The 142689-nt window shown below is 32.0% G+C and overlaps 12 protein-coding genes and 3 long non-coding RNA genes across 55 annotated transcripts; 7 read left to right on the top strand and 8 right to left on the bottom strand.

The window, feature by feature from the left end:
• Positions 1-2162: 2162 nt before the first annotated feature.
• LOC101258812 (DNA mismatch repair protein MLH3) lies at positions 2163-18964 on the top strand. 33 transcript variants are annotated; one of them, XM_026029472.2, is made up of 29 exons: positions 2163-2844; positions 3102-3153; positions 3230-3281; positions 4593-4770; positions 4889-4962; positions 7251-7380; positions 8008-8059; positions 8150-8197; positions 9034-9188; positions 9278-9335; positions 9420-9477; positions 9596-9688; positions 9768-9927; positions 10016-10031; positions 10146-10342; positions 12774-12843; positions 13178-14644; positions 14734-14863; positions 14962-15056; positions 15464-15540; positions 15632-15829; positions 16535-16579; positions 16649-16702; positions 16831-16937; positions 17091-17142; positions 17838-17897; positions 18039-18111; positions 18394-18479; positions 18592-18964. In XM_026029472.2, the coding sequence occupies exons 4-29, from the start codon at positions 4720-4722 to the stop codon at positions 18763-18765; spliced, it is 3780 nt and encodes a 1259-aa protein (XP_025885257.1). In that variant the 5' UTR covers positions 2163-2844; positions 3102-3153; positions 3230-3281; positions 4593-4719; the 3' UTR covers positions 18766-18964. The 33 variants fall into 33 exon arrangements, 26 of the variants coding, with proteins under 26 accessions (XP_025885257.1, XP_069149918.1, XP_069149922.1 ...); XM_019212375.3 differs by having other exon boundaries at positions 2174-2354; positions 2731-2844; positions 3230-4770; XM_019212376.3 differs by having other exon boundaries at positions 2174-2354; positions 2743-2844; positions 3230-4770.
• A 972-nt stretch (positions 18965-19936) lies between these two features.
• LOC101258516 (WUSCHEL-related homeobox 8) lies at positions 19937-22867 on the bottom strand. The gene is made up of 3 exons (NM_001348447.1): positions 22500-22867; positions 20929-21453; positions 19937-20317 (listed from the first exon to the last, which is right to left on the bottom strand). The coding sequence occupies exons 1-3, from the start codon at positions 22711-22713 to the stop codon at positions 20232-20234; spliced, it is 825 nt and encodes a 274-aa protein (NP_001335376.1). The 5' UTR covers positions 22714-22867; the 3' UTR covers positions 19937-20231.
• Positions 22868-29127: 6260 nt separating this feature from the next.
• TRM26A (TONNEAU1 recruiting motif 26a) lies at positions 29128-34740 on the bottom strand. 3 transcript variants are annotated; one of them, XM_010318165.2, is made up of 6 exons: positions 34599-34740; positions 33426-33570; positions 32935-33014; positions 30720-32435; positions 30461-30629; positions 29128-30061 (listed from the first exon to the last, which is right to left on the bottom strand). In XM_010318165.2, the coding sequence occupies exons 2-6, from the start codon at positions 33502-33504 to the stop codon at positions 29433-29435; spliced, it is 2673 nt and encodes an 890-aa protein (XP_010316467.1). In that variant the 5' UTR covers positions 33505-33570; positions 34599-34740; the 3' UTR covers positions 29128-29432. The 3 variants fall into 3 exon arrangements, with proteins under 3 accessions (XP_010316467.1, XP_010316468.1, XP_004232568.1); XM_010318166.4 differs by having other exon boundaries at positions 34590-34688; XM_004232520.5 differs by having other exon boundaries at positions 34322-34671.
• An 8833-nt stretch (positions 34741-43573) lies between these two features.
• On the top strand, positions 43574-58942 carry LOC101257625 (uncharacterized). Of its 2 annotated transcripts, none has more exons than XM_010318164.4 (24): positions 43574-43815; positions 45008-45138; positions 49685-49769; positions 49910-49963; positions 50143-50234; positions 50319-50422; positions 50840-50912; positions 51640-52042; positions 52398-52721; positions 52812-53006; positions 53330-53425; positions 53509-53572; positions 53743-53867; positions 54345-54591; positions 54701-54852; positions 54941-55062; positions 56230-56353; positions 56447-56505; positions 56688-56781; positions 56861-57050; positions 57386-57487; positions 57829-57947; positions 58293-58352; positions 58543-58942. In XM_010318164.4, the coding sequence occupies exons 1-24, from the start codon at positions 43768-43770 to the stop codon at positions 58645-58647; spliced, it is 3168 nt and encodes a 1055-aa protein (XP_010316466.1). In that variant the 5' UTR covers positions 43574-43767; the 3' UTR covers positions 58648-58942. The 2 variants fall into 2 exon arrangements, with proteins under 2 accessions (XP_010316466.1, XP_004232566.1); XM_004232518.5 differs by having other exon boundaries at positions 53746-53867.
• LOC101257921 (uncharacterized) lies at positions 45702-47540 on the top strand. The gene has a single exon (XM_004232519.5). The coding sequence runs from the start codon at positions 46003-46005 to the stop codon at positions 47302-47304; it is 1302 nt and encodes a 433-aa protein (XP_004232567.1). The 5' UTR covers positions 45702-46002; the 3' UTR covers positions 47305-47540.
• Positions 58943-59849: 907 nt separating the features above from the next.
• On the bottom strand, positions 59850-61525 carry LOC101257131 (HMG1/2-like protein). Its single transcript, XM_004232517.5, has 8 exons — positions 61230-61525; positions 61085-61130; positions 60852-60953; positions 60708-60765; positions 60563-60607; positions 60368-60448; positions 60193-60276; positions 59850-60096 (listed from the first exon to the last, which is right to left on the bottom strand). Exons 2-8 carry the CDS (start codon positions 61120-61122, stop codon positions 60082-60084), a joined length of 423 nt encoding a protein of 140 aa, XP_004232565.1. The 5' UTR covers positions 61123-61130; positions 61230-61525; the 3' UTR covers positions 59850-60081.
• Positions 61526-64769: 3244 nt separating this feature from the next.
• LOC101256829 (protein GET1) lies at positions 64770-69258 on the top strand. The gene is made up of 7 exons (XM_004232515.5): positions 64770-65043; positions 65295-65374; positions 65954-66024; positions 68091-68161; positions 68243-68324; positions 68556-68605; positions 68847-69258. Exons 1-7 carry the CDS (start codon positions 64936-64938, stop codon positions 68916-68918), a joined length of 534 nt encoding a protein of 177 aa, XP_004232563.1. The 5' UTR covers positions 64770-64935; the 3' UTR covers positions 68919-69258.
• Positions 69259-69846: 588 nt separating this feature from the next.
• On the bottom strand, positions 69847-74328 carry LOC101256542 (putative protease Do-like 14). 2 transcript variants are annotated; one of them, XM_004232514.5, is made up of 12 exons: positions 74199-74328; positions 73208-73293; positions 72983-73129; positions 72770-72897; positions 72327-72625; positions 72157-72223; positions 71697-71827; positions 71283-71403; positions 70725-70817; positions 70398-70522; positions 70269-70325; positions 69847-70178 (listed from the first exon to the last, which is right to left on the bottom strand). In XM_004232514.5, exons 2-11 carry the CDS (start codon positions 73284-73286, stop codon positions 70304-70306), a joined length of 1212 nt encoding a protein of 403 aa, XP_004232562.1. In that variant the 5' UTR covers positions 73287-73293; positions 74199-74328; the 3' UTR covers positions 69847-70178; positions 70269-70303. The 2 variants fall into 2 exon arrangements, with proteins under 2 accessions (XP_004232562.1, XP_010316465.1); XM_010318163.4 differs by lacking the exon at positions 74199-74328 and adding an exon at positions 73598-73735.
• Positions 74329-82035: 7707 nt separating this feature from the next.
• LOC101256240 (rab escort protein 1) lies at positions 82036-89056 on the top strand. 4 transcript variants are annotated; one of them, XM_010318162.4, is made up of 10 exons: positions 82127-83061; positions 83891-84013; positions 84710-84809; positions 85686-85724; positions 85835-86066; positions 86160-86235; positions 86745-86788; positions 86880-86943; positions 88290-88376; positions 88561-89056. In XM_010318162.4, the coding sequence occupies exons 1-10, from the start codon at positions 82346-82348 to the stop codon at positions 88658-88660; spliced, it is 1581 nt and encodes a 526-aa protein (XP_010316464.1). In that variant the 5' UTR covers positions 82127-82345; the 3' UTR covers positions 88661-89056. The 4 variants fall into 4 exon arrangements, 3 of the variants coding, with proteins under 3 accessions (XP_004232561.1, XP_010316464.1, XP_025885268.1); XM_004232513.5 differs by having other exon boundaries at positions 82036-83061; positions 86745-86943; XR_003245363.2 differs by lacking the exon at positions 88561-89056 and having other exon boundaries at positions 86729-86788; positions 88290-88365.
• Positions 89057-89413: 357 nt separating this feature from the next.
• Positions 89414-91291, top strand: LOC138341842 (uncharacterized). The gene is made up of 2 exons (XR_011214807.1): positions 89414-89662; positions 89878-91291. It is a non-coding gene; the product is annotated as an uncharacterized lncRNA (long non-coding RNA).
• On the bottom strand, positions 90251-91239 carry LOC104645775 (uncharacterized). The gene is made up of 2 exons (XR_739922.3): positions 90712-91239; positions 90251-90605 (listed from the first exon to the last, which is right to left on the bottom strand). It is a non-coding gene; the product is annotated as an uncharacterized lncRNA (long non-coding RNA).
• Positions 91292-96519: 5228 nt separating the features above from the next.
• LOC101255650 (phosphoinositide phosphatase SAC6) lies at positions 96520-105283 on the bottom strand. 2 transcript variants are annotated; one of them, XM_004232511.5, is made up of 21 exons: positions 105109-105283; positions 104366-104532; positions 104190-104273; positions 103657-103784; positions 103462-103553; positions 102529-102586; positions 102319-102375; positions 102206-102239; positions 102008-102088; positions 101643-101749; positions 100689-100775; positions 100514-100591; positions 100220-100290; positions 100035-100133; positions 99164-99263; positions 98457-98565; positions 98289-98361; positions 97808-97901; positions 97333-97425; positions 97015-97081; positions 96520-96874 (listed from the first exon to the last, which is right to left on the bottom strand). In XM_004232511.5, the coding sequence occupies exons 2-21, from the start codon at positions 104511-104513 to the stop codon at positions 96744-96746; spliced, it is 1791 nt and encodes a 596-aa protein (XP_004232559.1). In that variant the 5' UTR covers positions 104514-104532; positions 105109-105283; the 3' UTR covers positions 96520-96743. The 2 variants fall into 2 exon arrangements, with proteins under 2 accessions (XP_004232559.1, XP_069149934.1); XM_069293833.1 differs by having other exon boundaries at positions 104366-104523; positions 105109-105146.
• A 2266-nt stretch (positions 105284-107549) lies between these two features.
• On the bottom strand, positions 107550-111827 carry CAT2 (catalase 2). The gene is made up of 8 exons (NM_001247257.2): positions 111699-111827; positions 111456-111552; positions 110331-110608; positions 109029-109805; positions 108510-108599; positions 108314-108381; positions 108109-108202; positions 107550-107818 (listed from the first exon to the last, which is right to left on the bottom strand). The coding sequence occupies exons 1-8, from the start codon at positions 111711-111713 to the stop codon at positions 107759-107761; spliced, it is 1479 nt and encodes a 492-aa protein (NP_001234186.2). The 5' UTR covers positions 111714-111827; the 3' UTR covers positions 107550-107758.
• Positions 111828-125317: 13490 nt separating this feature from the next.
• LOC101245126 (uncharacterized) lies at positions 125318-133004 on the top strand. Its single transcript, XM_069294397.1, has 12 exons — positions 125318-125340; positions 125988-126164; positions 126763-126867; positions 127841-127922; positions 128019-128096; positions 128317-128399; positions 128486-128585; positions 129383-129450; positions 129554-130803; positions 130924-132194; positions 132461-132737; positions 132826-133004. Exons 1-5 carry the CDS (start codon positions 125318-125320, stop codon positions 128022-128024), a joined length of 393 nt encoding a protein of 130 aa, XP_069150498.1. The 3' UTR covers positions 128025-128096; positions 128317-128399; positions 128486-128585; positions 129383-129450; positions 129554-130803; positions 130924-132194; positions 132461-132737; positions 132826-133004.
• Positions 133005-135166: 2162 nt separating this feature from the next.
• Positions 135167-135981, bottom strand: LOC138341844 (uncharacterized). Its single transcript, XR_011214808.1, has 3 exons — positions 135869-135981; positions 135610-135757; positions 135167-135511 (listed from the first exon to the last, which is right to left on the bottom strand). It is a non-coding gene; the product is annotated as an uncharacterized lncRNA (long non-coding RNA).
• Between the last annotated feature and the right edge of the window lie 6708 nt (positions 135982-142689).

A 142689-nucleotide genomic window follows, 5' to 3' on the forward strand; every position in this document is an offset into this window, starting at 1 on the left:
ATATGCTTCATTTTTCGAAAATCTTACAAGTATTTAAATAATGTTTAAAAAATTATAATAAGCAAATGTAATAATAAAATAAAAGAAAATAATTTTATTTGACGAAATCAGAGTTTAGATAGAACATCACTACTCCTAGAAAAGATAGAGAAAATTAAAACATCTAAAATATTTTCAACCTAATTCCAATATATTGTTATTTCAAGATATTATCCCTTATTCCATTTACTTCACCACGGTGAATATTTTGTTCTAATATATACATATACTAAACAAATAAATATATTTTATATGTTTTTAAAAAGTCTATAATATCGCAGACGAGGAGAAATATAAATATTATCTATATATTCGATACTAACCTAAATATTATATATTTCATATTATTATCTTATAAATATTTCATATAATCGCGCGAAGCGCGAATAGTTTCACTAGTTTCATATCATTATGGGCGACAGACTTCTGTCCCTCTTGTCAACTTTGATTCTCCGCATGAGAAGATTTGGAGTAAATAACTCTAAAGGTCTCTCAACTTTGACAAATTGTTTAACAAAGTTATTTAAGCTCTAAATTGAGTGATTTTATTGAAACAAAGTTATTTAAGCTATAAGTTGAGTGATCTTATTGAAACAAATTGAAGTTGAATGACTTTGTTACACAACTTCTCATAATTAAGTGATGTTATGAGATATTTACGCGAAGATAATATGTATTTGAAGCACAAGATATCTATACTGATTTATATGGAACGCATTGTACAGTTTCCATAGCCGATGTATAGAATGCAATGAAATAGTTGTTACATCTTTCAACTGTTTAGATTGGTAAATTTATGCGTTATACTAACCTCTTTATTTTTGACCTATTAAGTAATAATAGAGGTATATATGGACTAAATTATTGACGGTAGAGACATTTTTGGATTAAATTATTAATGTAAGATATTTTTGCTTAGATTGGCGAATTTCAAGAGCATTTTTGCCCTTTTTTCTGAATATAAAAAGAAATTGTATTACGTAACTTATTAGAAATAAAAGCTTGTCATGTGAAAGGTTATCATTCATTTAAACTGTTGAGATGATTAAATTTGTATGTTCCGCCCTCTGACCCTCTTTATTTTTGATCCATTAGGTAATAATAGAGGTATTTCAAGAAATTGTACGATGTTCATTAAAACTTTGAATTAAGGTTTACATAATTTATATAGGTTTACGTAATCAATGGTGGATTCAAAATTTTCATTAAAGAGGTTAAAAAAAAAGTGGTTCCAAAAATTTAAACTTGAAGCCTCAAGTTGAGTTTTGAACTACTAATCTCACGAGGTTTAAGATCAATATAATGATGATAAATGAAAAATCTAAAAAATATTTTATACAATCTTCTTGCCGGGGGAGTGGGGGATAAACCCCTACCTCCTAAGTCTGCCATTGAACGTAATTTGTAGGTGCTAAGATCAAAAGTCTAAAGAAAAATAATAATAAGAAAGTGTTTACTTCCGTGATTAAATGTTAGTTAAAATTAATAATATGTAAAAATTATAATATTATAAATATGCAAGTTAAATAAAGCAATATCAAATATTTGAAAAGTTTAAATGAGATTATCTGTTATAAGTAATCACTAAATAAAAAAGAATGTGATCGACAAAGATAATTAGAAAGTCTCTATTTCAGTGATTAAATGTTACAAAATGTAAAAATAATAATTTTATAAATATGTAAATTGAATAAAGTAAGATTAAATATTTAAAAAGTTTAAATGAGATTATAGATCTACCATTCAATTGCAAATATCTAAATTCTAATATAGTTACTTTAGGCTAAATTTTATATTTGATTTTTAAAATTTTTAATTTGATGTAAAATATTAATTTATAATCTCATTCCGAATCAACCTATAAAAATTAGACAAGTTAAATAATTGAAGTTATATGCGATGATGACAAATTTCACATTATTATTATTATTATTATTAATAGATTACACTCTTCTTATTTTAAATTAATATAAAAAATAAATAAGGTACAAATACTAGTATAATAAAAATCTTAAAAAAACAATTTGTTTTTTCCCGCGTGTACTATTTTTACCCGCGTATATACTGCGTAAGTTAGAAGCCACAGCTATAAAAAAGACACTGCGTAAGTTAGAAGCCACCATCTTTTTAAAAACTATAAAAATGACACTACGTAATTTAGAAGCCACAATTTTTGCTGCTACTAACTCTTCCGGCGACGATTCCCATAAACCCTAAATCAACTTTCGCCGCCGATCAATCTGCCCATTATCTCGGGTTCTTGATTTAAGAAAAAAACCAAGAACTTGTTGGTTTTTTAAGATGCGTGTTTTAAGGTATTCTTAGATTATTTTGTAATACATGTTTTAAGCGAAAGTGTGAGGCTATTTGGAGCGCAGTTCGGTCAGGGTCTGATCAATTTTCCGATCAAAAAAATAAGATTTTTGCATGCATTGTTTTCAAGAACTTGCTTTCTGAAGTTACATTGTTATTCTTAGGTGCATATGAAATAAAAGAAACTGTTGTTTTCAAGAATATATTGTGTTGTCAAGGAAATTCAAGAAATCTATTTTTTTTTAGAAGAATTGTGTTGTCATTCTCTATATGTATCGTCTAGACTAATGATTTTGATTGTTTCTTAGAGAATGGGAATTATATGTTCTCTGATTTTGTTATTTGAGATGGCCTTTTTGATCTCATTCGTATTCCAAGTTTGAGTTTCAGCCTGCCTTCCACCGAATATAAAATAGAGGCGAGCTGCTGAGGAAATGGCAAGTCTTGCTGTTATGCAATTTAATCACTTAGACTAGTTGCTCAAACTCTTCAGTGAGTTCTTATGTTCCTTCATTTGTTACTTCTGATATTGAGGGCATATGTTTTATACCAAAATTGATATACATTTTCTCCTCTTAGTATGATGTTCCATTCTAGTATTATAACTTTTTCTTATTCATATGAATATATATGACAACTTATATCTTTTTGCCATGAGATTTGTTTTCCCTATAGGGCTGTTATTTTTATGTTTGTTATTTTTTTTAACTAGTGTACTCCTATTTTGAACCTAACCTAGTTTCCGCCAGGTATCTGTTGCTATAGACATTACGACCTGCTATGTTAAGGTGGATGACAATGGTAAGTTTAAGTTTATTTGACATTGATCTAATCAATTTATTATTTAATTCATCCGAAGTTGTACTTTCTCTTGAAGGATCTGGTGGGTGTTTCACGAGATGGACTGGTGCTGATGGGAGAGAAACATGGTAATCTTTTTGCAAAATGTTGGACTGACATCATCTTTTCTATTGTAGCGATGCTATTGTTACGTACTTTCTTTTGCCTGACAGCTTTGATGTTCATAACTTGGAATGATAGTTGTAATCTATAGGATTGCTTGCATGCATTACTCAACTGCGAGGCTGTTTGACGGTCTGCGTTCATTAGTATCTTTTTACAGATGTTCTTTTATTTATTGTTATGTGGTTTTACTTGTAAATGGGCTAACTTGTATGGCTGTACACAACACCAAATATTGATGCTTACATTTTGGTTTTACTTGTATTGTAAGTTGCATGTACATTGCCTTCCTGGTGCTTCATTTGCAATAAATACTTTCTTTACCTTAACCGTCTCCCCAAAAGAAAAAGGGTAGCTTGAGGGAGGTGGGTGGAGAGAGACATGAAATATGTTTTTGTTGATCACTATTGTATGTAGAGATGCTTTGATTATTTATTCTTGCTGAAGTTGAGCGGGAACATCAATATTGGTGCTAAGGTACTTTAAGGCTAGCTTATGGATACAATATTTGTGTCTGTTTCTTTCATCTTTTGTCATGCTTCATTTTTTCTGGCCATTTTAACATGGTGGCTCAGTTTTATGCACAATATAACACTGAGGTGAGTTGTCTTTCCAACCTTTTGACTGCTTGTATGTTGCATGTTTTCTTTGATTAATACCTATCAAACGGCCAAATGTTCAGAAATTAGATGCACTCATATCACAAAAAAATGAATTTTACAACAAAATCTGACCAAGATCATTCAAGACTATGTTCATAGTTGCTTATATCATTTACAAAACAACAAAAATTGAACAAGGTCATTTAAGATTATGTTTGGTCTGAAGTTAGGCAAAAGATAAATTTACAAACAAAAATAAATAAACTAACTTTAGTTTCAAACTGGAAAGAGTTCCATCTCGTCTTCATCCGTCTCCACATTCACGTGACCGCGATGGCATTTTCGAGCCTGGTATAAAACTTCGTACCAGGCTCTGAAATGCCATCGCAGTCACGTGAATGTGGAGACGGATGAAGACGAGATGGAACTCTTTCCAGTTTGAAACTGGAGTTAGTATATTTGTCTTTGTTTGTAAATTTATCTTTTGTAAGGGTTGTTAAACATAGTCTTAAATGATCTTGGTCAGTTTCTGTTGTTTTGTAAGTGATATGAGAAATGCCAAACATAGTTTTGAATGACATTGGTCAGTTTTTGTTGTAAATGTCATGTTTTTGTAATATGCATGCATGTACTTCAGCAATTGTTGTAATTTCTGAGCATTTGACCTTTTGATAGGTATCAATCAAAGCTTGCTCTGATCTAGTGGGTGTTGCTTTTGCCTTGAGGTTCATATGTACTGGTCATAAGAGACCGTGAATGTGTTTGATCTTACTTCGGGCACCCTATCTTCAAAGTTTCATCGATGAAATTTTATCCTTGCGACCAGTCTCTCAAGAACTCTACTAGTGAAATGGTAGGTCTCCAGTTTCCTATTTAATTTCCTACCCTATTTTTTTAAATCTCATGCTGTGTCTTCCATAATTGTTCCTATAATAATGATTTGGCTTTTGACTGAAAAATATGGAAGTCAGGTTTCGGCTCTGCTTAATGTCATAGAGGGGACTCTTGGTCTGTACTTCTCTTATGATGTCAATATACCATTGAGGTGAATTGTCTTTTCAATATTCTGACTGCTTGTATGTTTCCTTTTTTCTTCTTTCCTCGTCTTGGGGTACCATTAGAAATTATCCTGAATTCGAGCTCTTTATTCAGACCATGAAGAAAGATTTTGACTTTGATCCACTTGATGTGACAAAATGGATCTGCAACATTCATTCTCAAGCTTCAAGATCATTTATCAGTTTGTGAAACATGAAAAAATTGCCATGTACTCGTAATTCCATTGCATTAAATTTTGCAACATTTCATCAAAGTTAAAATGTAACTCTGAGCATGAAGTTATATGTTTTGGTTAAAGCCAACATCTGTCACACTTCTTGCCGTAACATTCTCTTATACTTGTCTCTGTCGTATTATATATTCAAAATGTGAAAGTACATGTAAACCATTTGCCAATCAGTCTTAGAAGGGAAACGTATCGTAGTATTAATACAGCACTAGTTGCTCGCCTACTTTCTCAAACCTTTTAATACACTTTATAGCTTATTCTCTTTGACATTCATATTCCTCCCTCTTATATCATATTCTACTGAAATTTGTGTTGGATCAATACAACAGGCCAAACTGATTTTTGGGGTGAAGCAGGTTGCTGATCTATTTATTTAATTATTTTTCGTTGAAGCAGAGACTTCATTGTGTTTTGAAAATTGCATTTCAAGAAATATCTGTGTTGGAACTGCATTTTTTTTTTCATTTGTTAACTCGTGAGATGATTAAATTTGTACATTTGAGGTTTTTTTGGACCTTAATTTTTTGTACAATTGTGTTGGTTCAAGAGAATTTTGTCCTTTTTCTCCAAATTTAAAAAGAGTTAATATTCATGAAACTTAGAAAGGAAAAAAAAAACATTTTCCCTTGTTTAGTTTTGTTTCATATTTCAAATATCCAAGTCATATATTTATATTATTTTCGCCTAGTTATCAGGGTTATAAATTTCCTAATTAACTTACGGGAATGAAAGATCAATTTAGGATCAAGTATAATGCACATATATAATGCACATATTTTTGTGAAATTTATTTCATGATGTTGTTTTTCTAATGGTCTCATTTAGCCTTTATCAGCTTTAGGTAATGGCATAGATGAGTCATTTTTACAACGAAGGTATATCAGCTCCAAATGATAAAATTGAGGGGTATATCCAACATTTTTTCTATTAAATATTTAAAAAATTTAAGGTGAAATTATAGTCATTATTATAGATAGATGTATTATTGACGGCTATGTCAAATATAGTTAATTTAGGCTAAATTCTATGTTTAATTTTATAAAACTTAATTTAATATGTATAAAAAATAATTTATAATCTCATAACTAAGTTATATACCATAATAATAAATTTCACATAATAGATTAATTCCTTTTATTTTTAAAAACAATAAATAGATAAATAAATGTCCAAGAAGTACTAGAATAAAAATTTATAAAAAATACTATATTTTATATTAAGTAGTTCTTTTCCGCGTTTTTTATTTTTCACCGATTAAAAATTACCATAAAAGATACTGCGTAAGTTAGACGTAGACACTGCGTAAGTTAGAAGCCACCATCCTTCAAAGCCTATAAAATAGACGCTGCTTAATTAAGAAGTCACATCCGTCAAATTAGAGAAGCAAAAGAAGTCACCACCGGATTTCTGCTATTAACTTTCCCGGCGACGATGCCCGACCAGAACCCATAAACCCTAAAATCAATCTGCCCAAGTAAATTGCTCTTCCCATTATCTTCGTATTCAGAAAATTTAGGAACTAGATTATCTCGGCATTCTTGATTTAAGAAAAAATCAAGAACTTAATGGCTTTTTAAAATGCATATTCTAAGGAAATTGTTGTGTATTTGAAGTTAAGTTGGTTATCTTTGATTCATATTTTGAGAAAATCAAAAGAAATTGTTGTCTTTTGGAAGTAAAAGTGGCATTCTTGAATGCATGTGTTAATATTCTTGCAGCCAATGTTCAAGAATTTGAGTACTGAGATGGGAATGCAGAAGCTATTTGGAGTTTAGTTCGGTCAGGGGTTCTCTTGTATTGACGATTTCTGATTCAATTTTCCCATAAAAAAAAGAAGGAAAATTTGAGAACTCGCTATTGTCAGATTTTCTTTAAATTTTTTGCATGTATTCTCTTTTAAGAAAAATTCAAGGAAATCTGTTTTCCAGAATATATTGGTATTGTAAGTATCGAGAAATTCAAGATATCTATTTCTTTTTAATAAGAATTGTGTTCTCATTCTTGTATACTTAGGATATTTTAAGAATTTGTTTTTACTTTTTTAGGGAGATGGGGAGCATTAAGCGAATGCCCGAGAATATTTGGAGCTCAATTCGGTCGGGCGTTATCTTGTATGATTTCTCAAGGGTTGTTGAGGAGTTGGTTTTCAACAGCCTCGATGCTGGTGCTGCCAAGGTACTTATGTACCCTTACGATTTTATTAGGTATTGAATGGAACGTAGTGGAGTTATTCTTGAAGGCCCACTCAAAGAACTTGAATTATTTTTTTTAGTTTAATTACAAGAAATTTTGATTTATAGTATTTTGAATGGAAGATACTCGATTTGACAGACTTTCGTGAACTCTCTCATTGTCCAGTTCATTTACATTGTCTATAGACTTTTTGATTTTGATTGTTTCTTAAAAGTTGAAATTGTGCCATGTAAGCTAATAGGGAATTATATGTTCTCTGATTTTGTCAAGGTTTTGCGGATCAATAGAGGTGAGCTGCTGAGAATATGGAAAGTGGTGCTATTATGCAATTGAATTGCTTAGACTATTTGCTCAAACTCTTCAATGAATTCTTATGTTCCTTCTTTTGCTACTTCTGATATTGAGGCATATGCTTTGTATGAGAATTGATGTACATTTTCTCTTGTATGATGTTCCATTTTGGTATTATAATTTTTTTCCCAAATGTATATAAATAACAACTCTATTTCTTTTTACCATGAGATTTGCTTCCTTATAGGGTTGTTCTTTTTATGTTTGTTATTCTAACTAGTGTACTTCTAAGTTGAACCTAACCCAGTTTCCCACCAGGTATCTGTTGCTGTAGGCATTGAGACCTGCTACGTTAAGGTGGATGACAATGGTAAGTTTAAGTTTCTTACCATTGATGTGAAGAAAGTTCTACTCAATTTATTATTTATTTCATCATCTGAAGTATTACTTCCTCTTGAAGGATCTGGTGTTTCACGAGATGGACTGGTGCTGATGGGAGAAAAATATGGTAATCTTTTTGCAAAATGTTGGACTGACATCATCTTTTCTATTGTAGTGATGCTCCGGTACATAATTTATTTTGCCTGTCAACTATGATGTTCATAACTTGGAATGATTGTTGTAGTCTATAGGATTGCATGCATTGCTCAACTGATAGGCTGTTTGACGGTTTTTGTTCATTAGTAGCTTTTACCAGATGTTCTTTTATTTATTGCCATGTGGTTTTACTTGTTAATGGGCAAACTTGTATGGCCGTACACAACACCAAATATTGATGCTTACATTTTGGTTTTGCTTGTATTGTAAGTTGTTCATGTACATTGCTTTCCTGGTTCTTCATTTGCAATTTAGTACTTTCTTTACCTTTACCGTCTCCCCAAAAGAAAATGGGTAGCTTGAGGGATGGGGAAAGAGAGAGAGACATGAAATATATTTTTGTTGATCTGTATGTAGAGATGTTTTAATTATTTATTCTTGCTGAAATTGAACCGGACATACATATTGGTGCTTAGGTACTTTAAGCCCAGCTTATGGATACAGTGTATGTGCCTGTTTCTTTCATCTTCTGTCATGCTTCAATTTTTTTGGGCCATTTTAACAGTTTTGGCCATCAAATCTGCCCAGGTAACTCAAACAATGACCTAATGATTCAATTAACATTGTCCCTCACCTAAACCCCCTTTTCTGGTAGCCGAATGCAGGATAGTTTTATGTTGCATTTGTTAAAATTAGAGCCAACTGTCTTTGAGTCTGAATTAGAAATGTAGGATGGTTTTGTTCTGTATTTATTCGAGGTGCTTTCTACTAGTTGTAATCTGGGCATTCACCATATATGTGCACCAGCGACGTCAAAATACAGCCATTCAGATGATATGCATGCTTTCCCAGCAAGCTTTGGCTTTAAAGGAGAGGCTCTGAGCTCTATTTCTGACTTTTCTTTGTTGGAAATTGTTACTAAAACTCATGGGAGGCCAAATGGATATCGGAAAGTTTTGAAGGTAAGAGTCTTTTAAGATTTAGTTGGTAGTATCCTATAGTATAGGTATAAAACTACTAATTCGATCTTTGTTCTCGCCAATGTTTACAGGGAGGCAAGTGTTTGTACCTTGGAATTGACGATTGTAGACAAGATGTTGGTACAACAGGTAATTTTGTATATAGCCTACCTGATACCAAAGTTGACTGTTGTTTGCCAATAAGGAAATTTGTTGGGATTTTTCTCTTTTCAGTCATTGTTCGTGATGTATTTTACAACCAACCAGTTCGAAGGAAGCAAATGCACTCCAAGTACTTCTAGTTCTCTCACTATTCAAACAAATGAAAAATAATGATTACATACTTCTCTTTTAAAGCTGTACACTGACCGACCTGATTGATCTTTTGGTTTACATATATAATCTGGAAGCCCAAAGAAGGTGTTGCATGCTCTGAAAGAGTCTCTGCTAAGAATCGCCCTTGTTCATCCCAGTGTCTCCTTTAAAATTGTTGATATTGAAAGGTCTGTCTTTATTATATCAGCTAACTTAAGTTAGGATATTTTCCGTCTGGTTTTTTAGATTTTGTGCATTTGCATGCAGTGAGGATGACCTGCTTTGCACTCGTGCTTCTCCTTCTCCATTGCCGCTATTGTCCAGTGAGTTTGGAATTCATCTGAGTTCCCTTAACAAATTGAATGCAAGTGATGGTTCATTCAAGCTCTCAGGATACATTTCAGATCCTGATGTTTACACAGTGAAGGTATACAGGCCCAAATTGATGAATAAGAGGTGTGATAAGTTATCTTTTCTACATTCTGTTTCCCTAACAACCACTGCTCATTTTGCAGGTCCTTCAATATTTCTGTATCCACTTATTTCAGTATATTTTCCTGACCAAAGAAAAACGGAAGACTAATCTTTGGTTAACATTTGCCTGTTTGTACGGTGTTCTTGTTTTCCTTGACCTTCGTAATGCAGATATCAATTCAAGATTTGTTTCCAAAGGACCAATACATAAATTACTTAATAACACAGCTATGAGTTTTGACAGAGCTTCTGACATTGAGAAGCGAAGTAGATCTCAGATATATCCTCTGTTTATGCTGAACCTAAACTGTCCAAGATCTTTTTATGATTTTACTTTGGAGCCTTCAAAGACCTCTGTGGAATTTAAGGTGAGATTTTTTGTTGTGATTTATGGTTTAATTTGTTTTGGGGTTGGGAAACAAATGTGAGGCTTTGGATTTATTTTATAAGAATTGAGTTTGTGTTAAGTGTTTATTTTGTAGAACTTAGTAGGTTGAACTGGCTAATCATCACTATTTATCACTTATCCTATAGAGATTCTAAGTATTAAAAAGGACTCCCTGACCCAGCAAGGTCCTTGCGTCACAGTTGTATATGGAGAACAAAATTATCGGGCTTCTTGTGGTTGCAAAACCAAGCAGGCTGATGTTAACAAGGACATGTCTGTCAGAAAGTTATATGAAAGGAGGCAAGACTTTATTAGAATGGTTGTTGAGAGTGTCATGATACCTCTGGAACCATCGTTAAAAGGAGGTCTTCTTAGTCAGTTGCCAAAAAGAGGCTTGTTCTCACTTCTATCCCAAAAGAGATGTGATACTGAATAGGGAAGGGCATCGATTGTAGACGGTGTCTGTCTTTGGAGGGAGGATTATCGGAGAGGAGTAAGGCTAGTTGTCAGTATTGGCTTAGGTTGCCTGTCAGTACGGTCTTGTATGAGATATAGTCCACATCTTAGGAGGAACCTGCTCCATTTGAACACTTTAAACTACTCCAACGTTCTAACAGTTTTAGTAAATACTAGAAATCATTAATTAGAATGAGAGTATGAAGGGAAAACTAGAATAGGCACTGAGGAATCGACAGAATTTCTTATTTTTGCTTGGTGAGTGTAGGGAAGTGGGAGCACTTGTAAGCAGAGGACTGCATTTGGTTCCTCTTAGTTTTCAACTGCAGACTATGGACTAGATCAAACTTGAGAACTATTGCACTTTTTAGGATTACTGTATTTTGTTTCAACTGATTACATTGTCTGATTACATCGACTTCGATGTTATGTTATTTTTTCAGAAATGCTGGTTGTCACCAGCTCAGATTTTTTATATTTTTTTCTAAAATTAAGATGTTCCATTCATTGAAGAGCATCAAGTAGATGCATAGTTACAATGAATGGAAAAGCACTAACAAAAGAAACTAATGAATCCCTTTTCAGTGTCAATCTAAGACAAGTGAGCTAACAAAATCAAACAACTATTTAGTGCTAATTACAGTAGTCATATTAGTCCAGCAAAAAAGATTCAGTGAGCACTTTGTTTTGAGGGAGTGATTTTTTTATAAACAGTAACTTGTATTAGATCCAGAACAGTACTTAGTTAGATGGTACTGAAATCATATTTACATAAGGGACTATATATTGCTTCTATATCTACCTGTATTGAATCAAGCTCATCAATAATAGACATAGACTCATTAGAGTATAACTAGTTACACCAAAAACAGAGCAGTGAGGTAAAGTTGAGCTTGATCTTCTGAACTTCATTTTCTACACCTTCATAGCATCTGGTGTTCCTATCCTTGCACACTAGCCGCCACTCACCAGATGCCTGCTGGGATGAGTTTCCACCTACGCCTATTATTAGCTATTACTCCTACCACCTTCGCCTATTATTAGCTATTACTCCTACCACCTACACCTATTATTAGCTATTACTCCTACATCATCCCAGCTTCTCAGAACTTCAGAAACCTTGCCTGGCATGACACATGTTAGGCTTTTGAGGTTAAAGATAATACTCCATAACCTGCCTATGAACTTGCAATGTAGAAATAAGTGGTTGACTGTCTCAGCAGTCTCCATACTCAATACACTTTGAACACATTGGAATTCCCCTCTTCATTGGATTATCAAGTGTAAACACAATTGCTCTTGCTAATAGCAATAAAAAACAGGAAGTTTTTTGAGATTCCATCAAAACAACCTCCTATTCCTCTCATTCCCTGTGGATCAGAAGATAGCAGCAGGGATCGTCCTCCAAATCCTTTTATTGGCTTTATCAACTCTGCACAAGCTCCTTCAGATGTGCCTCTTCAATGAACATGCTCAAAGATCTGTGGCTACTGTGCAGTGCAATAACAAATGGTTTACAGTTCCCCTCTTTTCCGAACATATAGCACCTGTTTACTAATTGGAAATCTTTCCTATTGAGATTGTCTTGAGTCAACAGAGGAGTATGATATTCCTCTTTGTACCATATGTAGGTTATCAGGAGTGATTTGACTTATCACCACAAAAAGACAAGAAGGGGATGGGGGGAGAGGCGAGGTGTGGTTCTTGTTTGTCTATTAGAGCATGTCACTTGTTCATTTTTGTTCCATGTTAGATGTGCAATCAAATTGCCTGAAACAATGTGCAGCATTTAACTGATTGTATTAATCTCATTGATGGCACCATGATACTGATTTTGTGTTGATCTCCCTCTGTTGGCACCATTGATACTGATTGTGTTTATCTCATTAAGCTATTTTAATGTGTTTTACGAGAATCTCTTATGGTAACTAATTGGTTCTTAATGCTACTTGTAGGATTGGGGCCCTGTCCTTCTCTTTATTGAGGATACTGTTGCGAATCTCTGGACTGAAAGTAACTCTGCTGGTGAGATTTTTATGCAACATCACTTAGTATTCATTGTATCTGATATTATTTGTACATGTGGCTTTGTCCACTTCACAGTCCCTTTCCCGTAGGCTGTAGCCCCTCACCTGCTCCCCCTAAAAGAAAGGGGGAGGAGGGGGATTGTGGAAGGTTGGTTTTAGTGGAAGAGAGAGTTACTTGTGCATCAGATGGTGCAAAGCATTTCAGCATTGTGTCATCGTTTAGTTTTTATCTGTTTCTTTTCTCTTAAACTACTTTTAGGAAACCTAGATAAGAATATAGCTATAGAAGTATCCTCATCTATTGCTACCCTATTCCCTGCTCCTTTTTCCAGATATACCTGTGAATCATGAGATCAGGAAAAAGAGGTGCAGGGCTCAGAGTTGCAAAGATACACTTGAACTTCTTTCCCCGCTGCCAAAGAAACAGATCAGAGAGTGCACTGTCAGGAGAGATATTCAATCTCCGCAGAATACTCTGTGGGAAAGTGCTTCTGCGAAACCTGATCCTGGGCCCGGGTTCCTCTGTCAGATTGAAAGTCCAAGTCGGTTAGTTGATGGATCTCTTGCTCATTGCACAGTTGGTGTAAACTGGAAATCCAGATGCTCTGTGCAACCCCTTTCATCTAATGTTTCACCTACAGAGAATTATTTCCTGGATAACAAATTCAGTGCTTCAGCTACCTCCAGTTATAAATCAGACTGCCTGCTAGGTTCAGGATGGGAGAACGAGTCTCAAACAATTTTAGTTGGCAAATCAACAGAGGATGCCTCATTTAAGGAGTCTCTTGAACTTATTGACAGTTCAAATATGATGCATGAGAGAAGGAAACCATTCATGCGTAGCTGTTCTTTGCGCAGAAGCCTGATACATGATGGAACATCTTTTGATAGTGATGAAGACGTTAAGTTTGGAAAAAGTGACTGCAGAACTAAACAAAATCGCCTTGAAGATGATTATAGTGTTGAATTTGAAGTTGTTCATGATGTTAACCGGGTCTTACATCAAAGGCCTACTAGAGGCAAGGAAATATATTTTGAGAAGTTCTCCAGGTGCAAAACACAGAGCAGGGCATTGCAGCGGACAAAAAAAATTTCAGGTGATTCAGAAAAGTCTTCTTTAACCAAGGACATTCTAGATGAAGATGATCATCTTATGGACTTCTTTAAACAGACTGAAAACTATCGTTCTGGCCTACCATCTTTTAGTCCAGAACTATCTCCTCTGCCAGCATATCCCTTGCTCGGGAGCAGATCTCTAGATGTTAATCCTTACATCTCTGAAAATGAGCTTGAAACTTCTGTTAAACATGAAGTTGGTGTCACGTATAATTCTGGAAACATGCAATGTAATCTCTTGGTTCCAGCCATAAATAATATGGGAAAAGAGGACTGCTTGTTTTCAAATCCTGCAAAGTTTGATCTTGATTTTTATGCTTGTTCTAAAGAGGATTTGGGCTGTATAGGGGGACTTGATCCGTGGGACATTTATAGTTCAGGTCCTTCTGAATCCTATTATGATGGAGATGATTTGTCACATACACATTCTCATGGTGAAAATCTTACTAATTGTTTGACACCACGAGCTATGCTCTCCTCTTGGGTGGATGGGAATTCGCATAAATGGAATGATGCTGGGAGTCGAGGTAACACAGATAAGCTTATAAGGAAGAAGAGTAGAAGTCATTCAGCTCCTCCATTTTATCAAGGCAAGAAGAAGTTTTTTGCCACGAGCGAGTCTTCAAAAACGGCAGCAGGAAATAACATTATTAAGACTGTTCATGATGTGCCACTCATGCCAGGTAATTTGTCCTTGAGTGCTTGTTTGTTTTAATAATCAATGATGACAAAAAATTTGTGCAACTAATTAATGTTCTTGCCCATCGTGCAGAAACTAGAGCAGTAAGAAGACTGGGGGATTCTACAGAAGCTATCTGCTCGGAGCTTCCACAGCAGTCATCCCATCAATGTGATCAATCTTCCACCCCAAGTTGTGGTGATGGTGTTTATTCTGATGAAAGGTACGATATCAATTTTTTGGGGAGGTTTAGGTCTCTTTCTGATATTATCTCAATCAAATATGTTAGTTACTCACACAACCTGATGTTTCTCTCTTCAGGCTAAGTGTTAAAATGAAACTTGTTGACATCTGGAATAGCAAATTACAAACTCAAGGAGAGTGCATAAGTACACGCTATGGGGAGTTAAAAGAAGGTAAACCATTCCTGCCATTTATTCCTGTAAAGGAAGGCCCTTGGCCTATCACAACCTCAAAAGTCAGATCATGAGGGGAGGATTGCCCAAGTCCATATAAATAGACCTCCAATCCATGCTCCAACTGATGCGGGACTCTAGCCCCCCACCCCCACCCCTCACTCTAACAGTTCCCGTATTGAATAAGAGCTTAATTTTTGTAGCGCATGTTTCAGTTAATTTGCTTGATTTCCTTCACCTACTTTTCAAGACTAAGCCTGCATTCTTACTAAACATGAAAGCATTAGAGATTACAGTGTCTCTTTCTCAGTGTCCTAGGCAACATAGTCTCTTTCAGATTCCATATTGCTTATGTGCTGATCTTGTGATAGAATTGTCATGCCTGACATTTTTATTCGAATTTTCAGAATTTGCACCAACAAAAGAAACTCAAAGTATCTTAGATTCTGGGACAAAATGGAGGGACTTCTGTCCAGAGATTACAGTGGAGTACTTTAGCTATATCTCAAATGTTTTTGTGACTTCTTCTCTGATTTGTTAAGATGACAGATTTCCTTTTCCAATATGAGATGCAGAGCGGCGCTGGAACAAAGAGTCGTAAGAATCAGGATACTGTACTCAATGTCACTTCTGGCATATTGCATTTTCTTGGTGATTCATTGGTTCCTAATACCATTGATAGAAACTGCCTGGGTGGTGCCAAAGTACTCCAACAGGTTGATAAGAAGTTTATTCCGATTGTGGGCGGCACAACACTTGCTATAATTGATCAGGTCCATTATGGTCTTTCTTGATTTTTCATGAATTTCCTTATAATGCATTTACTTTAGAATTGTTTATTTTAGGGATCTTTTGGTTAGACTCATTAGCCAATATTGATGTCAGCATAAACTTCTACGTACATAGTATAATAGTTGTTGGCCATGTAAGTAAAAGTAATATCTACATAACCATGTATCACTCAGTTATCCGCATGATAAAAAAGTAAGCTCGACATAACTAATGCAGCGTTTGGTTGGCGGTATTTAACCATTCATTATTAAGAGAACACATGTCAACAATGCATGGATATTAGTATTTACAGGGGAAAAATCCCTTTATAAAGTAGATTGTCCCTATATAGCATCACTCGGTTATTATTCACTGCATAAGAATCGCGATATTATTATTCACCGCATAATAGTTTTTACATTATTATTACAACATAAACATTCCCTGCATGACTAATACTTCAACCATGTAATGTCGTATTCTATTGCAATTAGTGATAGTACTGAAGAAAAGGAGAGTGATATAGGGTGCTTTATCTTTGTTTCATCACTTTCTGACCGTCTGGTTGAGTATATTCTTTTGTAGAAGCTGTGGCGCCCATGCCAAAATAAATGTCTGTCCCTTTTTACATAGTCAAGATATTATGATCTTTTGTTTGATTCTAGCATTTATCTTCATTGAGTGTTGCACATTGTCATATTCTACAGCATGCTGCAGACGAGCGAATTCGTTTGGAAGAACTGCGTGAGAAGGTAATGATTGTCTAAAAACTTATTGATGTGTCGTTTCAACGTGGAGTCGGTAACTTAGTGAATTATCAGGTTCTATCTGGACAAAAAAGAACAACAACCTATCTTGATTCCGAGCAAGAATTGGTACGTTATGGTCATCATATGTGATTTAGAGTTTATCTTTGCCTTGCGCCGCTTGGATTGTGGGGAAGTCTTGAAACCATTTATAATCGCTAACATTGATATTTGAGTCTTTGCCCATGCTTTTGCAGGTCATGCCTGAAATTGGTTATCAATTATTACACAACTATGCTGACCAAATTCAAAACTGGGGTTGGATCTGCAACATTCATTCTCAAGCTTCAAAATCATTTACCAGGTAAGTTACGGATTTTTGTTTTAGATTTTTTTACAACCAGCCTATGGAACTTGAGAAAATTACTACTTACCAGAAATTTCATTCCACTAAATTTTGCAACATTCATTAAGGTTGAACATAACTCTAGCATGAAGTTATATGTTTTGGTTAAAGCAGGAACTTGAATCTGATTCACAAGCAGCAAACATCTGTCAGGCTTCTTGCGGTAACATTCTCTAATACTTGTCTTTGTCATATTATACATTCAGAAAGTTAAGTAGATGTAGACCATTTGCAAATCAGTCTTAGAAGGGAAAGATAATATATAGTATTGATTGTTGTTGTTAATACAGGATTAGGAAGTGACATCAACTATTAGGAAACAAGAATTGGGATTAGGAATTATCGGGAATAAAGCTAAGTTATATTGTGTAAATACACAAGGGCTGTGAGAGATTGCACACCAACATTCTCGAACCTTTTACTACACTTTATAGCTTATTAACTTTAGCATTCCTATTCCTTCCTCTGAAGTATATATGCCTGTCTAATTGTGGAAAACAAAGCATGATAAGCACAAGCACTTCTTCTCAGTCTTGTCAATCCATTCTGAGGTATCAATACAACAGTTTATATCTGTCCTGTGTTCCATCTTGTTTAAAGCAAGAAAGATTTTTGGGTTTAGGCTTCCACGGGTCATTTGTGCGCATTGTCTCTTAAGGTTCATTTTATGTTTTAATTGGGTTGATTATAGCTAGTGAAATATGAATTGTAACTTCTAAAAGGGAATATCTTTTTTGTTCTAATACCATCAGTAACAAGACAATATAGAGGTTTACACGTGTTTAAGGGAATACTGCACTAGCTAACGAGATACATTTGCACGTGTTTCACAATAAAATGGTTTTCTTGGTACTACAGGTTCCCTGTATTCTGGGTGTTAATCTAACAGATGTGGATCTGTTAGAATTTCTTCAACAGGTTAGTCCATTGACACTAGCTAGCTCTCATATTTCACTCCATTTAATCAACTCTAATCGTTCTCATGTGGAATCTTGCTTCTGTTCTTGCTTAAATGCTGTGTCATGTTCTCTAAATAATGTATTCGATTGCAACTCACAGCTTGCTGACACAGATGGATCATCAATAGTACCTCCATCAGTGAATCGTATCCTGAATAACAAGGCTTGCAGGAGTAAGTTAATATTTAATTTATGAATTTGGAGCTACCTTGAAGGCTCTCTCACCTCCACCCACCCCCACGTAAGAAAAAGAGAGAGAAATGGGAATTAGGATCACTTAGATTTGAGATATTTCTCTTTACTTCTGATGTCTTCGATTTCATCTCCGATATGGATATAGTGGAACAGAGGAATGAGGATCGGCATAGCAGGCCAACTAATTCTGGGGGTGAAGCAAAATCGATGGATTGATTCCTGATTTGCCGTTCTATTTATTTATTTACTTATTTTTGTAGGCGCAATTATGTTTGGAGATGCATTGTTGCCTTCAGAGTGTTCTCTCATTGTTGAGGAGTTGAAGCAGACTTCATTGTGTTTTCAAGTGAGTAGAAAATTGCATTTCAGGAAATATCTGTATTAGAACTGCATTTGGTGGTATGTCTACAGGAGGAATTCCATATTATTAATGACTGTAATATCTTTTCATTTGTTAGTGTGCTCATGGGCGGCCAACTACTGTACCTCTTGTCAACTTGGGCTCTCTGCATGAGCAGATTGCTAAGTTAGGTTCATGGAGTAAGGGTTCCTCCGAGGCATGGCATGGATTACATCGGCATGCAATCAACCTAGAACGTGCAGCAAAGCGACTAAGATCAGCCGTATCCTAGTGTCAAAAATCTCTCGTTAGTATACCTTTCCAATATATAGCCATAGTAACTCATTCTGAATGGACTGTAAAGAAATTTGTGACGATAATGAAATAGGTTATTTGATTGTAACATAACTCAACTGTTGTCATAGTTAAATTTGTATATCCCATTCTAACCTTCTCTTTTTGCTAGACAATATGAAGTGATATTGGAACAATGGTACTATAAATCTCCTGAAGATGTGGAAATTCCATTTACATGTTTGTTCTAGTACCTCTTCACCCTTGTCACAGTGGAGCCAGCTGCCCAACCCAGCTATGCTTCCACAATTCAAGCTGCAGAAGAGTTGTATGAAACTGATCTCTTTAGTACTCGAAAAGAAATTATCGTTAGCAACATGCTTAACACGTATTAATAGCTTCGTGATTATGCATTATCCATCTGAAAAGTGTCTATCGACACCTGATAGAGAATGACAAGGATGGATAATGTAAAATCACTTCTCTATGATTTGTTTTTGAACCTGTGACATTTTGTATCCCAAACTAGATTGTATGAAGTTGCCTCCAGAGGGGGCTAAAGTATTGACATTCCTAGGGAATGTAATTCCTAGAATCAAATTAGACACAGTAAGAAGGAAAATCTGAATTGCTCTATGCATAGCATGTGGTATGGATTGCAAATGCCAACAAGCAGAGAAAGAAAAATTAATTCAGTAATTACAGGAAACTGAAAATTTTGATCTAAAAGATTTTCTTACTAAGTTTTATTATTATTATTATTCACAAGTCAAATCCTAAGCAATTCTTTATGACATGATTATGTCATTAAAGGATGGAACTCCTCATGAGTGTTCCTTTTTCTTTATAAAAAAAGATGGTGTTAGGTTAGTTTGGTACACTTTGACTAATTCATCAGATATTTGCTACTGTATTTTTCACTACTACACTTTTTTACTTTTAACCGATATACTAGCACAGCACTGACTAACTTTGCTTACAAAATTATTTCCCTTCCAACTTTTCCTTTGGTTTCTGTTAAAAGAATAGTTTGTATTTATATGTTCAATTTCCTCTTTTATATAATGCATAGATCATTTGTCGGTAAGATATAGGGGGAAGGGACCAAGAAGTCAACAACTTTTTCTATTTTTTTTTTGAACTCCTATAATGTGCTTTTAAAAAAAGAATTGTATGAAACATTTCTTTGAAATTCAGAGCACAACCCTGCATCATGTTTTGACAAAATCTTCATTCCAAAAGTAAAAATTACAGAGCAAATGGAGAAATCAAAATGAAAATACTATTTACTATATAGTTCCTATAAGCATGGTCCATAAGTACATTTTTTCACACACAGAATCATCCTGTAATAGAATATCATCAATCAGTGGCTAACGCACAGTAGGATCAAAAACTCCGGCTAGAGTTTTGGGGCTTCTAGTCTCATTCTAATTTGCTGAAACTTAGTTTCCAAATTGGTAGTTAGCCGGTCATGTTGTAGTCGTCTGCATGTATATATGGATGATAGCTCCCAGGCACTTCCATCTTTCCCATTAGCTGGTCCATTCCTGCATGTCCATTTTTATCACTCAAATGCATAAAAAAGATCAAGAACAGGACTAACCATTATAGGTCAGCTACCTAGAATCAACGATATGAACCCTGAATAACAACTCAAGCTGCGTTTTGATCTAGGTGTTGGCCAAAGATGGATTTTGTCAGTCCTGTTCTCTCATCGTTGTTACAGGTGCTTCGAGTTTGGATTAAGTTTTAGTTGAAGACAAATTCTTTTGTGCAAGAGAAGGTGACAATTGTGAATGTGATGCATTAACTCCATGAGAAGTTTTAAAGGTACAGTAAGTTTTTCTGACAAAAACATAGCAGTTTAAAATGCAGGTCTTCAAATGCTATTGATGTCCTCGTGAAACATTGAATGAAAGCAGAAAGTACATATAATTCATTATGATTCCTAATATGCAGAAATTCCCATCACCTGGACCTGGTGTGTGTCTATCACTTTCGATGACATTTTGAGAATTCGAGACCAGAAACAATTTTGGCTATGGAGCTCATATTTAGAAATTTTGACAGAAGAGCAACTTCATTTATATCTAAATATTAGAGCACTACAGTACAGAGGTAAAAACAAAATGATGTTATAGGAACTAGAAAAACATACTTGGATTAGACATTCCATAGAAGGACATTTGGCCATAACTTGCAGCAGGTTTTGAACTACCGTCTGATGGAAACATAGGCTCGGGTTTACTGGTTCGTGGATCTAGTGAATGCATTCCAGAGCTCACGTCAGGGTTCTCATAGCCAAGATCTTCAGCCATTGAAGTAGGCATGTGAGAAGACTGCAGATCCTCTGGCTTTGTTTTCTTTTCATTGGGCGACTCAACCTCTGTCTCCACCTCTGATTCAGTGTTGTTTGTTGCTGCAACCTGTTGCTTCCTTTTTGATCGAGCACGCCTATTTTGAAACCAATTATACACATTTGTTTCAGAAATTTGGCCATGTTGAGATAATTCAGAAGTTATCTCTTTGATCTTCTGTTTGGTTGGAGTTCCATTGCCTTGTTCAAATATGCGCTCAAGAATCTGAAGTTGCATAGGTGTTGGAGTCCAGCGTTGTCTACCAGTGATTTTATGACCAGCAGATGTCACCAGTGGATCGCAGTACAGATTTCCCAGCCTGGCTCCTGAGGTTGCAGGTACAGATTTTGCTCACATTAGATGAATTCAAATTCAGAAAGTAATATTAGCGATCACTACAAACACATCAAGTTGAACATATGGATGTTAAGCACAACAAATTAAGACCATTAATAAGTCTAACTGAGAAAACTATCGTCCTCCAGCTTCTTGCATCATGGTTAACAGTACAATCATTCACTCTAAAGTCGAATGAAACCAATACTAGTATCTTGAAACATGGAAATGGTCGTTTATCATATACAAAAAATTTGAAGAACCACTCAAAAGGAGGAGGTTATATTGGGTTTCCTTTGAATCGATTTCATCGAATAAAAATATGAAACCTAAAGTCTGCAAAATCCACCTGTCATTGAACATTGCAATCAATTAAAGATTTCAGCATACAGTCATGGATTGAAAGATTTCCAGCTTCCATGTTACTGGCAAGTTTCACTACTACATTTTTTACAAGTCGCCTAACTAGTAAAGTTGTTGTCATGTTACGGGGAGATCAAGGGTTCAAGCTAATGCATGGTAAAATTACGTACAATAGACCCTAACAGTTCGGTCCTTCCCCGGACCCCGCACATAGCGTTACAGGATTCTCAAAGGATTATGTGGGAGAGATAACCTAGAGGGAACTATATTTGGATGGGTAGAGTAAGAAATAAAACTAAAGAATCAAATGAGATTCTATACCAAAAGTAAAAAAATTCAAAAACTTAAGGAGAATCAATACAATGAAATTCTATACCAAAAGGAAACACAAAACTTTGAATCTTTGAGACATTTAAGCTGAATAGAACTATTTGAATTTATTTTTACCAAAATTAACAGAAAAGGTAAGAATTATGAAATGATTTCATTTTTCTATTTTCTCTCAAGTTTTTGAACTTCAATTCCTAGAGGAAAAAAAAAAGACAAAATCAACCAAAAGAAACAGAATAGAGAAACCATAGCTAAAAAAGACACAAAAATTGATAAAATTAACAGAAAAAAAAAAGGCCCAATTAGATATCAAGACCAAATATAAATATAAAAATAGACGAACCAGCAAGATCGTGTTGTGAAGCCATGGATTTATGCAAATCAACAAGCTGTTCACAAATAGTAGCATAAACAGCGATTTGCTTCCTTAAAACTTCCATTTGCTCATCCGTCATCACTTTCACAAACATCCCACCACTGACTGTTCCGTTCAATTCCTCCGCCGTCTGCTGCGGCGCCGACACCGGTGGCTGCTGCTGCTGTTTTTCCCAATCCATAATTTTCCTCTTTGTTTTAGTCAATTCCTTAAAAGGGTCATCACAAAATTGTATCTTTGAAGTAAACAGAGAGAGTGAGTAAAAAAAGGGTAACCAGAAAGTAAAGCAAAAGCGGGAGAGAAGAGAAGAAAACTACTGACTACTACTACTCATCAACAGTAAAAGACAAGATTTGGACGTATATATAATGTGTATATTCTCTAATATACACTTAAAGTAGGACCCTTTTTTTTTAATTACTAAATTGAATGACTTTTTGGGGGTCTATTATTAGAGTAAGAATTAAATAATTATTAGAGAAATGATTCTCTTGGGATTGAGGCAATACCCATAAAACATGATGGACTATGATTTTCTTATAGGATTCTCTAATTTTCTTGGTTATGTACCATACCAGTTTTGGAAGTTAATGTTCATCCTAATTATGGGCATAAAGATTTTTATCTTTTCTGTGATTTTATTTATCTTGTTCCATTGTTCGTCAAGAAAATCAATTCGACTTTTATTTGCTATAGAGATTGCGGTTTGTATATTTTGTTTGCTAATATATAAATAGGACAAGTATATACCAATTCTATATCAGAACTCTATTTATATATTTCGCTTGCCAATATATACAAATATGATAATTAATTAAAATTATTTTCATAATCATAAAAAAATAGATAAGAAAGCATATAATAAATTCAAAAATTTAATACAAATCAGGAGAATAACGAGAATTAGGGAAGTTGTAGCAATGAATTACAAGAAAATTGATCTGCATTGATATATTTATTTATTTATTTTGCATCGAGAGTTTATCTAAAACAACTTCTTTATCTTGTTAGATTTTTGTATTATATATCATGTGATACGACATTGTCGCAAAACATTTTAAACTATACATGTCAATAATAATATATTTAGTGTAACTTTACAAATAAATATGAAAAAAATAAGATATACACGAACTTCAACCTTAGCTTCTTCTTTTTTTTAGAAAAAGAGAGATTATTGGCTCAAAAGAAAAGTTATTCAATAAGTATATATATTTTATCTAATTTATTTATTTAAAAAATAATAATATATTTTTTATATTTAAAATAATTACATTTACTATTAATGAGAAGTTTTTACATTTATACAAATATTATGATATATTTAATATTACAAATTTTAAACTATACTTTAACTTTAATTTGCTGGCTCAAAAATTGACTGTCTCATCTAATTTTTACTTTATAATGATTTAGGTAATAGTATATCTAGAGTGTTTTCAGAATCAAACTGGGTGTAAATATATAGCAAAGAATAGAAAAATGAATATAATATTAATTTACTGTGTTCATGATACACATGTGTGTATTTTTGTTCACATATATATGATATAAAATATAAATATGATAATACATATAATTTCTGAAAATGGAAAACATCAAAGCTCAGAATTTTTCACCAACCTATGATATATTTTTATATGGAAAAGGAGGGATTTTCATATATCTTGGTAAATACCAAACCAAAGTTTGAAACTTTTTTATATTTTCTATTTTCCCACCCACTATTTTACATCTATATTAGTGTTTGATTAAAAATTGAAAGATAATATTAAGCACAAATCTTTATTTTATTTCTTTTTTTCTAATTTCAACATTTCTTATGATTTTGCAAGCAGCAACTATTAATTTAGAGTTGGGACATTTATTTAAAAATTCAAGAGAGTCTCAAATATTTAAATTATGATTTGTTTTAATTGAACATGTAAATATATGATAAAATATTTTTATTTAATTAGATATTCTTGATTTGTATTTCTTACATTCTATTTTAGTTCACTTTAAGGAAAAAAAATCCTTTTAAAAACTCTTTAATCTTATTTTTTTACTCGACATACTTAAGACTTAAGATTAAAAGAAATTTTTGATACTTTCTACTTATATTTAGCTTAATACCATTATTTTTGTGTTTAAATAAAATTTATTTAAAAAATTATTAATATAATCTATTTCAATGTTTTTAATACAAAAATCACTATATAAATATATATTCATGATTTTTAGTCTTTATAAAGCAAAAATCATAATATAATAACAATAATAATATATTCAATATAATTTTAAATATAAAAAAGACTATGAAACGTGAGAGATTGAGTCAGATCCGTACTACAAATAATGGTTTTGATTTATAGAATTTGCTTGTGGATTAGAGTAAGAATTATAGTAAATGTCAGAGTGAATGTTTGAACATTATCGCACGCCAAAGACGGACGGTCGGTTCTGACACTTTGTTCAACTCATAATTATGTACTCATTAATCTTCATCCGTCATTACTATTAGATATTTTAAATTATCGAGAACATTATTCTAAATAAGAGGACATAAATGATATATATATTTGGATAGAAAAGTAATAGGTAATATAATCCTAATATGTTGTTTGTGGTATCTCGATTATTATCACATAATTTTAGTGTTATTTTAGTTACTATTACATTGTTTTTTATTTTGATTCTTTTATACTGTCTTGTTGGTGAGTTTTTAAAAACAGTCTCTCTTCTTGAAATTGTGTCTTCTCTTAATTTTATTGTGAAATTTTATTGAATACGTTATTATTTTTAGTGTTATTATTTAGATGATTGTATGTACTAACATGTAATTTTTGTAGTATAGTATTTGATTAAGTAATTATTTAACATAATAATTAGTGAATACGACTAGTTTATTAAATACTTGTAAGTAGTATTTTGCTTTTGTCTTTTGTGTTGTGGAAAATTAAAAAATTTTAAAAAAAAGTCTAGGACGAGTCTATCAACTACCCGGAATACGCGGCCAGTTTGCCGCCAATTTACGAGGCACGTTTTCTTCAATTTTGTTTTATATACCCCACCCATTGTGACATATTCTCTCATTTTCTTCTCTATATATTGATTATTTTCTTCAAAAATATATTAATGCATGCTAGAAAAAAAATAGGAAAAAATAGTAGCAATAATAAATACTCCATTCGATCTATTATATATGAATTGAAATAAAATTTATTTAAAATATTAAAATTTATAGTGTAAAATAAATAATAGATATTTGTCGAACTATCAATTATTTCATTAAAGTTAAAATAAGCATTTTAAAGTTAAATTGTAATTTAATTGACAAATATGTCATCTGTTTTGAGACGGAACTGACTAAAAAGGACAATAAGTCGTATAAATTAGAACAGAGTAATACTTGCCAAATTGATGCACAAACTAACTAGACAATGATTGATTACTTATTAACATTCTATCATAATCTTCTAACTTCATAATACCCTCCTATATAATAAGGTTATGTCTTCAGTAAGTTCAAATTTATCATGTCTTGTCAAATCATGTATCTTCAATACTTCTTTTAACTTTTTGTACCCATCATAGTCAATATCTCACACCTCCTTACAACGAGACACATTTGTGCATCTTGATCTCCATATGTCCTAACTCCTAATTATCTTAGTTTCTAATCTCTTATCTTGTTCACCACAAAAATGAAAATAAAAAAAAGTTTTAATATATCAAAATAAATTTGAAGTATCCATTTTGAAACCATGATCGATTTGGATTGGTGCCACATAAAATTCAATAAAGTTTAAATTTAAGATTTTTAATTAAAGATGAACAGATTTTCATACTACATCACAAATCTTTTGAAAATTTAAATAACTCAAATACGCTCAAGCTTACGCATCACAAACTCGAAAGTTGATGGTATCACATGTAAGCGCACATGCACAACCTTCTCTTTGTTTACGTTTTCATTTTTAATTTGTTCATTAATTAATGTTGAATGAATGTTAATTGTATTTAGGACATAATGACAAATCCATCAATCCAATTAAAAACAAAAGAGTTAATCAAGTCAATAAATCTAATCTAACATGTGAACTTCTGTTGATCCTATTTGTCAAATTCCCTCCTCTTTTGAAATTTAATAAAGGAAATATCAACAAGGACAAATATACCCCTTAACTATCGTAAATAGTATGCAAATATTCTCAGTCATACTTTTAGAACATTGATGTCCCTGCCATCCAAAAACTAAAGCATATAGGTCCTTTTCCCTAAAAAAAGAATAAAAAGGGACACGTGGCGCAATCTTATTCGTCAATAAATGTTTGATCGATAGATAAAATTATGACACATATATGTCAGTTAGTATAAAGGGTATACGTGTTCTAGTTTTTGGACGGTAGAGATACCAATGTCCAAAAGTATGACGGAGGGTATTTACATACCATTCACGATACTTCAAGGATATATTTATCTTTTTTCCCATCATGTTATCTTCTTTTTTTTAAGAAAAATATATAAATCTTCTCGATACAAATTTGAATAATAAAAAGGATTGTTCATTTGGTAAACATATTTCCCCTTCAAATTTTAAAATTTTGGATTCAATCCACTAAGTAAGCAAAAAAATAGAAGTTTCCATGGAGGGGTAAAAAAATGCAAAGAAATTAAAAGATGCAATTTTTTATTAATTAAATTATTAGTATAAAAAAATGTAGTTATTTTTTTTTCTTTCTTCTGGCTAGTTTTTGAATTGAGGCTTCACTTAAAATGGCTCTAGAGTACAAACATATGAATTTTTCGTATGTGAGTATATTTGGCTCAGATCATAATATAAATTCATTAAATAACTATAAATATAAAAATTAATTATGAAATTTGTCATCTAATTAATATGTCCTGCACTAACGTAGTTATGATGGTCTCAAAGTGTCCAATATATTATATACGGTTCAAATCATATTTTATATTGACACATTTAGTATTTTTAACCATCCTTAAAACTAATGAAGACCTATAGCACAATAACAAAGGTGTGTTCAAAGCTAATATAATGTCGGAATTTAAATTTGTCATAAAATTTCTAGTAACTCCGTAATAATAATGCTCACATGGCTATAAAACGTCGGTCACCCCCTTAATTAATTTGATTGAAAAAAGAGTGTAGAAATTGTTAGTGTGCTTGGAAATTGACTAGCTACCACACAAACAAACAGTGTTTTAACTTTCCACGACTAACACGAAATTCAAAGTTTCCCAATTTGGACTGCATCTTTTTGACAACAAAGTCCATCAAACAAAAAAAAAAAAAAGCTGTTTACTTCCTCTGAAAAACTAGACCTCTTTTCTTGAAAAAATATATTGATATGATCTGAAAATTTGATTATAAAATTTAAAAGTTTATAATATTTTTTTCATTTTTATTTAAAAAAAATTAAATTTAAAAACAGTAAAATAACATATTTATTTTATCATTCTAGTCAAATTTTTGAGCCAAAATAATTTTCCTTGTTGCAAATACAAAGAGGTTTAATTTTGTTGAAATAACAAATTAAATATCAATCGAAGTATTGACTTTGCACATCTCTTAATAAACTAAAAATAGAGGGGTAAGTTTATTGTATCGATCTTCGAATATAATCAATACAATGTCTTGAAATATGTATAGCTATAATTAGTAACAAGGATAAATTAGGAATCAAGTGCAAAATTATTCATTAATTTCATAAAATGAACAAATATAATTAAACATTTTAAATTAGTATAATGAACAATTATTGTTGGACGAAGAGAGTAAGAATGAATTTGACCTCGTGACCAAAATTTTATATTTAATAAATTTTGATTTCTGATCTTGAAGTTTGTCGATGGAGCAAACGAGGTTAAAAATTTATGATCTTTCATTTGTGTGACCTGATATATATCACAAACTTGAATCCAGTTTTGATTTGCTAAGTAATGTTAAAAGGCTTTTGATTGGACCTATTGGCTTAGAATGGAATGACACCTTATGATTTGCAACTCTCCTAAGATACCTAAGATTGTGAATCATCACCTAATATTTGGTCTTACTCCTTGTCTTTTGTATCTTATTTTTGGACTGGATCTTAATCTTCTTGTAAAAGAAGAGACAAATTAGGGCCTTCCCTTTTAGCGCGGCCTCACGGAGCTCATTTGCTAATAAGATGTTTGGATGTGAGCTATAATAAATCATATAGTCTTTTCATGCTATTATATTTGACCTCTTTTTCCCGTGTGACTAAGAATGCTCAGTGACAACCTACACGCATTGTGTAGCCATCACCAACCTATTTAGTCAACTCATTCACATGAAAACTAGAAGGGTGACTTAAATATTCCAGAGCATAATGCCTAACTGCAAGCGCACACAAAGAAATTTCACATTTCCAGAAGGCTGTTTAATATAACATTACTAACAAAAATGATTTATCAGATCAAAATAAACTAATACTCCCTTTGTTTAATAATAGTTAACCACTATTGACTTGACAGATGGATTAAAAAGCAGTAACTAATAGGAGTAACTTTACCAAGTCGCCCTTATTAAAAGCAAGGGTAAAATAGACACAATATGGTAAATTAATCATTGACTTTATAAACTGAACAAAGTATTATTGGATATCTCAAAATAGTATAGTGAATAAGTAAAGGTGGACGGAGGGAATATATCTGAACTAATAATGTATGTACAATAAATATCACCAGATCAAGCCACAAGTTATGAACACATGCATCCAACTCTAGAAAGACTGCACATTACAGTTTCTGTAAATTAAACACACTCTAATTTGGGCAGATTAACATTTTGCATGTTTTATGCCCTGGCCACTCAGAAGTTCCAAAACTTCTTCATATCAGTGACCAAAATAAAGAGTTGAAAAAAAGAAAAAGTTATGACAACATATCCTTGATCATTTCTTGAATAAGATCACCAATAATCTGGCATTCCATGTCTTTACCTAGAGCATTAACATCTTCATCGATCAATCCAGACCAAGGGGTGGAACTCAAGTCCCTCGCTACTATATTGTCAAGGGATTGAAATGCTCTATCCCAGGGAGGGTGAACATAAACACCGACAATTTCCCATGCACGTTCCAATAACTTCTTTCCCTGAGGAGGTCGTGGCATTGGACCGACAGCATGTTTCATGAACCTAGACATTGTGGAAGGTACTCCAAGTATACTTGGAAGTGCTTCATTCAGCATGTCACACAATAACTTGTGATTTATTTTCTGTAGTTGATCCTTAATATACCCTTCTTCATCCTTTGTCAGTTGTTTGTAAGACTCTTCTACTTCTTCAAAAACTTGGTTGCTGATAGGCTTTCCAAGTGGATCCCATCTTGATATATATTTATCTCGCGAACCATCATATAGACCAGAAGCAATGAGCAGTTCTCTAATGTATGCCTCGGCTTGGTCTTCAATCTCCAACATCTCCTCTTCAACTGCCTGCTCATCGATCATGGTCTCCTCAGAGTCATAAGTATCTAGTTGATTCAGTTGCCTCCTTAACTCTGATATGCAGAAAGAAAATAGCAACTTCCATGAGAGTTCCATGTGGTTCCACATTTTCAAGATACAGTAATTAAAACCAATTATATTGCAATTAAAGGAAGTGCTAAATTAGAGAGTGAGGGGAATGAGATACAAGTCCATGAGTATAATCTCTGTGGCTATTTACTGCAAGCACATGATGTGAGACAAAAGTCCTGTCAGAAGAATGTTATGTGATCACAGCTAAAGTTTCTCAGTTTGAACAATATTTTAACAGTGAAATGATATGAGCCAAAGCAACATGGTGAGAATTTCTCAAGTTCGTCTCACAGGAATATGATCTTGCCTATAGGCTATAAGGAGACCAAAAAACAGAACAACACATGCTTGAGGACACTTATAGAAGCTTTTACTAATACCGTTCAGATTAGAACTGATATCTCTGAAAACACGGGGCATCTCACTATCATCCAGTGCAGGTACATCAGAAGTTGTTGATGGGGTGAGGTAGTCTGTTTGTCTCCAATATTCTTCATTGATGCTGCTGCATACAGATGCAGGACTTGGTGGAACTTCAGTAGGATTTTCCTAGAACCAAATAATATCCATCGTTAATGTAATGACAAATCAGCATCATGCAGATATTTAGTAATGCAATGGACTATTTAGGCTCCTTACATGTCTTTCATAAAAATTCGGTGTTCCAGTTGGTGGGCTTGGAAAATCTTTCATGAGATTGTATGTTTGTCCATGTGGTTCTTCCCAAGAATGAACTTTCCTACCAAAGAGCTTGCCCTTAAGTATGAAACTATAACTAAAGCTGGAAACCTTTCGCCTAAGGTTGAATTTCTCTTTTTGCCGTTTCTTGACATTCATTGTGACCTTCTCAATAGCTTCATGCTGTCTTCTAATATGGGCCCCTGTCAGCATATGTCGGTCCTCTAGGAGGAGCTTTCCAAATGATGTTGCGGACACAGGAGCGGACAAAGATCTAATTAGGCTCCTAGGAGATAGTTCCTGCTCAAGCATGTCATTGCCATGATCCCGTCTGAAAGATCTGTTGTGCATGTTTAATTCACCTTTCATATTGTCCAGATTTGTTGCTTTATCTCCCGTATTAGAAGTATACCTCATTTCTTCAGAGCTGCACGTTTCATTATTCAGTTCCATCGATCTAGAGCTTCCACGAGCAAGCCTGTGTACACCATGAGATGTTTCTTGCTTGAGGACATTCCGGAACCTTTCTGTCAAAAACTTCCGTGTATCTCTATTGACAAACTCAGGAGAACTCTCCCCATTGGAATGAATATCACTTTTATAAGACCTGGTGGATTCTGATCGAGATAATGTTGTTCCAAAGTCCCTAGTAACACTCTCCCTAGCATGTTTTGCAATAGATTGAGCTATTTGCTTCGCATCTGGTGACCTTTCACTATAAGGGGTCTCAATCCCTCCTCCCCTGACAGTAATGCTCCTCTTGGAATTTGTTCCTTGCAATTCACAGTTCAGTCTTTCCTTGACCTCCTCAAGAAATTCTTCTATGCTACCCCTATCTTCAGAAATACCCGGAGAACTGGCCCACGAATTTTCGTTAGTCACTATCCTTTCAGGACCAGGCCTCAGAATTACTATCTTTGTAGGAGCTGGAGCAACATCAGGTCGGCGATAAGAATTTGTCAGAGGATGATTCTGAAAATCGGGGTTCGGAATAACTTCCTTAACACAGTAGGTCTTATTTTGTGCAGGTGCAGGAAATTCATTTATATTTTTCTGATGCTTCAAAAGGCCTCTTTCCCAGGGATTCACTGCTACTGTATGCCCTCTAAGCTCTGTAGGTTTCTCAGAAGCTGCGGTTCTCATTGAATTTGCATAAAGAGTCAACTTTTCCTTGTTCAGGCTTTGCTGTGCTAACCATTGACTTGGACTGGTGCCATGTTCAACAAACTTCGAACATTCCTTGAACCTTGCTGCTTGCCATGCTTCAAAATCTTTTTTGAACTTCTGTAGTTCCTCCTCCTGAGGATGTTCACGAGGTTTATATTTGTTTGGTTTTCGGCTATCAATCTGTCGGTCAGAGTCACATGATTCATCATGGTTAAAGGGAATTGAGATTTTCTGTCTGGAGGACTGGGTTGCATGATCAATGGAAACCTTTCTCAACCATTCCTCTTTAGAAGGGTTCCCATCCTTCATTTCATTCTTTTTCTCTACATGCTTTGGTAATGGTCTTGTATCTAATGGTAACGTATCAACTCCCATTAGACGTGCTACCACACTAGGTGCATTATATCCTGTGTTTGGTCTTCTGGCTATTTCTTCACTGATCAGTTTCTTCATTGGAGCCTCGTACCCGTAACAGTTCTTCTCTTGCCAATCAATCATCTGATAAGCGCACTGCATTCAAATATGGAATGAGTTTGCATAGGACCAAACAAGTAAGAAGGAATCATTTCCAACTCTCAGGACAATTCAGAGGCCTGATTTAATTTTTGCAGTGTACCAAATAATACATGAAGATTTTGCGAGGCCAGAAGTTGAAAAACCAAACTAGGTAGAGATTACAAGAAAATACATAATGCACAATATTATTTTAGTTAAGAAATGCCTGTGTTTTCCAGGTCTAGACAGGTATAGATAATGGTACAACTGCTGCACATCGAAGCAAATTTCAAGTAGCAGCTGTGGATTTCTTTGTCACCCTGACCTTGCAAAATTTGCCACACTCTATAAGACCACAGTTACAAGGATACATGAGGCAGGAGAAATCCTACACTTCAGGTTATAGCATTTTATCAAATGTAAATGTCTTAATCCTGTCTTTCAGTGCTCGATGTGCTAAGAGTATTCCAACATCAGATAAAAGAATTTGCACATGACATAATAAAACGTTTACCTGTGCTTTGTCCCCTCCAGCATAGAACCATTGAGACGCTTCAACAGGAAGCTCCAAGCTATTTCTAGGAGTATCGACACCTGCACATTAGATGAATGAATCATCATATTTTCTGTTGGTTTTGGGGGAAAAAAGAAGAAGATATATCTATATCCCCTCTGTCCCAATTAAATGCTAATGTTGTGCTTATATATAACAGGTAATCTAACAAATTCTTCGTACTGTCATAGTTGCTTAAGTAGAAGCAGAAATCATTGCGTAACAGGACTTGAATGACTAAGCTAAGAGTGATGTTGAGCATAATGAAGTAAACTAATTCAGGATTCCCCCTGACCCTTCAAAGGGTGCATTCCTCATGACAAATCATAGGCAAAATTCATCAAACATTTATTAAAAGGCTGTTAATTTGAGCAACTAATTAACATCTTGCCAACATCACTAGCTTCGACAATATCATTCTCGTGATGCAACTAGAGAACAAAAGCACTTACCACCATGTCTTTTTTGTGAAAGAAACTTCCTTGCCATCCCTCCTTGATCAAAATCAATGAGATCCAACAAGCTTCTCATGCAGCAGAAAATCCCAACTTGCACAATAATCCTAAAGAGCTAGTAACTCCATGTCTAGTCCACACCCTGCAGACACAATAATATCAATTGACGATTCTTCCCAGCAGAAAGAAAAAAAGAAGATTCATATAGCATTTTTTCTGAAGTATAACCAACAGATATCATATTCATAAAACTGAACCTTTCTTGTCATAGTCTAATAACATTTAAAGGTAGAAAACAAATTCAATTCATATAAATCAATAGGCACTACTATTCTTGAAAGCCCCAATCAGATTTTTTTCCACAAAATCATTAAAAAAAAAAACAGAGAAAATTCTCTATGATGACAAATGACCTCAAAATCTATATGTAAATTTAGCCAAAAAAATAAACAAATTGTAGTACTAATAAAATGGTTTTGCTCTTGAAAGTGGAATATATGAGGGAATTTCTTACTCCTGATCTAATTCAGCAAAGAGTAATTATTTTGTTAATTGCTGGACTGATCTAGTAAACATTAGGCATTCATAACTCAGCAAACAAACTTCATCAGATAGAATGAAACAAAAAAAAAAAGGGATTACTAGACAACACAAAGTAGCAGCCATAGAACAAACTTATAAACCATTTAAGATTCAACCCCACTACAAAATTAGACATTGTTAAACAAATTTCAACATTAAATCAGCCATTCCATGTTATAAAAATCCCATTTTTCAAGAAAAACTAGCAGAGGAGAGAAGGGTACAAGTCAAAATCAAATTTTTATCTTTCCTCGTGATCAAAGATCCAAGAAACATGAAAACAATGAGAGAGAGAAAAAAAAAGAACAAACCATCATTTCAACTTTCAATAACCATAGAAAAAGTTTTCATCATAAAACTCAAGCTTGTTTGAAGAAACAGAGAAAATTATTATTATTAAAAAAAAAGAAGAGGAATGTATGTGTATTGACAGAGAGAAAAGCTGTTTGTAAGAGCTGGAGTTGACGTTTAGTTTTTTTTTCAAGAAGAAGAAGAAAGTGGAGAGTAACGAAAGGGATAAAAATAATACAAAGGACAATTATTAATGAATGAATTGAAAAGAAGAAGAAAAAGTAGTACAGTTGATACTTTTTAGCATGAGAGACACCATCTCTGGGAAAAAAAAATACAACTCTCCAAAAAGCTAACTCCCCTTATTGTCTCTCCGCTCTCATTATTGTCTCAATTTATATCATATAATTTACTATTCGAATCTCATACACTATTGACTTTTTAAAAGTAATTTAGGAATATGAATAAATTTCAGTCAAAAATATTTTTATTTGAATAAATTTGCATATATAAAATATTTATGAATAATTGTAATAATATTTTTTTTTATTTAACTTTGTAAATTTAAACTATGTCACGTAAATTGAATTATGAAAATATTATTATTGTCATTTCAAATTCCATAATTATATAATAAATCTTTTCAGTATTACTTTTTTCTCAATTTATATGATATAATTTACTATTCGACTTTTAAAAATAATTTAGGAATATGAATAAATTTCAGTCAAAAATATTTTTATTTGAATCATTTGCGTATGTAAAAGGTATATGAATTTTTCTTATTTAACTTTATAAATCTAAACTATATCATGTAAATTGAGATTAAGAAAATACTATTATTGTCATTCCAAATTCCATAATTATATGATACATCTTTTCATCTCGACATATTTCAAGATGTACTATACCAATTTGTCAAATATCATTTTATATAATCTACCACATTTATTAGTTTTTAAAAAAGTATTTATTTTATTTTTTAAAATTTTATAATTTTTTTGTTATTTCCTTTGCTTGGATTCTCCTATTATTGGTTGTTCTTAGTGTTTTTTTTAAAAAAATTTATGGTACTATATTTTATTTTTCATATTTGATTTTAATAATTTTTAACTGAATTGAATATTTATCGAGGACATACCTTTTACTGTTATAAGTAAGAACAAAAATGTATAAATATTGTTGTTGTATAACTTTTACATTTATTTTTCCTAATCAAATTTCAGTTAAAATGTAGTATCTTTAGTTAAGTATCCAATATTGCTTTAGTATTCTCTTTTTAATATTAATTTGTAAAATATAAAAGTGAAATTAGTACTATAATTGGGGGTTAATAATCAGTTTTTCCTTGGTAATGGAGATGTATTACGTATATATGGTTTTGGAATCAAGTAGCACGTACTCAAAAGATTTTACCAACAAACCAAATTAAAATAAATAATTAAGTAACACCTAAATTAAGATTTTTAAAATGTATTATGTTTAGATTAGTTAATTTTTTTTTTTTTTGGTTGGAATTTTATATACTAAGAAATTGATAGTTCTCTTGTATTGGTACTCAACAAACTATGATGAAATTAAATAATTAAAAATCTCACATGGCCACTAAATCATGTAATTTTTTTTTTTTAAAATAGGTTGCCGTCTTAAGCATCAAATATTATATAATTTAATGTCTATCAGAATCATTCTGTCAAGGAAAATTTAATTAATTTTTTTATTATGGATCCATTTTCTACACCTAACCGCATCATAAAAATGAATATAATATATGATTTTTATTTTTTTATGAATACATGTCTCGTGGTCAAACTAAAAAAAATTAAACATAATTAAAATACACATCTTCATGAGATTTTAGTTGGCTAATATTTCATCATATAATTAAGTTGAAAAATTATAGTGAAAGGGATTGTTTTCTGAAATCACGTAAATAATAAAGAAAGATTACAATTTTTTCATTTTTAATTTTTATTATTGAAAATATTATTATCGCGATTAATAAATTTGTGATAATTAATTCCTAGATATATCAACCAGCACTAATTTATTTCTTTAAAATATTTTCAGAAAATAAATTTTGATTTTTTCCTCGATAAAATAAATACTTAAAAATTCTATTATGAGTGTAAACTTGTAAATGAACCAAATTATAAAGTACGTGATGCAACAACAATTTAATTGTGTTTATAATAATTAATAACTCAAGTTGTTCTTCTCTCTTTTTCTTTTTTAGTTGGACGAATCTGCCAACAAATAAGAAAAGGGGGAATTGATTTAAATAGACATTAATTAGGACACTAATTAAATTGCGTATTTTGCAGTTCAATGTTTTAAAAGTTCATTCATTTAATTATATCAACCTAAACTCTTCAAATGTTTCATTAGGAAAAAAAAATAAACAAAATAGGTTAATGCAAAATAGTTAAAAAATTTAGAATCAGAAATTTTAAAAATTTATAATATTTTTTATGTTAAAATAAATTATTATTTTTTCATTTTTTAAATAAAATGTATTAAAATTGAAAGAAATAAAAATATATTAAAAAATAAAATAACATATTTATTTCATCAACTAAATTCTGATCAAATTTGTTGAATGAATTTTATTCCCAATAATTATTACTCTTTTCGTTCTTTTTTACTTGTTTAATTTTAAATTGACACACGAAAAATTATTAATGACGTGGTAAGTTTCGCTAGGTTGTTTGTGTGCGCAGATAACATAAATACTAGTCTTAAATGCTATCCAAAAACTGTCATTATAACGGAATTTCATTTTTTTCTTGTAAATTGTAAAAGAAAACATTATAGTATTCATCGTATGATAATTTCCCAAACAAACATAAACAGGCACACCTCATAATTCCCACATACTTTTGCCCCTCTATTTGGCGCCTTAACCCACTCTACCCTACTCCTCCGTTCACGGTTATTTGTCAAGATAAAATCTTTATATAAATTGTTTTTAATTAATATTTGATTAATATAATTTTATTATATTAAAAATTTTATATAATTTTTTAATTGAACTAAATGGAGTTATTATTAAGAGTAAAATTGAAAAAGAATTACTGATTATTTTTTGATTATTTAAATTGACAATTAATCTTGAACATCTATTTTAGTATATCTGTCAAACAAATTATGGATGTGGGAGTATTTCTCTGGACTTTATTCTTTCTTTCTATTTCTATTTATATATTGTCCTTAAAAATTGATGTTATTTAATTAGTACTCTCTTTGTCCCTATTTAGTCGTCTACTTTAGAAATAACACACATATTAAGATGACAATTATTAGCATAGTGAAGTTACAATTTTACCCTTATTAATTATGGTTTCATAAAACATGAATTAAAACTTAAAAAATTTTCAAGAAGTCTAAATGAGGATATAATAGAAAAAAATTTGTTATTCTTTCTTGATTTGTCAAAATAGACAAATAAATACGGACGGAAGGAGTACTTCACCCATCCATTATTAATTGTCATATTTTTTATTTTTAAAGATAAAATTATATAAATTTTAATTAGCATTATAAGATATATATTTTTTATCATATTTATATGTAAAAATTAACAATGTATAGTACTTTTAGTATAGCTTTTGAATATCTTATTTTTTTTGTTTACAAAATTGAATTAATTTAATTTAATTTAACTTTGAAAATAAGTCAAATTCAATTTCAGAAAGCGCACATAACAAATAAAAATGAACGAAGAGAGTAACATATTATTTTTACTTCTTAGTGCCGGATTCAAATTTATAGCATTAGAGGCGGAGCAAAAAATTTTAACAAAAATATTTAAAATCTAAAGAATTAAATATACGAACTAACGAAATAAATTCAACATCTATAATATATATATATATATATATAAATGTAACTGAATTAGTTGGGCCCTTTAGGCACGTAGTTTGATTAATTAAATTCCCCTCACCATAGTCAAATTAGCCCCAACGTGGATTCATCATGACAAACATTTCATCATTAATTAATTAATACTTACAGAACTATAATTACATAAATTGATTTTAATAAAGTAATATGTACATGTATTTTATATAAAAAAAATATCATCCTTACCTAACCTCATGCATCTCCCCAAATTATATCCAATCCAACAAAAAAAAAACATAAGATGATTATTGTACTAGCAATTCCCCTTTCCCTACCACAAGATATTTTTCTAATTCATTATAAATATACCTTGTATGTGTAGTCGGTATCAAAAATTGCAACATTTAAAGGCTTTAATTGCTTGTTTTAAAGCAGTAACATCATTGATAACAATAGTTGCAAACGATAGAAATATTGTTCTTACTATTTTTCAACTATGAGGATAGATGGTTTGGTTTTTATTTTTATTTGGTATTTGATGTTTCTCGATCAATTTGGATCGCACATTGTAGGAGTGGCATTCATATCAAAGAGGTGTCGAGCAACATCCTTGTCGGAAAATTACATTGTATCTACATATTAAATTTTGATTTAGTAAATACCTATGTAAGCATTGACACCTCTTGACACAAGTTAAATATTTAATTTGATAGTTATAGTATTGTGAAGATTCTTTAAAGTGGTTCTAGTCATACTATCCTCAAATTATATTTTTTACTACAATTATTGACACCCCTTAATAACAATCCTGGATATGTTACTGAAACTCAAAGCTCAAACATCTAATTAAACCAGAGTTATTTGATGGAAAGAATTCCACATGGACTCGAGCTTCCTAATTTTTCTTTGAGCAATTCTCTTTTGTTTGAGCTAATTTTGAAATGCTAATTAATATCTAATGTAGAAAACCTAATTTGACGACAACCATGTTATATTATGATTAAATGTGAGTAGAAGGGGTGCACGTGCATTTGGTAATTTTCGAAAAATCATATATATATATATATGCATACTATTTTGAAAAACTTATAGAAATTAAGATATAATTAATAGTGTACTCATAGAAAACATAGAAGTGCCCTTGTGCAATTGGTATAAGCTAGAGATACAACCCTTTAGACCAAGGTTTGAATCTCAACTAAACCTGTTTTTATTTTATGTTTAGCTTTAACTTTATATTTGAGCTTTGTTTATATTGGTACATCCTAAATTATCAAATTTTGAATTCGCCTCTGAATGTGAGGAATACAATATAGAATTAAGATAATTAATAAAATTATTTAGTGGATATATTTTTGATAGATATATAGCTAATTATTAATTACACTTTTTATATATATAACTTCAACATTGCCTTCTTTAAACACATGCTGGAAAAAAGAGCTATCGAGAAGGTCATATTTTGTCACTCAATTATTTTGTATCTCGAAAATAATTATTTCAATATAATTATCCTTCATTCAATGAGATAAAAACAATACTACAAAAATTATAAGTATAAATAATTAATACGAAAAAAACAAATAATTTCATTTATTTACTTTTTGACTTATAATTGCTAGTAAGATCGTCCCCATCGTGGACTTGGCCACCTTCATTCACGCAAGACATTTTAGTATCTTTTATATCAAAAGACTTTTTTTAAAAAAGAATCACACAGAAAGTTACGCAATACATGATGAAGGAATAACTAAATTTTATTAGTCTGAAATTAATAATTATAAGACATCATTTAACGTGTATAATTTAATCATTAAATTATGTTATGTTTTTTTTAAAAAAATTTTCGAATAATTTACAATTGCTATCACCTTTACCCTTTGGGTGAGAACCAAATAAACTCTCACTATTCTGTAACAATATACAAACCACACAGCTCGACTCAGAAGGTATTAAGGAAAGATCAATCACAGATCATCTATGTGGATGAACACCTTTTAGATCATGTTCTCGTAATGAAATTTTATTAATTTGAATATAAATAATATTGGGTGCAAGTAAATGTTTTTCACGTTTACCTTTATAGCACAACTAGGCATGAGTTGGGTGAGGCATATTTTGGATGTTCGCGTTTACCTTTTGTCATATTTTCCTTTTAAATCATGTCAATAATGTTTGTATTTTGGACACATTATTTATGGCTAATATATACAAAAAAAAAAAAAATTGAAAACTTATATATACTGACATTATTGAACTAATAACAGAAGTTAACCATCATGTTTTATAAATTTCTTATTTTTGTCTGTTCATTTGTGTAGCATCAAACCAATAAAGTTTGAAATGAACTCTTAGCAAAATTAACATTCAAAGAATAAGATTTAAATTAAATTAAATTGAACCACAAAACTATAACATGATAAGCTTTAAGAACTACAATGTTCAAGAAAACTACATGATGCACAAAAAACAAGGTTAAAAGAGTTAAACAAAATAGTAGATTTAGCGATAAGTATTTCGTAATTTTTAATCAAATATTTGGATTCGAACCCTTCTGGATATAAAGTTGTCTTTATTTTGTTAGGTATCAATTTATCTTGGCCCCTAGCCCTCTCTTATTAATTTGTGGGACTTCCTCGACACATACTCAAATATAGACACCAAACACTGAATGTGAAAAGAGAAAAAAAAAAGGAATAGACAAGGTTGAATTAGGTCCCAATGAGTTTCAAAAAGTTGGGGTTACATGATTGTAATATTAGACAAAAATATAAAAGTTAGGAGGCCATTACTATATGATGACCCCCAAAAAAAAATGAAGTAACTAGAGGGGGGGATGTGGGGGAAGGGGGCAAACCCTATCACTTACAACTCATGAAGAAGAGGATGATAGCTTTATGTGGGGCTTAATTTTTTTCTTACAACAAAAGTTAGAACAAAGGAATCCTTATCAAATAATGATGGTTCAAAGGCAAGTGTCATGTGCATGCAATGGACTTTAAAGCCATGAAATAAAGCAATAAAAAAAAAAGAAAAAAATCCCATTAACTTATTTAGTTAGATAACTTGGACCACCTTGTTGTTACATATCAATGGTCACCACTTATTCATGCATCATTAGATTATTCTTCTTTTTAGTCTAAAAATGAAAGTTTTGTTTTCAAAGTAAATGATGATATAAGTTGGGCTTTATCCAAATTGGCCCTATTTATTTCTAAGGTGTATGAGATGCTTAGGTCCAAAACTTCAGGCCCATGTCATAAGGAAATTGCATCCTCTTCTTTTTCTTACTTATTGTACATATTTTATTAATTCTATAGCAATTGAAGTATAATATTTTGGAAAAGTGAGTCTTGAAATTCCAATATGAAAAGTAAGTTTAAATCAAGTGAGTTTTATTGGAAAAAGTTGAAAACAATGGCAAATTATCATTGTTGCATAAGGGATTGTTAAATTTTTTGTTATTTTAACGATGGTCGAGATTTGTTTTTTATGATTATATGAAACTTAATTATCTTTCAAATTCTTGAAGAACAACTTACTATTTCGTAACAAAAAATTGGTCAGCCAAACTTCATACCAAAATGTCTCTAACATAACTTTAGTATAAAAAAAGTCCGAAGTTAATCTTAACAAGTTATTATATGTTCAAGTACGATCATTATATGTTTGAAGTTAAGTCTTGCTAGGTCATAGCTTTAGTAAAAAATGACCGACGTTTACCCTTAGCAAAGCAACAATTCAATATTTAAAAAAAAAGTCTCAATATGGCTTAACAAAAACAACAAAATATTTCACCCTCTATGACTTGTTCAAAGTCCCTTCACTTCAATTGATCAATTTCTTGAACATTTTTCCTATGTCTTTTTGCTACTCTATTATCTCTCTGATTGATCCTTGTAATTTTTTTAAAAAAGAAATGGAAAACCTCTTTTTAGATTTGTCTTAATAGGTTTATCCTGTTGAATGCTTTTATGAAGCACTAAAAATATATCATAATAAACTTTTTCGAGTTAATATTTTTGCTTTTCACCCTTAAACTTCACTTTCGGTTCCATGAAGTCACCTTCATTAAAGTTGAAAAAGATTACTTAGATGTAAGTTAGCTCAAATGAAGTAAGAAGGTGTCAATTGATGACCTAATTTATAATATTCTAAATTATTGTCTCTCAAAGTAATTTCATTTATCTATCACTAATCATAATATATTTGATTTTGGCGTAAATTAAGGAAACATCATATTAAATCCAATAAAAAAGAATGAAAAACATCGTACTACTAATCTAATCTCACATGATAATGTTGAGACTTACTTATAATCGGTTTGGTTAAAAATTTTAAAACAATTTATTTTGAAATTTAGTTTGTGTTTGACAAATAAATTTAAAAAATACCTTTGAGCAATAATTAATGTTTGTTTAAAGTGCTTCTAGGAAGACGAAACTACTTTCGAGAAAAACTATTTTTTTTTATTTGAAAAACAATTTCTACTACTTCATATAAATACTTATTTTCTTTTAAAAAAAAACACTTAATCAAATACCTCATCTTTTTAAACCAACATTTATGGAATAATATTAAACTCTTTTAACTTCTCAAAATTACTAACTGAACTGGTACACGAAAAATAAAAATGTCAGCGCGATTTTAGAATATGTTCAAACCTTGACCTACTCTTATATTCAATCCAAACGTTTCAATCTTGTCCATAAAGAAAATTATCTTTGATTATATGTTAATCTGACAAACAGACAATCTTTTCTTTTTATCCCTAATAAACACATATTAATCCTTCACTGTCACATTATATTTCTAAATTTCCAAATCATAAACGATTGAAAATGAACCATAATATATGGGTTTTGTTTAATTTGTCACTAGTCAAAAGAGAGGGGGGAAAAAAATTCAAATGAGCTCAATTGATATTTTGGTTATAATTATATTTTACAAATATTTTTTGGTTACAGCACATACTTCTTCCTCACAAGGAACTGAGATATTAATTTTAAAAAATCAACAATACAATTTAGGATACAAAATTGAGGATCCATGTGTTATTATCCAAGTTGTTCAAAATCAAAAATCAAAAATCAAAGAATAACACGTATATATAATCAAGTGGTCCAAATCCCTCTACTACACTATCACAAATTTCCATTTTATTCAAAACCACCTGATTAGAAAAATAATATATTTACTTAATAATAATAGCAATTTCTGTTGTTTTATTAAGCTAATTGTTGGTTTTTTTTTTTTTAATCTTTATAAAAGAATTTTTGTCGTATTTAAGAGACAGTTGGTACCCGATGGCACCGTCCAACCCGTTTCTCTCTCGCAATTTCGGATCAACCTCATCAACCGCCACGTGTCCCTAAATTTGAAAAGGAAAGAATGCGACAAAAATCAAATAAAAACTCCGGCCTATCTTTGTCCAATCACAAAATCTAAACCGTTTCCCTTTTGTTCTCTCTCGTTTTCGTCTTTTTTTTCTTCCTAAGTCCAACTAAGCACTCACCAAAATCTTCCCCAAATTTTATTCATTTCTCTGCTCCCATCACTTCTCTCTGTTCAGAGCCTCGATCTGTACGATTCCGGCGATTTTCCGGCAGAATAAGTAATATTTATGAGTATGTTGAAGAAGCTTGTTGAGAAGGCTTCTTTTGTCAAGAAGGTCAGTCATGATCTCTCTGTTTTAACTCTTTACCTTCTTTTTTTGGATTTGTACTTTCGATTCACTTCAAATTCGAACTTATAAAGTGTTTCAGTAATTAAATTTCATCCTGTCATTGATCGGAAATGTCGATTTTACATTTCTGATTCGTGTTAATCTTACTGATTTCTTCTAGTTTTCTGTTTTAATTTCAAGTTAATAGAACTGGATTTGGTGTGTTAGTGTTAAGAATAATGAATTTATTGAAATTTGAATTGATTGATCTCGATAGTCGTGAAGCATTATGTGATCACGCAATATTAATGCTGAGCTTTAGAGTAGTAGTACTACACTTTTGTCGATCTTAAGCGTTTAGATAAGAATATCAGTATCACCTTTTCGAGATACTGTAACAGTAACACTGCTAGTTTTAAGAATTTTTTGAAATTGATATCCACAATATCCTCTGTATTTGACAATGAAAATATGAGGAACGAATCATTTACTTGGGTGAGTATTAAGAATATGATTAAATGAAAACCGTTTCTATAACATTCAATAATATGTGCTACTTTATAGTTTCTATTTAAAAATTTGGCTAAAAAATGTCATTAAAATACAAGGTCTCTACTTATATCATTGAAAGAGATCGTAGGAGTAAGACTGAAACAAAGAGCTGAATTAAGTTGTCTTTGTAGCATAGTGGACTGACCAAAATAATAATGACGCGCGCAATCTTTTAAGTACTCAACTACTATAGTCAGATACTGGTCCTAATAGTGAAGGCTAAGAGTAACGCTCTTCTGTTTGCCTGTGGGTGTGGCCCATCCAATATACTACACGATTTGTTACGTCTTTTTAAAAATAATGATTAATAAAAATATTTTATAAAATAAGTAATTAAAATGAAATAAATAGAAGGATGATCAATGAATTTAAGACACGTGTCCAGAGAGGAAATAGATGAAAATTTATTTCTTGTCCTAAATAGAAAAGTATTTTGGCAGATGCAGTCATTAGCTCAGACTCCAGAGTGCACACGCAATTATGGACTTTCTTAAAGAGAAATGGGCCGTGGGTCCATGATTGCGTTTTAAGGTCCATGAACTTGAAGAAATTGAAACATGTGGCAACAGTTTTTCTTTTATTTTTTGTTTGATTAAGAACAGATTAACATCTTTTACTTTGCTGATTAATCTTGTGCTAAGTGCAGCCTCGAGGAGATTTAGATGTTTTGAAGTCTGATGATGTAAATCCCCGATGTGTTTTCCATTACGGCATTCCATCAGGATCTGTGCTATCGGCATATGACTCTATCCAAAATATTATTGCCCTTGCTACAAAGTAAGTATTTCTACCACATTTAATGTTATATGGTATATATGTCAAATTTTAATTTGATAAATATATTTATACAAATATTTTCACCTTTTGACACATGAAAGACTTAAATGCAGTGGTTAAAGAATTTTGGTAGTGTGTTCTTCCCTTAGTAGCACATTTAAAACAACACCAACTTTACTCACTATAAGTATTTCATTGAATTATGATTGTAATGTTCTTGTGAGAGTGTTTCACTTTTAATTAGTAGTTTTGAGTTTAAATTTTAGGTACGGAGAAAATTTAATTGGGAGCATCACTCCCGAATGAGTGATTCAATTTTAATCGAAGCTCTAATGTGGATTTCGTACATCGAATAAAAACCGAAAAAAGTATTTTATTGAATTATTATTTAATATTTAATTATTTTAAAACATTTTATGTGAAAAAATCACCAACTATTATAATAGAGTGATTAGTAACAGCAAAATAGAAATCACTTTTTTAAAAAAATAGGAATTTTTGCCTACTTGGCATTTTTTTTTAAAAAAAAAACTACTTTTTTGGGTACATAATAACTCAACATATTTTTAGGAGTTTTTTATGGCAATACAACATGGATTAAAATTTGATATAAATAGTCCACATCACTAAACTAGAATATTAAATGGAAGGGGAGGATCATGACCTCATCCATACAATTGCTATTCTATTTCTATCTCATTACGTCTAAGGAAAAAAATCCCCAGCACAAACAATTCTTTCTTGGATATTCCTTCGTTGATTATGATGCCATTGAAGTGTCCTCAAGCATTTATTACCAATAAACCCTACTTCTTCGCTTTCTACCCCTAATCTCCACACCAAGAAAATCAACGTATATTTACAATGTTGATGAGCACAGTCTTCAACTCCATTGAACCCCTTCATCTCAAAACCTCTTCTTTTTTCCCAGTTTCACTTACCACTAATGTTACGTTATCCTTCAAACCCAGTTCCCCAATCGCCGTCCCTTGTAGACCCATTAAATGGCACATCAGTGCTTGTGCAGCTGGTCAAGAAATCGACATGGAAAGAACCAAACAAGGATTATACGCAGCAAAACCCAAGAAAGTTGTAATCTTGTGGGACTTGGACAATAAACCACCACGAGGCCCACCGTACGAGGCAGCCATGTCGCTGAAAAGGGTAGCGCAATGTTTTGGCGATGTTGTGGATATGTCCGCATATGCTAATCGTCATGCTTTCATCCATCTTCCTCAGTGGGTTGTTGAAGAAAGGCGTGAAAGACGACATCTTGATGTTCTTGAACGTAAAGGGGTTGTAACCCCATCGGAACCTTACATATGTTCTGTCTGTGGACGAAAATGTAAGACCCATATGGATTTAAAGAAGCATTTTAAGCAGTTACATGAAAGGGAAAGGGAAAAAAAACTTAGTCGTATGAGGTCATTAAAAGGCAAGAAAAGACAGAGATTTAAAGAGAGGTTTGTTGATGGTAATTATAAGTATATAGAGGCTGCTAAAAGTTTGATAACACCTAAAGTGGGTTATGGTTTAGCATCTGAGTTGAGGAGAGCTGGGGTTTATGTAAAGACTGTGGCAGATAAGCCACAGGCAGCAGATTGGGCTTTGAAAAAGCAAATGCAGCATTCAATGAGTAGAGGGATCGATTGGTTGTTTTTGATTTCTGATGATTCAGATTTTTGTGATATGTTAAGGAGAGCAAAGGAAGCAAATTTAGGAACAGTAGTAGTTGGGGATTGGGACAGGGCATTGGGGAGGCATGCTGATTTATGGGTTCCATGGAATGGGGTAGAAAATGGAGAGATAACAGAAAAGGATCTAGTGTTAAAGAGTGAGAGACGGAGGGAGTCTTGGGATAGAAGTAATGCACAGTTTTCTGTAAGTGAGTTCAATGGTGGGATAGGAAAGGAGGGTACTAGTTTAGGAAGTTTTATGGATGACATTGTTGAGAAGTTGGAGTCTTCTGGCACGAGGATTTCAGCTTTCTCCGAAGGGGAGGAGGATGAAGAAGTTGAAGAACTGGATGAAGAGGACTGGCTTCGAGCAAGATTAGATCAACGGAGTGATGACGAATATAATACAGATGACTCCATGGTCAGCGACGAAGAGGAGGGGGACTACTTATTGGACAGTGAGGACGAAGATACAGGCGAGATTTTATGAAGTGATGATGAAAGCAATAAGAGAAAGAACAGTTTGCCATTGGTTTTATCAAAATATTTGTACGAATTGATTGAGATAGAGTGTGTGCTCTGTGAAAATGAGGTTTAATGAAAGGTGGCTAAAGCAATTTGACATATTGGTCAAGTTTGTCTTTGTCAGTTAAGCTATCTTAGAGTATATGAGGTAACACAGATGTATCTGACCTTTGATAATGAAAGTATTGCTTTGAAAGTTTACAGTGGTTGTATTCTTTTCACAAAATTTCTGCAAGGTCATGATGTGCTTCACAGCTTAGGGAAAACATTGTCACATATTTGAATATATTACACGACTAATTCCTTTTTAGGGATTCCATTCAAATTTCATTTGTAGCTCTGGATTTTCTTTGATATTACCATCTGTTATGTCCCTTTGATATATGTGTTAATATTAGCTGTTTGGAGTCTCTCTTTCAAACCTGTTTTACCTGCTCTTTTATTGAGACAGTCAAGTTTCAGTCCACGCGAGTTCCTCTAGATATCAGATGTGGAAATTTCTGCTGCATTCAGTTCTGCTCTGCGGTTTGGTGGATAAAAATGCCATATAAATGAGAGAACGGGGCAGTTATTTTAAGTAATTGAATTATTTGCTTTTCTCATTTCTATTGAACTAACTGTTGCTGACAATGTTAATGTATATCCTCAGTTTTGAGTGAAAAAATTGTGTCCAATGATATCATCAATTGCTACTTGTTGAGAGAAGTAATAGAAAAGAAAGAATAGTTACTAAGTTGTCATGCACCATGGTATTGGCAATAAAACTGAGGATAAAAGGAGCAGTAACTTAAGATGTTTCTGAAAGCATATGCAAAAGAACAATCCAATTTAGTGCGATACTGGTTTTTATTTGAAGAAATGAGAGAATACATAGTTGAGATCCACTTAACAATATGCATCAGTTTGCACTGAAGGGCTTATGTTTTTCTTTCGTGATTAGGAATAAACACAAAATGTCTTGACAAGCTGCAAGATACTTTATTTTTCTGTATAATTATGTTTTTCTAAAATGAGGTTTGTGGAGTGCAAGTTGAATGGTTTAGAGGAGGAATGTTTGCTAAATCTGAAAGAAAATTAGATATGTTGATGTTGAAGTCCTATTGGAGAAAGTATCTATTGCAATTTGAAAATGCTCATCTAGGCTTCCATTGGCACATTTATAACTTGTAAGATGAAACTTGCAGTCATTATATAAAGCCAAAAGAAGATGGAAAGTAAAGTTGCCTTTTTGTTTTCTATGTTGAAAATTGAATTGGATCTTTTTTGCTAGTTTGGATGAAAATTTGTGTTGAACTTAAGAGAAAGTTGTAGAAAAGAAAGATTCGTAGCTTGACTGTTAATTTCAGTATGACTTTTGACAATGTAAGTGCAGGTAATACCTTGTTTGGTACATAGCAAGCTTTGGTATTAGCATTACCAGGATTATTGATACATGGATAAGCATGGTTAAAAACAGAACTACCCTTAATACACCAAACCAAACTATTCTTCCGATAACTTTTAGAATCTAATGTAGGGGATGACTAAACAAGGATATGCTTAATGTACTTGATTATCTACTGAAGTGCTGCTTTATATAAAAATCAATGATAGTACATATCAGCAGTTTGCTTAAACAGTTCCAAGGAAGCTGCTGGCTGCATATGCATCAAGGCTTTTGATTTAATGAAGTTTGCTATTCGACCTTCTTTATATCATGCCAAAAGCTTCCTCTTTCATTATCTCTAGTCTCCAGAGCCATTGCCAATATGATCTCTTTCTTATGTTCCAGAGATACAGGAGTCTTCTATTCTCATCATCTGCTCTACTAATTAATTAAAGTGGTTTGATTGTGCTTCTAAATCATGCTGATATGATTCTCTTAGACAGTGCAGTAGGTGGCTCTAGAGAACCAAAAAGTAGATAATGAGATACAATAAAGGAAAGATGGAATGCATGTTGTACCTTGGATGTGAACTGGATATCTATTAACTAAACTCAAGAATCAGACGGCAAGGAATACTTGGTAGATAGCTGACCTGGGTTTTCCATTACATCCCATCAATTAGGTTCCTTTGGCTAATCTAACTTACCAACGGGGCTCAAATTATGGGTTTTGTCATAGCCCCTCGCCGTCACATTCATGGCAAGGAGGTGTATTAGCCACTCACTGCTAGGCGGTAGTCTAGTGTCGAAGGATTGGATTGACAACTTTTCACGTCTATTTTTCATCAAGGTGTCAATTGGTCGTTTTAAAGGGGAGATTAATGCTCATGAGAAATTGTTTCTCAGCGACACTAATATAAATCAATCCTTTAGGCCCACGATTCGAGGTATTGAAATATCAAGTTTGTGTTAATATGCAGAGATGGACGGATCAAATTATTTGGGAAAGATAGCACACAAGCTCTGCTGGTATCATCAGAGATGGTGTCAAGCAAATTTTTGCAGGTATGTATTTTCTGAATCCTGCAAAGAATTTTCTTCATTGAAATAGGCAGTAATACCATGATCATGCATTTTATAAGACTGATCTTTGATGAAAATGCTTAGCTGCTAGTTTATGCTTATTTATTGTTTTGGTCTTGCAGTTTATGGAGAACCAAGGCCTCCTCATTAACATAAACTCCAATAACCGAATAGAGGCAAGTTATTTGATGAAGCTCCTTTAGCATACACATACACTACAAGCAGTACTATTGTAATTTCTAGTAGAAGTTTCCATTATTCCAACTCAAAAGTTCAACTTTCTAGGCTAGACATCCCTGCATGAGTGTGGAGCTGTGTGGTGGGACTAATAATTTGATTACTTGGTCATCATTAGGTCTGGGATGTAGAACAAAGGTATTTGTGTAATGTTCATGACTTCGACCGGGATATCACATCTTTTACAGTCATACAGCACACTATCTACCTGTAAGTGCATCTAAGGTACATCTAGGTTAAGCTGATTTGTACGTGAAGAAGATGTGAACTAGCTATTCATTGTGCTGTCCACAGGTATCTTGGAGACTCGTCAGGACATGTTTCAGTTATGAAGGTTGTTAAAGAACCCTGTAATATAGAGAAAATGAAATACTGTATCCCTCTTTCGGCATCTCATGGTGAGACCAAATCCTCTTTACACCTGTTGCTTATTCGTCATTCAGTTTTCTCTGATGCTTAAATTCTACTGTTCTTTACTCATGAAATAAAGTTGCTTGAGAGGTTCTCATATTGTTTGTGATCATTAATGCTCGTAGCATGTTTCAGGAGTTTGTGGATGAATCTACACATGTAATGTTTAAATTTATTTGTTTCAAAATATACGAGACTTTAGTGTATTCAGAAACATCTAACTGTAGATTGAAGTTGACCTCAGGAACAACGGAAAAACTTTTTATAACTAATTCAAAGGTTATTCCCCGAAATAGAAAAGAAATATAAGAGAACTATTAAACAGATGGTTCAGTCAGTATTCCATACATAGATCCTCAGTACATACTATCCCATGTTGGCCTGACAACACGATCCTGATTCAGGCCTATCAAATGAAGTTTCCGGGGATGCTGCTGTAGCCCATATACTACCTCAACCTGCTGCAGAAACTAAGAGGTAACTTATGCTATTTTTCTCAGTTTCTAAAGAACAAGATAAAAGAATTCCAGCCGGTACGTATTCTGGCACAAGCTAATGCTTCTTTTAATTCAATAAAATTTGTACTTATCAATCTTTCAATAACTGTCACCTAAAAGAATATAAGAGGTCAATTTAATCTTATCAATAGTTCCCTCTCTTCTTTACTGGAGCTTTTTGTTTCATAACTCTTACTGTAAGATGGTCTACCGGAAACAGTTTCTCTGCCCCACAAGGGTAGGGGTAATGTCTGTGTACATCCTACCCTCCCCAGACCCTTCTTGTGGGACTACACTGGGTTTGTTGTTGTTGTTCTTAATCTTACTGCAAGAGAAATTCTGCTGCTGTGAATAAAGTTACTAGTACCCAAAATCTGATTATAATTGGTTGGAACTCTAAAATTTGGAGGTTACTACTCGACATATCTTTATTTAAAAATAATTTAATCCATGTGTATCCAAATGTTACAAAAGTACGTTCAAAAGTTCAATTTGTGAAATGTGGGTTTAATTGAGCCTATTAAAGTTATGCTTACCAGGCATGAAATGAGGCGCTACTGATAACTTTATTTGTTGAATTGCCCTCATACAATATAATGTTACAACTGAATGTTCTTTTACAGACCAAAGGTTTATTATTATTTTGATCATTATGTGGTGATAACTACGTTAGTATAACCATTGTGAAAAAACTTTATTTGATGCAGGGTGGCTATTGTTTACAAAGATGGTGTTATAACACTTTGGTCAATCCATGAAAGTAAAGCAATCTTTATAACCGGGGGGAGTCCTCTGCAATCTATGGGTCACGAGACAAAAAAAGCAACCACAGCATGTTGGTGCTGCCCTTATGGCAGTAAACTAGTTGTTGGATACAACAACGGAGAGATATTCATCTGGAGTATTCCAGCTACTTCAAATTCAAGCATAGATCAAGAACATGAGGAATTGCCTAGTGGAACTCAAAGTGCTCCAATTTGTAAACTGAATCTTGGATATAAGTTAGACAAAATCCCTATAGCAAAATTAATATGGGCCTATGCAGAAGGTAAAGCAAGTCGATTATATGCTATGGGCTCCCCCGATTGTCAAGCAGCAAACTTACTACAGGTTACTTCTAATTTTTCGGTTGCTTATATGTGTGTATTTTATTCTGTAAGTTTGCTTTTCTCAATGAGTTCAGAGTTCAGACTCCAGTCCTCTTATATAACTTCTATTTATCTTAAGCGCTGTTAGTATATATTGTTGAAAATCACTCACCACGTAGTTTGCTTTTTTAATCTGTTGACAATTAGTTATGCATTAGTGTTGGTTTTTCTCATGTTATTTTATAGAGTAGTGGCAAAATAAGGCTACTTCAGCTTTTATTAGAGCAACATTTAGTTGATACTCTGTTTTGATTGTCTGCTATTTCCATAGATTAGGCCTGCTTTCAATTGAAGTCGTATGATTTGTCATTTTGCAGGTAGTTTTGCTAAATGAGCACACTGAATCTCGCACAATTAAGTTGGGACTTCACCCTCCTGAGTCTTGTTTGGACATGGAGATTATCTCAAGCTTCCCCACATTGAAAAAGAACATTAATAATTCATTGCTTTTGGTATCAAAGTCTGGCCAAATTTACACATATGATGATTCTTTAATTGAAAGGTACCTAATACAGTACCAGTCTAGGTCACCGCCGTCACTTCCAAGGGAAGTGACGGTGAAGCTCCCACTTGTTGATTCAAGCATCACCATTGCAAAATTCGTAGTAAACAATCCTTACATGTTGTTTTCCATGGATCAGGTGTGTAAACTTTTCTAGATCTGATACATTTACTTCTGCAATTGTATTTTTGTACGCTATAATTAACGACACACTTTTCTGGTAATGCAGGACTATAGTAGCCTGATAAAAGATAGCATGCCTCTTTTTCCATTTGAGAGAGGACAGAAAGATGGAACTGGATCAAATTCAACTCAATTTTCTAAGGCCAAAAATGTATTTTTAAGTGGTCACAGTAATGGAGCCATAAACTTATGGGATGTCTCGTGCCCAAATCCACTTCCTATTGTGTCAATAACTCAGCAGGTAATCTTGCAATCCATTTTCTCTTTCTTGTTAGTCAACCACGACTAGTCAAACAACCTTGTCGCACTGGAACCATTACTTATATTTGATAGGTTACAAATGTGTCTTTGTCAGGAAAAGTAACATGTATTCTTCTGTTTTCTAGTCATTATAAAAAGCATGTTTTATGTCTCATCTACAGCCTTACTTTTTCAGTTGGATATGCAAACAGTAAGTAGAAAGATTGGCAATTTACAATCTATTCAATAATGTGAGCCAATCCATCAATGTTTAGCTGCTTTTGTTTATTGCCTTCCGAATTCACTGTATCTTTTACTCTGCAGAGTGAGGACAACCTTTCCTTAAGTGGTGTACCCTTAACGGCATTATGTCTTACATCTGACTTACATATCCTCATTTCTGGTGATCAAAGTGGAACGGTAAACTGTCTATAATGGATTTACCAAAATGAAGAAATTTTCTGCATTCTGAGGGTTTTAATTCTTGTATACTTGGCGTGCAGGTACGTATCTACAAGTTCAAAACTGAGTTTTTTGCCCCAGATACTAGTTTTCTATCCTTTCAAGGTATGTAGCATGAATGTCAGGAAAACTTTGAGAATTTGATCTTACATCTTATATTATTAATGGTTTTGCTCTCTTAAAAGATAGACATATCCCTTTCTTTTTTTTATGTAAGCAAATATTTCAAGAATCAGCAAAAAAAATGAATTATTGACTTATTCACCCAACTCCAGTAGGTTCAAAGAAAGGAAGCAACCCAATCCAGAGCATTAAGCTTGTCAAAGTTAATGGAGCTGTACTTTCTATAAGTACCAGTGAGGATTCTAAGTATTTTGCTGTTGGTTCTGACCAAGGATATGTAAGTTTCTGCTTCTATTTTTCCTCCAGCTATACATCATTCATTTTATTCCTTTAGGTTTTCAAGCATTTCAATACTGCACCCTTCTCCTTCCAAGACAAATGTCGGTCTCAATCATTTGGGAATAATGCCGCTACAGTAAGTTTGTAGGACCTGTGCAGAATGTGAACTGTATATCTCAGAATTTTTTGTTAAATGTTATTGTTAATTCTGTTTAATATGGTGGTTCTCTAGTAAGGAGGAGCCTGGAAAACAGCTTGGTTTTACACACACATTTTATAAGGCTCTAGTAACTCTGAGTTTTTAACAAGTACCTTAACTGAATTTATTCGGACCCTTGAGATACAAAGTTCCCAGTGACCTGTTTTCTTGTGATTGTATAAGGGGGAGTATGTGACATATTGAGGATGCTTTTCAAGTCGAGTGTTTGTATTAAAAGATTCGAGTGTTTGAAATCCCATAATTTGTGGTATGCAGGTGGTATTAATTGATTCTGACAGCAAGACTATACTGTATCAAACACATATTGCCAGTGAACTCTGTGCAGGTGTCATGTCTATGCAGTTCAACACGTGTAGCTTGCATGGATTCGACAAGAATATCTTAGTGGTAGCGACTAAGGATTCATCAGTCTTGGCCCTTGAGACAGAAACAGGAAATATATTAAGCCCTTCCAGTGTCCATCCAAAGAAACCTTCCAGAGCTTTACTTATGCAGATTTTGGGTATTTCACGATTTTTTATAGGATCTGTTCATTTTCTCGAAAAGCTTCTCATGAACGCTTGAAACTAACAAAAATTCATGTATTTTCCTTTTCTCTACATTTGATGCAGATGGACTTGAAATGTCTGGTCGAGGATTAAGCATTTCAGATGGTATAGACATTATTAAGGGGAATTCGGATAATGTTGCATCAAAGCAACCATTAGTATTGATCTGTTCTGAAAAGGCTGTGTATGTCTATTCCTTATTGCATATTATTCAGGTATGTGTCTATTTGTCTTGTTGTGCTTATATAAAATTGGTGGACTATCCATCTCAGTGTGTGTTCTCTTTGCTTGAAATATATTCAGGGTATTAAGAAAGTATACTACAAAAAGAAGTTCCATTCCACGCTATGTTGCTGGGCATCAACATTTGACATGCCTGAGGCGGGCCTTATGCTTCTCTTCTCGAATGGAAAGATTGAGATTAGGTGATGTTTCTTCTACTGTGTGACCAAAATATATATGAGAAGTATTCTGCTCGGTAATATTATCATGAACTGTTCCTTTATTCTTGATTCTATCATGGATCTTACAAGCTTTTACCGGCATAGAAATGTTTAGTCTCGGTTCTAGTTCAAAAGCATACTACGGCATACTAGATACTGGATATCTAAACCATTAATCTTGTCTCGGGGACAATAATACAATTTTTTAAAACATGTAGATTTTGCCTCTTCAAAACAGAGCTTATTAGTTTGCATTTCTATCATTTCCTTTTCTGAAGTCCTGTAGGTAAGCTACAAAGTGCATTTAAATGCAAAATATGAGTGCCACTAGAGACATACCTCGTGGAGACTTAGAGGTAAGTACCACAAAGTAGTGGTTAGACCTACTATGTTGTATGGGGTGGAGTGTATAACGAAGATGAGGATGTTGAAATGGATGTATGGCATACCAGAAGAGAGAAGATTAAGAATGATGACATTGGGTCCAAGGTGAGAGTGGCTTCCATGGAGGATAAGATGCGGGAAGTGAGATTGAGGTGGTTCAGGCATGTGTAGAGAAGATGTGCAGATGACTCAGTAAGGAGGTGCAAGAGGTTGACTGCACTGAGCTTGAGGAGGGGTTGATGTAGGCCTAAGAAGTATCGGACTGAGGTGATTAAGCAGGACACAGTACAACTTCATCTCACTGTGGACATGACTCTCGAAAGGAAGGTGTGGAGGTCGATAATTAGGGTAGAAGGTGTTGGTAGTCAGGAGTATTGATATCCATTCCCAGATTATTAGTATTATTCTTGTATCCTTAAATTTTTATTCCTACCTGTTATTTCTTTAGCCTCGATTATTATACTATCTTGTTGTTGTATCTGCTTGTTGCTACTGCTTTCTTTTACATCTTTCTTTGAGTTGAGGGTCTATCTTAAACAAATCTATACCTTCTCAAGGTAGAGGTGAGGTCTGCGTACACTTTACCCTTCCAAAGACCCCCCCACGCCTGAGATTAGACCAAGTTTGTTGTGAGTGCACATTAGAAGTTTGTGGTGTCTAAATTGGCCTTGTTGTTTTTCTCCCTCAGTTCCTCCTTAGTTATATGTTTTCACTGAAAGGGGGAAATTATATGCATCCTTCTGAATTTATTTTGTAAAACTTCAGGTCTCTTCCAGAGTTGTCCCTTTTAAAGGAAACTTCAGTTAGAGGCCTCGTACTTTCGCCACCGAAGGCAAACGCCATAGCTGACCATTCAGTATGCGCTTCAAAAACTGGTGAACTCATAGTGGTATTGCACCGACACTTCAGGCTTTTTTCTGTTTCTAATGAGGTTTATATACCTTAAGCTCTAACTTAAACTCAAAAAATTATTTATGACTAGGTTGACAGGGATCAAGAAATGTTCTTCGTCTCAGTTTCCTTGCAAAATGACACCTTCAGGTGACAAATGTTTCAGCAACCAAATATTTTTTTTTTCATTTGACATTTCTTTTTGGCTTATTTCTGTGAAGGATTAATCGAACATAGTTGCATTCCCCACCTCCTTCACTTCCCACTGAGAATTCAATTATTTTATAAGAAATACAGTATCCCCTGCAATTCATAGTATTGCTGCATGATAGGTTCCTGGACTCTGCTTCTCATGTTTATGATAGAGATTTAGTGGTTGAACCAGGGAAGATCTATGCACCCATCATCCAAAAAGAAAAGAAAAAGGTTGGGTTCTCCTACCTCTGAAATTTTAAGTTAACCTTCAGTCATTATTAAATAATTTCTTTGACATTCTTGACTGTAGGGAATTTTTGGATCTGTTTTCAAAGATGCCAAGGGAAATAAGGCAAACAATGTGCCTGACGCCGGAGTTGAAAATGCAAGAGCAAGTATTGAAGAGATGTCTGCAATATTTTCAGCTGACAACTTTCCATCACTCACCCACAGTGAAGAGAAGTTAGGCAGGAACGAAAAGGATGCTGACTTGGATATAGGTATAGGTTATCTCTTATAATGGTTGTCCGCTTCTTCATCATTCACTTCTTCCATTGAACTGAATACCTGGCAACGCCATGATAAGGGCCTCATAATGCTCTTCTCAGACTAAACTGAAAATCAGACGCAGAAGAAAGTGGAAGTGAGAATAGTAAAGAAATAACAACCTAAAAGAGTTGCAATTTAACTTGCTGAACTATTTTATATTTTCATGAAAAGTTCCGGTTGATGAAATTCTGGAGAGCATTACATTAAAGAGTTGCTCATAGTTTACCCTTTTTTGCTTTTTCAAACTATGCAACTACCTGCTGCTAAGTTTCTGTTTTCCCTTAAGATGACATTGAAATTGAAGATCCAGTAGAGAAACAGAAGGGAAATCCAATGGTTGCAGCACTAAACAAGCAGAACCTTACAAATACATTTCAGGCTCTGAAAGGTAAGTTATTAGAGTGAAGAAGTTGATACTTATCAACACTTACATCTTTCTGCAGTGTAATGATAATGCAATCTCATGAGTCTACATTCTTTAGTTTTAGGCTTTCCCATCAGTCGTTATCTGCCTTTTCTTAATATACTTGGAAGTTTTATTGACACTTTCAGCTTTCAACTAAGTAATATTAGTGCTGTCTCGCAAATCTCCATTCACCAGTTATTCGGTTTTCCCATCTTTATTTAGATAGCTTTTCTACTACACTTAATAACACTGTGCTGAATGACCAGTAGTTCTACATCATTTTCATATTTTTCATTTAAAAATCATTGCTCTTCTTTTTACAGGAAAGTTTATGCCCATGAAGGTCAAAAACGATAAAGCCCCGATAAATGATGCACCACAAGATGACAAGGCAGATACTGTTGGTCAAATTAAGAAAAGATATGGGTATACTGCTTCAGCTGTAAGTTCTCTTTCCTGCATTCCCAGTTTGTTTGGCTTGAGGAAGAGTAAGTAAGGGCATTAAATTTGTTTTGTCTAATTGAAAAGAGAGTGAGAAAGATATATTTGTTGAGAAATAAACAATGTTTTGTCTAATTGAAAAGAGAGTGAGAAAGATATATTTGTTGAGAAATAAACAATGTTTATTAGCATCCCTTTAACTTCCTACCTGTTGGGCAGTAAGCCAGTAAACTCCAACAATCAATCCTTATTTCAACTATTTTAGCAATTTGACTGAGATGTTGAGTTGCATGTAGTTCCATGGCAAGCTAACATTTGTAAGAAAATTTTCCTATGTTGATTGCAGGAACCCAGTGCTACAGAGGCAGCAAAGTCAAAGCTCAGTGAAAATCTGAAGAAGTTGCAGGTACTATATGGTGACTCTCATTACTCATGGACATATTTTCAAAACTGAGTTTACCCTACATGATTTTGTATGGCAAAAGGGAATATTGCTTATAAATTTGAAAGGGTTCTTTGTCTATGTTTTAGATTATCTAAGTTAGAAGCAAGCAGAACAGAGAAGGTAGTGAAGTTTTGTAAATTTGCATGTGCAGGGCATCAACATTAGAAGTGCTGAGATGCAGGACCAAGCCAAGTCATTTTCTTCCATGGCTAAAGAGGTGTTGCGATTTTCTGGAAATGACAAAGCAAATTCGTGATTGCTTCACTCCACACAAAGATGTTTTGCTGGAAATGTATAGTAAATTACAATTCTGAGTATTTTTCTTGATGTTTTACCTATTTATTCATTTCAATGAGACTTGGAGTTGGAGATTTTCTTTTCTTCTTTCTTTTATTTATTATATATATATGTAAATGGCACACAACATTTGATATGATTCTTTCACAGAGACGCTAGTTTTTAGGGGTAGACAGTGTTTCCCAGTATGAAGTCATGTTGATCCGTCTTTTATGTAAATTGAAGGTTATTAATGTATTTGTATTTGCAGCTCAGTACAATCTGATATCCATACATGCATGTAGAAATATCTGCATCTGATTCACAATTTTCACTGGGATAGTGAAAACACGAGAACAGTAAGAAGGCGAGAGCAGAATCATTCATTCCCCTCTAAGCGCTTTCTCAAGTTTGCAGCAAATGTCTATCAATCCCTACATAAAATTGAAAGAGAGATTTATTTGTGTTGAGAAAAACGGAGGACACTCGGTAAGAGAAACATATTTGTATACAAGCCTTGGACATCCCCAGTATGGAAGCAGATTTATGAGGGCTTATTTTGATCGAGTCCTCGTTCTGGGGATATGGATGGAGAAGGTGATAGTTTAACTCTATAGGTACTGAGGCTTCTAAGAGACTCTTCTATTGAAGTTGTGTTTTGATTACACCTAGTTAAACATCTGTCATCATATTGGAGAATAACACTGAAATACGAATAATTGGTCAACTGAGAGGATATGAACAAGGAAATGGTCCCATATGCCAAAAGGAACGATATAGGCAAAATTATAGACACTTGAACTACTGCACAAGCAAATGGAATATCTTAATGCCAAGATTCAAATGGCTGGCCATTCTGAAACTTAATAAATTAGTACATTACTCTATCTGTCACACACGTTAACTCACAGCTAGATAACTCCCACTCTTGAAGATTCACATACGACTATTAAAATAATAACCACGTGTTCTAATCGACTATAGAATCCTATTTCCTGTTTACACAAATGTGAAAATCACATGGAAATGGAAATTTCTAGCGAGAATCAGATCGGGACCCAAACACCATAAATAAAATTAGCAGAAAGTTACCGTTGATTCAATAATATTAAAACGAAAACAAGAAGATACTATTTAGCATCAAATATGATAAACTGAAATGTATACTAGCAACAGAAGGAATTTCCAAGCTAAATTTTCATTAACATCAGCAAAATAGAGAAATTACATAAACTACTTGAGCTTTCAAGGCAAGTCATCTGAATTTCACCTTTCTGTCCAAACTAAACCCTCAAAGAACAAAAACTAGACAAAAAATGTAAAAAAAGAGGGCATCTATTTATCAAGGAAGGACTGAGCAATTCCTACATGAACTTATCCATCATTCTCTGAATTTCAACAGCCTACTGATTGTTTAATCATCATCCTCCTGTGAAAACATGAATAAAAATCATGTATAAGAACTCACAAATCACAAAAAATCAACAAACTAATAGACGATAATTAGACTCGTAAAAATACGAACCTCTTCACTTCCATCATCGTCCTCATCATCATCATGTACCTCAGACTTGGACTTGTCAGACTCATCATCAGCATCACCAGCAGCCTGTGTTGCATCGGATCAAATTAAAAATTAGAAATGGAAAAAGCAGACCATGAACACACTAAGGTTACATCAGTGAGAATATAGTATTTACCAGTTTCTTGTTATATGCATCCATGCTCTTTTGGTACTCAGCCTTCCTCTTCTCAGCCTTGGCTTGGTAAGGAGCTTTCTCCTAAAAGAACAAAGCAGAACTTCAGTACATAGTTCGTTTGAAGACAAAACGCATAAAGTCAAAAAGTCAACTCGAATAGAATTTTCCAGTATATGATTTGAGGCTTATACTCACTTCATCTGACAACTGTTTCCACTTGTCTCCACCAGCTTTGCCAACCTACAATTTAGTGAACAAAGATCAATTAAGCAAAAGGTCAAAAAACAAAAACCGACAGATGCTGCTGAAAATAAGGATCTACTTAGGGTAAACTACTCACAACAGCAACAGATTTGTTGTTTGGGTGCTTCTCCTTGTAGGTCTTCCTAAACTCCTCCCTTCATTCAAAAAGGGAATGAACACCGTTAGTATATCGGCCTTAAACACATAAAAATCACAAAACACACAACGATTAGATGCATACATGAAAACGAAGAAGGCACTTGGAGGCCTCTTAGGCTTGTTTGGATCCTTAGCAGCGTTCTTCGCCTTCTTACTCTCAGTAGCCTTCTTCCTTACACCAAGCCTATAACAATTCACCAAACTTTAACAACAGGAATCGAAAAAATTCTCACATAGAAACACCACAAAAACCTAGATCTGAAACCGTAAACACGAATCAAATCAAAACCACAACTAAAACAAAGTCAAACTCACTTGGTATCAGCTTTAGCCTTTGATTTAGCTCCTTTCATGATGAAACCTGCAACGAAAACACGAAAACCGTTGAGAATCGGTGATGAACCGGCGGAAAAAGGTGAAAACTCGGCCGAGGTAGTGAGTAAAGCGCCGTAGGGTTTACCTCTAGAGAGAATTGGATATTATTCGTTTGTGTGGATTTGGTGCGTTGCCTTGTAAGTGTTGAGTTGTGAATGGGAAAGGGGTCTATATGAAGGGGAGCGAGAAATAACAAGGGCTTTTCGCGCTGAGGGACTCTAAAAGAATTTTGCCTCTAAAAAATCGAATCGGAGATGATTTGGGCGGGATTTCGAAAATTATTTTGCCACGTCAGCGATCCGTGTGAATGTGTTTAAGTGGATATAGTGCTCTTCTCTTTTGAGATATTTTGGGTTTTGGGCGTTGTGTTTTCTCTGTGTTTCTCAAAGGGAGGATCCTGGCCGTTGATGAGGAATTATTGAGGAAGTTTGCGGACACGTGGAGGGATCTTAGGAGTTTGGGGTTTTTGGTAATTTAGCACACACGTGTAGTGGTTTAGGGGTGGAATGACGAAGTTAACCTTTTGTGTTATGACGGTTCTGTAAAGGGGCGGTGTGGGTATATTAAACAAATCTAGACAAATGGAATCATTGATGACGGATCGCGAGTGGGAGGGTGATTTGGTCAATTCACGAGGTGAAAGAATCTCTTCTTTAGTTTTTTCTTGCAATTACTTTTAAGAAAAAAAGTCAATAAGATATTTCTGTTTCATTTTAAGAAAAAAAAAAAGGTTAAAGATGAATGTGTGAGCAAGTATATTACAAGAGATAAGATTACAGTAATATATTTTGTAAAATTTTATTAAGTGAGATTTGGATAGATAAAATTTACATAAATTTTGTCATTATTTAGTGGAGATCGATATATTATTTTTGAAAAATTCTCATTTTGAGTGCGTCAAGTTTAAGTAAAACAAGAGGAAAACGACAAAGAAGACAGTAGTTATATAAGAAATACAATCTACATCGGACAAAATAATAATAACAGTAATAAAACAATGTAATTAAATACAATAAATAACATATGACAATAAACATCAAAAGCAAGAATCACGAGTAACAAACCTAAACCCTAACCCTAACTAGTAAGATAATGCTCTATCATAACTAACTTTTTTACACTAACACGGCCTTCATTCTATCCTATTTAAAATCACGTCCTTAATACTATGAAGTTGTATCTGTATCTTTTCTAATTACCTTTTCCTAATACTTTTTTTTGTCTACTTTTACTAATTCGCTTGCCCCCCTATAATTAGCCTCTTGCATATCCTTACTAGAATGCATACGCACCTCCTCTTCGTATGCTTAAATCATCTGAATTTTGCTTCCTTCAGTTTTCTCGAATAAGAGACAGAATAAGAATGATAATATTGAAAATAAGGTTGGAATGATTCCATAGTAGATAATACGAGAGAAGTGATGTTGAAGTGGCTCTGTTCATGTAAATATGAGATGAATACATACCTAGTGAAGAGTTGTTCAAAATTTGTTATGATGAGTTTAAAGAAATGCAGATATGATAAAAAAATATTTTGTGAGAGTGAGTAGACAAGACATTCCACACTTGCATAATTACGAAGGAATTTTCCTTAATGTGAGGGATATGACAGTCGAAGTTTAGGTTGAAAAGTTAATAAGTAGGGAAGACCCTTTGGGGGTGGCCCAGTGGTTTGGACTTGGAACTTCCATGTTGGAGGTCTTAAGTTTGAATTTTTTTGCCAGTCAAAGCAAAGGGTTTGCCTTCCGAGTCGAGCTCGTCACACTGGGCTTGCCTGGTACGAGTTACCTCTTTTGTGTGATTTGCGAGCTATTGCATAGGAGCAAGGGTTTTACCTCATGCGCACCCAAAGAATATCGATTGCAGATTTCTTTGTCATAAAAAAAAAAAAAGAGTAGGTATACGCGTTTATTTTTTCTAATCAAAATTGCTATATAGTATAACTCTACACTATCTTACTATTAGATCTTATTATTACTTCGTTATTATTTTTACTTTTATCATCGTAATTTTTTGTAATTGTTATTATTCCTTTTACTTTTTATTACTATTTATTTTCATACTTGATTGTTATATTTTTTCCAAGACAAAGATCTTTCAAAAATAAATTGATGAACATGATATCAACGTCTATTTCAATGAAAATAGTTAACTGAATTATATATTCATTGAATACTTTAACTTCTCGATTCTTGTTTTTAAAAGTAGAATAAAAACTGAGTAATTTAACCACCTATAGTTGAGAGAAGTTGCTAGTCATTGACATATCGATTATAATCAGTGGTGTGAATTCACGATTTTTCGTTTTTGAAAAATGAAAGTATAAGCGTGTAAATAAGTTTTTAGAAACCGTTGAATTCATTTAGGTTTAGAAATCACACTTTTGGCACGCTTTTTTTTTTAAAAAAAAGTGAAAAACAAAACAAAAACTAAAATAGGAAACAATAAAACAATAAAACGCTATCACAGAACTTCAAACTAGTGACATGAAGTTTAATTTTAGGTGAACTTGTCACTATGCTATCAATTTTTCCATGTCCTTGAAGGGAGTCTCTCTCTATATATATACAAAAATATAAAAAATTTATCTATATATATACAAAAATATAGAAAATTTACCTTTTATATATAGTGTAATTTTTTAAAAAGAAGATTTAGATGAACCCCTTGTAATAGCTAAATTCTTATACAATATGAATGTAATTTATTATAATCGAGTGATTTAAATGAAAAAATAAACATTAAAGGATCGTTTGGTTTAATGTATTAATCATATTTTATCTGTATCGAGATTGTAATATATGATCATTGTACGAAAATCATTATAAGAATAAATAATACAAGGATTGGTATATAATGAGTAGATATTATGAGAATTGTTTTAATGAGTAGATATTAATGAGAATTGTTTTAATGATTATATATTGTAAGGATATTCTTTTGTATTTAGATACTTTCTGTTGACATATTATTACTACTACTACATGTGCTGTTTATTTCATTTTCTATTTGAATCAAATAATTTATTTTTTTAAATATTTTTTAATAATCTATATAGAAATATTTAGATAATATTCTTATCTTCAAGAAAGAAAAAGGAAGAGAAGAAAAAGATTAAAAATAAATAAGAGGAAAATCAATAAAAATAAAAATAATAACATATTTATTAAATTTTTGTAAACGAGATCTATAAGGATAGAGACTAAAGTATACACATATCTTGCTAGTACTCGATGAAGGTATATGTTGTTTCTAAAATACCTTAACTCAAGAATAGCAGATTAAAGTAAAAAAAAAAAATCATAAAAATATAACAACTAACAAAAAAAAAAAACACTGTAAAACTTGTAATCAATCAATAAAAATAGATAAAATAAAATAATTTACATAATATTCTTAAATAAATATTATAAAGACTAATTTTACAAATACAATATAAAAAAAATAAAAAATATAATAATAAACAATAAATTATTAAGAAATCAAGCCACCGTAATAACTGATTGTCATAACTAGATTTTTACTGTATCGATAATAAGTTCACTAGTTGTAAGTGTATTTTATTAAAAAAATAAAAATAAACGAGGAGCATAATTACTTTATTTTCAAATATTTTTTATAATGTTTTTATTTTATTATTATTATTATTTTTTTTTTTTAAAAAGAAAAGGAGAGTCCAAGCTCATATTGGTCCCAAAGGAGACGAAGAAGAAACTTATAGGGTCATACAGATCGGAAAATCCTTAATAGATTAGCAGAAAAGAGCGGTTCGGACGGAAAATCAGCAGAAAATGGAAGAATCAACGGCGAACCTAGAGAGGTCGGTAGCCGCGCCGATGATATTCATTATAGTGTTAGCTTTGCAGTTCCTTTCTCGCTTTATCGAAATCAATAAAAAGGTTAGTTTCTCATCATTTCTGATGTTTATTTTCGCGTTATGTTAATTCCACAATGAATCGATATGAACTGTATTGATGTTTTAATCTTAATTTTGATTTGGTGAAATAGTTGCTTTTAAATCTCCATCGCTATTTCAATGATTTGATTAATTCAATGTGGAGGCTTGAGTCAATTCGCTTTGTTCTATTCAATTATAGACATCTGATAGCAATTGATTTTGAATTTTTTTATGATATGATAATTTTTTCAGAAAGGTTCTACAAGTTCAGAAGATTTGCAATTGCGCGCAGAAATCAAACAGCTTCTAAAGGAGGCAAGTGCCTTGTCACAGTAAGTGAGCTTCACAATGTTTTGACAATGATGCACGATGGTGTTTGGGCCAACTTGAGCTCACACCTCAATTAATCAACTAGGCACCTGCTATCCAGCACAATTAGTCAACTAGGCACCTGCTATCTCGTCTACCACGAGCACAAGTACATGGTAACTTTGTCTACCAAGGTTTAGACAGATGAAAAAATCGCCTAGTCGTTTTTGTCTTTGCTGCGATTTGAATCCTGAATTCGTACTGTCCGTCACAGTTTCAGTGACTGTTAGTGCTCACATGTAGTTTCGGTCATAACTATTATCTTTGCTTTGTATGTCAAAGTATCCTAAACAAGATGCCGTTATGTTTTCTTTGTTGTGATTTTTTCAAAACTATCCCTGTTTGTAGAGTTATTTACTGTAGTTATACTCGATAGATAATTACCTCTTGATAAGTTAGTAACAGGTAATTAAAATAGGAAGTGTAGTCTTCAAGAGACTACAGGATAATTTTCTCTTTTCATAAAATAAATAAAACTGATCTTGTCATTATGGAAGTTCTATGATATGGAAAATATGATTATGCCTTCACGTGTATTTCAGGCCTTCAACATTTGCACAAGCTGCAAAACTGAGGAGGTTAGCTACAGCCAAGGAGAAGGAACTTGCAAAAAGTATGGCTTGTATTCTATGTTCTTTAGCTGTATTCGTAATCCATATCTAGAATCGACTAACACTATAGTTGAAGGCCTCATGGCTCATAGAGCGATAGATTATTTGTGAGTCCTACTTTCATTTTCTCGTTTGAACCTAGACTCAAAATGATTACAAGTTTGCAGCTTTGATGACTATTCAAATAGGAACATGGCTGTGCTGCCATGGCTTGACATAGTAACTTTTGGAAGGAATATTGGACTTGTCTTCTGTCCTTTCTCCACTAACTTGCTGCCAGTGACAATTTCTTGACCCACTTAATGAAGTGGTCCTTCTTCCATAATTGTGCCCAGATTTATACTGCCTCTAATATAGACGAGAGATACATTCATTATGCCCCATCCCACCAAATTACATTTATGATGGAAAGAATCACCTCGAGAGCTAATGATTTTTTATCAATAGCATTACTAAGCATAGAACAAGCATTCTGTGATGGAATTCCAAAATGATATGAATTTCTCCAGTGTACTCAGATTACCATCACTAGAGAACCATGAGATGAATGAAGACCCGGAATTAGTTGGAAGCACATTAGGTTGTGCCAAACTGCCAATGTTATGATGATTCAAATTGTCTTTAGTACTTTTGCTATTGAATGCCTGGATTGAGCTGAATGCAAGAGTAAAAAATTGTTTTTTGAGGCTTATTGTAGAGGAACAAGGTGCACATACTAACTCTTTTACCTGAACATGACTTCTTCTTAGTATTTCCCTGTCCTATCCTATTCTAGCATATGAAGGAATTTAAGCTTGCATGTAGTAGCAAATTAATTGATATTTTGGGGAGATCTCAGTGAAATGGGTCTCAGTGGCTGTACTCCTTTCAGTTTGGAGCCTGTGAATGTTGGAGCTCATGGACCAAGTGCAGATGCCTACCATGAGGAACTTAAACCGCTCAACCTTTAAAGTCGCCTCAACAGGAAATTTATACAATATTCTAATAGTGATAGTTGAAGTTTTCTTCCAGAAGCTGGACTAAATAAACCAAGTCTGTCTCCTCCTTATAGTTAGACTTATGAGAAGTTGTGGTTAGTGCTTGTCTTTTGCAAATTACTGGCTTTATGTAACCATATATATTCAAGCAGAAACACATACAAAGCACAGATTAACATGCTGATTCTTTCCTTGTTAATAAGCACAAATATTGTGGATACTTTGATCAAACATCAAGTTTAGCACGAATAACTCCTGCAGAGAAGTAAATTCTTTGGATGACATTCTTGGGAAGGCATTGTGTTTTGGATTCTGATTTTTCTAGGAGAAAAAACTGTCAATTAGCGATTCTTCATATTGGAAGGTGTAAAACATAAACTACAATGCTACCAAATGGATTGATCCAAAGGAAGGAAGAGAAAAATCCACAATTTATTACTGAAAAAATACACTTTCCTTAATTGAAAATAATGATAAAAAGACTCTATAGGGATGTCTTGCGTTGAACTTAAACAAGTGAATCAGAGATAGGAATGCTAAGATAGTAATATTAGTGGTCTTGAGATCTACAAGCAAGTAAATTTGATAGTCAGGATGGGTAAATCATGGATTTAAATCACTAAAGTAGGTTTGCCAGATTGAGGAAATGTGTGTAACAGACTACTTTTCAAACTTGAAGGTGGCTTTCTAGTCTGGTAATGTGACTAAGCTATGATCCAAAGTATATCACCTCCCTATCTAGTGCTCTCCTCTATGTTGATATTTCTTTCTCGTCATTTTGTCTTATTCACTTGCAAGTTACACATCAGTCTTCATAGCACATACAAACTAGTTGATATTGAGGTTTAGGTATGTTTGTACGGTTAACATACAAACTAGAGAACTTTTAGTGTTAGAAAACTTAACATATTGGACTGGAATGGAACGGGTCCAAATGAAGTGAATTGGTAATGAGGATAAATCATACTATCCTCAACCAGCTGGGGTTTGAGGCATATAACTTATTGTTGTTTTTGGTGTTCTCTTTATAGCATATTCTATTTGGGTGAAATTTATCAATAAATTTAATTAGTCCTCATCCTCTGATGAAGATCAAGAAATTCACAACAAAGAGGCGAAATTGTCACATGATTCATACACAAAAGGCCTAACTATTTTTCAGGTATGCATTGGATTCATTAAGTGATTTTTACAAGCTTCCTTTAAGCTGTAAGATGCTTATTTACCCTCCTTAATCACACAGGTCTTGACATACTTGTTGTTGATCATTTGGTTTTGGCGTATTCCTGTGGCTTCCATATCTAAGCAGCTCGTACAGCCTTTTGGTAATACTTCTGATTCCTAGATTAGTGAGCTGTAGCCATACCTACACGACATTTTGTGACCATTATGTATGCTTTAAATATTGTTTACCCATTTATCAATTTGCTTTGCTCGTCTTCCATTGTGATTTATGATATATTATTGCTTTCACCGACTTTTAAGGAGATCCTTGTTCTTGTTTCCATAGATATCTTCCTGTGACATACTTAGCTATTGTTCTTCCACTTCTGCAGGGAAGATGTTGTCTTGGCGAGCTGGAGGCCCTGCCAATGAAAATGTTATGGTAATGATTAGTCGCCATTGTTTCTCTACTGTCATTTATTCTTTTAGGGGATATAGTGACTGAAAATAGAGCATTCCTGTAAGGGGGAGGGTAGGTCTTGGGTTTGAGACTCTGAAGGTAGAGCCAGCACTCGTGCAACATATCACATTAAAGCAGCAGCTCCTGCATTTTTCCTAAGACACCAAAGTTGCTTGTCTTTTGGTTGAATGACATTTTAATGGTTTGTTTAATGAACTTGCAGGTGGGGATTATTCCGTGGTTGATACTGTCTACTAGAGTCGGCAAATCTATCAGCCGAAGAATATTCAAGTAGGAGGAGAAAGTAGAAGTGACATCAGTGTATCGGACCATTTTTTTTAACTATCCTTTCATTATCTATCTTATGTTCTTACTAATTCATTGAGATTTGTAAATTGAATGTGCTATACCTCTGTAAGAAGTACCCTTGTTCTTTTTCTGTAAGTAGGAACAAATGTGTTGAGTTAGATGTCATTTTTGAAAGGAGTGCTTATTTTGGTTTTGAAAAAAAGCAAATGCACTTCGTTTTCTTGGGTTTTTTGAGGTATAATTTTGTAGAGTTCATGATGTGGATCTGTGAAATTATAGTGCGCACAATTGGTATACAAAAGAAGTTTTTTTTTTGTAATCGTCAATGACTTGCATGATCACTTCTGGTTTCTACCGTCACTTCTATTCTTTATCTTGGTCTTGTTTATTGGAGTTATTTTCCCAGTTCTCAAACAACAGAAAACACAAACTGACGAAAGGGAAAAGAAAACACATTTGATTGTCGAAGACCTTATTTTAAATTTGACTGCGTAATACCAATTTTTCATTGCTCAAGAGGATATCCGATAGAGAATTCTTGTAGTTTTTTAAAATAATAGGGAATTTTTAGAGATTATGATATTTTAAGTTGTGTATTTATATAATTTTTCCTTGTTTTAAATCACTACTTCAGTCTCTATTTATTACTCACGGTGAGTTTTATTTGTTAGATTTATTATAACCTAATTGAGTATTGATGAAACTTGTAATTTGGAAAATTCTGTAATTTGTTTGGATGAAAAGAACCATAGCCAGTTTCCTATAATTCACAAGCATCTTTTAGGTGTCACGAACTGATTTTACAATTAGTCAGTTCATGTGTTTTTTTCCTTTTAATGCAAATGACTTAAACTTCCTTAAAAATATAAATATATAATACTAAAATGAACGATAAAAATAGAATAAAGAGGTAATTTACAAAAGATATTAGGGATAAAATAGCAAAAAGCTTAAATCAAATCAAAAGCGTGTAGAAACTATACCATCATAAGTTGAAGATGACCATCTTATGGTTCTTTTCGACTGATTTTACCTCATAAGCCAAATCTTTTTGTATTTACCAACAAATACATAGATGAGCCAAAAATTACTTAATATAAGATAATTTGGTAAACTACTAACTAGATTTTCTATGGTGTTATACTAATGCAACAAAATGCTTGGAGAACATCCCATTGCAAGAAGTGTTCTCTATAACTCCAAAAAAGTGGATTGTATTCTGGGGCAAAACTGCTCACTACGCTATCTGCAAACATCACCAAAAATATAGCACAAAATCAGCTTTAACTGGCAAGACATGTTATGAACTCGAAGCACCATCATATTCTACCATTACCTGCAACCCTTAAGATGTACTATTCTTGAATGTCATCATACCTCCCAATGTGGCCAGCTGAAATAACAAATGTTTTATAAGACGCTGAGAATGAAGGTAAATCATCACAAAGAAAGAAAAAAATGTTACCTGTATAATTTATCTGATGTGACCTCCTCCACCACCATGCTAAGATGTACAGGAACATCATGACTTGCTCTTATCACGACCAACTCCACAGATTCTCCAACATTATTCCACATGTTTTCGAATAGCTAATGACAAAAAAGCACACATATTAGAACCAGTTTGCATCCTACATTGCACTGATAAACACAAAACTAAGTACAAAAGAATAACTACATTGATAAAAATGAACATGCTCAGTTGCTCTCAGAGCGATACAACATAAGGAGCTCACAAACTTGTGAAGAAGCAATTGACATACCCTAAACAATAACAAGAAAGGTAATATACCTCCAAGAAACTCTGAATTCTTTTTCCACCAAACTGAATTATAACATCATTGGGTTTTATCCCAGCAGATTCAGCAGAAGAACCAGGTAGGACCTGTTGAACAGTTTTATCCAGCAATTAGTAACAACGATTTAACTAATTTCAACTAACAACATACATGGTTGAACAGACTAACTTTTAATAACAAAAGTTCATAACAACCTGCGCGAATAAGTTGGAACCATGTTGTTTACTACTTATCTTTTGCATTTGTAGCATGTTCAAAATTTCAGCATTTACAAATTAAAATGAAGTATTTTTCTTATGCACATGAGTTAACATGGACAATGAGGATTCATAGGGCCAACTCCAACTAGTTTGGATTGATGTGTAGTTGTTGAATTTCTTTATGCGTATCATATAGAAACGGGCACCTGATCACTGCACTCAAACCTAGCCTATTCTACCCTGGTGCTATAATGTGCCTACTTAATTCAACAACTATAAAGTAGAGGGACATCAATACCATCAAATGAGCGATTTCCAACAAAAAAAACTGTAATAATATATAGAGCATACCTCTTCAACAATGACACCTTTCAAGACATCAGGGAACTTTGAAATAATTCTTTCCAGAATTCGTAAGCGAGCTGCATAAAGGTTAGTTACTTCCATCCCAAGCCAAGGTCGACGTGACTGCCTATAATACAAATAAAACCTAAAGATTAGTACCAGGTATTTGTGATTAGATTTTCTATAAAAGTCTAAATGATCTCCACTTTTCTTCATTACATTTGAAACAGAGGTCCATCATGGATATGAGAATGGAACAACATATCTCCAGAAATAAAGGTCATAATTTTATCTGTTTTGCAAATTTTTCTATTCAATCTTTTGCAAGTTAGAGATAAACCAAGAATCGAAATAAAGTCTATACATTAGCAGATCATTAGGCAACACTTTGACACCACAATTCCTTAAAACTTGCGGTACCTGTGTTTCTTATAATGCTCCCACCATATGGAAGCTATATTGATTGGCAAGAATGCAATAGAGCCTGGATCATAAAAGCAAATACCAATGACTTCTCCATAGCGGTTAATAAGCGGCCCCCCAATACCGCTCTACAATAACAAGGAAAAAGCCCAAAATTAGCAATGTTAGAAAAACTATCAGACAATAGATATAGATATAACATACATATTATTTGTCATTAATTAAGAATATTCTCTCTCAATTTCATATTAAGTGATGCTATTAGCCTGTCACAACCCATAAGAAAGTTACTCACTCCTAGAGAGAAGTGCTTTACATCACATTCATGTGACAATATTGATATTCTTGAATTTGGAACAAAAGGGAGTATCCATTAGCAAATAAACAAAGTGACTAACTACCAAAGTAAGAGATAAATGTGAGAGAGATTTCTTTAAAAATAGTGAAAGAAAGTTACTCTCATAATATTGCAAGTCGCCTTGAAAAGCTCTTTACACTCTAAGTCATCGTCGCAGTGATCAATGCTACAAGGATCAACCATAAAAATAATTGAGAGAGAAGTCTCAATAACAAAAATGTCAATTGGATATGTTTGTAATAACATCAAAGTCAAACGAAAACACCAACCAGAATTCACCAGGAGCAGCCGTGATATCATATGGCTTCGCATAAAAACGTCCAACTGCAATAACTATATCTCCAGGAACAAGATCAAATGAATTTGAATGTGGACGAAGTTGAAATGAATTCTCCTCAGTACTCTGGAGCTGGCTCGGATCAATCGTGATAGAATCACTTAAATGAGCCAGGGATGCAATTGGAAGTGGTGTGTCTGATTGAATCTTCACGGCAGCAACATTGTAGTGGAGGTCATACGATTCGATTTGACCATCAAATGATCTTCCATTGAATAGGTACACGATAACCTAAATAAATAGTTATAATTATCAAATAATCTAGCAAGAATTGACATAAAGAGGATCACCAATAATCAAGAGATTAACAAATAATAATTTGGTTAAAGAAAATATTAGATAAATTTGAGAATGGGATAAAAAGAAATCACCAACCCTGATATTATCCGCTATAGAATTTCCACTCGTGGAACACCTAAAGAGACTTGCAGAGGTTAATATTATACTATAACTGTCGACACTTTCTATAATAGTCCCAGAACATTGAAATATCTCTTTTTCCCCTGCAATGAACACAAAAATAAAGAAACAAATATAGAAGGAGGCAGCAAATATGAGAAAAGAAATAAAACTATTAAGAATAAATACCCGAGTATGATTTAAGACTGACGACAGATGTGGAAACTTTTAAAACAGCCCTCTTTTTGTAAACATCTAAATGATTATTTTGAGGATTCAAATAAAATCCCTGTTCTGTTCGACTCAACTTTACTGGTTCACTTACAAAGTCAGAACCTGCATAATTCCAAACAAACAACATATGAAAATGAATTTTGATATCAAAGAAGTTAGAATTTTTTTTATGAAACTCACTGTATTGAGCCTCCTTTTGCTCCCTCTTCCACGGAGTAAAAGCTTCCACCCACTTCCTTTTAAAACCATTAAAAGTCATAATTTACCTACAAAAGAAGTCATTTTACTCCGACATAACCATTTGAAGGATTAAAATCAAATAAAACACTAATATGCAATCAAATTAGCATTTAACGATAATCTGATTTCAACACCTCTGAATATTCAACTTAAATTGTACCAAATCATAGGAAGCCCTCTCCCATATCACCACATCAAATTAAACATACCAAAGCCAGATACTTAAACCAGGTTAGAACACATAAAGAATAATAGGGACATACAACAACAACATCGAGAAAAAACACATTTGGACGAACAATAGAGCAGTAAAAAAGAATCAACAACAACCAGACAAAAGAAGCCTTCCACATTGCTCTATATTCTGCATTCCATGTTTCCCAATTGAAAATATGTTATTATGTCCCAACTACCAATGTTGCTAGGCAACAAGGTTGTACATGAGAGTTCATGAGGAGAGGTGATAATGCAATCCGGATTTGAGCTAAAGGAGGTTTTTCATTGGGAGTTAGTTAAATTAACTAAAGCTGATTTAGTTACAGTTTATCCCTTTAGGATATTAGGGGCATTTATTAGAAAAATAATTTATGTATTATTTAATTCCTTGTTAATATAATACATAGCAAACCATGGTATTAGACTATCAGCAATATATGGATAAACAGAGTTAAAGACAAAACTACCATTAATACACCAAACCAAAATATACCCCAACACAATACAACTAATCTCAGCATAACTAGGGTTTACATCACTGGTTTCGTTAGTTATTAACTTAGTTCAAATCAATCTTTGTGCGTCCTTGTTTGTTTTTAAAAAAACAAAACACACAAGGAAGAAACCATCGATGAAAATAGAAAATAAAAAATAAAAATGACGATAAATAAGGATTAATATCAAAAAGGACTTTCGAATTTCAAATACGATTTACCAGACTGAGAGTCCGCAGGAATATGAGCTCTCGCGGAGAAGCAGAAATCTCATAAACATGTGAGCCAAGTTGGCTAAGCGAAATCAACCTTATTACTAAAAGCGGAGTAGTTTTTTTATATTAAATAAAAATGTAATGTCTAGGTGGTCACTAAATAATATTATATTGTATATGTAAAAATAATATAATATATGTATAAAAGTTAAAAATAACCTTTTATAATATGTATTGAGTTCTTAAATTTTTTTAGTGAAATTTTTAATTTTATCATTGAATTGGGGTTTTGGAGGTTTATCTCTTGCATATAAATAGACGAGAGGGATCCTTCCAAACCTCTACCCTCTGTTTCAAATAGAAATTACCTATTTTCTTTAGTTTGTTCAAAAAAATAATTTTTTTATAATATTTTAACTTTAATTTTATGTGGTATATTTAAGAGCACAAGATTAAAGGGTATTTTGATATATTTGACATAATTTTAATTTAAAACCACAAGATTAAAAGTCTTCTTTCTTTTCTTAAATTCCGTTTTAAGTCAAACTAGATCATCCTTTTTAAAACGGAGTGAGTAAGATATTCAAAAAAAATTAAAATTATAATATATATATATAAATAGAGAGAGAAATTTTAAACTCATAGACATTATAAAATTAGATATTGACTTAGTGATCGAAAAAAATTTCTAAATTTACTTTAAGTTTTCAAGTTTAAATTGCGACCACTAAAATTTTATGTAATTGATAAATAAAGCTAATGTGAAAGCCATACTAATCGAACCAAAAAAGTTTCAAAAGCAAACACAAAAGCACTTTACAATAATTAGTCAATGAACTATGGATATAATAATAATAATTTGTGATGATAAATAAATATGTGAGTGATAGAAAATACTATTATTTATGATGTAAAATATAAATTTATTTTATTTTAATTTTTCTTAAGTATAAATGTCTTAAATTAATCAACTTTTTATCATGTTGACAGTTTAAGTGTATTTCAAATATTTTGATAAAAAAAGTGTTTATTAGCAATTATTTATCAAACACATCAATAACTTTTTTTCAAATATAACACTTTTATTTAGACACATAACTACTTATTCTAAAAATAAGTTTTAGCTCTTTTAAATGTTAAAAGTTATTTTTTTAAGCCAATGCAAACGGGCTCTTAACACAATTGTGGCTGGTCCAAAGGAAATATAAAAGGAAAAGCACACTCGTACTCAAAAACAAAAATTACTTATAGATAGCCATCTTTTACTTAATTACTTTTTGATATAATTATAGTATATATGTATATATATATATATTCTAATGACATCAAGAAGGAAGATGTAGTGTTTCAATGAAAAGTATTTAGATACCATCAGAATTTATTTATCTATCTATATATATATATCAACAGTGGTTCAATGAATAGAACAAGGAGTAGTTAGGTAAATAGTTTGAATGTGGGTCAAATTTGGGTAAATACGTTATCTAATGAGTTCAGTTTATGTAGCTTTTCCAATTATTAAAAAAAAATTTATTTAAATACATATCTTATTTTACTGTAATCTATAAAACTTTTTTTTACCATTTAAAAAAGTTACAAAATTTGCTCTGGAATACATCTCCTCTCAGATATATACCTCTTTTCTTGGATACAGTTATCCCCTCTCTCACATACATTCGTGAATTATGTGTCCACAATTTTTTTGAAGAGCAATGCATCTCGAGTTCACGATTTATGTATCCGCATATCTGTTGATGTATTCAAAATTCTTTAATTTTAAAATTTTTTGTATTTTAAAAAATAAAAAATATACTATAATTAACTCTTAACAATATATATATATATACACACATAAAGCACTTAAATTTTTTTTTATGAATTGCGCTGATTAGTGCTACAAAATACATATTTTGAAATTGCATGCTATAAATTAATGATTTTTTTTTAAATAGACGTGTGTGGATTGGCTTGTGCAACCTACCGACGAATTTCAATGCAATAATAATTTAATTATACTATTGATAATTGTATAGAATGATTTTGTGTTTAGATCTTAATATAAATATTTAAAAAAAAAAATTCAGGGCAGGAAAAGAGAAAATCGAAGAGGATATTACAATATGATTACAAATACTATTATGTTTAGATGGTTAAATACTTAAACTAGTAAAATTCCTCATATAAACAATTAAATACAAATTTAAATGAATGTTAAAAGAGAAAATGGTTACCCCTCTAAACTGTTTAAAACTTGAATTATTATCACTCTAAATGCCTACGTGGCAAATATAGTTAATATTTTTCACTAATATATGCATTTTATTTTATTTTTTAATTTTTTAAAGTTATTTTTACTTATAATTTGATTTCTTCTGCACGACAACTTAGTAGAATATCAATGGCAGCTATCATATATCGATTTTTTTTATTCTATATTCAATATCCAAAAGACCCATGAAAATTTCTGTATGAGTTGACAATTTTTGAGATTCGATTTCTTTCCAGTTTGAAGCTAGTTAGATGTATTATTTAAGGATTTTTTTAAAAATGTTTCAAACAGTCAATTCAATGGGTGAATTTTACTTCAACTTCAAATAATACTTCTCAACTGACTTGCATATTGTAATTTTCTTGCAAATATGATAAAATGCAGTTCATATTCTTCATTTTTTTGTATGATTGTCACAAAAATTTGATGCAAAACCACCTAAATCTTTTTTAAATTGCCTCAAATTTTAGATATAAGCTTATCTCAACATTTTGATACTTTTGATTAATTACCCATTCAAACGGAGCTCGTCAGTGGTAAGTCAAAATTAGAACTCAAGCTTATAAGCTAACTTTAATGGTGGTTTCAAGTTGTGCTTCAAAGTCTCAACCGTTAGCTTCGATTTTCAGCGATACGATATTCTTTGAACCATCGACGAACTCAGTTTCTCCTAATTTAAGAATATAGATTCACAAAATTCAATATGAATGCTCTCAATTTTTGTGGAGTTCCAACATTCATCATATCCAAAAATCATTGCTATATATAAATTCAATTATTTCAAAGAATATCGTATCGCTGAATACCTAGTACCAATAGTGCCTTAGAGACTACCCCTGAATATAGAATTATGGGCGATATTTGGAATAGACATGTGTTTGTTGATCCTCAGTCTTTTACCTATGAAAAGAATCTTCATCCTTTTGTTCCTACGAAACAAATGTGTGGCTTCATTTGTGGAGAAGGTTGTTCAGGTGGCCCTGTTTTCAATGTTAGAGGGGAAGTTGTAGGAAGGTTGCAATGTCTGCAAATGGATATGAAATCGCTATTCACATTGCAATATTGAGAGAAACATTAAGGCTGTTTAAAGAAGAACACTCAGACGACGATGAAAATGGGAAAAGAAAAGCAATACCTCATTCTAAAATTCAGGTTCATACCATCTTTAGTCTAAATTATTTGTACAAGTAACTCATTGTGCTCAACACATCAATTTAATGTAGGCTGGAGATTCAAATAAATTCAAAGCACATCATGTCGATCGAAAAGGAAAAGGTAAGTTATGCCTTTCATGAATATTCATTTTTTGACATCTTCCTCATTAGACTTCTCTTTTAACTACCACTTTGTTGATGTGGATGAAAATTGTCCCCTACTGATAGTTAGGTTTTATTAGTGGGGGCATATTGGATGAGGCCTGTAGTAGGGGGTAAGTTATTTATTTATTGGAGTAGAAGTACTTACCATCTTTGTTAAGTTAGTCTGATTAGCTATATCATTTTTTAAATTAATTTTTATGACGTGTCAGTATTGGAGATAGAAGATGTATGTTGAATCTTGTCCAGATTTTTCGGTGTGTATGATTGATTTTGGATTCTAGGGGTAATGAATCCCTTATTTTTAACATCCCAAGTTGAAATAATTTTTTTCTGTATTTGTAAACTTGAGAATCAAGGTACTTGCCTTTTCGGCATGAAATAATTTAACCTGGGTCGTTCTTCTTTGTTACTCTGTGTTGGTCTTCTTATCTGTTGTCTCCGTTTTGTGAAGGTTATTGTTTGTCAAGGTTTGATTCTTTTGGGATTTGATGTGCTTCAATCGGTGGATATGGTGTGATACATATTTCTTTGAAAGTGTCTTTCTCTTCCTCCGTAGTTTCTGTCACAGTATCCGTAATTGTATCAGCAACGATTCCATTGTTGAGTGGCGCAGGTGGATTTAAATTTTCTTGGCAATAGTTTATATTTTGGTTATGATAGAATTTGGGTTTTTCTAGTGAGAAGTTTGACCTTCAAGATAGTGTTATGTGACGTCCCGCCACAATTTTAGTCTCATTTGGAGTTCGAATGGGGGCAGAAGGATCTAGAGTTGTGAAGAGGTCTACAGAGAACTGTAGAACCTTCTAGATTTCTGGAAAAGACTAGAGAATTCATATTTAAGATATTTTTGGAAGAGTTTAGCATATTCTAAAAAGTGTAGAATTCTTTAGAATATGGACTAAAGTATAAATATTTTTGAAACTTGTAGAGTAATTTTATTCATACTTAGGCCTTTAGAAAGTAGTATAAATAGAAGACCTCTCATTTGTAAATCAATCCAAGAAGAAAAGTTGTAAGCAAATCTTTCAAAGTAATACAAGTCTTCTTCTAAAGTTTTCTTTTGCTCTTTCTAAGTCTTTTTTTGCATTCTTTTAGCGTTCCGAATCTTAAAAGCTTACTTGAGCTTACAAGATTATGAAAAATTCGTGAGTAAGTTGTCAAGTGTCCCACGGGGTCTTAGCAAATACTCTAAGTCCATGACAGTTAGTTCCTTACAAGATCATGAAAGATTCGTGAGTAAGTTGTCAAGTGCCGAACGGAGTCTTAACAAATACTCTAAGTACGTAACAGTTAGTTCTGAAAGGAGAAATTATTTTCAACCTATTAGTTATTTAAGTCTCTCAACTTATGTGCAATATGATATTTATCGCCCATAATTCTATATTCAGGGTAGTCTCTAAGGCACTAGGTGTATAACTTTTGCAAGTTAAATTGGTCCTAGGTATTTCGATATTACATTTACATTCAAAGACAATTTTACATGTCAAAAACAATCCCACAAAATTATTAGGATGCCATATGTGCAATAAAGTTTGACCCACTGAGAGTGAATCACTGTTGTTAAGTCCAACATATTGGCTATCATTCATATCTATGAGTTACAGTAACAAAACATCCCATTTCGACTTTTCATAAGCTATAGTAGCCGACTGAAAATTAGGTTCATCTAACCTCCTCACATCCAAATCATAAAATGTTTTGGGGAAAAAATGAGCTATAGTTAATAATAATCTATCACTACTCAAGTTCCAAATGTTTCCATATGTCTCTCTTCAGCGATGTATTTAATTCTAACAACCCATAACACTGGCTTAAATCTATCGTATAACTGCTACATCTCCACCACACTTAGTGTAAAATTTGACGCAATTTGAAAAAGATTTAGGGTGATTTTGCATCAAATTTTTGTGGCAATCATACAAAGAAGATGAAGAACATGAACTGCATTTTATCATATTTACAAGAAAATTACAATGTGCTAAGTTAGTTGAGAAGTATTATTTGAAGTTGAAGTAAAATTCACGTATTGAATTGGCTGTTTGAAATATTTTAAAAAAATCTTTAAATCGCCACCGAAACTAGCTTCGAACCGGAAAGAAATCAAATCTCAAAATTTGTCAACTCATAAAGAAATTTTCATGGGTCTTTTGGGTATTGAATATAGGATCAAAAAAATTTCGATATACGATGGCTGCCATTGATACTCTACTAAGTTGCTGTGGAGAAGAAACCAAATCAGAAGTAAAAATAATTAAAAAAATTAAAGAATAAAATAAAATGCATATATTAGTGAAAAAATATTAAAAGAAATTTTAATATTTATTTTTTTATATTCACTCTCTCAAAGAGAGTGTAATACACTCACTTTGCCATGTAGGCATTTGCTATGTTCCAACCATATATTCTATCTAGCGACTATGAGTCATGTACAAATAAAAACATTAGAATAACTTGACCTGTAAATCATCGACTGGTGGAGTTGCCAGATATGAAAATTTCAACATGTAATATAGTTGACAAGATGAAGAATATACAAATCAACATTCATAGAGCTACCAAATGAAGGCAAGATTTAAAGCAAGCTCGTGTCCCTTGGAACCACGACATATCAGCCTTTTCTTAGCTACAGACAGAAGAGTGGTCTACTGGTTTCTCTAGTAAGATATGAACTTAACAACAATAGCATCCAGCATTTAAATGACAAAAAAACAACATGCATGATAGACATTTTGCATACTGCATTGGATGATAAACACAAAGCATGTGAAAAGATTTAACTGTGATGATACAGATGAACATGCTAACAGACATAAGGAGGACTCTAAACTTGTGAAGAAGCAACCACCGTATCCTCATGAAAATTAGTAATTTTGTATTGAACCATAATAATGTACAACCATATCCACAATCACTACTCCAACAAGGCGGAAAAGTGACCCGTGAATACTTCTCTCTCCCCAGCTAATGAAGATTCTAAATTATACAATTAAATATACTCTTAATGATAACAAGAAGAAAAGCAATAACGTACCCCCAAATAAAAACGAGAAGAAAGGTTTTACAAGACGAAAGGTAATAATTTACCTCCAAGAAATTGTGAATTCTTTTTCCACCAAACTGAATTATAACATCATTGTGTTTTATCCCAGCGGATTCAACAGAAGAACCAGGTACGACCTATTCGACAATTTATCAAATTATCCAGCAATTAAAAAGAACAATTTAAATGCCTTACATGATTGGATAGAAGAAAAATCAAAACACTTGATGAAAAATACGAAACAAACAACAAAACAACATTAAGAAGAAGTAGTACAATGCAAAGAAAACACAGTCAACGAATAAAATCAAAACTATATGAAAGAAACCAGTAAAATATCAAGCATGATCCTATGAAATTATCCCTATCGCTCCATATATGTTGCAGTTCATCATACCTTCCAAATTTCCCAATTGGAACCTGTTGGCGCCCATGGGCAGGCCTAGGACTCGCTAAGTCAGGATCATTAACTAATACTCCCTCCGTATCACAAAAAATAAAGTGATTTATACGGAGTTTAAGAGTATAAAGTAACTTTTGAATCATGCGGTCCTGAATTAAAGTTAGGCCAAATGTGCAGAATTGTCCTTTGATCTTGTGACCTTAAACATGTGACGTAAAAAGTTAAAATTAAAATGTTACCCAAAAAAGAAGCAGATCATAGGAGATTATTCTTTTAAAAAGGAGGGAGTATTAATCTATTATAATAGTTTAATATATGTAATTCAATACAAATACTAATAGACAAGAATTGTCTTTTCTTTGTACTTTCCCAAATCCTACCGCTATCGCGGGCTTTACGCAATTGACCGACTAGAAATATCCCTCCAACATAGGTCATCTAAAGGATCTCGGAGACCTACCAAAGTACCAAAGTTAGAATCTTTCAGAAAACGAATTCTTATTCAAAGAGTGCATAGTTATATGAATATACTCACACTGACCCGTTAATTTAGATTAATAATAGATTCACTTTCAACACAAAACATTAATTTAAACGTAAAAAATTATTAAAACTACAACAAATAAAGAATATTAACTCATAACTTTAAAAACAGATTCAATACTTAAAATTTTTAAAATTGAACACATAAAATTTAAACATATCTAAATATGCAGCTAGGAAGGTGTTATTCCCTGTTTTCTTGAGGACAAGAGAAGTTGGTTTAGTTACACTTTATATTTGGTATAGTGCATTATTTGCATTATCTTTCTAAAATACGTATTTTATAACTAATATATAATTAATATATGATAAATCAATCTAAGAATTTTTTATACATGCTAATGCACATTCTATGTACCTGCATAATTAATTTTATATGAATTTAAACATTTTATTCGTATACATTTTAATATCAGATTATATGATATATTTATGTAATTATATATTTGATCTATTCACTTGATTAGTTGAGTTTTTTTTTTTGTTAAATACCCCCAAGAGGAGAGAAAATGAGAAATAAGTCCACCTTTATTTATGATATGAAAGACCTTGAATCTAAAAATTTTGCTGGATTTACTGATGGATGAAACTGCGTCGTACCCTCCCATTGAACCATCCAACTTCGACCTTATAGTGGTCGGCACCGGTCTGCCGGAGGCCATACTCGCCTCCGCTGCCTCCGCCGCCGGAAAATCAGTCCTTCACCTTGATCCTAACCCCTCATACGGTAGCCACTATGCCTCGCTTCCACTTCAGGAATTCACTTCATACATTGAATCTCATTCATCTCAATCCTCCTCCATTCTCACAATTCCGCAATCCGACATGGATTCGGGATTTACTCGGGTTCCTCTCACTACCCAGCCGCTCTACTCCTCCGTTGAAATCACCTCTTACTCCTCTGAACCCTTGGCGCAATCCCGAAAGTTCAACATTGATTTGAGTGGGCCTAGGGTTTTGCTGTGTGCAGATGCTATGATTGATCTAATTTTGAAGTCTGAGGTGAATCAGTACATGGAGTTCAAGAGCATAGATGGGAGTTTTATCAGTGATGGAGAGGGCAATTTGGAGAGTGTACCTGACTCGCGCAGCGCAATATTCAAGGATCGGAAACTAAGCTTTACGGAGAAGAATCAGCTGATGAGATTCTTCAAGCTGGTACAAGGGCATCTTGAGGCTGCAACAGCTGCTGATGGTGGGGAGAGTAGCGAAAGTAAGAGCATCTCGGAGCAGGATTTAGAGAGTCCGTTCGTGGAGTTTTTAAGCAAAATGGGGCTCTCTGCAAAGCTAAAATCGTACAGATCGAATCGCCTTTCTCTCTCTGTTAGTCACAGTTTCCTGTTTTCTGCTATTCCTTTTTGCTTTCGGTTTCCATTCGATAGACAGTAGGAAGATGTAGCATTAGTTGATTGTGTGATTCCTGTATGATTGTGATGTCTGAGCCTAGTAAAGTAGGAAGATTTATAAAAAAATTTATTAGGAACTAGGAAGCTTTTCATTAGATTGAATGAAAGCATGCCAAAAGTAGAGTATTTACTTCTGTAATATATTATACTATATTATAAGCAATTTGAACTGGGAGGATAATTGTTGGTTCTTTTCTTAGACCAAAGTAATTTAGTGTTTTTTATATGTTACCTCTGATTTCCATGACATCAATGTAGTGAATGTATGACTTCTGCTATTGCAATGGAGTTCTGACACATTACGGCATCTTCTTTTGGATTGTTGAAAAACTTGTAGGATGGCTTTCCCATGGTCTAGACATGAATCTTATAATTGTGGTGCAAGTGATAAAATATAAAATAAAATGAAATTGTGGTGCAAGTGATAAACTTATTAGAATCCTCTGACATACAAAGCCATAGATTGGCTTGTTTTATTAATTGAACTTGTATTCCCTCAATGTTTAAGGTCTACGAATCATTGCTTTAAACTAATGCGAACGGTTTATGAATTTGAACTGTTTACGGTTTTGTATCCAGAATTTGAATGGTTTTTGAGTACTAACTTTTTACGGTTGTCTGTCCAGAATTTGGTATGTCACTTGGAGGTTTTTTACTATACGTTAGGCAGAGCTAATTCATCTGGCTTATTAGTAAACTTATTTTTTATGTTTTCTAGGATTGTTCTATATGCAATAGCTATGGCAGAGTATGATCAAGAGAATGCAGATGTTTGCAGAAGTGTTCTTAAGACCAAAGATGGTATTGATCGATTGGCCCTTTATCACTCATCTGTTGGCAGGTTACTCTCACCTTCCATTTTACTTAAAACAGTCATGTAGAAATCATGAAAATACCTCTTACATCTTTTCTTCAATACATAAAATATTAGTGTAGTAATCCTTAATGTACTTCGTCTATTTGTACATAAATGTTTTTGTACTAATCATGAAAGTCCCTCCTCCATTTGCTTGCTGTTTAGCTTCTGCTTTATCCAGAACTGAGATTCATGCTTAAGGAAATCCTGAAAATAATATTATTAGGCTAATATATTTTTATTGTCCATTTGCATCTCCGTTATATCAAAAAGTAAGTTCAATAGGATGCATGCTTAGGTTATGCTTGCATGTGTGGATGAAGCAGGTCTGACCTTGGAATGCCCATCATTTGTGTTTTCATGTCTGTCAATTCTTCGTTGAGCATTTATGCTAAGTCAAAACCTTGATCTTGTGGTGGGTAAGATGGTTAACTGTGAGATCGAAAGTCAACCTAGAGAGCTCTGTCTATAGTTGGGTTTGTCTTTTTGACAAGACAATTCTTTGAGATTAGTTAATCATTTTCTAGAACTGTCAGAAAAAGAGAATGAGATTCGATTTTGGTAGTAATTAATCATAATAATTGGTCCACAAGATGGAAAGTTATCTTTGTATGCCTTGATATCTATGATCTTAAGCTTCCTTGTCATGAATGTAGTTTTCCCATTGTTCTCAAACTTTAGGTTTCCTAATGCACCTGGTGCTATGATTTACCCCATCTATGGTCAAGGGGAACTTCCGCAAGCCTTTTGTCGTCGTGCTGCAGTCAAAGGATGCATTTATGTACGTCTTTTAACATCTTTTTTTGCTTGTATAACTCCATCAAATTATCTTGCAATTTGGTTCCAGTGAGGTTCTTTTCCCTTTTTCCCCTCGTGTTGTTGTTTCGTGGTATGAGAATATAAGATATTCCATATATGCGTTATGTTTGTGGTCCTTTTATATTTTGGTTGTATAATTTCTCTGCACCCTGCCAGCATCCTCAAAATAGAGAAGAGTTTGTGTTTTGTCAAAATCTATCATAAGGAAGTGAGAGAGGCGCATAACATAGCTCTGAAGAGTGCTAATAAAGGTCTTAAATTTGCAGTTGGATGATGTATCAGGGCTCTCAGCATGTAACTTAGGGAGCTTTGGCTCTAGCTACAAAGTCTATTGAATGTTTATAGCTAGTTGCTGGCCTTGTATTTTTATTCCTCAGAATGCTAGCTATACGTTTGTGATGATTTGCCCTGCTGTTTTACAGCTAGGAATGTTGATGAGCTTACTTGTAGTATTGAAAAAATCTTTTTCAAACAAACTTGATTATTCTTTACTTTTGACGACTGCTAAATGAGTTTAACTTTATTTTTTTTGACAGCTGAATTAGCTAAGCTTTTTACGTGTCAATTAGAAGATATCACCTTGATTGGGTTTCTCTTCTGTTAGTCTTTTTTCTTTAATAAAAAAGATCTCTTTGTCTTGATTCTGTCATTCATAGTTTAGTTTTATTAGGAAATTTGCAAGAAGTTCTTAATGTGCTAAACATACGAATCATTGTTTATGTGTCCATCCTTCAATACTCACTAATTGATGTTTAATTTTCTGGAATTCGTTGAATTGTTGTTATAATTAGTATCTTCCGAGGAGGCTAAGTCTATCTTTACTTCAACTTGTTTCCAGGTTCTTCGGATGCCTGTTAATTCTCTCCTTATGGACAAGGTTCAAAGCGATTCTCTTCTTGTTCATATTAACTCTTAACTGCCCTCGTTTGGTGCAGCTGGATTTTTGTAAAGTTCATGAGTTGACATGCCACTTCGATTACTTCACAGGCTAGTGGGAGTTACAAGGGTGTTTGCTTGGCTTCTGAACAAGAATTGTTCTGCCATAAGCTGATATTAGCTCCATCTTTTGTGGTTCAATCACCACTCCCTTATTCCTCCCCTGATGCTCATGATTTTGGCTCGCGAAATACAACTGAGAAGCTGGCGAGGAGTATATGCATCTCAAAGCACTCTCTGAAACTGGATGTAGCCAATTGTCTGGCATTTTTTCCTCCTAGATGTAAGATAGATTCCTAACCCACCTTTTTGTTTTTAAGTGATAAATAATTGAATTTCTAACCTTGTCAACTCCCCTCTCTTCCCCAACCCCCAGCTCTCTTTCCTGAGCAGGTCACAGCAATCCATGTGCTTCAGTTGAGTAGCAATGTAGCTGTTTGCCCCTCTGGAATGTGAGTTCACCCGTTTAATGTCTATTTCACTCACCTCTTCTCTAATGCTGTATGGTCTTCTGATTCATCCCTATAAATATATCATTCAGACTTCATCTTCTTTTTTAGGATGTGGTTTTAGTCCGTCTTTCACTTTTAGAATGTTCTGCTCATGTTACTACCTTTGCCTTCCACTTTTTGAATGTTACAGCTCAAGTTAACCATCTTTATTCAAAAGGTGAAATATAACATTGAAACACACCAAGTTTGTTATGCTTAAGTTCTGTGACTCAATCTTCATCCATCTATCAAGTTTGTTCAGCTACCTGTATAACAAATATTCCCTGTTAAGCTTTTGAAATCATGTTGGCAACTCTAAGAATGTGGTTTCAGTAGTTTGATTGTGAATATATCTAAATATAGTAGTAATTGATACTATTAAGTTGAATGGAATGGAGTTGCACGTTTTTGGTTAATTCCTTGAGTGTCTTCTTACCCTATCTCAATTGGTCAGTTGTTTTCTCTCTCAGGTTTTTGACTTATCTCTCAGCTATATGTGAGGATGATGTTCAGGGTAAGAATTTATTACATACAGCCATCGATGTGCTGTTTCATGTTCCTGTTTCTGGAAGTCCTGGGAATAATAATTTTGTGGAGGACCAAAGTGAAACAGGGGATGCAAAACCTGCTGTACTTTGGAGTGTCTTTTATACTCAGGAACTTGCTAAGGTATCTGCTATAACCTTTTAATACCCTGTTCTGTTTTTGGTTTGCTCTAAACTATTGCTCTTCCAATTTTATTCTATAAGGATATTCCCCCAGTTCTTGTTTCATTTTGCTAAGGTTTTCATATTGGTATTTTTTTTCTTCTCAAAAGCAGCCAAACAGCTGTCATGAACATTTCATTTTGGGCTGTTGCAGTTCGTCAATTTTTTTTTTCTTCAGGGTTCTGAATCATCTTCGTTCAGAATCTTCTGCACATTTTGATATAGACTGTCAACTTATCATATAGAACTTAGCATAGTTCATTAGTCGGTTGACTCAGAAATTAATCATTCTTGAAGCTTATCAATCCCTTCTTTTGTGTAAAATCGGAAGTCAGAGTGGAGCAATTTGATTACTTTATCAGCCACTTTGCTCATAATTTTATCACAGAGGACGTCTTTGATATTTATATCCAGGGATTAGATCTCATGGTAAGTGTGAGAATTACCCTTCTGATCCTCACTTATAAATATGACTAGAGGTAGCATTTGCTTCATTTCTATTCCTCCTTCCTTCTTGCCCTCCATCTTCCTCCAACACAGAGCTTTTTCTAGTCACATCTTGCTACCTCCGGTGAGTCCTCTTTCCTGCAGATTGCTTTGCCCTGCAGCCTGGCTGATCCCCCAGCCCTAAAAAACAAACAAAACCTAAAAAGCCATGTAACTGACATATAACCTTTCCTGCCTCCAATCTCCTCTTGTTTCCTCCATTCAGCTGATCACCATCCCTTTCCTTCTGTTTGTCTTGTATTTCTTTCTCCTTGCGTTTTCTATTGTTTTTTTCGCTTCATTATTTTTCTCCTGTTCCTCACATATTGATGTTGCTTTTCTTTCTATGTCCTGAAATATATAATTTTTGCTAACGATGCACAATCTTGTTTTCTACTTTTTAAATCAATTTGTGATTCTTCTTTTGTAAATTATGTACTTCAATAGTTGAAAATTATGGATAATTAGTGTTAGATTGATGGACTGAGATGAATTTGTGATGGAAAATAAAAAATTGTAGAGCAGTTAATAAATCTAGTTTCTTATAGATCATAAAAAAACCCTTGTTCTGCGTGAGGATTACTCTTGGACTGGTAATTTAATCCAAGAGTGTATAACGCAAGATTGACTTACCGTTAAGGTACAGCATTATTAAGCCAACTGCAAGCGGCAAACACACCATATCAGGTTGTCATGACCTTACAATCCCCAAATAATTAATTATTTATCCAGGAACTAATAATCTTAGTTAATCCAACATGCCACCAAATGGTCCCTGAGTTTGTGATAGTTTTCCTGATTTTTCCAATTTTTGTCCATCAGTTTCAGGATGTACGAGATAATATCATCCGTACCCCCATGCCAGATGGTAGTCCATATTACCACGATCTTCTGGTTGCTACAGAAAAGGTAAACATGCATTTCTTAAATGGACTTCTTTTATGTAGGTCCCTATGTTCTTTTTCCCTTATTCCCGCCCTCCTCCTTCTTCCGTCTTTACCATGACCCATTGCATGCTTTTCAGAAGTGCTTATAGTGATGTAGGAGAAGGGCAGATACTCAGACAGTATCCTCATTTGGTGTTTTTGTGCAGATATTTCGAGAGCTGTATTCTGGTGAAGAATTCTTTCCCAAATCAACCTCATCGGAGGAGGGTGCTGCCCAAGAGCTCGAGGACTAGACACCAATATTGATGCTGCTGGATATGTTTTCATTTTAGCTGATGGATGGTTGCAGAATATTACAGCTTGCATTGATAATGACAACAACATGCCCAGTATAATCCTACAAGTGGGGTGTGTAGGATGTGCCTCACTGACAATGGTGACGATAATATAGTTGAAGTGGTTTCGGTCCCTACATACCAATATTGGTGTTTTATTGGAAACACTTTGTTGTTGTAAAGGTAATGTCGATAGTGTTCGAGTTTCTTTGGCTTACAATTAACAGGATTGAATGTAGAGGTTTGGCATGAGACTTGGACTGCTATAGGTGTTATCTACTTTTGCAATTATTAATTTTTTGATTTGAAAATGTGACTGTGAACCTTTTTTATTTTCAAGGGATGGATCTAATTACTTCTTGTACAATATGTATCTGGCGTGCTTCCCTCAGTATCCAAAATATGTCAGTTCGTTAATTTTAAGTTTCAACAGAGATTATAAAGTAGATTAAATTATGACATTAAAAATAATCTTCAAAGATTTAAAAGTTTTACAATTTATGGGAATTATTCCAAGTAAAAAGAATTGAAGCTGCATGTAATAATTCATACGTATCCTTCCTCTGTTAATAAAAAAAAAAGAAGCTTGAGTGATATAGGTGAAAAATTTACATCATAATTCATACGTATACTTCCTAAGTTCCATCTTGGCAATCCCCGACTGAATAAGTGAGTGGATAAAACAAAAGTTTAAAGTACACGTCTCTGTCGCACTTCCATTTTTACAGAAAAAGATGGCCAATAGGTCGAGTCAAAATCATGTTATTTAATTTATGACTTGTTTGGTGTTTTGTGGAATTGGCCTACTTAGTGGTTTAGTGTGGTGTTAGTTACTTTGAAGGGCCAATTACGGGGACGAGCAATAAAAGAAGTGAAGGTTCAGCATGGTGTTCACCAGCGTGCCAGTGGGTGGACCCTCTCTCTTCTAGCCGCCACCCTTTTTTATTGCCACATCTGTCTCAGTATCTGCAAGGTGAATTGGGGTGACCACAACGTAATAGTGCTTTATCATTCTTCTGTCGGTTTGTCGTTGAATTTCATTTATGGTTTTTATTTTCCTTGTACACTGCTTGGTATATGTTCACAGAAGACCCTGTTAATTTATTGTCTAGAATCTTAAAATTACTCTGATATTGGTTCACAAGTTGGATGACTTAAAAATGTTTCTAGTATTGGTTTTCTTGCCAGGATGAATGTTTTTGCAGAAAGATAATACAACGACAACAGGAGAAAAACGAGTTAGCAGCTATCACAGTGGAAGAGAGAGAGAGAGAGAGAGAATGATACGATGTGAAAGAGAGAGTATAGAAACAAAGCCCTTCAATCTTCATGAAAGACAGAAGGAAACTAATAATGCACTAAACAGAACTTATCTCGAATTAGTTAATATGACGCTTGTGAACTGTACTGGGGTTGTGTTCTGGATGAAGAAAGAAAGGCGCTTTCTTGAGTTTTCCAAGAAACAAACATGTCCAAGTGTAATTTCACGAATAGGGTCTGGAGACGGTAGGTAGGATGGACACAAACTTCACCCCCTGCCTTTTATGGGGTGAAGAGGCTGTTTCCACTAACATCACTTTTCATTTCTTGAGAACAATACATACATTTTGATACATATGAACACACAGCAGCCAAGCTGCAGCTTATTCTACAAGCCACCATGGATTCAGAACCCGGATATGGAAGGTGATACGTAAAATGATGGGGGCAAATATGAGCTAAGAATTTGCTTTTTAGACAACGAATATGGAGTGAGAATTCATTTCGTGGGGAACCTGAAGCTCCTTGACTAGCCGGTTAGAGTTGCAGCTGAGAAGGCGATGTACGTAAGTCACTGCCAAAAACACCAAGAGCAATCTCCTTATCTCTGTGGCCTACACTTCTACTGATGAGATCACGCAGGCCATTCAAGCATCCTGTCAAGAGAAATGGAACGAAATCCAATCTCAAAATGCAGAAATAACTGAAGAAAATATGGAGCTAGATCATGTCATAAGCTGGTAAAAATATAGAGAGGCATACATATATGAGAATGGCACATGATCCTGATGTTCTGATACGAATTTCAGGTGCGTCTCACATCAGCAGGTTCCTTCTTTGGCCGACTTACAAACTGTATTCCCCAAAGGCATATATAGTTTCCTGATTTTGGTTTACGACACTTGGTATGGGCTGTGTTGAATTTCCAGCGACTATATCCTCATCTGGAGAAGGAAAAGAAGTTGTAAACTCATTGCTAGTATGAGTCGTTTACATGAATTTGACCGTGTTTTTCCTCAGATCAGTAGTTACAATTATTCAACATTGCTAATCTCCACAATGCTTCAAAGGGAATATCTCCAAGTTTTTTGACTCTGATATTAAGGATGATCAGTCATTCTTTCAAATTATAGAGTAAGCTCTGGTTGTTCCTTCAATTACATTTTAAAAAAAAATAATAATTCAGCTAAGCCTCATAGGCCAATGTTAGTAAATAGCACTTGGTTATACCTGTTGGCTCTGTCATTAGAGTCTGAGGTTCAGCCTTGACGTCAGTTTCATTTCTAAGACAATGTATTTTTGAGCTATTTCATTCGTTAAAAAATATTTTTAAGCTAGTTAATTAACGACAACGATATTTTTAAGCCAAAAATATAAAAAATATTTTGAACCCTTTTCCCTTAGCAAGATCTATGCAAAGTATCAACGCATCGCATTGATCAGGATGATAGTTCCATATATCTATTTATTTAGATGAGTAGTGGTTAGAGTTCCAACAAGCCAAGTCATTAAATGAGAATAAAAGTCATTAAATGAGAGTAAAATTGAGATGTTACGATAAAATAATTTTCAAATATTGAAAAATCTCATATTTTTAAATAAATGTGTAATATGAGTGGGAGTATCACTCAAGAATGATAGCTGTCATGTCTTAGGAAGATATATATCTGAATGGGGGGTTTAATACAGAGACGGAATTAAGTGAAGTTTGGACGAATCCAATAATTTTTCTGTAGATCTTAAATTTGTACTGACACATTAAATAAATGTATGTGTACGTAAACTTGTGAATCCCAATAATGCACTGAAATGATTAAATTCTAATTCAGATATTATATTCTCCAAGATTTACCGTCAATAAATTAACAAACAAACATACATATTTTTTCTCACACAAATAGGTTTGTTTTACCTCATGAATGTTGAACAGACTTTTTGTCCAAATGAAAAACTCTCTAGAATTATTTATCACCTGTTGCATTAAAAATATAAATTTTCGATGAAAAGAATAAAACAAAACATGTAATATTAGTTCTATCTATATACATATATGCCTAAAATTTATTGATAAAAAAAAACATGAAAAGTTTGAAGAAGAATTTTGTGAGATAAATCAATTCACATGCTATTGTCATGAGAAGACATCAAAATAATGTGTTTTGTTGGAAAAATCATGTTTATAATTTTATCAATGGAACTCTTCAAATTCTTTAACTTAAAATTAAATAAGAGATGTTTTGAAATGTTTGAACTTCATTTGTTTGAATGACTATTTATCTTTCGTAATATCTTTATTACTTTAAAGTTTATTATCTAATTATTTATTAAAAATACTTTTACATTTTAAAAAATAGAAAAAATTTAAGTGAATGGTAAAATGGTAATTCAACTTTGAAGTTAAGAGCTTCCCACTTATAATAATAGTAAATTTTGAAAACGTGTGTTGCACGTTTGTTCCTTGTAATTACTACAAAATGTGTGCATACTTAAAAAATTGAATTTCAGAATAAAAAATATATTTGTATTGCACGCTACTAAGTACAAATATTCGTAAATTATTTAAATATAGTTACAATATGTATTAATAATTTATTCATAAAACTAAGTAATCAAAAGAGAAAGAGTGTAACACCAAATTAGCTAATGAATTTAAAAATAAAATGAAATAGAGTAGACTAAAAATAATAAAATAGCTAATGAATTCTAAAACTTTTAAATAACAAAAATTAAAGAAAGAAATAGTTCTAGTTTATAAGAATAGTGGAACTTCCTCAATAACTAACAAAAACATAAACAGATCTATATCTTTTTTATTGCATATGTGATGAACAATTACATTCATCAACAATTATCCATCAATAATTATACATTAGAATAACAAAGCATATGCATCAACAAAAAGTAATTGTGTTGAACAATGTGTCAAGTGTAATTACATCCACCAATAATTATTCATAAACAATTATACATCGGAATAACTAAGTGTATGCATTAATATAAAGTGATTTTGAAGATAATTTTTTGGTATTTACAGTTACAAGCTTGGAATTGTAAAAGTCATTTAAAAATTAATGATATACATAAATAACGTTTATGAGAATTAGATTGTTTAAAGTTGAGCATATGTAAAGTTTCTTACTAAAATCTAAATGTGTGTCATATTAAGACGTATGGTAATTCAAAGAACATTTTTTCTTTAATGTTAAAGGATATTTTGAATATAATTTACTGTCTTTTGTTGTTATGAAATATTTCATCTACCGAACTCTATTTTAGAATAAAAGACAAATTAAACATTTCTTTAATTATTCCTACCTAGAAACATAATGGATTAATACCATATAAGTATTATTTAAGTAATATTTTATTAATTATTTCTTTAATAATATTTAAATTTTTTAAAGGGTAGAATCATAATCCTATTTTAAAGTTAAGATCTTCTCACTTATAATAAAAATAATAATAATTTCTGGACTCGCCCTCTGCTTGTTTACCTATATTAGTCAATACATTTTTTTTAAAAAAAAAATATAAATATTATTAATAATATTGTTTTATGTTTAAAAATTAAAAGGAGTATTTACTCCTTAAAATGAGTAAAAAGAATCTATGAGATTTTTTTTTATCCAAATACTTTTTTTTCTAGATAGAATAAATGAAATAATAAGTTCTAAATTTAATCAATAAAAACATAAAGTTGCAGAATATAAAAATATTTAGCAATACTGTTTTTCTTCTTCAACACTACCTCGTCTTTCGTTATTAGGGGTATTTATTTACGAACATGAAATCACACCATGATTTTATTTTCATACAAGTAGTAAATCATTTATAAATTCTAAAAAAATACATTAAATATAATGCATGCTAATTTTTTGTAGATTTAATTATGAGAAAAAACTAATTACATCAATTATTCAATTTGTCTTATCCAATAACCTAGAGTGTTCACTACATGATAATCAACTTGTTATAACAAACATAATCTTTAAAAGAAGATTTGTACATCAGACATGTAAATGAAAATTTTTATTTTCTTTTTCATTGCCATTATTCAAGAAAAAGTAGTCAATTTACCTTCCTTCAACCGAAAAATTGAATGTAACAAATAATGAACTAAGTAAAAATATGCAACATTGAAATGAAAAATAATACTTACCAAACAACAAATAAATGTTCATGACGCCTTTAACCTTCTTGAAGAATGCATCTAATGCACTGAAATGATTAAATTCTAATTCAGATACTATATTCTCCAAGATTTACCGTCAATAAATTAACAAAACAAACATATTTTTTCTCACATAAGTAGGTTTGTTTTACTTCATGAACGTTGAGCAGACTTTTTGTCCAAATAAAAAACTCTCTAGAATTATTTATCACCTGTTGCGTTAAAAACATAAATTTTCGATGAAAAGAATAAAACAAAACATGTAATATTATTTCTATCTATATACATAAATGCCTAAAATTTATTGATCAAAAGAAACATGAAAAATTTGAAAAAGAATTTTGTGAGATAAATCAATTCACATGCTATTGTCATGAGAAGACATCAAAATAATGTATTTTGTTGGAAAAATCATGTATATAATTTTATCAATGGAACTCTTCAAATTCTTTAACTTAAAATTAAATAAGAGATGTTTTGAAATGTTTGAACTTCATTTGTTTGAATGACTATTTATCTTTCGTAATATCTTTATTACTTTAAAGTTTATTATCTAATTATTTATTAAAAATACTTTTACATTTTAAAAAATAGAAAAAATTTAAGTGAATGGTAAAATGGTAATTCAACTTTGAAGTTAAGAGCTTCCCACTTATAATAATATACGATATGATAGACAATATTCAACACCAAGAAATTTCTCTTGGATTAAAATGAACAATAATTTTGTCCTTCTGTGCCAAAATTGTCAAGATAATGACTAATAATCCAATCGTCACGTACTAGGGTTTGGTGGAAAAACTCTTCTATTGACTTCATTTTCTTCATGATAATAATGTTTTACCTAAAAGATACCACTCACTAAAATACTTTAAGACTCTCTCCATCTCAGTCGTCTAGCTTGGAGACTTTGAAACTTCTAAGTAAAGCCATGGCAGGACTCATTAGTTCCATGTCCAAAGGCTGTGGTAAGATTTGAAGTCAATGGTGGGTCCGCGTTCATGAAGTAGGGGCAGATCACTATTCAATTTCTAGTAAAAGTTAAGTGATCTCTTCCTGTTTGTTTAACCCAACTTGATAACTGTGTTAATAAAAAGTAGCAGGCACCGAATGAAATCAAATAGTTGAAGTGCATACACAGACACAGCTATTATAAAAGTGATAACATTTGTATTCTGTTAGAACCACATTGCTTTGTTAGAGTACAATGGCTCTCTCTCTATGCTACTCTTCTTTTCTTTCTTATCTTCTTCTTTCCGTCCTCTTGTGTCGTGAGGCTACCTCAATTTCTCACCACCACCACCATCACCATGAACTCAAGTCAATCCATTTTACTCTCTTTCAACACGAAACCATAAATAAAACAGCATATCTTATAGTGAATGGTGTTGCAGGACCGTCCACAAGCCAAACCACAACACCTTTTGGCACCTTATATGTGTTCCAAGATCCCTTAACTCTAAAACCCAACTCAAACTCAAAGATAGTTGGGACAGCTGAAGGAACATCGATAACATCCTCGTTAAATGGACTGCAAAGCATATCTACTGTTAAGATCACTTTGATGATGAATCATTACAAAGGCTCAATATCAGTAGTGGGAGGCACACACAATACAAAGCCATCTAACCATCCTGTTGTCGGAGGAACTGGTGATTTTCTGTTCGTTCAAGGTTACGTGACATCTTCTCCAGTGGATCTGTCTGGGATCACTGTTACTTATAAGATTCAATTTCACCTCTATTGGCCTCCCTATGCCATTCCAAGTCATCCCAAGTAATGTATTGAAGGCTACCAAGCTATCTTTTTACAGCTTTCATATTTCTGCTGTTTATCTCAGTAGTACAAATAAAATTTGAAGCATTATTAGGAATAGATGAAGCAGGCCAAGTTAGTGTTTACCCTAAAAATACTTCATCTGGATGCTATTATGTTCTGATTTAAAATTCTATTGGATCTAATTTTACCAAATTATTTACCTCATTTAGTAGAAACAATATTTCCTTAAAAATACACATTATGTTTGCACACGAGTGTGGTCTAATGGTCAATGAAATGAGCGAAAATTATGAGAGACCAGTATTCAGGTCCCAACAAAGACAAACTTTAGGTGATTTCTTCTTGTATATATGCTTTGGTTAGTAAAGTTACTTGATGAGTATTTGGTGGGAGGTAGAAGATACCTAATAGAATAGTCCAAGTGCAGTCAAACTGACGCAGATGACATTATAAAAGAAAAAAAAACTATGTTGTGTAGGATGACTACTTGACATAACATTTCCAGAAGTAGCTTAAACCACCACCTTTGCCCTCCTTTGGGACATTGACATAATGCATCAAGGAGAATGGATCATAAGACACACAAAGAGATCATACAACTTAGAGAGCAACAGTAATAGTTACCAAATCATGGCGAAGCCGAGATTCAATTTCTAGAAATATCAATCATAACCATTTCAATATACAAATAATCATGTAACTAGGACCTTTTAAATGAATGATCAAAAAGAAAATTATCAAAGACATGAAAAGAACACACAATAACCAAATTTTTTACAAAGCATATGAAAAATCTGGCAATTTTAGCAAACGTAGCTCCTACCAAGCATTCTGAACCCAAAAATCAACGCCTTGATTGGTGCAGGCTAGGCCTGTTACAGAACATTCGACCATTGGCTTTCACAAATGCAGCTATTCCCATACTTATGCTTGCCCAAACCACTGCATATATCAGACTCCGAAGATCATGTCGAACTGTGGATTGGGAAGTACAAAACAGGAAACATGGGTAAGATACTTGCTAGGCATTAGCAGGATTTGGATTCTTTAACACACCTTCAAAGATAATTGTTGAAGAGCACAATAAGAAACACATTCACATTATACCAACTCACCTTTCCTTAGCGACAACATAGCAAAGAACAACCCAGTCAATATTAGCGCCAATGCCAGAGGAAACGACTGTTATCACATATGATACTTGTTAGGTAACTGTAGGCATTGGTTACAGCGGATGGTAATGAAAGTTAAGACTGACAGGTCACTAGTCAATAGATTGAACACTTTGATCTTGAGTCAAAACATCTTTGCAGATGCAATTAAGAGTGTTGGTGAAGTCAATAATTTAGTATGTCAATATGGTCTAAGCACAGGAATCTGATGAATAGGTGCATGTTAAGCATGATCACAGCAGAATAAGTAATTAGACTCACAGCTTTAGTCTCAAGGCTTCCTTTTTGGGATGATGGTTTCATATCTCGAGAGACAGCCGGAATATAGTGTCCTTGCAATAAATCAACTGCATCCTTCATTAAATAAAAAATAGCATAAACGAATTCAGTGTCCAAATTGGAAATATAGAAGCTCAAAGTTGTTGCAGCCAATTCCAATCTAGATACTGGGACACATAACAGGTTAAACATTCTTAATGAGAGTATCTCCTAGAAGTCAACAAGAAACAAATCCAATAAAATGGCAGCACACTGCAAATGATAATACTAGGTTCAGTTAATACTTTGCAGATGGCTTGCATACATGAAGCTTAGTACTATTTAAAGAATGCATTCCAAATTTCAACAGGCAGATAAGTATGAAACCAAGTTGCAAGTGACAGCACATAATGAATACCAACTTGATATGACGTACAGACCTGAGTAACAACTAATTGCTCGAAAGAAGCATCATTACCTGTTTAGTACCATCAACAAAGTTGTTCAAGTAGTATCGTGTTAGGGCATTACATCCGTCAGCGATAACCCCCTGGGCTGTTCTGTGACCACATCTGCATATCAAACAACAATGTCGATTTCATCGTGACATTGATTGACGAAAGAAAAAGCTTGAAGTCATAAGATCAATTTTTTTAATATAACTTATAAAGCTATATGCTATATCCATCATGATCTCGAGATAAACTATCGATGGAATTGTGCAGTTGACATTTAAAAGTCCAAATCCCAGATTCTTACTCTTGATATGAATGTAATTGGACAAAAACTAGTACCAATGTCAATGATGGCTGTATAATGTTAGTTGATTTAGGATTTTTTCAGGGTTTGCATCCTACTATCTATGCATTTATATTAATGCACTCTCTAAAAATATGTTTTGTACTAATACTGCCTTCATATGATACCATCTTCTTTAAGCAGAACAAGAAAGTTGTTACCTGACAAAATCTCCCTTTAAAGCTGGAGTACCAGAGTACTGGATGCTTATATCATCCCCATGGTTGGCCCACACTGCAAATGGTTTTAAGGTAAAAGAATAAACAGGTAGAAAAGCTTAATATCTATCCAAGATCGAAGCTTTAACACAGCTAGCAAAAACTTCTCACAGAGTTTGAAGCTTTCGTCAAGGTTGGAGTGTGAGCTAATAGTTTCTTCAGCATCGAAAGCACCAAGTCTTCTCAGTTGGAATTCAAGCATTTTTCGACCTAGCATGCTCTGCAAACAAAACATCATCAATTAGGGCATCCGTAAAGTGTGATGAGAAGTTGAAAAAAAGTGGATCTGAATCTATTAGTTGGTACATGCTTCTCTAGTGGTTTTAGTCCCAAGGCACAACCATATCAACCCTCCCTGTCCTGATCCCAGTCCCACGACCAGTAAATGAATAATTATAGAAAACAGTGTCAGATATTAAGCCAAAGCGAATCTTCCAACTTTCTAGTTTTAGGAAATAACATTCACTCCCAGTCGGGACATTCAATAGAAGCCTGCCTAGAACCAGAAAGGCAGTAAGATTATGAACTTGCAAATCATCTCTAGTTAACATGTCTATGTATAGAAAAGTTGTCAACTGAATATCTTGAAGCTAGTGAAGGAGATTCAGATAAACACCCAAAAGTAAGCAGAGACAGCTAAGTGACTATTATGTTGTATCCTTCCACAATCGACAATTCTTAAAGAGTCAAATGGAAAATATGCACATGCAATTGTGATGTCAGTATTTTCCTCGCTGAACTAAGAAATGAAACTCATTTTTTGTATGCATCCACCTCAAGCACCAATGATAGTAATGTTTCCACAGGATGGAAGGTACCTGAGTTACATTTGTACGGTCTAAGCAGTCAATGCAGTTGGTCCTCAAAACTCCAAGTTGCAGTTCAACTTTCTCATCTTTCTCATTTAACAGAAAATACCTATACCATGAGAGTAAGAAATCCAAATTTAACATCAAGGTCGGGTGAGACGAAAATTAGAATACTACAAGAAACAGAGTGGTAAAGAAAGCGTATTTAGAGAAATAATTACTTCATGATGGATGCAAATTCGAAGTCTCTAAACAACACCATGCAATTAATTGTTATCCGTCCCATCTCTCTCACTCTCTCTTTCTCATAATATTTCCTGATACAGTCTGCTAGTTGGTTTAGATTTTCAGTTTCTCCCCAATTTTCAAACCAAATAAGAAAAAGAGCTCTCTCCTTGCTACTAGTGCTGCTGTCTCTTCATGCATAAAGTTGTTTTGGCATAATCTTTTGCTCAAGAGATGTATAACATGAAATGTCACATTCTACTTCACTTATTTGTTTCTAATAGTTCTTTCTATGAAACCGTAACATGCTGACCTACACTGGATTCCTATACTAGTTATTGGTAAGCCAGGTTTAACTGGTTTGTCCTCCCAGAAAGAAAAAAGAGTAAAAAGAACAGTTAAATTCTTTACGGTTAAGCCATCAATCCCTCCACGATTTACAGGCCAAGCCTAGTCCAATGGATGCTGGCTAGAATGGGTCCACGCACATCCCATCTCCAGGTAGATGAGATTCAGAAATAAGAGCATATTTTCATGTAATCCCCAATGATTTACGACTAGTAAGGGGTTGAGGAAACTGAAACTCTATACAAGATGGGTACATATGTGTGTGGGTGTGTCTTTATATATAGATCTACACTCAGAAAAGACATACCTATTTTTAATGAAAAAATCCTCAATTTGATCGTAGAGGATAGAAAGGAGTTCAAAATGAACATGCCCGCATATGTGGTGAAAATCAAAGTGCAAGTATCTGCAAAAGTCATGAGATATTAGAGTGAAGTGTGTACTTAAGAAGATCCATATGATTTACCACAAGAAAAATAATTAGAAACCTACTTCACATCATCAGCAGCAACATGTTGCATTGCATTTGCGAACTTTTCACTTAGGCGTCCTTCTCCTCCATGCTGATAGGAGTTTTGGATAAAAAGTCAAGGACGATAAATAAAATTGTCTAGATATATCGATGTAAAAATACATAGAATCTCTTTCATACAATCATATTAAAAAAATCAACGACCGGACTGCCTCCGAGTAATTATTACACACGCACAAAAAAGAAGAGAATCAAACTATGTTTTCTAATAGATCAACTAGTTTGAAAACCAAGAATTAGTTGAAATATTATACCGTATTGACGAGATCAATTGATAGAACATTTCCATACTTCTTTCTCAGATCCAAGTAATGCCGCTCAACAACTCTAGGCTGCAGAATGTTACACAACAGAGTCATTAGGAGTGAAAAGCACATTAAGTGTGTTATAGAATCAAGAAACTAAAAGAGACTGAGAATGCTACTCAACTGCTTCTATAATTCTCACTATCTCAAACTTGGGCTTATATGTCAAATCAACAATCTGATTCCATAGTAATGGGATTGACCCCCTGACCTATAAAAAAGCAACAATTTTAATGAAGTAACAGAATAACTCAACAAGAAGTGAAGAAATGAGATACTGAGCTTAAACCTATATTAAGATTGTGAATTTCCCAACCTTCCCTTTCTCTACCAGCCAAAAGATTCACTTTTCCATATTGTTGAGTCCTATATTGGTTGGGGAGGGGGAACTTGAATTACCCTCAAGGTCTATTTTCTTATCATGGTATTAATGCGAGATATTATCTACTGCTTCATAGTCTGGGTGCTACTTCTTCGAGGATTCAGTCTTTTCCTTATGACGGGTGAGCTATAAGCCTGTAGGAAGCAACTAATGGAAGTTGTAACAAGTGGATGATTTGTTATTGTCAGGTAGAGCCGCAGAGGATCAAGTTTTATTGCTCTTTGCCATACCAAAATGTACATTGCAGATGAGAGGTTCTGTACTGAGTATTGAACTGGTCTTTAAACAGTAAGCTCAGTGGATATGTCAAAGAAATAATGCAGGATTTCTATATAGAATGGTCCGAACAACAAAAACCATTATGTTAATTGATTCAGTTATTTTATTATTTTGACGACATCATGTTCTCCACCCGAGTACTCTCGATTCCTTCTTCTTCTCTTTTTTGATCAACCCCTTCTTCAATCATTAAAAGAGAGGGAACACACACTCAACTTGCAAACAGAGAAGGTAATACAAGGTTACTGCATTAGTTTAAACTTTGTCACAGCAATTGCAATTCAATATCAAACTCTACTGTGACAGAATTTTTAGATATCCCCCTCAGTTATCTACATATGTACAAAAGGGTACTTCATGAGCAACAAGATACTTAGTGTAGAAAAAAAGTCACAATCAAACTTTCAGCGAGTGTACCTGAACAAATGATGCTGTATACCCTTTCAACTGGATAATTTGCTCGCTTTCCACAAAATTTGCGACAAATCCATCAGAATCAGCCCCTCTTCTCCACATTCGAGTGCCTACATTAACGAACCAATTGCAGTAATCAAGAGAATAGGTTAAGACTAAAATTAAATAAACAGAGGACCTGAATAACATGGAGCAAGTCACAACATGAATTCTAATTAATTTGCATTCAGTTCATAGACAAGTTAATGAGAATGGATGACTATACATAAAACACAAAACAATATTTGCAACCTTGTTCATTACTTGCATTCACCGTGCTTAATCAAATTGCAAAATTCAGATAAAAAACAAGAAAAAGAAATGAATACCAGCTCTTCTGTTGCACCGCCTAGCAATCAGCGTAACATCAATAATGTCTTTCCCAATTGCAGCTTGGAAATTGTGAAAACCTTGTGATAAGTTAAGGTATTCATCAAAATGTAACAATAATAACTCTCGTTATGCAGGAGTTAAAGTAGCTATAATACTTGAAAATTTTCATGTATTTAACTGAATTACAAGGATACTGCCTTGGACAACAGGAAGCAAGAACTGGTCAAGCTGTAAATGCAAGGCATAACAAATGAGTCAACACTCTAATGGGAGAACAAAATGAACCCAAAGCACATAGATACGTGACCTTGTTATCTATCAGTTGTTCCATCATATAGTTGTTCCAAACAAATCGAGGGTCCGCCTGCATATAATAAATTAAAGCAATATTTAAAAATCATAGTTTCTAGTCAACCAACTAAGACATAACGGAAGCAAGAAAACTACTGCATGTACTAGATAAATATAAGCAATCAGAGCTACGCGATCACAGCAGTAGGAAGTCTGAAATACTTACTTGTCTCCAGAGAGGAAGCATCTTGGATTCATCACCCAAATCATGCAGTCTCTGAGCACTGCAGTGTGAACCATAAGTATCTTTCTGTTAAACACTGCACTGTGATATCTTAGCAATCAGATGAAAGATAATCAGGAAAATGAATGTGTCAAGTAAATTCCATGTGGGCAGCAGAAGGTAACACTTCCAAATTGCAAATAATGATAACTTTTAAATTTTAGAAGTTCTTTTAACTCATAAAATTCACCTCTAAAATGGTGCCCTAAATAAGTCCATACAGAAAGATGATGAAAAAGAACGTAAAAAGAAGAGAAATTGCCTTAATATGTTGTTGAGGAAAGTAACCTAAAATCATCTAAGGGGTTCAATGATATGAGATCAACATAGAGGAGTTCAAACAAGTAGCTTGGTATACACTAACCAACAGCCTTCATAAAGAACAAACAACTAAACTTCATCGTTCATGCATTGTTGAAGACATTATACATTAGGATCCCATAATAAGACAATCAAGTGTAGTTAGAGTTTTACAACTCATCCAGCATTGACAAGCAATACGCCCGACAGCAAATACATCAACTTTGAAGTAGAATTGCATCTCAAAAGCATAGGATAAACAAATAAGCGTCCGCTAGCAGGAAGAAGACTTTGAGGGCTTAAAATTTATGAAAATGCTACTGATGGTAAGCTCGAGATACCATCTCCTCCACTATACCAAATAAATTTTTTCAATGAGTAAAATTTAAAAAAAGATCCTCCAAAATGCTAAAACACAATGTAGTAGTATTATAATGATAACATTTATTTTAATAAGTAGTTCTTAATTTGAAATAATCACCTAGGGTGTTAGTTAACTTCTAATGGTACCCCAAGACAAGGAAAGAAGAAAAAAGGCAGCATACAGGTATTCAGAAGGTTGTAAAGACAATTCACCTCAATGTTATATTGACATCATAAGAGAAGTATAGACCAGGAGTCCTCTCTATGACATTAAGCAGTGCCGAAAACTGAGCTTCCATGTTTTTCTGCCAAAAGCCAAAGCAAGATTATAGGAACAGAAATAGAAGACACCAGCATGAGCTTACAAAGAAATAGGGTAGGAAATTAAATAGGAATTTGGAAACCTACCTTTTCAGCAGTAGAGTTCTTGAGAGACTGATCGCAAGGATAAAATTTCATCGATGAAACTTTGAAGATAGGGTGCCCAAAGTAAGATCCAATAAATTCATGGTCCGTTATGACCAGTACATATGAACCTGAACACAAGAGCAGCACACACTAGATCAGAGCAAGCTTTAATATCAACCAATCAAATGCATGATTGCTATTTCTCTTCCAACTTCTTTCTACCATGTTATGTCTTTTCAATCTTCTCTTGAGAAAAGCATAATAGTCAAAAAAAATGTTTTCAATGACATGATAAACTTTTTGCCTTTAAATTTCATAGTCCTGCTTTTGCTCAATACATGAGATATAAGATATCCATCAAATGCATAATTGAACAAAACCAAGACATTGGTACATACTTTGTATATGTCTGAGATCATTTTATGAAACAAAACCTTCATGAGAATAAGCAACAAACGGTAACTTATTCCTGATAATGTAAAGATTATTGATGTATGCATGAGAGCTGAAAATCTTGATCTTTTAGTTCTTACCAGCCAAAAGCTTTAGTATGCCTATAACACCAAATATTTTTTGAATTTTGGGAACACGAACCGAACTGCATTCTGGAACCTCATCTGACATAGAGAACAAGTGCCGGAAATGAAATATCATTAGCTTAATAAATAGTGAAGTCCGGAAGAAATTCATAAAGAGGAAAAGAAGCAACCTATTAGTTTCACAGACCCATCTACGCGGCTGATCTCCAAGCACGAACCACAGGATCCATCAGTAGGCTCAACAACATACTGGTCTGGAAATTCCCAAAGTCGCATCCTTGTATATAATTTCTGTGAAGGATCTCCCTTCTCCATCATAATTAAAATGCTGCAGACACTGAAACACACAGTTTATTACCAAACCATCGCCTTTGCGAATCAATTCAGGTGGGATATGCAAAATATAGAACAAACCAACACAAGAATCGTAATCTCTAATACTTGCAGCAACACATGTAAGAATTAAGCAGCTAAGTTTATACAAGTAATATATATGGATGTGTCAACCTCAGTACACTCTGTGACATCCTTAGCAATTTTAGTAGTGCAAACAGAGCAACTCTGTTATGTAATTAACTGAACGAAATAATGCAGAACAAGTAATATATCTATATGGATGTTTCAAAAAGAATGTTTCTTTTCTTAGACTTAAAAACACAAGATTCAAAACTTTCTTTATTTTCTTGAAAACAAAATCAAACCATACAATGAGAGAGAAAATATAAAACTTATGTTCTTTGTATTGGATAGATATTCAAGAACCTCTCTTTTTTTTTTTCTTTTTACTTTAGAAATTACAAGATTCAAAAGTTACTTTATTTTCTTGAACTCCTATCACAGAAACGAATTGAACTAATTACATGAAAGTACCAAAAAATTTGATTAAATTCAAGAAAGTGACAAATCTTGATACCTGAGTAAGAAAAATTTGCCTGGAAACCGAAAATTGTAAGCAAGGGAAGAAGAAGAGATGGAAAAAAATACAATTCGCTTCAGTTAGACACTATTTTTTGGGCGGAAAACCACAGATGGCACTAAAGGAGTGATTCGCGTAGAGTTAACGGAATACCGAACTATGTCGCTGCAATGCCCTATAATACTGCATGTCACCTTCTTATATATACTGAAATTATTTTTAATCAGCCACCTTTTGGAATTTTAAAATTTTTTTAGTCATCAATAATTGTGCATTTATACATTTTAGTACTAATTTTTTAATATGTAATATATAATTTTAAAATGTTTGCAATAACTCATTTAGTTTAACACTGAAACTTATTTTACTTTGCTCCCACATGGATGCATCTCAGAACATAACAAGATAAAACTTTATATTTAAGGGTCATCATCAATTTTTATTTTTTAATGGTATAGAAGTTGAATAAAATAAAAGGACTATACAGGTCAGTTCACTGGATCTGCACTGCAATATCTCCTCATTGATGAAGAGATATCACATTAGATCCCAAAATAAGGGACATTCGAGTAAGATTAACGGAAGACCGTAACGTCCTTAAAAATATATTGCATTTTCACATTATTATAGGACGATGAAGTTTAATTTCCGAGGGTACTTTTGGATTTAGAGATTTTAAGGAATTTTGTTTTTACCTTAATTTTTCATGTTTCTTTTTTTTAAAAAAAAAATTGTCAATGATTTATATTTTTTTAAAATTAATTTTTAAATGTAAAATTTTCTTTCAATATATTTTAAAGATTTTGATACTCCGAAAAATTGGAACTGTGCCACATAAAAGTAAAACAAAAATAGATTATTGTATAGAATGACAAACTAATAATATAAAATAAATATAGCAGTATCCTTTGATTTATTTGCGTTCCATAGCAAACTGTTTGTTAGTCCCTCTCTCACTTATATTCTCGCTCACCACTCTCCCTCTCTCGTTTGCTTCCTGTCGCTCGCCACTCTCGCTTTATACAATAGAATTGTATGAATTGTGTTTCTAATTGTATAAAAGTATGCAAATGAATATATCTTCGTCTTATACACTTATAATTATACAATACAAATATTTCCTTGCCCAAGTCTCATTTGTCTTTTCGTTTTATACAAATTCAAATTGTATATAATATCTCTTTTTCTCGTTTTATACAATTCGATTCGTTTGTATATTCCCTGCATAAGTCTCTTTTGTCTTTCTCTATTTCTCGTTTTATACAAATTCAAATTGTATATAATTTCTCTCTTTCTCGTTTTATACAATTCAATTCTGTTTTGCACTCTTTCTCGTTTTATACAATTTGTTTTATTGTATATGTATAGCGAATTATACATATATAAGTTTACTATAAAACGCAATTATACAAACTTTGTTATAACATACAAATATAAATTTTATATTTGTTATACGTGAAAGTTGTCCTAAATAAAATTCACGAGCGAATATCAATACTTCATGTCTCTTTGCATGTCCTAGGGAATTACACAATGTACTTTATATCACTATTTTTGTAAGTTGTTTACATACCCGTTCTCACTATGTTAGATTGAGTATTAGGTTGTCCTCTAATTAATGTTAGATTGGGTATTAGGTTGTCCTCTAATTAATGTTTGCAATAATTTACTCTCTTTTTTCCATTTTATATAATAAAAAAATTTACTCGTTGCTAAATGCTCATTTTGATAAAATAATTACTAACTACACATGTCTCTGATTTATTTTTAATCTCAAATTTCTAAAAATGTTTCTTTTTTTCTTTAACTTCATATCAAGTCAAACTAACTCATATAAATTGAAATTGTATTGATCTCTTTGGCTTGACCAAGAAGACTTATGTCTTCCAAGTGGCACGGCGTTTTAATTGAAAGAACTTCTTGTATAATTCATGTCATTCTATTTTTATGGCTTTCTTGATTTTTTTAAAGAAATTATCTGTAGACTTTTTATCAATATGAGGTGATTAACACATTATATAAGACTCATGACTTAGCCAATCCAATCTTCTGTGCGTAAGGCAGTGAGCCATGTGAGCTGGTTAGATGTGTATGGCAGAGAGCTCGTGGTATCACTTTGATTAATCTAGCCTTTTAGTACCGCTTTGATTGATCCAGCCTTTTCTTCGCTTCGAGAGTAAATCACCCGCTAAAGGGACATGCCTGCACGCATTAGGTTTTAGATCATCATTTAATACTTCCTCAACGAGTTTCAATTTATTCAAAAAGAGGGTTGGTGCTCCACATCTATTAAAGCACTTCACTCTCTTCTTCGTAATTAAACATTTCCTTCTGGATGCAGCAAATGCATATTTACATATCCATACGAATCAACTGTATGCTATATGTTGAGAACCAAAAACATTCATGACAATACTGATAATAAGTGTACAACTTAGTACAGAAATATTATTTGTAATTTCCATTGCTTCACTCACTCATTCATTCATATTACAACAGCAACACAATAACAAATGCATATGTATTGGAAATGCTCCTTATTTCATCTAAATATGATCATCCATCGCATTATACATCTTGCTATATAAGTGGAATGAGTTATTAAAACTCTTGCATCCTCCTCTGAAACCATTTAAAAGCTTCGTCTTCATATGCTTGGTCTCACATTAAGCCTAGATGCAAGCTTTTGACCCAAAGACTTGTCAGCCTGCAGTAATCCATTTAACATTGTCAGGAAATTTACAGAACTAATAGTTGCTCTATGAAATTTATTTGCCAAGATAAAGTCTAGCTTGAGAAAAATTGACCTAATAGTCTAGAAGGAGTTCTAAGTTTGTAGTTAGTATGTTTAGAATGAGTATGATCTTATAATATGTATGCCTTCTAAATTTTTTTGCATATTGAACAAAAAGCACGACTTCAGTTTGACCAGAAAAATCTACCCTAAATCCACCTCTGCCTAACACAGATAAATATAGGGTATGATAGAGTACTGACCTGAGACCAGTATGTGATCCAAATGCTGCGTATTTCATAAGTGATACGAGGATCAGACAAGGCCTCCACCCACCGACGAATAAAGCGTTCTTGTCTGTGAATGAAAAAACAAGTATTATCAAACAGAATGAAGGAGATGGGTTTAGAACTACTGAAAATGTTAACTTAACAACAACACAGTTTAAGATATGCCAATCATGTTTACCTGTCGGGTGTGAATGAGCGGTACCTTTCTCCTGGTTGCTTGAAATTGTTCTCTTTTTGAATGATACACTGTAAGAAATTTTCAGGTGCACAAAAGTTGAAATAAGTTGTGTTGGATATCTAGTACACTGCTTCACAAGGTATATTCTTAATTCAGCTTCACGCGTTTAGATAATAGGTAAAAAGAAGGAACAAACCTTCTCGCGTTTGCCACTGCAAACTGTTGAAGGAATAGGATACACCTCAGCATGGCGAACTTGATCATACCTTGAAGGGAAGTAGTCGATCTGTAATTAACCATGCATTATGTATTATAAAATAACACCATAATTAAAATAGTAAATAAACTGAAGTTATGACACTACAGTCAACATATCACATGAACTATTTCAATGTGTATGAACTTACACGCTAAGCTAAAGGCACGCCATTTGCTATAACGTGTCGTTATTATGTGGTATTAGCATACGATTTAAGTTACATACACCGACATGTAAAGAACTTATACAATATTAGTGCAATATAACTGGCTATTTCCCCATCTTTTAAGTTACTATATCACCTTCGCTATGAAAATTAACTTATTGTTACACATGGTAAAAAAAGAAATGTTAACCTGATAGTGCAAAAAATCTTCAAAGATTAATATCATAAAATTCATGGATATTATAATTCATGGATAGATGTGTTCCGTTATGGAAGGAGAGAGAACATACCTCCTCATCCCTGTGCATAAAATTCATAGAGCCATCATAGTGATTGTTGTGATGAGCACACTTTGGAGCATTAGCAGGAAGTTGCAAATAGTTTGGTCCAAGTCGATACCTCTGGGTATCAGAGTAGGAGAAAATACGAGTTTGAAGCATCTTATCATCTGAGTAATAAACACCTGGAACCACAATAGAAGGGCAGAAAGCTAGCTGCTCATTCTCATTAAAGAAGTTATCAATGTTCTTGTTCAGAACTAATCTTCCCACCGGCTGCAAAGGCAAGATGTCCTCTGGCCAAGTTTTTGTCACATCAAGTGGATCAAAGTCAAATTTGTCTTCATGTTCTGGATCCATAATCTGAATGAAGAGCTTCCATTCAGGATAATTTCCAGCTGCAATAGAGTCATAGAGGTCCTGAGTAGCATGGCTGTGATTTGCTCCTCCGACTCGGATTGCCTCTTCTTCCAACAAAGACTTGACACCACATGTGGGCTTCCAGTGGAACTTCACATAAGTTGATTTTCCAGCCCTGTTGATCAATGTGAATGTGTGGACACCAGACCCGTCCATATGCCTGTAATCTTGTGGAATACCAATATCGTCGAAGAGGAAAGTGAACATGTGCAGGCTTTCGGGATGATGAGAGAAAAAATCAAGGACCCTCCAATTCTCCTGGATATGGGACTTAGGATTTGGCTTCAGAGCATGGACCATGTCAGGGAACTTCATTCCATCACGGATGAAGAAGACGGGGAAGTTGTTCCCTACCAGATCAAAGTTTCCCTGATGGTATATTGCAAATTGAGCAGGAATCAAGGATTAAAATCAAATGCAATCAACAAATCACAAACACAAGCATCTTTGAAAAGCAATGAGATCATTTCTCAAAAAGACAGTTGTTAATCATCAAAAATTAGCAGCATAAAATGCACTGAGAGGAATTGAATATTACGGGGCCTTATAGTCTCTAGTATGATGTTAAACAACATGAACAATCACTTCATATTTCATAACCTCTAGAATGTTAACAAACATGTGGACCTATATGCAGGGTACTTAAAGATAGAACCCTATGGGATGCAGATACACTACCGAAAAAAATTAAATGAACTCCATGTAGTATTTTTGAGTTGCAACATAACATCGATGAAGCACTCCAGGCAACATTTAAATGAGGTACATATTATTAAGCCGTGTACCAACAAGGGAATCATCAAAACATGTATACTCCGGTCTGTATATGGAAATTGAAGTATAAAGGTACAGAACTATAGTAGCTGTAACTCGTCAAATTGATTTTTGACATACCTCTCTGGTGTAAAACTTGACAGCAAAACCACGAGGATCCCTCAGAGTTTCAGGACTACCCCTTTCATGAATAACAGTAGAGAATCTCACAATGACTGGAGTCTGTACACCAGGAGCTCGAAGGAAATCAGCACAGGTAAGGTGAGCAATGTCATGAGTAACTTCAAAAAACCCTTTGGCACTAGCACCTCGGGCATGAACAACACGTTCTGCAATACGTTCCCTGTCAAAGTTGGCAAGTTTCTCCACCAAATGGTAATCCTCAAGCAACACAGGACCTGGAAAGAAAATTGTGAGCAGCCACAAACAACAATTATGTAAAAGAATTTATCATACAACAACATCACTCTTGATTTAGGAACGTAAAAGTAGGGTAATAGCCTTTGAATCTATTACTGGTTAAATTGCACTGGTAATCTAAAAGCTCTTTACATGGTAAGTGTGTTTAACTTAAATTCTGTGTAAAACTAACAGTGGTCCTACAGGGTGCTAGTTATGTTGGCAAACACCTTGAAGATTTACTTAACAATACCTATTTTCGAGTTTTCCTACAGATATAAATATCATCAAGATGCAAAGCTCTATTTGTGTCAATACAGTAATATATTCAAGCCAGTAAATAGATGGATAAGCATATAAAGGATGAAGAAGCTCTTCTACATTGAAATAGTAGCCAGCCATTTTTGTATATAATGAGTGGTATAAAAACCTCTAGGAAAACCAAAACAAATGGTGATTGCTTTCAAATCTGAGACCAAAAATTTGACAATAGAATCTAATAGTAATAATTTTCGTGAAGAGCTAGTGATGAAGAGAAATCAAGTTACAAGCCATAGACATAAATAAAAAAATAAATAAAACAACTTTCAAAAATCCAAACATCGACCAAATAGTATTTACGCAATTAGTTTAAGAGGAAAATGAGATAAATGGTCTTTTCAGATGTCAAATTAAGATCTCTGTTAGGAAATACCTAAAACTTTCAAAAAAAAAATTGTAAAAGGCTAGAAAACCATTGCTTCCGAGTTAAACTCCTAAAAATAATTGGCAAAGTACATTTTTTCTGTGCCCTAACCAGAAGTAGTCATAAAGATACAGGAGTCAAATGAGAGAAATTAAACATACCTCTTGCACCAACCGTAAGAGATGAATTGTTATTAAAAACAGGAGCACCAGAATTAGTGGTACAGAAAGGTGAATTGAAAGCACTTGACGGACGGTACTGCATTATAACATGAGCAAAACCATACATACATAAGTTTCACAGATAAATTAGCAATTAGGTAAAAGTGAGATAACAAAAACAGTAGTATTATTATCTATCAAAAGCTAAGTTTGAGGGAAGAAGAAGAAGAAGAACAAGTGTACCTTGTAAGGATCCATTAGAGAGCTAAAGAGAGAGAGAGGTGTAGAGTATTAACTAAAGCAAAAAGAGGGAGAAGAGAAGGGGACTTGTGGTCTTAATAACCAATAGAGTTAGTCACTGGAAATGAATATAATAAAAGCTGTGGCCGGCACGTCTTATTTATATCCAATACTTTCTTCTTCTCTTTTGGGTTTTTTAAATGGTGTCCCGTACCGTTTTAGGACAGATTAATCTAAATTACTATCAGAAAATCTATTTAAGAAATTTTTATTTAATTAATTATTGAGAAGTGCTTATCAGTTATTGAATGCATTGAATATTTTGATAATCCTTAATTCTCCAACACCCATACACGAACATTTGACAGAAAATCAGGGAAATTAAAGAAAAAGATATCACAGATTTTACTCCTACTTAATATAGTAAGTTTATGTTTAATGAAAAAAATAAATACTAGCCTTACAAGTAAAGGTCAATTAAAAAAAATTAAGAGGTAATTGAGCATAAACATAATCGATGATAAACGTAACGTCTATAGCTTATTTTAATCTGTACATTATTCCAACTAATTAGGGAAGTTTAATGTAATTGATTGTAATAAAAATGATGTTTCACTAAGAAAGAGAGAGAAAAAATATATACTCCTTATTCAGAAAACAATTATTAATATTAAAATTATAATTTTATGGGAGAAAAATGGGAAAATATATTAAATGGCCAAGAATTAGTGGCGTCATCTGCTGGTTAGGAATCAGTAGTAGAAAAATGTGGGTCCGAATAGAATAAATTTATATTTATTGTGAATATGATAAATAGTGGTCTGTGGATAATACTTGAAAAATAATATGAGAACATAATGTATTGAAGGGAGGTTTCCTTATCTTGTTTTATTTTGTTATTTACAAATAAATATATCTAAGTTTTAGGTAGAAACAAAACCACAATAAATAGGTAAGCTTCTCGATACCACTAAAAGGCAGAAAAAAAGGGTAAGGAGTCATTTAAAACCACACAAAAATGTAACATGGAACATTTGCCAACGAATAGAAAATAGCAGAAACACAATTGTCAGTATAAAAATGTACGTGAAGATCCTTTTCACATTGCTATTATATATTTTATTCTTTGGATTTTCATGGGATTGGAGAGAAGAAGAAAAAAAGAGGAAGATAAACAGTACACGTCATGTAGTTGGAAAGTACTCACTATAATATCTTTAGATTTAAAATAACTATAAAAACGTGAAATTTCCAAGAAAAAAATATTGTGGTTCATCAATATGCAAAAATGGCAAAGAGTACTTGAGTGAATGTCAACTTTCTTTTTGCTAAATTACTCCATAACTAATTATCATATGATATTTTTTTAGAGTTAAATTATAAAAAAATTTAATCAATATTTTATGATATATATTTTCATAAATATACAAAAAAAATTATAATTTATAATATTTTTTATATAAATTTTTTAAAAAATCAAATCAAATAAACATATTAATTTTAAAATAATTTGTTCCTTGTCAAACGACCACTGATACTACTATCGGAGAATTAAGGATCTAACCTGAATAATCAGTGCTAGAACCCACGCTATTTCAGCACAATGGCTTTTAGGACTTTGTGGCTTGGGCCTAAATTTAACTTCAATAGTCATCTCAGAGGCCCAGTCAAAAAGATTGAGATTGATCTTCGTTGGTTTGATTTGATATTATGTACGATAATTTTTATATATAACAAATAAAAAATTTATATTTATATGTTATAATAAAGTTTATATAATTGCATTTCATAGCAAATATATAATTGTATAATTCGCTCTACATATATAATTGTATAATTCGCTGGCCTAAATTGTATAATTCGTTGGCTTATTTCGCTGGAATTATATAATTCACTTGCCTATTTCACTGCAATTATATAATGCGCAATTGTATAATTTGTTGTCTATTTCGCTGCAATATTTGTATAAATTTGCTTTGCATACAATTGAATTGAAGCAAAATATTTGTATATTGTATAATTATAAGTGTATAGAAAGAAGAAATATGTTTTTCTCTCGCTTTATATAAAAACAGAAACACAATTTATAAACTTATGTTGTATAAAGCCAGAGAAAATTGTATTTTACTGCAATTATATAATTCGCTGGCCTTTTTCGCTGCAATATTTGTATAAAATTTACATTTGTCTACAATTGAATTGAAGTAAAATGTTTGTGAATTGTATAATTAAGTGTATCTAAATCTTGGTGTGTCTAGATACATCCAAATACGTTAATTTCAAAATACATGAGGTAAAAACAAGGTCCACACACAAAAAAAAATAGAGTAAGAGAATCAGATATTGTAACAAGAACAGAAGAAAATATTGATAAATCAAAATGTAACAAAACTTGAAAGTGCGATAATGATGTATAATTCAACACCATCAACACATAAAAGAAAATAAAAAAAGAAAAACTAAATTACATTATTCAAGTTCTGATTAATAACAATCTTTATCATCTTTCTCTGTTGGAAGAATGTTGAGATTTGTACAATGGGTCTTCACCATAGAAATCAAATCGCCATGAATAGCTGAACATAATTCTGCAAAAGCATTAAGAGCTTTTGGTGCTTGTTGTTCATCTGCAACATTATCTCCAACACCTTCCTCTGGTATTACAGCAGCAACATCATCATCGTCTCCTTCTTGTGTTGTTATAGCTATAGGAGAAGATATGGGCAAATCAATTGTCAATCGTATTGGGGGAATTCCTGTATTTATATTTTAAAAGTTCAGTTATAAATAAATATTTTGAACCCAATAAATAAAAGGTGTTATGATTTCAAATTTCCTTTCTTACTAGAGTAATATGAATTTTGATAGGAGTGTATCTTATTCTTACACAACGATTGACGTGGAGAACTATTTTTTGTTTGTAGGCACATGATCTTCTCTTTTACTTGTGCTTTGTTTTGTTGTTTTTTAGCAACAACGACCTCTTTTGTTGATTTTTCCTTCAAAATCTTCTCTGGCTAATGAAATAAATTACATACACATGAAGAATATTTGACCATAAAAATTACGAAAAAGAGCTTAAAATATCTTTGAAGTATTGAAAATGTTACAAAACTATCATCATTCCGCCTATTGACTCCAAAATATCCTTCTCATCTACCTATTGGCTCCAAAATACCCTTGTCATCTACATTTGGGTTCAAAATTGATCACTTATTTAATTAAAATTAAACTATTTTAACATTTTTTAATTACTTGGCGTTCAACTATCGTTATAATTTAATTTATTAATATAATTTATAAACCAACTTACTACCCACTCATTACTAACTAAACCCCACCCAATTAATAATTCAATTACAATATCAAAATCGCCATAAACACTAATAAAACACAATGAAATTATATATTCATGAAAGTGACATCCAAAATTATTCGAGTTCGAATCGAAGCGCCAATCAAAATTTAGGTTGAGCCGCTTATTTAAGAGGACACTTTCAATAGGATTCTCTTTCAAATTTGAATTAAACATTTATGATTAAAGGTAAAGAAGTAATACATCTCGAATTAATTCATGCACTTTTTTTAAAAAAAATATTTTATAAATATTTAAGATTTGTTTTGAAAAATTTAATATATTATTTTGAAAAAAAATTACCTGTGAAGTAACATCATATAATTGAGACGTAAGAATAATTAAGATGAACATATTCAGACTTTTAAGTTTATCGCTAATTTTTATTTAGAAACTTGAATGTATGATAATTTACTTCTATAGATATTTTCACCTCGAATATTTAAAAGAAAAACTCAATTGATAGTAGCTTTTCTGTTGTTGCATTAATAATGTGACGGGTTTATTAATTTGGTGGGTTTAATTAGTACTAAGTGGGTAGTGGATTGATTTATATATTATACTAATAAGTTAAATTATAACAAATAGTTTAGCGCCACGTATTTAAAAAATATTTAAATAATTTAAATTTAAAATCGTCAAATTATTGGTCAATTTTGAACCAAAAGGTGGATGACAAGAATATTTTGGAGCCAATAAGTCGGTAGAAAGGATATTTTGAAGCCAATAGATGGATGGAGGGTAATTTTGTACCATTTTCAATACTTTAAAGATATTTTAAGCCATTTTCCGTAAAAATTATCATAATATTTTCTTATTATCATATATAGGTACACATTAATGGTAATATATGATTTGATTCACTTATGGTCAAGAGAAAAAAAATGAAAAACACAATGAATTAAGAATAATTATTTAATTTTCTTATTTATCACAATAATAATTAGTATATCATACTTCAAAAATATTATTAATTAGGATCTGTTGTATGAATCATTTGTATCAAGAAAAAATCATTTGTATAAACTTTGATCTTACATTTGAGCTTGTTTTATTTCTCTAGTACTCTATATATATAGAAATAAACAAATAAATGATAATTATTATTATTGACTGTCGTGTGTGTATATATATATAATTATATTTTATTTATTTATTTTCATTATTTACCTGAGCATTGTTTTGAGGGGATATTTCTAACAAAATATATATTTTATTAAGTTTTTATTTTTTTCGAGAAAATTTTCCATATTTTTTCAATTTAATTCGCCACTTATGACTCTTATATGTAAGAAATAAGGTGTAGCAATTTCAAAACCATAAATAAAATTAAAAAATAATTCAGATAATAAATAATTTTTTAAAAAACCACTAATTTAACTTTTCTGTATATACCAAAGTAAAAAAGGAAAAACTACAAAACTTTGTATATTACAAAAAATAATATGGTACTACTTAAAATCTATGAAAATAATAGTTTCAAATAATTGGACCCACTACTTTTGACATAATTTTTTTTTCCACAAAAGAACACAAATTAATCCTAAAAGGAGGTTTGATTTCGGGTTCATTGTGCGATTTTGAACCCACAATTAATATATAGTTTCAGAATTTTTTTACTAGTTTTCTATCATATAGAAGCTAATAAACGAGCTTAGGATCAGCCGATTAATTAACCGATTTTGCCCTCTCCTCTGTTTATATTTAATAATTTTTCTATTTTAATTTCTAGTTATTATGTATTTATAAATTATTTAAAAAATAATACTCTACCACTCTATTATATCGACAGAGACGGAAGCTCAGGGTCAGTTGGTCGAATAACCGATTTGCCCTTTCCTCTATTTATAGTTAATAATTTTTCTTTTTTAATTTATTTGTCTTTATTTCTCTTTTTACTATATTATGTATTTAAATTATAATTATTAACAAAATAAAATATTTAAAAACCATATTAAAAAACTTCGATCAACTCTCAAAATATTATAAATCACAATAATTAAAAAAGTTAAAAATATTTTTAAAAAAACATATTAAAATTTGATTGACTCTCAAATTTTACATGTGCCTTATAAATTTCAACAGAGAGAACAATATATATTATTTAAAAATCACTTTAATTAATCAAAAGCATTATAAATCACAATAATTAACAACTTAAAAATTTTGAAAGCATATTAGGATTTGATTGACTCTCAAAGATTCACACGTGTCACATAAATTGAGACAAAGTAAATAACATATATTATTTAAAAATTACATAAAAAAATAAAAAACATAAAAAAAAAATTGTTTAACTCTTTTAATTACGTATGTGCGACGTAAATTAGATAAATGGGGCAACATATTTTGGGGCACATGCTCTTATATGTAGTATGTATTTAACTATTGCTTAGAGTCACCCGGTCAATTGACCGGTTTGCCCTTCTCCTCAACTCCTTCTATGTATTTATATTTCGTATTATATATGTTTTAATTTATTTTTATTTTAATATTTTTTATATACTATATATTTATAAAGTTAGTATTAAAAACTAATCAAATTATAAATTTAAATATCTCTCGAAATTTCACATGTATTACATAATAAGTACTAAAAGAATATCATATATTATTTGAAAATCACATTAAGAGTTCTATCAATCGCAATAATTAACAACTTAATATAGTTGAAAATCATGTTAAAATGTGATTCTCTCAAAATTTCACATGAGCCACATAGATTGGCACAAAGATAGTAACATATATTATTTGAAAATTACGTTAAGAGTACTATTAATCACAACTTAAAATATTTAAAAACATATTAAAATTTGATTAAATCTCAAAATTTAACATGTGTCACATTAACTCGGACAAAAGCAAAAACATATATTATTAAAAATTGCATACTTTTAATACTTTTTTAAAAAAAACATATTAAAAATCTAAATAATTCTCAAAATTTCACATGTGCCACATAAATCATAATAATTAATAATTTAAAATATTTAAAAATTAATTTACTCTCAAAATACCACATATGCCAAAGATATTATTTGAAAAGTACATTAAAGATAATAAATAGCATTTAAAATTTTAATTGACTTTTCTAATTTTATTTGTATGGCATAAAAAATTAACTAAATTAATATATATTAGGCCCGGGCTTGTCCTCATTTTTATATCTAGTTACTACTATATAGAAGAGCCATCACATGGGCGACCAAGGGCATAATAGTAATTTACATTAATAAAAAATGGACAAATTTCATTTCCAAAAACAAGAAGGGCAAGTATGTAATTTTACATTAAAAATGGATAACTTTCAATTTCAATAGCAAATGTTTGTAGATCAATGGGGCGTTCCATTTTCATCATTGCTGTTTTTGTCATGCTTTTCTTCTTTGTTTCTCATGGTAACTGTATTGTTTTTTTTATTTTTTATAATTGGCCTCTTTTCATTTTAATTACTCATGAATTGTTTTGATTTATGAATTGTGTATGTGTAGGTGTAGGAACCAGCAGAAAAATGGTGGGTTCTTTTTCACATGGAGACACCCGTGGAGTTCTACACCAGGTCGGTTTCTTTTTCTTCTAATTTAAACTTGCATCTTTAGTCTCTCAAAAATTGACTATTTTTGTTAGATGTATGTATATGTACAAGAAGTGTTTATAATTTTTTTCCTTTCTAGATTAATATTTAAATTTAAAATAAAAATTTTTAATTTCTTATTTGCTCATTCATTGTCTGAATCTCAAAAATCTCTTAACCAAAAAAAATATGAATAATAATTTATAATTATAATTAGTATAATAAATTAAAAAAATTATGAAACATAGATATGTATATGTACAAGAAGTGTTTACAATTTCTTTTTCTTTCTAGGGTTCTTTTTCACATGGAGACACCCGTGGAGTTCTACACCAGGTCGGTTTCTTCTTCTTCTAATTTAAACTTGTATCTTCAGTCTCTCAAAAATTGACTATTTCTGTTAGATGTATGTATATGTACGAGAAGTGTTTATAATTGTTTTCCTTTCTAGATTAATATTTAAAGTTAAAATGAAATTTTTTAATTTCTTATTTGTTCATTCATTTTGTCTAAATCTCAAAAATCTCTAACCAAAAAAAATATGAATAATAATTTATAATTATAATTAGCATAATAAATTAAAAAATTATGAAACAAAGATATGTATATGTACAAGAAGTGTTTACAATTTCTTTTTCTTTCTAGATTAATGTTTATTTATTACTCATGAATTGTTTTGATTTATGAATTGTGTATGTGTAGGTGTAGGAACTGGCAGAAAAATGGTGGGTTCTTTATCACATGGAGACACCCGTGGAGTTTTACACCAGGTCTGGAAAAATTGAAATTCCTCAGTCTCTCATTAAAAAAATATGAATATTAATTTATAATTATCATTATTATATATATGGAGTGGTGTAGCTCCTGCATTTTAGACTTTAGTGATGTAGCTTCTGCTTTTTAGACTTTTAGCAGTAGTATAGACTACTATTTTTACTTTTTAGGCTTTTAGCAAAGACTTTTTCTCCATTTTCTACCTATCCATTATTTTTTTACCAAGTGACTGAATATTCATCACACATTATGAAATATCTTCTATGTAGAAATTTCCATCCAACCTTTAAATAACTTTTCATTTTTCTCATTGATTTTGTATGAATCTCAAAGATCTCTAACAAAAAAAATATGAATAATAATTTATAATTATAATTAGTATAATAAATAAAAAAATATGAAACATAGAGATGTATATGTACAAGAAGTGTTTATAATTTCTTTTTCTTTTTAGATTAATGTTTAAATTTAAAATAAAAAAAGAAAAGATAGGGGAAGTGGTTATAATAATTACATAAGATGTACTACAACAGTAAAAATGATACGTGTCTTAAAAAAATTATATATTATTTTATACACTAACAAATGGAGTGATGTAGCTCCTGCTTTTTATGTTTTTAGCAGTAGTGTAATTTTCATTTTTTTGGCTTTTAGCAAAACTTTTCCTCCTTTTTTTAATTTTATTTTCTTTCTACATTAATATTTAAATTTAATATAAAAAATTTTAATTTCTGATATGTTCATTGATTTTGTCTGAATCACAAATATCTCAAACAAAAAAAATATGAATAATAATTTATAATTATAATTAGTATAATAAATAAATAAAAATATGAAACATAGAGATATATATGTACAAGAAGTGTTTATAATTTCTTTTTCTTTGTAGATTAATGTTTAAATTTAAAATAAATAAAAGAAAAGATAGGGGAAGTGGTTATAATAATTATTTTTTTATATATTTTACTCTTAATATTAAATACTTATTCGATAAATTATTTTAAGACCTAATACTCTACTAAACATCATCAATAGAAATAGTATAGTAAAATACGTTAATAATTATTTTTTAATTGTGTATCAAATTAAATAATAACTAATAAAAATTAACGAAAGTAATGTATGATTAACTTGACACATTATGAGTTTAATAATGATTAAAGAAGACAGATGTAAATTGCTTTTCACTTTTTGTTTTCTTTTTTCTTAGGAATTCCACTTCCTACATTACACGTAGCCCCTCCTTTTTTTTTATTTTATTTTCTTTCTACATTAATATTTAAATTTAAAATAAAAACTTTCAATTTCTGATATGTTCATTGATTTTGTCTGAATCACAAATATCGCAAACAAAAAAAAATATGAATAATAATTTATAATTATAATTTATATAATAAATAAAAAAATATGAAACATAGAGATGTGTAATGTAGCTCCTGCTTTTTAGGCTTTTAGCAGTAGTGTAATTTTTATTTTTTTGGCTTTTAGCAAAGACTTTTCTTCCTTTTTATTATTTTATTTTCTTTCTACATTAATATTTAAATTTAAAATAAAAATTTTCAATTTCTGATATGTTCATTGATTTTGTCTGAATCTCAAATATCTCTAACAAAAAAAAATATGAATAATAATTTATAATTATAATTTATATAATAAATAAGAAAAATATGAAACATAGAGATGTATATGTACAAGAAGTGTTTATAATTTCTTTTTCTTTCTAGATTAATGTTTAAAATTCAAATAAAAAAGAAAAAATAGGGGAAGTGGTAATAATAATTACATAAGATGTACTACAACAGTAAACATGATACGTGTCTTAAAGAAAATATATATTGCTTTATGCACAATAACAAATGGAGTGGTGTAGCTCCTGCATTTTAGGCTTTTATGATTAGTGTAGGCTACTATTTTCACTTTTTAGGCTTTTAGCAAAGACTTCTCCTCCTTTTTTTTTTTTAACCTATCCATTATTTTTTTACCAAGTGGCTGAATATTCTTCCCACATTATGATGTAGAAATTTCCATCCAACCTTTAAATAACTCTTCGTTTTTCTAATTTCCATCCAACCTTTAAGTAACTCTTCATTTTACTTCTCTCTTCTTAACATATACTTTAATTTTAAATTTGTGTGATCTTCTGTTGTTAAGATTTTCTTAATCTTGTATGAGGGTTGTTATCTTTATAGATATTGAGCTTTGTTCACTTTGTTTGGTCATATTGTCACTTTGTTTTCTTGACTGTTTTTGCAATCTTTTACTATAAAGATAATATGAATCTTTAATTAAGATCTCATTTCATACATTTGTAATTGATGCTTTACATTCCATTTGGCTTTCTTATTTTCTTCCACTAATTCTCTATTTTATTCCAATACGACAAAATGTAGTGTTTATGCTATTCTGGTTGACATTACCTTGCTAAATGATCTATCTATGACATAGTTTTAAAAAAAAATAACATACTTTTGTTCATATTGGTGTTATTATATAAAATGTCTTATGTCAATCGTGAAATAGGAATTCAAAGATGAGGCTTAGTTGAAGCTTAATGTTGCCACATTTTTTTTCATTTTGTGTTGTAAAAGTTATGTGATGCGATTCTGTGCTAACAGGTGATTTTTTATCAAAGATGATCTAGAAGATCCAAGCATGAAAGATGCATCTGTTTTTATCATTCTATACAGTATGTAAATGTATGTAATTAGTATTCCCACATATGAAAATGTTAAACTATGTAAGTATCTCACTTCGACATTCAGTAGTATGACATGCACACGAAAATATATTATGAACAAATTTGGCAGCTATAATGTGTTCGAATCACTAATTTTTCTCATTGAAATATTAATTTTGTTTGTTTAATATGCAACTCATTAAATTTAGTTCTATTATAAATACCTATAATGCTTCCAACTACAGCATCATCAGCTTAAAGTATGTCAGCAACTCCTAAATGTTAATTGATAATTTGTTAACATTCAACTGCTCTTGATGTTCACTTTCTTCATACTGTCAATTTACTTAATAAACAGTGCATTTATTTTGTGAACATGTATCGTAAAATAAAATGATAATAAATATATAAAATATTAAAATATTAAACGTTGGGCCCGTGCTTAGCACGGGCAACGCTCATCTAGTAGTTGAATAGAAGAGCCAATTTGAAGAGCTTAGGGTCAGCGACCAATTGACCGATTACCCTTCTCATCATTTTTTTCTCTATTTTATATTTAATATTTTTTCATTTATTTTTTGTTTTAATATGTTATTTAAAAATCTATAAATAGAAGAGTGAATTGAGGAGCTTAGGGTCAGTCGCAATTGGTTGATTCGCCGTTCTCCTCCAATTTCCTCTATTAATATTTAGTGGTTACTTTGTTTTAATTTTTATCTTACTTTCTTTAATAGTATGTTACGTATTTAATAATTATAAAAAATTAATATTGTAAATTATAATAATTAACATTTTAAATATTTAGAATATCATACAAAAAAATTGGTAAACTCTAATATGCCACATAAATGAGACTGCGAGAGTAATATATATTATTTGAAAATTAAGTTAAAAGTTTATAAATCACAATACTTAACAATATAAATATTTATGAATATATCAAAATCTTGATTAACTTTTGAAACTTCAAATATGCCATATAAATTGAGTAAAAGGGGTAATATATATTATTTGAAAATTACATTTATTGAAAGTATCATAAATCACAATTATTAACAATATAAAATATTTAAATAAATATATTAAAAAATTAATTAACTCTCAAAATATCACATGTGCCACAAATAGTATTTGAAAAGTACGTTAATTTTTTTTTGAAAAATAACCAACATATATAAATATTTTAAAATGTAAATGACTCTCCTAATTCTATTAAGTCACAAATTGTATAAAGTACAAAAATTTCATACATTTGAAGGCTACATTCTATTTCGAAAGTTTGTTCAATTACAACTATTTTTAATTTTTCATTGCTCTCGCATACATTTCTTGATTGTCCGATACATTGTAGTTTGTAAATGTTACACATTACTCAATGGGAGTAATGTATTCGAGAGATAATAGTTGTATTCGAGAGGAAATAAGAATATATGTGGGAGGGGTAATGATGTATCCAAGATTGTACCAGGATTAATCAGTGAAGAGATCTTTATATATAATATTTTTAGATAATAGAAAATTTGGAGACTATAATATTTTAAATTGTATATGTTTGTTTTTCCCCCCAAAAATAAAACAAATAAAGTAATATATTTGGGTCTAAGCTTTTGTATCTAATTTACATGTATAAAGCAAAAAAAATTGACAAACTAATTAGGCTGGGTGCTTTGTATGTATATAACTATATTTGTGTAATTTTGAAATTATAAAAAAAAATGCGGAGACTTTTGAGGAAAAAGCTTATAATTGAGTATCATATGAGATATTATCTCAATTTTAATCTCATAATTATTTTTAATTTCATTCACTTAGAAAGACGGGATCTATCTAAATTCTATCACATAAAATCTACTAATACCTTCCACTTCTAATATCAATGTTTAACTTGGTTATGTCTATAATTTTAGAACAACTCTTCTTGAGATAACCTATTTCCGGTCAGACAAACCCAATTAATTACTAGTGAACTGAGGATCTAAACTGTAGTCAGTGTTAGACTCACATTCACTGAAAGTTGAAAAGAAAAACTACATAATTATATATATATATATATATATATATATATATATATATATATATATATTTTATTATCATATATATTATCATTATTTATATTTTTAAAATATTACGTATTTTATCACTATTACGAAGTTTGTTACTTAATTTACACTTAATACATATATTTTCACAATCATGTACACGAATGAGATGACCGAGATTTATATATATCCATACATGCAAATTTCAGTAGATGTATGCATATGGAGTGATGCATGAACAAAATGGATGAATTGGGAACAGATGCACAAAATACCAGCAACAGTTCTTAGAGTGTGTTTAGTACGAATGAAAATATTTTTTGAAAAATATTTTTCAATTTTTCCATATTTAGTTGGGACAAAAGTTTTGGAAAATGTTTTTCAAATCAACTCATTTTCCTCAAAATTAAGGAAAATAACTTCCCTTCAAAAATTAAGGAACGCATTTTCCAAAACTCTCCTGCAATTTCAAATTAATTTTTTTTTGGAAAAAAAATCAATTTTAAAAAAATATTTTCAATTTAAAAATTTTATTTATTCACCCGATTCTTGACCCACCCACCCACCCACCACCGGCCAGCCCCCCTCCCTCTCTAAAAAATTAATTTTGCTTTTTAAAAATATTTTTAACTTCAAATTTTTATTTTTAAACTCCTATCCACCTGCGGTCAGCCCCCTCCCCCCCACCACACCCCTAATCTCCAAAAAAGATTAATTTTGTTAATTAAAAATACTATCAACTTCAAATTTTTATTTTTTCACTCCTACCGCCTCTCCCCTCCGACTACCCCCACCCCACCCCCTCCACCACTCCATAAAATAGTAATTTTATTTTTAAAAAGTATTTTCAATTTCATAAATTATTTTTTCTCTAGTAAAAATAAAAGATGTTTCTTAAAAACATTTTTCATTCATAAATCAAACACTAAAAATCATTTTCGGAAATACTTTCTACTCACCAACCAAACACGAGAAAATAAGTTCAAAATCTACTTATTTTCCAGAAAAAACATTTTCTAGTAAAAACATTTTTCATCAAAAAACATTTTCCTCCATACCTAAAACACCCTTAATTGGAAAAGAGAGGCACTCTTCAACTATAGTTACTGTCTTTTCTCTACGTACTCTGAAGGAGGTTATACTTGTGCAACATGCTCATTAAACTCTTATCGTAAGGTAAGCATATACAAAAATTAATGAGAAATGGAGATGAATAGAGGAATAAAGTAAAATAGAAAGCTACGTACTTTGAGAATCTAGTATTAGCTTAGCATAGCATAGTGAAAAGCAGACATGGTCTAATGGTCTTATTTCCCTTAGAAAAAATTGAATCAAAGGTTTATATAATTTATATTAGACATGTTTTATCAAAGAGGGTTCGGACAAAAAAAATAGTATTTAAAATTTGAACTTGAAACATCAAAATGAGTTTTGAATCATTAATCTTACATTCGGAAGGTTAAAATCTTTATATAAACATAAAAATTTTCTAAAATACCTTATATAAAATGTAATTTTTTGCTAAGAGGTTCAGATAAATTGTGTTAAAATATATAAAATCAATACAAAAAATAATCTAAATCATGGACTAAGATTTCTTATTATAAACTTATAAGCCTTCACTAAATTTAAAAAAAAAAAGATTCATAAGGATAATTATAAAGCGTCTAATTTCGTTACTAAAAAAAAAAAAAAGATAACATGCAAAAACTGTAATATTATAAATATTTAATGTGGAGAATTTTTTTAGTTTTGTATTTTTCCGTGTGAATTAAATAGTTTCTTTTTTCACCCGCGTATATACAAATTTAGAAACTATGAAAAAGAGATACTGCGTAAGTTAGAAGCTACTACCGTTCAAAAACTATAAAAGAGACCCTGCGTGTGTTAGAAGCCACCACCGTAAAAATTACAGAAGCAAAAGCGCTCACCGCCTTTGTACGCTACTCCGCCGGATCGCTGCCACTAACTCTCCCGGCCAGTATGTCCGACCAAAACCCACAAACCTTAAATCAATTTTCGCCGCCGATCAATCTGCCCAAGTAGCTTGGTATTTTTTCGAAGGAAAATTCAAAAAACTTGATTATCTCTTTGATTTAAGAAAATTTAACTGCTACTGGTTGTTGATTCTATCTGCTCTAGTTGTATTACTGCTCTTCCCATTAAAAAAGAAAGAAGGAAAGTTTGAGAACTCTCTATTGTTAGATTTTCATGTTCTTTTTTTTTTTTTAAAAAAAATAAAATTCAAGAACTTGCTTTTTGAAGTTACATGTTATTGTTACATGTAAAATTCGAGAACAAATTTTCCCGGTCATCTCGAAGGGAATTCTTGGAACTCAGCCATTAGCGTTTTGAGAAAACAAATCAAGAACTTTGTTGGTTGACTAATAACTCATGTTATTCAGATATTGCTTTAATTTATTTTACAATTTGGCCAAGCATGGTAAATGCAAGTGATGAACTAGGTCAGAAATATTGTTATGTGTTTTACGTATGGTCATCAATTCTCATCAACTTATATTGAACTTAATGCAAAATAATTAGAATCCATGTTCCAAGTTGCTTCATGTTATTCAGGTCTTCAGTTTATTTTATATAGTTAGTCTTAACCTATTCTCTTGGTTATAGCAATTGGCTTGTTAATGTAGCCACTCGAATGGGAAAAGAGGGGCTGATTCTGATGGATTTGTTGCAAATTTTGTGGAAAGCGAGCAAATTATCCAGTTGAAAGGGTATACAATATCATTGTTCAGGTACACTTGTTTGAAGTTTGATTATGACTTTTTTCTACACCAACAATCTCGTTGCTCATGAAATGCTCTTTTATACATATGTAGATAACTGAGGGGGATACTTAAAATTCTGTCACATTAGAGTTTATTGTTGAATAGATATTGTTGTGATAAAATGCTTAAACTAATAACTCTTGTAACTTGTATTACTTTCTCTGTGTGCAAGTGGTGTGTGTGTTCCCTCTCTTTTAATGATAGAAGAGGGGTTGATAAAAAAAAAAGAAGAAGCAGGAGTCGATAGTACTAGGGTGGAGAACATGATGTTATCGGAACAAAAACAGGTTTTGGTGTTTGGACCATTCTATATAGAAACTTCTAATGTATTGCATTTTTTGTTTGATTTATCCGAGTTTTATCGTGAACTTACTGATAAAAGAACTCTGTTCAATTCTCAGTACAGGACCTCTCAGATGCAATGCACATTTTGGTACAGCAGAGGGCAATAAAACTGAATTTTCTGCCTGATTAGCACATATTTCATTTGCTAGAACTTTCATTAGTTACTTCCCTCAGGTATATAACTCCCTCTGTCAAAAAGGAAAAGATTGTATCCACGAAGGGAGTAGCACTTGGACTATGAAGCAGTAGAAAATATCTCGCATTAATACCATGATAAGAAAATAGACCTTTGGGCCTAACTCAACCCAAAATATAGCTCGGAGGTGAGAATTTCCCCAAGGCCGTATAACGAGATCAAGTCCCCCATCCTACCACCATATAGGACAACAATATGGAAAAATGAATCTTTTGGCTAGCAGAGGAAGGGAAGGTTGGGAAATTCACAATCTTAAATGAAATGCTTGCTTTGCTGAAACATCACATATTAGAATGCTTCGTAGTTTATGTGATTGATTTAAGCGCACTTGTTCATTTTTTCACTTTTTGTTGAGATATTCTGTTATTTCATTAAAAGTTTTGTGTTTTTGTTGGTCAGAGGGTCAATTCCATTACTATGGAATCAGATTGTTGATTTGACATATAAGTACAAGTTTGAGATGGTGAGAATTGTAGAAGCAGTTGAGTAGCACTCTTTTCTTCTTTTAGTTTCTTGATTCTATGACACACTTAATGGCCCTCCACTCTTGATGACTCTGTTGAGTAACATTCTCCAGCCTTGAGTTGTTGAGCGACATTACTGGAATCTGAGAAAAAAGTACGGAAATATTCTATCCATTGATCTTGTCAATAAGGTAAAATATTTCAATTAATTCTTGGTCAGACTAGTTTATCTATTAGAAAACATGGCTTGATTCTCTTTCTTTTGTGCACGTGTAATGATAACTTGGAGGCATCTCGTCTTTGATTTTTTTAATATGAAATGTATGGAAGACATTTTGTGTATATTTGCATCAATATATCTAGACAATTTTATTTATTATCCTTGACTTTTTTATCCAAAACTCTTATCAGCATGGAGGAGGAGGACGAGGAGGAGGACGCCTAAGTGAAAAGTTTGCAAATGCAATGCAACATGTAATTGCTGCTAATGTGAAGTAGGTTTCCAGTTATCTTCTTGTGGTAAATCATATGGATCTTTTTAAGTACCACACTTCATTCTAATATCTTAGGATTTCTGCAGATACTTGCACTTCAATATTAAGCACATATGCGGCCATGTTCTTTTTGAACTCCTTTCTATCTTCTATGATCAAATTGAAGATCTTTTCATTAAAAAATAGGTATATCTCATCCAAGTGTAGATATATTTATAAACACACACACGTATTTACTATCTTGTATAGAATTTCAGTTTCCTCAACCCCTTGCTAGTCGTAAATAATGTGGGATTACAAAAAAATATTCTTTTAATTCTGAATCTCATCTTCCTGGAGAGGATGATTGTGGAGCTGGGATGTGCGTGCACCCATTCTAGCACAAAGCCATAGGGCCAGGTTTGGTCTGTAAATCAAGGAGGGTTTGGTGGATTAACTGTAAAGAATTTTGAACTGTTCTTGTTACTCTTTATTCTTGAGGTCAAACTAGTTAAACCTGCCTTACCAAGAACTAGTCAAGCAATCCAGTCTAATGCAGCATTTGTGCAATTGAAGTCACTGTCACGACTTTTATGTTACTATGTCATAGAAGAAACTATTAGATACAAATAAGTGAAACAGAATTATCATTTCATGTTATACATCTCTATAGCAAAAGGTTAATGCCAAAACACCTGTATGCATGCAGAGTCAGCAGCACTAGCAGTGAGGAGAGAGCTCTTTCTCTTGCTTTTTTTAAAATTGGGAAGAAACTGAAAAGCTAAACATATAGCAGACCGAGTCAGAATATTATGAGAAAGAGAAAATGAGAAAGAGATAAGCCAAATTAACAATTAGTTGCATGGTATTGTTTAGAGACTCTAAATTTGCATCCATCATAAAGTAATTATTTCTCTTTTGGTTGTTTGTAAAGCAAGGAGGAACAGATACGCTTCCTCTACTACATCTGTTTCTATAGTATCTAATTGTTGTTACACCTGAAGGCATGGTGCTTTCGATGCTGAAGAAACTATTATCTCAAACCCCAACCTTGACAAAAGCTTCTAACTCTGTGAGATTTTTCTTAATATCTGTGTTAAAGCTTCTATGATGGATAAATATTAAGCTTCTTTACCTTGACCTGTTTATTCTTGTACCTTAAAAACTATTTGCAGTGTGGGCTAACCATGGAGATGATATACGCATCCCGTATTCTGGTACTCCAGCTTTAAAGGGAGATTTTGTCAGGCAACAACTTTCTTGTTCTGCTAAAAGAAGATTAAATGAAGGCTGCATTAGTGCAAAGCATATTTTCGAAGAGTGCAATAATATAAATATATACGTAGTAGGATTCAAAACCCTGACAGTTCCTAAATTAACGAACATTATATAACCATCATTGACAGTGGTACTAGTTTTTGGCCTACTACATTCATATCAAGAGTAAGAATCTGGGATTGGATCTTTAAATGCTAACTGCATAATTCCATGATAATCTATCTCTACTACATTCACATATCAAGAGTAAGAATTTGGGACTGGATCTTTAAATGCTTGCTGCACAACTCCATTCATAATCTATCTCAAGATTATGATGGATATAACATACAACTAAAAATGTTGTACTCTACAAATTGATATTATGACCTCAAGCTTTTTCTTTCGTCGATCAATGTCACTATAATATCTACATTGTTGTTTGATATGTAGATGTGGTCACAGAACATCCCAGGGGGGTTTCGCTGACAGCTGGAATGCCCTAACACGATACTACTTGAGCAATTTTGTCGGTAGTACTAAATAGGTACTTATGCTTCTTACCAGCATTTAGTTGTTACCTAGTTTTGTACATTATATGAAGTTGGTAGCGTTCTTTATGCTCTGTCACTTGCAACTTTCATACTACTCTGCCAGTAGAAATTTTGGAAAGCATTCTTTAAGTAGTACTAAGCTTCATGTATGCGAGCCATCAACGAAGTATTAACTAAACCTAGTATTATCATTTGTAGTGTGCTGCCATTTTTTTTTATTAGTTTCTTGTAGTGGGTGGGTAAGGTTTGGGGGGTGGGGGAGAACAAATTGTGGAAGGTTGGTTAGTGGTGTTATGCCATTGTGTAGTTTTATCTCTTTCTTTTCTCTTAGGCTACTTTTGGAAATGTGGGTAGGAATTCAGTTGTTGAATTATGAGATTAGGAAAAAGAGGTGCAGGGCCTAGAGTTGCAAATCGACACTTGTACTTCCTACCCCTCAGCCAAGAAGCTGACTGGAGAGTGCACTGTTAGGATAGAGATTCGATCTTCTCAGGATATTCTTTGTGGAAAAGTGCTCTGAAAAGCATGATCCCGAATTCAGATTCCTCAGTCAGATCGGAAGTTCAAGTCGGTCAATTGATGGCTCTCTTGCTCATCGCAGTCTGTGTAAACTGGTAAATACAGAAACTCTTCACAACCCCTTTCATCTAATGTTTTACTTACAGAAGATGCTTTTCTGAACAACAAATTCAGTGCTTTCTCTAGTTCCAGTTATAAATCTGACTGCTGGTCAGGTTCAGGATGGGATGATCAGTCATTTAGGTGATGTCACTTCAAAAAGCCAACAAGTTAATGTGTGAACACCAGACCCGTCCATAGAATCGCCTTGAAGATGATTATAGTGTTGAATTCGAAGTAGCTAATGATGTTAACCAGGCCTTAAATTAAATGTTTCCTAGAAGCAAGGAAATATATTTTGAGAACTTCTCCCGGTGCAAAATTCAGAGCAAGGCATCGCAGAGGTCAGAATTTTTGTTGGAGATTCGGAGGAAAAAGCTTAATTAACCAATTAGACATTCTTGATGAAGATGATCATCTTATGGATTTCGTTGTACAGACTAAAAATTATGGCTCTGACCAGCCATTATTGTCCAGACCATCTCCTCTGCCATTAGATCCTTTGCTCGAGTCTGGATGAAGATGATCATCTTATGGATTTCGTTTTACAGACTAAAAATTATGGCTCTGACCAGCCATTTTTTGTCCAGACCGTCTCCTCTGCCATTAGATCCTTGGCTCGAGACCAGTTTTCAAGATGTTATTCTTACATCTCTGAAAATGGGATTGGAACTTCTGTTGAACATGAAGTTGTTTTCAAGTATAATTTTGGAAAGAACGGAACATAGTCTCTTGGTCCCTGCCATAAATTATTTGGAAAAAGAGGACTGCTTGTTCCCAAATCCTGCAAAGTTTGATCTCAATTTTTATGCTTTTTCTAGAAAGGATATAGCCAGTATAGGGGGACATGATCCATGGGATGTTTTGGTTCAGGTTCTTCTGAATTCTATTATGATGGAAATGATTTGATACATGTATTCTCGTGGTGAAGAGAATGGATGGGAACTCACATAAATGATTTGATACATGTATTATGATGGAAATGATTTGATACATGTCAAGATTATTTGATAACACGGGCAATGCTCCCCTCTAGGGTGGATGGGAACTCACATAAATGGATTGATGTTGGAAATAGAGGCGAAACAGGTAAGCTACAGGGAAGAAGATGAGTAGAAGAAGCCATTGCTTTTCGATTTTACCTAGAGAAAAAGAAGTTCTTTGCCACGAGTGAGTCTACAAGAAAGGCAGCAGGAAATAACAATATTAAGATTGTTCACGATGTGCCTCTCATGCCTGGTAATTTGTGCTTGAGTGCTTTGACCATGCTTTTGCAGGTCATTCCTGATGAAATTGGTTACCAATTACTACACAACTACACTGACCAAATTTAAAACGTGGGATGGATCTGCAACATTTATTTTCAAGCTTCAAGATTATTTACCAGGTAAGTTACGATCTTTGTTTATATTTTGATCACACAACCAGTCTATCGAACTTGAAAAAAATGCCATTTACCAGAGATTGCATTGCATTAAATTTTGCAAGATTTCATCAAAGTTAAACCTAACTCTGAGCATGAAGTTATATTGTTTTGGTTTAAGCAGGAAACTAAATCTGATTCACAAAAAGCTAACATCTGTCACACTTCTTGCTGTAACATTCTCTTATACTTGTCCCTGTCATATTATATTACATGCAAACCATTTGCAGATCAATCTTAGAAGGTTGAGTCTAGCAGAAACCCGGGAACAACCTCTCTACCTCAAAGGTTGGGGTATGGTCTGAGTACATTCTATCTCCAGACCCCACTTGTGGGGTTACACTGGTGTTTGCTGCTCTTCAAGGTTGTGTCTAAGAAACAGTTGCTTTGGAACTCAAGCTTAGTATACTTTTACTACTCAAGCGGGCTCGATTTAGACTTGAACTTGAAAAGTCACAATTTTATTGGTCGTGACAGACGAAGCTTGAAATTATCCCTGCAGTGCAGGTAAGTAGAAAAAAAAAGTGCTAGCTGTACGTTGTCATCTTATTTCATTAACTGTGTGCTGATATTATGCAATAATTTCACGCTGAAGATATCTGGTTTGCGATCATCACATTGAAAGATAATCTGGATCTGGAGCACGATACATGTATACAGATTTAATGAAGAATTGTACGTACCAAATGTAATATTAGCTAGAATGTAAAGAAATGCTAAGATAATGACTGTAACATCATTTAACTGTTGAGATGATTAAATTTGTATGTTCCACCTGTGACCCTCTTTATTTTTGACCCATTAGGTAACAGTAGAGGTATTTCAAGATAAAAACTTTGAATCAAGGTTTACATAAGTTAGATTTACGTAATCAATGGCCGATTAAAGATTTCCAATAAAGGGGTTCAAAAAAAGTGGTTTCTAAGATTTGAACTTGAAGCCTCAAGTTGAGTTTTGAATACCTAAATCTCATGAGGTTTAAAATCAATATGGGGTCGGATGAACCCCTACCTCTAGTCCGCCCTTGTAGGTGCTGCGATCCAAAGTCTAGCAAAGAAATATTCGAGATCATAGGTTGAGGTCTGTCATAAGCAATCACTACATAAAAAAGAATGTGAATGACAGAGATAATTAAAAAATGTAACTTTCATGTTTACATGTTAGTTTAAAAAACATGCAAAAAGTATTATGAGTGTGTGTGTTATATAAAGTACTATTAAATAAAAAAGAAGTGATAGAACAAAGATAATTAGGAAGTGTCTATATAACATGTAGGATTTGTAATAATTAAAGTGTCAATCATTAATCAATTATGACCTCCATTAGCCGCCATATTCCTGCTTTCCCATGTCCAAGACGTAAATAATAATAAGAATAATATTAATATAATCCAATTGTTTGGTATTTTTTGATTACTCTTTAACCAAAATTCAAGATATAGCAATCACTATTACACATAAGGTTATTTGACAATTTAAAAGTAATGGAGCTTGTGAATACCTGATCCAGACTTCGTCTATAGGCAAGTCCCCTTGTCAAATTGTTTTTTAATTATTTAGGGCAACATGATAAGTGTATTAGATAAATTATGGTATTTATCCATGACCTATTAATTACTTATTTAATAAATACTCAATGTTTAAATAATCTTAGTTAAACTAATAGTTCAAAATTTTCATTTGAAATATGTCAAAGGAGAAGTTTTTATGAGATAAAGAAGCTATAGGTACCCAAAATGATTTCATGGGTCATTATATTTTAGCGATAATTAAAAAAGGGAAAAGGGATGGATTTATCTTCGAACTTTAATAAATGGTACGTATATGTCTTCTGTTATACTTTGCGTCTATATAAGCCCCTGCTCTCCAATTATAGGTATATATATACCCCTTCTCACTAACGGACTCTTACACGTGTTTAAATTCTATTGAACTATCCGTTTGATCCCTTTTTTAACCCATAATTCCACTATCCGTCCCATAACCATATACCCACCCAATATCCTTTAAAAGGAATCCATAACCGTTTGGTTTTTTTCATTATTTCACATAATTAAATTGTTCAAAGTTCAAGATGGTTGTTTGAAACTTTTTCATATTTGTCCTTTTATTTATTTAGGAGATAAATTATGCTACTTACAAAGTGATATTTATATTTTTACAAAGGATAATAATGAATTTTGATTTAAATTATGTCATTGTATGTTTTTCTTTCTATATGTGCACGACTATACAAATTCAATTAATATGAAATTAAGGAAATGTAAAAAGAGCGATTAATATTCTAATGATTAAAAATATAAAATAAAAATATGATAGTCAAAACATTTATTTTCTCAAAAGAGGTAAAAAAAAAGTATGACAATTGAAGTGATCTAGAAAGAGTAACATTAAACAACAATTCATATAAAGAAAATTTGAAGGATTCACCTTCAAAAGCTTTCCTCACATGTATTTGAGATTACAAACCAAAAATAATTGATTTATATAAACTTACATCAATATTAATAAAAGTGATTAATTAGTTTCCGTAACACTCAAATTTATATTTATAGTTATAACGATAGTCATGAGGTCATTTTATCACTTCCTTCATAGTGGGCATCGGTAATTACTCCTTTATTTTTTTAAAAATGATCAAATTTAATTTGGCACGGTATTTTGAAAAATAAAGTAGACTTTTTCAATTTTGTGGATCCTAAAATATTAAAGTTATGTAAAATGTATCAAAATATTTTAAAATTTTATAGTTATAAATGAAAAGTTAAAGTTTAAATGATATTTTAAAAAAAGGACATTTATTAAACAAACTAAAAATAAAAATAGGTCAGAAACAAGAGGATATATAAACTATGTAGTAAAATACGACAAAATATCCATAAAAACACTCAATTGTCGATTGTTCAAACAACATCAATACATAGTTTTTTTTTCCCACTAAATTACATAGTTCAAATTTTGATTAAGAATAAAAATCTATATCATCCGGACCATGATATTTCACCAGAGGAACCACATTGTCTCCTACTTGTTCATGCGTAAAATTATCCCCAACACCCTCCTCTAGTCTCTGTGTAAAATTACATGCAGTGTATGTGTGTGGTGTATCACCAAACACACAGTGCAATCGTTCAGACAGGATTCGAATGTTCTCTTGTAGCTCTGCTTCCTTTTGTTGTTTCGCATCAACAACCTCTTTTTTTGTTTTTTCCTTCAAAACCTCCTTTACTGCTTGAGATCCATGTATCGGTAAATCAATGGTCCGTTGTATTGGGGGAATTACTGTATTTATATTTTAAAAGCTCATCAGTTATAAAACAAGAATTTTGAATTCAAAAATTAAAAAGGTGTTATGATTTCAAATTTTCTTTCATACTTACTAGAGTAATAGGATTGCATCCTATTCCCAATCAAGAGTTGATGTGTTGCAGTATTTGTTATTCTAGTTGGCCACTTAGTTGGAATGAGTCCTTTAATTGATGATCCATCATGTGACCGCTTAGCTATCCCATCCTTTACTTGTGCTTTCTTTTTTTGGTTTTGCACATAAATATTTTAAAAACAAAGAGAACATTAATCTTTACATAGATAAATCTTATGTAACATTATATATTAGATAATCAAATCAGAAAAACTCACCTTGTTTTTATCATTAGCGGACCTTTTCATAATTGAAGCACGATTGCTAGATCCTCTTGTTGAAGTCATAACTTCTTAAATTAATTTGAAAAAAGAAAAAGAAGCTAAGCAAGTTTTGGTGTTGAGGGATGAGAAAACTCGGTAATGCAGGAGTCTTATTTATAGCTTTCAGCCATTAGTTTTAATTGGATATATACATTTATTAAAATTTATAGTTTGTTGAAACTAATTTCAAAGCAATTAATTACAAATTATTACGTTATTGAATTGAGTTACATCCCAATCAAAGAATATTAATAATTTTAGTGAAAGGTTGAGTGATAGAATGGAAAAAATCAATAATGCAAGAGTTCTATTTATAGCTTTCATTTGCAATCTAAATTATGGTTATTAAATCTAATAATTATAAATTATGGTTATTAAATCTACTAATTATTAAAAAAGTTGACTCATTTACCAAATTTTGTATTTTTATAATTAATGTAATTTCACTAAAATATATATAATTAATGTAATTTCACTAAAATATATATATATATATATATTATCAAAATTGTTTTGTAGAAGCATGATTACATGCATCATAAGATGTATTGCTGTAATTGAAAAAATACATATTTTGTTAAAATTGTTTTCTAGAAGCAACTAATTATGGATCATAAGTTGTTAATGATTACAGTCAAAGTGGTAAGAACATTTGAATATGAAAATTATTTTAATATATTTTTATAATAATAATAATATTAAATAAAAAAAAATGTTGGTTAAGGAATAATATAAAAAAAAAATTAATGTTATACATGGTATAGCATTGATTCTTCGCTAGTGATTATTTTTTTACTTAGCGTTTAAGTTTGGTACATTGTCCATTTACAACATTTTAATTTTAATACTATCATGTTATTTCGAGGTCAATATAGTACTTTTCTTATAAAATTATAATTTATAACTGGAAAAATTGTAAATGAAATTGAATTCTAATTATAAGTAACATAGGGAAAAATAATTTTTTCAACAATTTTTTTTTTAAAATCTGATGTTTTTACGAATTTCATCCTAGTAAAGTAATTATTCGATCAACACTAACTTACTTCATAATTGAAATATGTTATTTATTAAGTATATGTTATTTTCTCTCAACATCATGATAAATCAGCCACTTCAAGTAATTCTTCTATCCTCAATATTATGAATATTTAAATAAGTAATTCATCGTCTCAAAAATCTATTCATATAGGAAACTTTTAGCGGTAACACTATTTCTATTATTAGCCCTCTGACCTAAAGTTCTTATTTCATGGCATGGGACAGAATGACTCTTTCATTTATGGTCAAAGGTAAAAATAAAAATATATTGAGTTAAGATATGAAAATGATTTTTAAATTTTATATAATTTCTTTCATATATGTTTAATTCAAAAATATCATTAGAGGTAACTATATAAATTATTTGTATCAGCTTTGATCCACATTTAAACTCATTTCTACTTAATGATTTGTTTATCTTATTATATATGTATATATTAGCTTACAAAGAAATTGGGTTCGTTGTGTGTCATCCTAAGTAAACATGTGGCCGTAAAATCCGCTGCTTGGTTAGCCTCCCTTTAGCAATAATGTATGTTTAAGTCATTTTAAATACACCAATCACTTCCTGCTTATATAGAGCGCATTGCCTTGTGCCCTAGTAATTATAACAAGTAATATTATTGAAACAAAAAGTGAAAAGTGAAAACAAACACGTAATAAAATATTCATAAAACATGATTTCTCAAGTGGAATGTAAATAAAAAAAATAACTAAAGTATTATCATTTATATTTGGTTGGTTACTCTTTTGATATAGAGAGAAGTTTGAAGGATTTTCACATTCAGAAAAGCTTTCTATCACATGTATTATTTGAGATTACAAAACAGAGATAACGAATAAAACAAATTTGGGTCTAACATTAGAAGAAGTTAGTGCCACTTAGTTTCGTATTTGCGTATACATATTTATAACTTTAGTCATAATACATAGAATATAATTTTGTTCATGATCGATGCTACAATACATGACATATATTTGTACACAACTACTTTAATTAGTACTAAAACACTTTAATTAAACTATAAAACCATATTGTTGAACCCTCATTTTTTTTATTCATTCATCTAACTGTTATAACATAGAAAAAGAGGATGGGGACAATGATCAAACCTCCAAACAACACAATAACTGTAATGATCAAACAATACACAAAGTGTGAAAAAGTGCTATTAAATCTCCTCTTAATTAATACTAGGAGTTGGCATTTGTAGATGTAAAATCTCCTCTTAATACTAGCCATGAAATCCGCTATTTGATTAGCCTATGTAGTATACATCTGCATATATTCTTTAAATTGTTTTGTAATATCTCCGATGATGTTTTTTAGCTTGACGTTATGTTGTCTCCTGTGCCAATCTTGATCATATTGCGCTAATCTTATTATTATTATTTTTGCATTATTGATTTTAAACAAAACTTCATTCCATCAAATTCTAATGAAAAAATTAATTAAATAGATTATGTGACTTTGTAGATAAGTGACTAATAAAAACTTGACTCTCTTGCCATATATTCTTTTTACTATAATTAATGTAATTTAATTAGAATTTATTTGGTAAGACTACTTTGCAAAAGCAATTAATTCAGGATATTATAACATTAATGAATTGAATTACATGCAAAGTGATACTCCATCCAGCGTCTTCTAGTTGTCAAGTCGTCGTTGTGTTTTTAAAAGTGAATTTTAAATAGAAATTAGATATTTGATATTTAAGTAAAAAAATTGAATATTTAAAAATTATATGAAACATATGATAAATTATTTTTTATATATCAATATGATAACAAAAATACATTATAAAATATTTAGTCAAACTTTATATAATTTGACTCTAAAAAAAATATGAAAATTAAAAATAGATCGAAGGAGTATCAACCTTGAAAATAGATATTTGACTAACATGAATAAAAAAAAGCAAATAAATAATTGATATTCATTAACTAAATTAATTAATTAAAATTAATTAATTCATGCTTATTTATTAAAAATTTAATTTAAAAAAATATTTAATAAAGATAAAATAGTACTCTTGCATCATGATTCAGGAATCCAACTGTCATGAATGCACGATTTTGATATTAGATACATTTTAAGTTATTATATCAGTTCGATATAATGATATAATCATATATATATGATCAACTACTTGTAAGCTTTGAATAGGAATAAAACAAAGTGTGTTATGGTCCCTCATTTAAATAGCGTGTTCACAAATTAAAAACAAATAAATTGAACTAATAATATATAAAATTGAATCAAAGTAGCGTTTTAAGGCGTGCCGCATCATTATTAAGGAATTAGTTTAGTAAAGGATACAATACAATTTTTTTTAAAGAATATATAACGTTATGAGTCAAAATCATATGAAAAGGAGAAAATAATTGAGTATATTATTATATTTTACCTTTAATTAAAAAAAAAGTAATAAACATGACTAATTATTAACATATACGGAAACCCTAAGGGATGAACACATACACAATCAAATATTATGATTACCTGGATTAATTCTCTTTTTATTTATTTAACATAGATTAATATTTAATTATTAATCAGAATACATAGAATATAATTTTGTACATGATGCTATAGTACATGACATGCATTTGTACTTCTTTATTAAAATACATTAGCTAAACTATAAAATCATATTGCTGAACTCTCGTTTTCTTATTCATTCATCTAATTGTAAATTTGTAATATAGAAAAAGAGGATGGGGACAACGACCAAACCTCCTACACACAATTACTAGTACTCGCATTTTGTCAAGAGAAAAAAAGTAGAAGAACATGTTATATCTCGATTAATTTGTAGGTGAAAGTCAGGATCGGCTCAACATAAATCAAGATCTAAAGCAAAATTTTTATTAAAGGCCTAAAATCTAAATAAATTTTATTTATATTTATTAGTTTATCTAAATTACTACATAATAGTATTTATATAGATTTTTTTTCAAATATTTTTTTAATTATTAATTTTAAGTAATACTTTATCAATTCAACATTGAAAAATATTCTTTTATTTAGAAATTATTATATGAATTGTTAACACAGTAATATGTTGATAAACTTCAAAGATAAGAGTTTGAATCTGCATGAGACCCAACTAAAAAGTTGATAACTTGTTCAAACATAAGAGTTTGAACATGCATAAAACCCGATTAAATGGTTGATAACTTGTTATACCTACTTTAATATGAACATTAGCAAAGAAATAAGTAAAAAAATTGTAATTCACTTTGTTCATTTTTTTTATTATTAATTTATATTTTTGAGAGTATATTACTCTAACTATCAAAGATTTGAAGAAATTGAGTTAAAAAGGGATAAATAATAAGAATCCACAACAATGTTTCCTTGATTTCTTCTATTTTAATGGGGTCCATTAAGATACATAATTTTTTATTTGTCGAAATTTGTGGCCCCAAAAATTGGAGGCCTTAGGCCAATGCCTTCATTTATATACTAGAGCCTGCCCTGATGCAAGTTTAGCCATGAAATCCACTACTTGAGGTTGTCCCGTGTGCCCATCCACTTATTCCTGCATATATACATACTCTGCATAGCCTTAAGTAATTATAACAAGGATTATATATAGAAAAATAAAAACAACTACAGAATGTCCATAAAACAAAATCAAAGTAGGGTAACACATAAAACATGAAATTAAATTGTTCATAATTAATCTTCCTCGGTTGTTACTACTCCTGCACGATCTCTTCATGGTTGGTCTTTGGAGGGACGAGTCTTTTTCCCAGGCTCTTTGCTAGTGCTTTCAGCCAATGGAATTGGTAGTTTTGCAGAAGCCTTGTCCTTTCGTGGTATGTGCAGATCAACCGTCAAGTGTATTCCAGGAATATCTGTAATCGTTTATAATAATAAGTATTTCTTTAATTCATTAAACACACACACATATCTATATATATGCATTTTCTTTCTTACCAGCATAGTATGATGGAACTGGACATGGATACGTCATATTCTCAAAAAACGATCGACGACCTGGATGAGTGTCATTTCGCACCGGCATCTTACCCTTCCCCTTGTAATTAGTACAAGTGACGACCATTTCATCATCCTTGGTACCCTTGCTCTTTTGGTTTTTCATATATCAAAGAAACATAAACAATCATATTAGGAGAATGCATACACATTTGGATTGAAAATAAAATAAAATGAAAACAAAAAAGGACATTCTACATTCTCAATTGAAGCACCGTTCGATCTCACTGAGGAAGCCATAGTTGCCTTGCTAAATGACTGATGAATGCAAAAGAAAAATCAACGACTCCTATTTATACCTCTCATTTGCAATCAAAAGTATTCTTTTTAAATACACTAATTATTAAAATATTGACTATCTTGCCAGAAATTCATAAGATGTATTAATGTGATTTTATTAGAATTTATATTTTTGTAAGACTTCTTTGCAAAATATATTAATTATGGATATTATAACATTAATGAATTGAATTACATGCAAATGGATACTCCCTCCATCCGCTTTTAGCTGTCATGTTGTGCTTTTAAAAGTCAATTTGATTAATTTTTAAAGTTTAAATTAATTACATTAATTTGATGTTTCAAACTAAAAAATCAAAATATTTAAAAACTATAGGAAAAGTACTATAATTTTAATTTTTTTTGCACATCAATATAATGAAAAAATACATCATAAAATATTAATCAAAAGTTCTTATTTTTGACTCAAGCATGACAACTAAAAGGGAACGGAGGGAGCTGTAAGAACATTTGAATATAAGAATTACTCTTTTCGTTCCTATTTAAATGCGGTCCTTACTAAAAACAGTTAATTCCGATCATTTGTCATTTCACAAAATCAATGCATAAATGACATTATTCTTCCTATTTTACCCGTGTAAGTTATATGCCTTGAAAATATACATTGGACTAAAACTAAGTAAAATAATACATTTTTATTGGTCAAATTAATTAATCATAATAAATTAATTCATATTTATTGATTGAAAACTTGATTTAAAAAAAATATTAAATAAGGAAAGAATAATAGACTTAATTAGTTTTGTAATGAAGGTAAAATCTAAAATAGTAACGCATAAATAGGGCGGAGAGAGTATTACATACAATATTTTTGCACCATTAGTCGTCACTGTATAGACGTCATTAGGTAGCATTGACCTGCTATAGTATGTACAATTTTTTTTAACACTATTGGATTGTTTCAAGGGTAATATATGTACCTTCCTTGTATGATTTGAATTTTTTATTAAAAATAAATTAAAAAAAGTTAAATCCTAATTATAAGTAACACACACACAAAAAAAAAGAAGATGAATTTCATCTTACTAAAGTAATTTTTTAACTTTAAAATTACTTTATAAGTGCAATATGTTACTTATTTATGTATTACGTATAACATCATGGTAAATCAACCACTGAAAGTAATTCTTCTGTCATTAGTATCATGAATATTAAAAGAAATAATTCACTAACCCCGTCTTAGACATCTAATCATTAGGAATTGTAGTGGCAACTATTTATATTAATACTGACTTAGGTCGATCAAGAAAAACAATTAAAAACACCTTGAGTTGAGTAGAGAATGATAGTTTAATTTTATATTTGTTTTTCTATAATTTAATTCAAAATGTTATTAGAGTTAACCATATGAATGATTTGTATCAATTTCATTCCACCTACAAATTATATATATATATATATATATATATATATATATATATATATATAT

This window comes from Solanum lycopersicum, chromosome 2 (genome assembly GCF_036512215.1).
Source record: "Solanum lycopersicum chromosome 2, SLM_r2.1".
Classification (NCBI taxonomy): Eukaryota; Viridiplantae; Streptophyta; class Magnoliopsida; order Solanales; family Solanaceae; genus Solanum; species Solanum lycopersicum.

Coding starts and splice junctions, on each gene's coding strand:
- LOC101258812 (XM_069293817.1), top strand. CDS start 4,720: ATGAAATTTTATCCTTGCGACCAGTCTCTCAAGAACTCTACTAGTGAA. Junction 7,381..8,007: donor TCGATGCTGGTGCTGCCAAG/GTACTTATGTAC, acceptor GTTTCCCACCAG/GTATCTGTTGCTGTAGGCAT. Junction 9,189..9,277: donor GATATCGGAAAGTTTTGAAG/GTAAGAGTCTTT, acceptor CAATGTTTACAG/GGAGGCAAGTGTTTGTACCT.
- LOC101258516 (NM_001348447.1), bottom strand. CDS start 22,713: ATGGATTGGGAAAAACAGCAGCAGCAGCCACCGGTGTCGGCGCCGCAG. Junction 21,454..22,499: donor TTCACAACACGATCTTGCTG/GTTCGTCTATTT, acceptor CTGCAACCTCAG/GAGCCAGGCTGGGAAATCTG. Junction 20,318..20,928: donor CTATGGAATGTCTAATCCAA/GTATGTTTTTCT, acceptor ATGGACATGCAG/GAATGGACCAGCTAATGGGA.
- TRM26A (XM_010318165.2), bottom strand. CDS start 33,504: ATGAGAAGCTTGTTGGATCTCATTGATTTTGATCAAGGAGGGATGGCA. Junction 33,015..33,425: donor TTCACAAAAAAGACATGGTG/GTAAGTGCTTTT, acceptor TCTAATGTGCAG/GTGTCGATACTCCTAGAAAT. Junction 32,436..32,934: donor CTGGAGGGGACAAAGCACAG/GTAAACGTTTTA, acceptor ATTTGAATGCAG/TGCGCTTATCAGATGATTGA.
- LOC101257625 (XM_010318164.4), top strand. CDS start 43,768: ATGAGTATGTTGAAGAAGCTTGTTGAGAAGGCTTCTTTTGTCAAGAAG. Junction 56,506..56,687: donor TTGCAAAATGACACCTTCAG/GTGACAAATGTT, acceptor GCTGCATGATAG/GTTCCTGGACTCTGCTTCTC. Junction 56,782..56,860: donor TCCAAAAAGAAAAGAAAAAG/GTTGGGTTCTCC, acceptor TCTTGACTGTAG/GGAATTTTTGGATCTGTTTT.
- LOC101257921 (XM_004232519.5), top strand. CDS start 46,003: ATGTTGATGAGCACAGTCTTCAACTCCATTGAACCCCTTCATCTCAAA.
- LOC101257131 (XM_004232517.5), bottom strand. CDS start 61,122: ATGAAAGGAGCTAAATCAAAGGCTAAAGCTGATACCAA. Junction 60,608..60,707: donor ACAACAAATCTGTTGCTGTT/GTGAGTAGTTTA, acceptor ACTAAATTGTAG/GTTGGCAAAGCTGGTGGAGA. Junction 60,449..60,562: donor GGAAACAGTTGTCAGATGAA/GTGAGTATAAGC, acceptor TTGTTCTTTTAG/GAGAAAGCTCCTTACCAAGC.
- LOC101256829 (XM_004232515.5), top strand. CDS start 64,936: ATGGAAGAATCAACGGCGAACCTAGAGAGGTCGGTAGCCGCGCCGATG. Junction 65,044..65,294: donor TTATCGAAATCAATAAAAAG/GTTAGTTTCTCA, acceptor TAATTTTTTCAG/AAAGGTTCTACAAGTTCAGA. Junction 68,606..68,846: donor CTGCCAATGAAAATGTTATG/GTAATGATTAGT, acceptor ATGAACTTGCAG/GTGGGGATTATTCCGTGGTT.
- LOC101256542 (XM_004232514.5), bottom strand. CDS start 73,286: ATGACTTTTAATGGTTTTAAAAGGAAGTGGGTGGAAGCTTTTACTCCG. Junction 71,828..72,156: donor CGACTTGCAATATTATGAGA/GTAACTTTCTTT, acceptor TTGTTATTGTAG/AGCGGTATTGGGGGGCCGCT. Junction 71,404..71,696: donor GAGCATTATAAGAAACACAG/GTACCGCAAGTT, acceptor TTTGTATTATAG/GCAGTCACGTCGACCTTGGC.
- LOC101256240 (XM_004232513.5), top strand. CDS start 82,346: ATGGATGAAACTGCGTCGTACCCTCCCATTGAACCATCCAACTTCGAC. Junction 85,725..85,834: donor ATTCTCTCCTTATGGACAAG/GTTCAAAGCGAT, acceptor ATTACTTCACAG/GCTAGTGGGAGTTACAAGGG. Junction 86,236..86,744: donor GCTGTTTGCCCCTCTGGAAT/GTGAGTTCACCC, acceptor TTTCTCTCTCAG/GTTTTTGACTTATCTCTCAG.
- LOC101255650 (XM_004232511.5), bottom strand. CDS start 104,513: ATGATGGAGAAGGGAGATCCTTCACAGAAATTATATACAAGGATGCGA. Junction 103,785..104,189: donor CATACTAAAGCTTTTGGCTG/GTAAGAACTAAA, acceptor TCTTGTGTTCAG/GTTCATATGTACTGGTCATA. Junction 96,875..97,014: donor TATGTTGTCGCTAAGGAAAG/GTGAGTTGGTAT, acceptor CCCAATCCACAG/TTCGACATGATCTTCGGAGT.
- CAT2 (NM_001247257.2), bottom strand. Junction 109,806..110,330: donor TCAAGTTTTACACCAGAGAG/GTATGTCAAAAA, acceptor ATATACCATCAG/GGAAACTTTGATCTGGTAGG. Junction 107,819..108,108: donor GGATCACATACTGGTCTCAG/GTCAGTACTCTA, acceptor GGATTACTGCAG/GCTGACAAGTCTTTGGGTCA.
- LOC101245126 (XM_069294397.1), top strand. CDS start 125,318: ATGGAGATGAATAGAGGAATAAA. Junction 125,341..125,987: donor GAGATGAATAGAGGAATAAA/GTAAAATAGAAA, acceptor AAACTATAAAAG/AGACCCTGCGTGTGTTAGAA. Junction 126,165..126,762: donor CAATCTGCCCAAGTAGCTTG/GTATTTTTTCGA, acceptor TTGTTAATGTAG/CCACTCGAATGGGAAAAGAG.